Consider the following 144179-nt stretch of genomic DNA (forward strand, 5'->3'; position numbering starts at 1 on the left):
TCCGTTTTTCTTAATGTTGAAACGAGATAATTTAACCTGTCGTATGGAATACTCAGGCCCGACTGTTGCCACATTGCATGTGGGAGAAGAATGTGTGTATGAGACTTATTATGAAAAAGCTCACAACAACATTGAAATGACGACTTCAAACAAGTGTCGAAATGAATCGTCCTTCTCAAACGGAGGAAAACTCTATAAGATTGAGAAGTGTCAGATTTCGGCAATTGGAGATGAAAAAGAGTTTGTACAAGTAAAAATACTTGACAGTCTTTATCATGTATATTGTCCAGGAGGAGAGTACTTGGTGGGCAAGAGGAGAGTAAAATGTCCAGACAAAGTATTCACATTGCCATTATCTTTGACATTCACTCTGAACGAGGTTGAATTCAAGGGAAATATATTACGTGTCGTCTATAAAGAGCGAGAAGATCCTCTTTTTTCTGAACTCGTAAACTGGCACTTGAATCCGCGAGTCAATTGGAGTCATTTAAGTGAAGACTTAAATGAAATCTGGAACACAAATGACGAACGGATTCAAAAAGAAGCCAGGAATCTGCAGGTGTTCTCATTCAGCGATGACAATTGGACAGCATCAGAAATAACAGTGTTAATTTTAGGGATATTATTTTCACTAGTAGTTTTTCTGTGTGCAATAGTATTTCTTGTCAAGAAATGCAATATGTGTCCTAAACGGATTCAACGCCAAACTGAGGAGCAGCCTCTCAAGGAGATCAATGGACCAAGCAATCATATTATTATTCATACGTAAATAATTGTTAAAGGGAGTGTTGAAAATAACCCTGATTGTGTATGTTATAATATGAATTATGTCGCTAAATGTGCATCATTGCACATACTTGACCACCTAATATTATGGGTGGATAAATGCATGCATGAAAAGTTGAATGACTTAGATGATGATCTTATATGTATGACAATGAGCTACGTTTAATAAATCAGTAGCTGAAAATACTCCAACAGTCGAGCATCTCTCTCCTTATATTTTGAACAAGAAGTTGGTGAAACGAGTGGCAAACCGCTCATGAGAGGTGTGGGACAAAGCGTTCTTTCCACAAGTAGGGAAGGTGTATTTGGACCAATGAAGGATCAACAAACTTCGGTCTGGTCATCGTCAGTATTGCACAAAAGTTTCAACATTTGATTCCTGCAATCATTTTTTGCAGGTCAAAATAACTTGACACTTTCAATCAATGACCAGTCCATAGCAATATTAATACGTATGTATAATATGAGGATTTTGATTTTTCACAGTCAAATTGTTATTTTGTTATTACGCGTGGCTTAAATGAATTACGAAAATTAGAAAATTTCTGTTAAGTAATTAAATTCGATTCAAACGTTCAAATTGGCCAAGTTTCGGTTGGAGACCTGTTCACATTCATGAATTTAACATTGGTGAATATAAGAATGAATATTCCTTCACAACCTTAAATTCATGAATGTGAACATCTCTGCTGGTAACAACTTAGTTACCGGGTTTCTTGGAGTGTACCACTAATCTTGGGAATATTAAAGTGAAGCAAATTTCGTGCAGTTCAAGCAGCTCGTTTGCCCTCAGTGAATCTGGCGAAGTAAGGTTTTTAATAATCATAAAATAAATTTAAAGCCATGCCTTATACAACACTCTTAAAAATAATATCTTATTTTGAGAATTAAATTCTCTCGGTGATACGACAAACGTGTAACAGATATTTATGGAACTCGACAAGGGGGTAATATAAGTTTATATTGTGATCAGATTTATAAGGGTTACTGGATTTCGTTGTTGTTATCGTGTTTGCATGTCCTACTTATAACATTTCACTTGGCATGTTTACTTTACATATGTCATTACAAAGAAATCATGCAACGAAAAGGGTAGAAACTGGTGAAACATTTGTATACATAAGTCATGCACACTGAACGTCAGCAAAAATAGATTTCTGAAAATATTACCCTTGATTTTAATACGTGAGTGAGATGACGTAAGTATGTACATAAGGACCCATAAATACAATTGACCTCGTCCATAATGAACGTTCCCCCTACGCGATAAATAAAATAACCATGCTGTGGCAAAGTTTTTGGCGTAAAGTGTACATATTTGTTTATTTACCATCCTCTCGCTGTGTGCAAAAACTTTGCTCGACTGGTGGCTGCGGGACTGTGCAGAAGGCATGTTACCGATTGAAGGGGATATGTATGGGTCAAGCCATCCTTTCATTTATAACATGGGGAATAAAGGTTAGATTTAGTAATGGGATAGGGGTCAACATTTTTTGACTATCGATCACATACTTTATGTACGGCCCCTATGCTAAATCTGCAAATTTGCAGTAATCTAACCTACTTTCATATGATGATTCGCAACACTCATTTCTCTTGCATCCTCGCTTTTGTCGTGATGTAACTTAACTCTGTTGAAAAATGTAAAGTTTTTATAAAGTTGTGACAAAGTGGGGGGATGAGGTTGGGGTGGGTAACTGGAGAATGGAGAAATCAGGCTAATACATTCTTATTTTTCTGGTAAGAAGTTCGAATTTAATTTTTGCAGTTTATTCAAACCTGTATTTATTTTTTGCTAGTTAGTGTAGCGTATAATTAAGCAATATTTTGGTCGTGTTTTGGAATAATTTAGGTGGATCTGAAATGGATAAAATGATCCACTTTCTAATTATTGAGCCTGTATTCGGATGTGTTAAATATACTTGGCTGCCTAAAAGGTAACTACAACTTTTATATTATTAAAATATATAAAAAATTAGTTGTAATTGTTGAAATGCATAATATTTACAATTTATGCGTTTTTCTTCCAGGATTAAGATAAACTTACTTGCGACGTTTGTAAAGCCCGGATTCAGAAATTAATTACAAATATGTTTAAATTGGAGGTACACAATTTTTATGAAAATTTGAATTTTATGAAATCTATGAAAATATCTAAACTACAAAAATTAATTAGTAAAAAATTGGTTGTGTAGTGTTCAAAAAATTTTATGAGATGATACGCTCGGCGATGAATCCGTTATAAATTTTGGATTATTAATTGGAAATTGGATTATAAAATTTTGATTCAAGTCGGTGTGACTATTAAATTTATACGCTAATTAATTTCGGTAAGCATAAATAAACTTTAAAAAATATTCAATCGTTATAAATATATAATTTTGAAAATGATTAGTAATTAATGTAGTATCTTTTCTACACACCTAAATAGATTCCAATTGTACCTGAAAAGTAATTTCATTTCGGAATACAAATGGGGGATCGTGCCAAAGAAATCAATGGGACAATATTCAACCGGAACTTGTTCGTATTAATTCTATAATGCTTTATCGTGTGATATTTAGTTTTAATTAGGTTACTTAGCATAAATTAGCATTGTAGGATTGCTTTGACAACAGGGTTTTGAATAATAGTTTCTACTTTAAGCGGAATAAGGGGACGTCCATAAATTATGTAACCCAAGGGGAGAGAGAGATGGTGGGTTTTAGGCTTCAATGATCTCGTGTGACATGTTAAGTAAGTCTAGAAAATCGCCATTGTTTCGGCACATAATTTATGAACACCTTCCACTGGGCAACAAATCGATGAAGCTTTATTTAAAACTCACAAGCATAATTTGGTTGTCATTTTTGAAAATATCCTGTAATCAGTACAACGACACCTTCACAATGTTGACGGGTAATAGCTTAATATTTTCATCTTAGGCAGCACTCTGTGAGATATAAACCAAAACGTGCGAGTTTTTTTTAGTGATCTTCAGACATTAAATTTTTGAGTAAAACTCGACAAAATTTAGGTTAATATGACTGGAAATAATACTTCGAAGAACGAATGAAAAGAGGTATAGATGCATGTTTTGCAATGGATTGAGATTATTATTCGATGGGATTATAGGAAAGCGATTTATAATTTACAATTTATAAATATTAAGGCGTTGGTTACAAGTTTGATTATAACAATTTGAAAATACTCGGGAACGAGAATATTTGATGCAACTTGTAAACGACACTTATTTAGTAATGGATGGTGTCCATTAATAATAAATGGCTATGTGCCTACTTCCGGTATTTAGGTCGATTTGCGTTACATGTATTAGCCTGTCATTAAAAACGGTCGTGGGGTTAGTTGAGATCTAAAACGGATACGTCATGCGTTTAAGTTGAACGGAATCCGTTAATAATAAGTTACTTTGAAAAGATGTATTCTTCAGAGTAACTCCTCGTTCCACACAATTTAGGCTAGATCTAAATAGATTACGAAAAGAGGTCGTTTGTATTAGAAACTATCCAGGAGTATATGCTATAACACCGTTAAGGATAAGTTTGATTTTGTCTAGGCATAGCATTGCAATATTGGCGAAAAATCTGTCGCAATCGGCAAGATTCTTTGAACCCCACTCTATGCATGCACAAATTCGCCACTTTCTCGTAGGTTTATCTAATTATCTATTAGACCATTACTATGCAACTAGAGCCGCCAGGCCTTAAACAAAATTTTCTTTTCCTCTGAACCACATTTATGCATAATCACATATGAAATGTTGCGTGTACGCATGTTTTGACTTGACAACACGACATTAACTTTATTGCTTTCTCCCTCCTACGTTCCCCCGTTATTATTAAAATGCACTACACATATTTACTAAGAATGGAGGTTTCTCAACGTATGCTCACAGATTTGGACGAAAATAGCGGCAGTCGGTAACAAATATAATTAGTATGGTATTTGCAAATGGAACTATCTGCCAATGCTCAAGTTTAGTGGAGCTATTTATATAAAAGAGGAGAGAACGCACCCCCAAGGCCGGCAAATTATTCATTTTCCAAATTTGCTGCGCATTTTTCCAGCCGTGGATGCAAATATCTCCCCCAAACCTGCGCATTCGTAGATAGTTCCATTTGCAAATTTCATACTATTCATATTTGTGATCGACTGACTCTAGTTTCTTCCAAATCTGTGAGCATACGTTGGGAGACCCCTATACTAACAATGCGATGGTGTGAGGTGTAAACTTCCGATTTGGTTGAAATTACGAAATTGTGTGGTCCATGTCAATACAACCAACATTTCTTCAGGCGGTTTGTGCGATGGTCACAATTTGTCAAAATATTTGAGGTCGAAGTTGAAAACCGAACCAATTTTTAGTTCGGGTAGAGAATGGAAGTTGAGTTTGCTTATTCCGCCTGGTAAAAATCGTTCGTTTTTCAACTTTGACCTCAAATATTTTGACAAATTGTGACCAACGCACAAACTATCTGAGGAAACATGGGTTGTATTGACTTAGACCAAATAATTTCAAAATTGCAACCAAAACCGGAGGGTTACACTTCACACCATCGCATTGTAAGTATTCATAAAATCTCTCTCGCCTCATGTTTAGCTTAACACTAATCTACTATCCAGTCGTATACTTTCACTACCTGTGGTAACTTTATCCTCGTGGCGAAATCCATTTTTTCATTATACAAGGGCTAACATTCCTCCTAATCGATGGGCCGCCACCGTTTCGTAGATTTGGCCATCTCACGGTCCCTCAAGGCCTATCCTCGCTTTCTCTGCCCTCCATCCCCACGCCGCGGTTGGCGCCGGCTCATAACCTAAATCTTACACATAATTGGGTCATACTTTCCCATACCAGACTTGACAGATTGCAACCTTGTACTTGCTTTCAAACTCACCAGCAACTTCTAGACATATACATAAGTAGACGATTTCGTGTGCGGTAATCTGCACTAGATGGAGACAACACTTGGCCCATATTTTTAGGCAAGGAAAGTCTTCCAGCATAGCCTCAGGGACGCATCTCGCTTCTTCCTTTAGGACTTAATTGTCACCCAGGCTTAGGTTGAAATATTTAAAAAGTTACAAACTTCTTGAACCCCAAATGCTGTATTTACATATGGAATTAGCCAAAATATTCCAATTATCCAAGGTTTTGAACGTTGCAACCAAGTTTAACACAATGTGAATTCCAAGTAAGCACAGCAGTATGTACTTTAATGTTGAATGGTCGTATATATGAGTATTCTCATAACTGAAGAAAGAATAGATTATTGTTTTCTACTAAATTCATCATCATAGGTATGTATCATGTTATCAAAGGGTTTAAGACGGGCTGTTAAATGATCGCAAATTAATGTTCGAAAATTACCCAAGGGTACTTATATTGTGACTGGATTAAACCAGTGAGTTATCGGCGTTCTGACTCTTTTCGGTGATTTTCATCATTTAGTATCACGAAAAACGTGCATTGCATTGGGCCTGACCAGAGTATTGAATTTAAAAGGGATGATGCAGCACCCGTTTTAGGATAAGGTAGTTACTTTGAAGAGGTGTATTCTTCAGATCTACATTCCATCACAGTAGTTGCACAAAACTATAGAACACAATAGTCTCTAGAATACACCAAGGGTTTTAGTTCTACAATGGCTCTTGATAGAAAGATACTGACGAAACGTATTCTTCAGAATATTTTAAAAGATTAAATTTCTTGAAGTATACATTTTGACGATAAATTTTAGGGCTATGAAGAGTCCGGTTGCTTCTTTGAGGTGAAGATTTTGTTTCAAGCTTTCACATCAAATTCAAGTTACAAAGGGATCGACAGGTTATCAATGTTATCATCTCTCGTTACTTTTCTGAAAGAACTGTGTAACCTTTGTTACCACCAATCCTTCAATTAACTTATCGAGCACGTGATCTTCTATGATAGCTGAACCATTTGGTCCTAAATCACATTTGTGTTTGTTTACAGCGACATCGTTCGCAACTCGTCCTACAAAATATGTGCTGTTTGACTTCTTACCAGACTTCTTTGTACATATTGTTATAACTTGATAATTGTTAAGTCAAGTTATACAAATTCAAAATGTTCGAAGAACTATGTATGTACCAGTTCCAAGGCCAAGACCCATGGGACCACAAATATTCTTTTGACATTGTTTTGCAGAATTTAGTTTGGTTCGGGGTAAAAGGTTTTGATTTTGAGGGACTTACAGGAGCTCCATGAAGTTCGGAATGGTCAACACTTCCTATTATTTTAATCGCCTCGTCATCGTTGGTCCAATTAGCTGGGGATTTGTCCCAGTTTAAAAATTTACCATAAATTTTTTAAGTTTTTACTACTCGAAGAGGAATGTTGTTGGTCATCCTTTTAAATGCAAAAGATAGCGTTCGAGGTGATTCCTTTGCGGGAAAAATGAAGAGCTTCTAATTGCATTTATTTGCATGTGAGGCACATCAACCTTAATTAATGAACCAGGTTTTTCACTTCGACATAAAATAACCGGCGAGTCCTGAGTTGCACAAAAAATATGAGAACGGAAATTTCCATACATTTTCGGGTCCACTATTAATTGTATAATAGTACCTGACCGACAATTTGTTTAATTTTCAAAGGGAGTACACTGAAAAGGAGGTTAGACATAATGATGGATCCTAAGCTGTGTCCAATGAAGTGAACTCCGTCCGCCCTAACGTTTCTCTCAAGGGCTAGGGCGTGCTTCATGCTTAAGCAAGGCATTATGAATTTGGATGTGTTTTTGGAGAAATTTCTAATTTCGATCAACACAATTCCTGAAATAATTATGAAACTATGGGACCTACTTATGTCGTTTAGTATCTCCACTAATTTTATCTACCACGAGTAGAATAATGTGCTTAACTTTGAATGAATTGGTTAGCGAATGTTAAACGAATAGGATTATTTACTTAAAATTGCTAACATTTTCTTGTTTTTATCACGAGATGGAGGGCAAAGTAGGAACTACCTACCTACCTAAATAGGTGCATTAGTTTTAGGTACATACTTTCTTCCATCTTAGAACGTATTAAAATTGGAGAGTTCAGAACTCAACAAAGTTAAGAATACAGATTTTCTACAAATATTTAGGTCAATATTAAATGTATGTATAATAGCACCTGTCAAACGATTTATTTTAATTTCCGAAGGAAGTCACGTGCGGGTCGTGTCATGCGTTGAAATTTTACTTCAAGCGTAAGGCTTTGTAATCGATCTGTGTCCGATTAAATGTATTCCTTCTGACCGGTGTAACTTGAACAAAAATTCATTTTCGTGAAAAATATGGAAATTTCCATACATTTTAGGTCCAGTATTAATTGTTTAGTACTACCTATCCAACAATTTCTTCTAATTTTCAAAAGGAGTACACCGAAGAAAGGTTTAGCCAGTGATAGATCCTAGGCTATGACCTATTAAGTGGATTCCCTCCGCTCCAGGATTAGGATTCCAAACGATTTGTTGTGTTAAGATTGCAAGTTATGTTGAACAGATCCAAAAATGTGTGATCACTTGTAAAAGTGTTGAATTAAGTTTTGCAAATACTAAAAAGTTCTAATCCACAGACACTCATACATATTTCGGGTATTAGTTATTAATTATGTTACATATTTTCATTTATCCGATGATAACCATGAAAGTAATAATATCTGATTTATGTAAGAGATATTTTCTGTGTATATAATTATTTTAAACAAAATAGATCTGATTTTGACTCGGAATGATCTGGTATATTCATTGTGAGTCTCTATCCCCACGTTTTTAACTGTTTAATTCGTGATATCTACCTATCTAGTTGCGACGATAAACCACCCTTTCTTCCTTAAGAAAAGTGTGCAAAGGCGGATAGTTCCCGTACAATTATTTTATTGTATGAAATTTTAATCTGGCTTTGGCATCCAACAAAAGTACCGGATGAATATTATAAGCTTTATGAGGTATCTGACAACGAATAGGGATCGGTTATCTTAGGATGTGTAATACAAATAAATTCCGAGTTCAGACCTACACAAAAATATATTAATAACGAATTTCTACACATGTAGGGATGAGCAAGTCAATATTAATTGTGTAACAGTACCTGCCAAATGATTTTTAAAAAGAAGGGCCGTGAACAGTAGGTCAAGCATGTGACATTACGATCGAGCCCATACTGTGGCCAATTAAATGTGTTCCTTCTGGCCAGACCGGTATACGTAACTTGAATAAAGTTCGGAATGAATTGCGCACCGCTTCGCAGACAATTTGGGTGAATAGAACTGAAGGCTAATGAAGTCTTGCAGAGAATGCTAAATGATCAACCAGAAGGCCCAGCCTCCCAGTCGACTGTTACAATTGCTGCGCGTTTGTCGGCCGATTTAGTGCCTTCGATTTCACAAAGTGCTGAATAATAATAATATCTAGTATTGAATAAATATACTTCAATTCAATTACATAAACTTAAAAAGTATCAACAGAAGTGATAATAACTTTGGCCGATTTGTTAGGAAGGTCGTTCAGATATGTAGTTTCTATTAAATCCATGCATTGTGATGGTCGCTTATAAATGAAGAGATGTTTAATTCGTATGTACTTAGGCATGTGTTTACGATAAGCAACAAATTCGACCGATTAAAGCTTTTCTATCTAAGGTGTTTATGGTGTTTGTCCTAGATAGTAATTGTCCGTGTAAAAAATGTATATTTACAGGAGATGATTTCAAAAAAGTCCAAAATGCAATACTGGAATATTATGTCTTATTTGAACGATGGTATTGTTCGTAACAAGTTTGCATGGTCGTTAGTTAGGGTTTTAGTTACCATTTCTTCAAATTTGGTCTAAAATGAAATATATATAGTATAATTTGACAAAATTGATAATCAATTCAAACATCACACAATGGTCGATTCAGGTTTCCCTTCTGTATAGGATCCAAAGGCGCAGCCACTGATTTTTTCCAAGGTGGGCATTTTTTTAGAGATATCATACCGCTACATAGAACTTTTAACTTAAAAAACAGACCTTTTCATAGCTACGCAGCGTATGTAGCTATGAAATTGTGTGTAATTGTGCATTTTTTTGCAGAATATAAAAATTTGGAATAATTTTATTTTTTTAACTAGCGTATAAGCCCGTCTCATGCCGGGCGCGAGTTGATTTTATTTTCAAAATTCCACAAACGAAATCTTTTGTAGATATTTAATAACTGAAACTATTTGATGCCAACGGAGGTGAAAGAAATTTGTCCGTTGCGCAAGCAGCATATCGGCAATCGTCGCTATGAATAGACATATCGTCGATATGATAGTGGGCCGCGGCCGTGTACTACTCATTAACTATGAGGTGAGATCAAGGGGCCTGTCTTTAGTTTAGATTGGAGAGAATTAGTTGTGCCTGAACTGGAGCGACGGTGGTGCACATACCCATCTGTGTATTAAATTGCTCGAGACAACAACCCGTGGCCCTGGTGTGCAATACACCAGTGTATTATTTAGTTGGGTTGAGGACCACGACGGGCGCTCATAAGGTGGCTACTATCGCTCGTCCAGTACGTCTTCTAGATATAGTAGTATAATTCTGTGGGTGAGATTGGACTGGGGCGAGCCGAGCCGGGCCGCGGCCGTGTACTACTCATTAACTATGAGATGAGATTGGGCTGGGCTGAGGAGGGCCGGGCCGTGTACTCTCACTAACCCCCAGATAACCCACCACCCCTAGATAACCGACTTGCCTAAATAACCACCACCCCCAGAAAACCTCCACCCCCAGAAAACCACCACCCCTAAATAACCACTACCCCCGGATAAATAACCACAGAGAGTACCACACGTTCTGTAATTTAATTTAAAATTAATTTTGGACATATTTTGCAATAAAACCTCACTAATGTTAGTAAGCTTTCCCGCCATAATGAAAATTGAAGCTTTAACGATCCTAGCTAGTCAATTTCTATTTATCGGGAATTATCAGGCCTATTTTGCAGCCATTCCATGTCAAAAACTTGGATTTTGGACATTCGCCCGGGCGGCCCATCTGGTCACCTGAAATCTTGTACCACCAATGCTCAGACGTTATGGGGTTTAGTCCCGTGGCTGGTCGTGGCTGAGGGCGACTCGCCCACCAAGACCACCAATTCTCATCCGTAATGGGGTTTACTCCCGTGGCTCGTCGCGGCTGAGGGCGACCCGCCTGGCCACCTGAAGTCTTGTACCACCAATGATAGTGGAATTTGACACCTTGGCCCTGACACCATCAGATTACCTACCACCCACAGACAACCACCCACCCCCAGATAACCACCTTTCCTAGATAACCACCCACCCCCAGATAACCACCTACCCCCAGATAACCACCACCCGCAGATAACCACGCACCCTCAGATAACCACCCACTCCAGACAACCACCCACCCCCGGATAACCACCATCCCTAGATAACCACCCACCCTCAGATAACCACTACCCCCACATAAATAAGCCACAAAGAGTACCGCAGGTTCTGGCATTTAATTTTTTGAATTTAATTTATTTTGAATTTTCGCGCCATTTGAAATTTAACTTTCCCTGCTTTCACTTCCGTCACGGAAAATAACTTTCACTTCCGTTGCCAACAGACATTTCCAGCTTATAATGTAGATTTTAAGTATTAACGGGATCGGGGGAAATCGATGATACAAATTTTCTTGATTAGTCAATTGATATATTTAATTTAGGTGCTCATGTATTGATTGATTTTGAATGGGTTGACAATTTTTACACTTTCAACTTGCATATTCAATTACTGATGTGCAAAGCTTGGATAAATAACATAATTTTCGAAAAGTGTAAATTATAGGGTAGGAAATTGTTGAAAAAATTCTAAAAAAAACTTTTAAATTTCTTCTACATGTCAAAACCCGTACTTTTTTTACAGTAATTTGAAACCACTTAAGAGAAAACACGTAAAAAATAGGCAACTATTTAAGCCTTAAATGGCAAATGTAGAAACTCTAAAGCGTGGAATATTCAAAATCATATGTTGGATTGTCAGTTTTTGAGCCCTGTATACATACATACGTGGCACAAGTATTTATTTAAATATATATATCATGCACTCTTAAAAGCCCGTGTTTAATTGTAACCGAACGGTGTGTACGTTACTTCACCGCTCGGTGATAATCTTTCTTGTTACTATTAACGGTGAACAAATTAACAGTTACAATTTGTCATGCGGACAAGACTTATATACATATCATCATGCGGTGAACAATATTATCGCCATTAGTGAAGTCACATGCGCACCGCGCGGCGACGGTTAACACGGGATTTTTAAGAGTACAGAAGCTGATTTGCTTAAAAATTAATCGCCAATAAATAATATTGTTGGAATCAATAAATTGGATTTTCAGAATCGTACCCTGACACAATAACTTGATCAAATGAATAATTATACCTTATAAATGCGTAGTAATATAATAACCGCGAAGCAAATCAGTTAGTTATCATTCTCGCTTATTTTTCAGAGTTATCTATATTATAAGCTGAAAATGTTTGTCCGCAACGGAAGTGAAAGTAATTTTCCGTGACGGAAGTAAAAATGGAGAAAGTTTCACTTCCCTCGCCAACAGGCATTTCTAGCTAATTATATAGTAAAAAATGATTCGCTGGAGTTATGAACAATCCGACTTAATTTTCGCGAAAGTCAAATGAGCTCTCGCCCAGCGGGAGACGGGCCTATACGCTAGTTCATAATATTGCCAAAAACGTCCCTTCTGTTTGCTTTATCCACAAAAAATCGCATACACTGCGACTCATAAAACAAGGACACCTATCATTTTCTCTAATATCTCGAAGAACCTTCAAAATATTTATAGGTTTCTTTCACCATTAATTACTACGGGGCCAAGTAGTCTTGTCGCAAATTTTCGTTAAAATTTATGCTGGGGCGGAGAAGTTATCTAACAATATGTCAAAATCAGGTGGCTCGTAAAACAAGGACAGGTTTGCAATCTTTTTCTTTTGAACCTGTTATTTTGTACTTTGCCAATTCTTTTTCGCAACAATACTTAGGATTAGTACAACTACCCGCTTTATTGATAACAGAAGAAAATCGACTTTTCATTTGTTCCACGTGCTTATTGACAACAATGAATGGCATTTAATCTCATGCATCAATGATTCCTTGTTCTCGTTCAAAAACTGTTGAATACTGTCGACTATTAGCATAAACTTGATGCAATAAATATCCCCGAATATTTTCAATCGGATTAAGATCCAACCATCCCAATGGCTAAAGCAGAATGTCGATGTTATTGTCCTGGAACCATTTCATTGACCACCAGGGTGCATATTATAGGGTATTATCTTGTTGAGACAGCCGCTTTTTCTTCCGAATCTTGGTTTCCGAGGAAGTAAATGCTCTCCTGAATTGTTTTGAGAACCGTGTTAGGTCAATGGAGTCGGACCAAACACGATTTCGGACCTCATCCCACGATCGATGAACACCCAGATCATGACACCATCTTCCCCGCTTTGTTTGTGGGTAAAGTTAAGTTTTCTTTCCCAAAATCATGAAAACAATACTTGTGCCTATCAGGGTCATCCAATGTAAATCGTTTTCGGCTCTAAATACGGAGTTCCCCGACATAGAGGTCCACATGGTTCGATATTTTACCCATTGCAATCGAGCATTTTTGTGTTTCTGGGAGAATACACGACTCATCTTCATTTTCCTGTTTCGGACGGTGGATAAAGCAGACCTGACTTCATTTATCGTTGATTTTGAATAAAGTAGCTCGTGAACCGCTTCAATCTGGTTTGCACTCATGCTGGAGTTGCTTGAGCGAAGGAAAATGATGAATTTTTGTCTCCTTACCATATGAGGCTAGCCTTCTCGCTTGTTTATTTCACCGGAAGTGGTCCCATTGGGCTTGAACGTTGTTATCGAATATCGTCAGTCAATTTGGTGCTTATCAATTTTTGAAATGTTTCACCGATCTGAAAGTAGAGCTTTTACCCTGCCCCTTTGCCAGATGGCCAGGAATTTATACCTCACTATGGCGTATCTGCAGAAAAAAAACTAATTTACCTCAGCTACTGACCAAAATATCATAACAGTCCTGATGATACAATTTCTTACTTAGATTCAAATTATTCTTGCCCAGTTTAATAAAAAACAATCGATCTTTTGGGACCTGTCCTTGTTTTATGAGCCACTTGAATTTCGTGTTTTTGTGGATTCCCAAGTTGTCTGATTATGAAGAAAGGTGAAAATTTGCGACAAGGCTACTAGGCCCCGTAGTATTTAATGGCGAAAGAAACATAAATATTTTGAAAGCCCTTTGAGAAATTGGGGAAAATGATAGGTGTCCTTGTTTTATGAGTCGCAGTGTACATTGCTTTATATCATCTGCTTTATATCATCTTTATGTTATCCACGAATTCCGGATAACAATTTAAAATGTATAAATGATTTAGCCGAGCTTGACCGAAAGTGTTAATTTACATATATAAGAAAGAATTTTTCTATTTCGTTTAATGTAATTCTGCAAGGGAGGTCTTGTGAGTTAAAATTACTCCGTAGGGATAATATTCCCACATGGGTGCACACATATATAAAAGCAGCTACCTGCTACACTCTCAAAAAACCGGTAACTAAGTTATTACCAGGCGGAGTATATATGTGACTCTACCGCATTGTAATTTATTTATTATTGAGTGGTAGAAAATTAGTTACCAACTGGTAATATTTTCTAAATTTCGAGGCCGGGGTTGTTACCGGTTTGGTAACAAAATGTATACCATTCAATAATAAATTAATTACCACGAGGTAGAGTCACATAGATACTCCGCCTGGTAATAACTTAGTTACCGGTTTTCTTAGAGTGCATGTTTTTCAATGCATTATTCTGTTCTTTGACGTTTCATATATACATATCTTCCGAATTGTGGTTCAGTTATATATTTCTGATTGAATTAACTATTGGAATTGAAAACCGACATAATTTATTCTTTGGTCATTTCATCACAATTAGTTTAAATCCATCCAGCGTGGTCCTTGTCTTTTTCTTAACGAAGCCATCTTTGATTAATTCAAGACATATAAATCTTTAAATTCTATACTTACTTTATACTTATTACTTACATATTTTACCAAATATTTCAGTAATACATATCACGTACAGAAGAAGAGTATATAGATGGCATATTTCCATTAATACATATATCCCACCTGTATGTATGTACATATTTCTAGCCAAGCGGACCCTTAGATTTAAGGGGTAGAATTACAAAAGGCGATTAGACATGGTTTTCACGACTTTGCGCTTGAATATCTCAAATTGGTGCAAATTCGAATTTTGAGTTGATTTTGATAGACAAGCAAGATAATACTCTCAAAAAGATATCTCTAAATTTTTAAGGCGATAGCTTCACAAATGTCCCCTCCAGAGCCCCCAGAGTTGGAATGTGGCAAAAACATACTTTCCAAACTTAATTATTCATGTGGCATGATAACCAAAGAGGTCAGAGGTGAAAAATTATTATTATTATAACCCTAGATAATGATTGTATCTAATAATGAAAGAATCCGTAATGAATAAAATAATGTGGGCCCTCCAGCATCGCTGATACTTTTCCATGAAAAGTGATAAATCGGACCGTGCACCGGGAAATTGACCTCCTGACCTTAAAAACGGACCGACCGGGTGAAATGAAGATTGAGGTCAAAGCTCTAAGTGTCCTAAGTAGTATTAAATTAAACAGGAAGATTTTGAGTAAACAGTTTTGTAGAAGGACCCGAGCTAATCAGCTGACGTGGAATCCTAAAAAACTCTTGAACTTATATAGAAAACTAATAGTCAAATTTTTTTGAAAACAAATTTTAATAAGTTTTTTGTGTCCCCTGCTGCAGAACTATTTTACCTACAAGGTACAAGTGACAAAATAATAAAATTACTGCGTTTTGATTAGTTAAAAAAAATTTAAAGTTCCGCTTCAATTTCGAGGAGAACTTTTGTAAAAATTTTATAGGGTTTGATGGAAACTCATTTCCTGGGGTGTAACCACTTATCAAAATTTTATCAAAAGTACTTACAGTGCAATATACTATATGTACCTTGGATATAAACAACGTTTGGTATTTTTAGTGTTAAAGTCCTAAAATGTGGGGGCCTTAAAAGTCGAGGAGTTGCGTTCGTGAGAGCATTCCATAGGACAACTATGAAGTTAAACTAGAAAAGGGACTTAAAAGATAAGCATGAGACAAAAGTGGTTTTATATAGTGAAAAACATGCTAAGTCTATTGATAATAGTCGCAAAGACGATTTCTGCACTAGGGCCTCAGAAAAAATCTTTTGTTCGACGCCATTTTATAAGAACACTGGTTTGGAAAACTAAAAAAGGACACCTCTGCAAATTTGACCTTGCCTCATGCCCCAGAGTGCACAACACCGGAAGCCAAATATGTTTACCTATAGTTCGAGACATGGGCTTTCACATAAAAAACGTTAGAAATCTCTCCAACGAAAACTCATCGCGTAATTTAATTGTGAATTTGTGCAAACCATGTCTAATCACCTTTTGTATTTTTCACAAATCTGGTAATAGGATTTTGCATACAGATAATTCTATCCTGCCCTGAGGACTTATACATCTTAAGACCATCTTAAGGATCTCCCAATGTCCGCAAAATAGATATCCAAAAGATGTCTTTTAGACCTGTTCTATCTTATATAACATGCGACACGTCTTAAAGAAATCTTTTGGATATCGATTCTGCGGACATTGGGAGATCCTTAAGATGTCTTTAAGATGTGTAAGTTGTCATTGGGTGGTCATTTTGTTCATGACGCAAAACACTATATTTATTACTGTACGATAGATTATAAATTTATCTAATCTTCAACGAAATAAGTTTAGCACTAAAGCCTAAAAACTAGTCGTATTTTAAGCAGCAACTGTTCCACTTGTATTTTGAACAAGTATGCTTTGTCATGTTCACGGCACGCTAAGTCTGCAAACAATTACTAAGCATTGACATCAATATCAATGTATTATTTGTACTAATGATACGTAGGCATTGATTGGACCCCCAAGGTCATCCATTTTTTCTAAATCTGTCCCAGGACCGCAGTATCTATATATAAACCACAAATTTTAACTTTTAGACTGGTTTATGCTCTAATAATGTAGTAATAATTTTATGCACCATTTACCGATATCCAGCTAAGTTAAATCTGAGTTGCGATTATGCTTATTTGCAGTTGAGTTGCTTGCGTGAATTGCTGCTCTTCGAACTTGTGCATCTAATTTTTGCTGTGTGCAATATTGCATTCGTCTTGTGTACCTCTGCGCGTAGAAGTTGCTTAACAGGGTCAACGTTAGTACATGGGTGTCGTTAAAAATTGATAGATATGAACAACCCTCAGGTAGGGGTCCATTTAACTCCAAAATAAAGTGGGATGCATTCTCAGCAGTACAATTGATTGAATATTCGTTTTAAATGCTTCTAAAAGACTTTGGAGCTTATAATATTTCCTTCCTCGATGGCCTTCAGGAGCAAATAAGCCCTTTTCTCGGATAAAACTTTCATTCGAGTTGGGAAAAGTAAAAAATTGGTTTTTACTGGGAGGTGATTGTAGAGTTGTCGATAAGCATAAATGGATAAATGTTGCTGATGCTGGTCGAAATTGTCGACCCATAGTGGGCCTGACGATACCCATGATTCTTGGGCCCATGCATCATGTTGAGTCATGTTTATTATGATCCCCAATTTCCTTAGTAAAGTAAAATCTATGCTGTTTTTTTGTAATAAAAGCAATTGGTTGAATTGCTCACTTCTATTGTGGAGCAGCCGGATAGATGAGTTAACACTCTTTTTGAATAGATGAAATTTGATGGGATATTTTTCTGGTGACAATAGTGCGATCGTATTACTTTTTCGTAGAATGCCGACAATTTTTTTGTAAGCAAATTATAATTTTTTTTCCAAGCAAGATAATAAAAAAATTAATTAATTAGACTTTTTTCCCAAGCAAATGGGAAACTTAAGTCCGGGGTCTGACCTTCCTCGTCCAAAAAAGAGTTCCACTCTGGGGGAGTGTTGAACGGGTCATTGATACCAAAAGCTGCATATCCCTCGTACATATAATGCCGAATTGACCGAAGCATCTAATTAATTAATTTTTATTATAAGACCAGTTGGTTTTACAATTACATACAGTTAATTAATTACAATTAATTTACACAGGCAGGAGTAGTTACAAGGATGTGGTAAGTTTACGTTCAATATTAAACTTGTCGAGTATTATTTCGGTAGGGAAAAATCGGGGCTTTAGATAAATAATACACAATAGGGAGCTTAAATATCATATTCGAATTTTAATCGACGCTATGTCGTTTGAAATTATGAGTTACCTTAAAACGTCACTCATAAAATGCTAACCAAAATTCCATAATTCGATCGTGGAAAATTAATATGGAAAATGAAATTATTTTGCAAAATTCAATATCTTGGAAAATTGTGAAATCGAGGCAGATGTCAAATTCTAGTCAAAATAATTTTTAAAATTATTTCCCGTCATACAAAATTTGAGACAAAAATCAAAATTTGCAAAAAATTCGCATATATTGGTTCAGATCTCGAAAACCACCAATGCACCCCCCATTATTATTACGGATTCTTCATGTACAAAAAATTACGCAAATTTTAAGCTATCAAACTTGACAATCATCCGAGCACGAAAAAAACACGATTTGATTGTATATATCTATCTTAACTATCTTAATTACGAATATGTACAACTGTCTATGAATTTGTCAACTTGTTTGAGAAATATCTTTAGCCTCCCATGTGTCTTGAATATTTACCCGTACTTGGTAATTATGTATGGAAGGAATATGTCATCATTTTTGTATCGTCCTGTAAGTAACAAGTAATAAATTATTCATTGATTTTAAGTAATTTTAATGATATAATACATAATATTTGCTTACTCTCTTTGATATGAATATAGGTTATAATATGTAAATAATGAATCACCAAGACACAAGATATTAGGCAAATTATTTCCTAAGCTTGCATAGTTTAATGCAAATTGATGTAATTGATTAATTTATGCATACATATGTACAAATGAAAACGAATGATACGAAGAAATAAATAAAACTATAAAGTATAAAGAAATTTGACACGATGAACTGACTAATATATGAACATATGTACATAAACATGCAAAATGAAGATATGTATCATGCAGGCAGGGCCCGTGAGAGGGACGGGCAGTTGCCCGGGGCGCTGAGGCGCCAAGGGGCGCCGAGTGGGCGCCACGTTATATGATATGTTAAGCAATTTATTGGCATTATCGTTGTAAATTGAAATAAGTTTTATCTTTTGAATATTCTGCAACAACGAGTGGCATCATTCAGTTGTCCATAAGTAGGGTATTTATGTGCGTCACCCCACCATTAGGTTTTATGGATTTTTATTTCGTGGGATTTTCCTCAGATTTTGAGGAAATTTAACTATTTAAATTTCTTTAAACCATATATAGCTTCAATATTAATCAATGATGATATTGAAGTGTTCAGATTCAGCATGAAATTTTGAGAATTTTCATTTTCATTTGGATTTTAATTTCGCATATCATTGGCATATACATGAATCCTAAGGTCTTGTATCAATCTAATTTATTCAAGAACCCCCCAAATCCTCTTAAAAATACAAAAGCAGGTAGTAGTTTTCCTGAATATCCCCATTTTTATTTCGAATGCCGACTTTGAGTTTAACATGTGAAATATTTGTGACACAGAAATGAACCACTTTCTACGAGAATATGTAGGAGTGCCAAAATTAAAATTTTGTTTCCCATTCACAATGCGACTCTTTAACATGTAAAATTCAGGCAATCTTTAATTGTTTTGCAGGCAAAACCTCGGGTTTTCAAAAACCTTGAACTTTTCGAATTTTACAACGACTTAAGGTACCAGAAGAAGAACTTCCCTAGAAACGGGTTGGGCTTGACCCCCGATTTCGACGGTTTGTGGAATTTAGAAAATTTTACTCTCTAAGCAAAGTTGGAGTAAAATAATTATTTTTTAAAAAGCAACATTAACTAAATGAGGTCAATGGTAGTGTGAAAATTTTATTACAACCGAACATCGATTTAGCATCGTTCAAAAATTAGCCACTCATGAACCGATTATTCTAAAATTTTGATTTTGTGCTTAACTTGTGCCCAGGTAAATTATGGTGAGATTGGTGTTGTGAATGAAAAAATGTTAAAATGCAAGAATCGGGCTCGTATTAGAGCATTCTGAAAAACAAAATAATGGATATGCTTATCTTTTGCGAAAAAAATTAAATTTGTCAAATGTGCAAAGAATTTTAAACGTGAAAACCCTAGATTTTAAGCAGCATGATTTGCTTCTAAAGAAATCAAGCGGCCTAAACCATTGATAATCTAGCGAGAAAACCTAGAATATGTAGATTTTCTAGTCAATCAAAATTTCGAATAATTGATTTCTGGACTGGAGAAAAATACGATTACGGCATTTTTTGCCTCTTCAATAAAAATAGTATTTCGACACAGAAATAAGAAAAGTAAAATTGGGGCGGTAAAATATGTTTTTCCCGGGTAAATTTTTGGGCTCGTACGGGCACTGCATGCAGGTAATGATTTTAACTGTCCCTACTAATTCAAGAAAAAATGACTCTATATACTATAATTATGTACGTACAAAGCTATAATTGAAAGTACTGGCTTATTTATTAGACATCTTTGCATGCCTTTATTTACAGTGTTTAATTGTTAACATTTTACGTCACTGCTCAGTACCCAGTCCCTGTCGAATTTTTATTGGACACATAAATTACGCACTTTTAAAAATAATGTCACTCTTCTGAAAAATTGAGTAACTCTGAATTCTGTATTAAATAAACTATATATGTAAATATACTAAACCTATGTAGGTAAAGTTGACTTGATAAGGGGTGAAGTTTACGCTGGAATTTCTGTAGTTTGTAGTTAATTTAAATTTCAGAGTGAATTTATTTTTTAAAAAATGGTAACATAATTTTTACCCTACAGTCAGGTGCAAATCTTTAGAGCCACCTTTATTTTCGTCATAAATTTTGACCGCGTCGTCATAAAATTACCAAATTGGGCTAAAATGTGTGGAACACTATCGTACACAAGTGACAGGAGCCGAAAAGTCGAAATACAACGCAAACTATTTTTTTCTTGCTAAATGTAAAAAATTGGGGGTGCAAAACTTTAGAGCCACCTAGTTTATTTTTCGAATTTATCCTCTGTTTATTCGTCTGAAAATGAGTTTGCATTTTTAACTAGTATACCACCAGTTTCTAAGCCGATCGGCGTTAATTTTGGGATAACTACATTTTTCCCCGCATTTATGTTCACATTGGAAGGTAATTATGACCATTTCTATATGAAGCTCCGACAGTCTTCTTCTATTTTATCACCATTTTGGTGAGGTCCAACTGTTTTCTCGTAAAACAAAGCCGTGGAGGACTATGTAACGATTTGAGTGTCGCCGGCGTACTACAAGGCAGGTGGAGCTTTCTCGTGGTACAGTGGACCGGGAAGGTGGTCATGAATTATGCCAAGATCAGAATGTGAAGAATCAAGCCAGAATGGGTGAAGGAAACTCGTTTCGCAAGAATGTGGGCCAATATTCGTCATCTAAGAGTAACGAAAAAAGGTTGTGATGTCAAGAACACCCATCTACGGGGCAGTCTCAGATCGTCCGCTGACCTCAGTTCTAGCCAAATACACTGTGGGATATTGCTAAGAAAATATAAACAAACATTAAGCTTACTCGACGCTGATAACCACTTCAAACAATAATTTTTTTAGTGTATAGCGAGAGAAAGGAAAAAAAGTGTGCCGACTTCATGCTGAGTAGAATGTGTTGATTAACTTCGAAGAACTGAAGTGTAACACAGTCCTAGATATCAAAACTATGTGTTCTAATTGTTTATAAACTGAACAAATGTATTTAATACCAAATTTTCCGGGTGGCCCTAAAGTTTTGCACCTCCTATTTTTTACATTTGGGAAGAAAAAAATAGTTTGCGGTGTATTTGGACCTCGTGGCTCCTGTGACCTATGTAGGATAGTGTTCCACACATTATATACCAATTTGGTAATTTTATAATGACGCGATCAAAATTTCTGACGAAAATAAGGGTGGCCCTAAAAATTTGCACCTGACTGTACAAAATATTTCCTGGCTAAATGAAATATGAGACAAAATATATATTATAACTCCCTGACATTTTACATGTTAGGATTATGTAGCCTGGATTGCATACAGATAAAAAGGGGTCGGGTCGAATTCCGAGTAAAATTCCGTGTGGATTTTTAGCCTCGAAGGGTTAATTATTTATACTCCCGTAACTCTTATAAATTTAGCCCACATTTCTCAGAGACGAAGGCCCTTTTCTTTGCCGTGGTCAACCACGCCGTCCTCTTTAATAATGTCAGGCATCGAATTTTTTTTCTCATTACGATTTCAACCTTTCTCCAGTAAAGTGCTTAGAAGTTTAGTATGAATTCCATTACAGAAATATTTCAACGCGTACAAAATAATTTTTCCGAGTAGTGTAAAGTTAAGTTTAAAGTTACATAAAATTAAGAAAAACAGTCGTACCTTTTGACAAGATTGAGATAAAAATGAGGGGACAACTTTGTACGGTAAGTAATTAGTCAATTTGTAGTACATACTTAATTTGCTTCTAATTATTTTAAGTAATTTTTTAATTGCTAAATTATACTATTTGTATTACTTGAAGTAAAAATTTAATGAGCGTTTAAATTTATCAATTCGATCGTTAAGTAGCGTGTAACTAACTATTAATTAAATTAAATTTAGTTTTATATCAATATATACGAAAGAAAGCTCGTCTCAAAAGTTAGGCAGCTTAAGAATAAATTTCAATTTTGATCTTTAGTTAAGAATAAATGTCATGATTTTGGTTTTTAAGACAATGATATGTTTTTAATTGCAGAAAATCCAACCTGACTCTGTCCACTTAAATGGTTGGACCTTCAGGGTACAAAATTTGCCATAATTTAACAATGCAATTATTTTCTGGTAAGAAAAGAAGTCCAACTGTTACAGCTTGTTTAGAAAATTTGAGCTATGCAAAGAACGCGTTGCGATTTTCTGATATCTTTTTACTAATAAATAATAAAATATATAAGTAGGGAAACGTCCATATATTACGTCATCATTTTAGTTTGTGAGTGGTTTAGATCTTCCTACCCTTCCCATGTTAAAATTCCTTATCCCTTAATGTTTACGTTGGGTGGGTGAGGGTTAAAGTCGGGAACTATTTATGATGGAATTTATGAATGGCCCCTAAATATGAGGAAATGATAACTCTCCAACCATTCAGGTTTTTCTAAACTCAATAAGCTTGCTGGAATTTTATTGCCAAAATTTAATTTGAGAAAATAAAAAAAGTAGGACAAGTGTACTTTAAGAAGATTTCCTTGATGGTAAAATTTTGAGGTAGCAGGCTAAAGATAGGTGTTTATATGTATGTAACTTTCACACGTTTTTCGGGTCACAAAGAACTTCAATTATGAATGCCTTTTTCAAATATGGATCTATGCTTTTGAAAATAATTCAACCTTTTTAAAGAGAAAATGGACTCTTAATTTTGCATGAAGTAACACAATTTAAATCAATGGTAGACTCTCATCCAAATTCCAAATGTATAATGTTAAGATAATTCTTGATTTAGCAGTGTACTTAATATAAAATTAAGAGGGCATTCACTGTTCACAAGGGTAGCATTATCTTTTGTAGTATTGTAAAATTGACAATTTCCCGTTTTGTATTTCAGATTAAATGAGACTCTCCCATTCATCACTGCCCCACGCCTGGAAATCTGGAAACTACAAAATATGTGAACCATCACATCCAGGATCGCCTTAATTTGTTAACAACCCTTCGCGAAGTTACCTTTTCTAAACTCTCCTCCAGTTCCTGGTCCTGCAACAAGTAATGTCTCATCTTCTAGTTCGCCTTAAATAGGTTAATTCACCTTAGCAAGAGAAATTTGCACGGATCTCTTTACATACTTTTTTTTAAAAAATTAGGGATAACTGCACAAATTATTTTAGCGAATTTTGTCAACAAAAATATTAAGTGGTCTTATTTATTTTTTTAGAGTTTGGTAAATTTATCTGGTTGAGAAATCCAGGTTTTATGGATTTATAAATAAGTCATCTGTCATGTGACTACAAACTGGAAAAGGTGGGCAGAATATTAACTAATTTGAACTGGGTTTCTCCAAGAAGTAAATATGTATGTAATGTAAATGATTTCGCACATTCGCAAATTTACATTGATGACTTCCTCAGAAAAGCGAAAACGAAACACACTTCGCAATTGAGAAAGTTAGGAAAGGGCTCGAATTTTTCAATGGGAAAAATTCATCAGAATGCTGAAATTTGTACATCAGCATTCCCCTCATCCGTTTCAATACGAGCATGTAGAAACTGATAGGTGATGGATGCATCTCACAATGGAGCAACACATCTCCGCGACAAATCTTCACGCACAATTTTCGGAAAAATATGTGGAAATGCTATTCCAGCAAATATACACATGTACGTAATACTAATTGAATAACATTGCAGCTCGCCATTTTACGCGCGCAGGTATACCTGCCTCTAACGCAGGGACTATCTGTAGTTTCCGATAGTACATAAGTGAATGTTAATTTTTAAATGCAAAATTTTTCCGGATATTCAGCCTTCATTGAAAAGTTATTTTGTCCTTGGTTATTTTGCCATAGAGTTCCGTTTTCCGAAAGAGAGAAAAAGCGTAGGTGTGTCGCACAGTTTCGTGAAGTTCAATACCGATACTATTCCTGCAGATAATGTTAGAATCTAACAGATAGATAGCTCCTAATGTAATGTGGCTGATCTACAGTGTTTGAAATGCTATTCGAGATATAAAATCCTCTGCTTGCCTGCAATGGTTCTGAATGATACCTGGACCTTTATTCTCATCTATCGAGTGGACATATGTATGTAGTAGCTGTAGAACTGGGTTTATATATTTTGACGTTCAGCATGAGTAGGTATACTATTCCATTCGTTTGTCATTAATAGACACAGGTTTGTCGTCACCCAAAGAACGTACTGACGATTATCGCTAGGACCCGTTTCTTCATTCTTCATATTTACTCTTGAACTTTTAACATTTTTAAAAATAATACAGCTCAGCCATGAGAATATTCATCTTTATTAAGGGGTGAAAGCCCTTTATAAGATCGTTATGTCCGTCTGTCCGTCCGTCCGTCCGTCCGTCCGTCCGTCCGTCCGTCTGTCTGTCCGTCCGTCTGTCTGTCCGTAGCTCCGATAACTTTTGAACGAAAAGACATAGACACTTGAAATTTTAAACGTAAACTCCTAACGTCAATGGACAGGACGAGTTCGAAGATGGACACTGTGACATCGTCACCTGTGACGATGACGTCGTCACAGTGACGAAAAGTGACGAAAAAGTGTCACTTGTCAGTTTTGGCATGTGACACGTCATTTTTAACTAATTTTCAACGAGGAATTCGAAAATTCAGGTCATTTTGTGTTTGGACGTCACCTGTGACGATGACATCGTCACGGTGACGAAAAGTGACGAAAAAGTGTCACTTGTCAGTTTTGGCATGTGACACATCATTTTTAACTATTTTTCAATGTCAAATTCAATGGTGACCTCCATTTTGACCTCAGAGGTCATGTAAAGGTCATAGGACATATCTATTTCAATTTCAACTGAAATTTAACCCCGAATTCAATGGTGACCTCCATTTTGACCTCAGAGGTCATATAAAGGTCACATAAGGGTTATCAACTGTTAAATTTGACACAAATAAGACACAAAAGTCGAAAACACGTCAGAAGTGTCAATCTTAACAAATTTTCGAACAATTTGATATTCACATTGACGTATGACACTCCTTTCACCCCTTGGTTACATGCGTTGTAACGGTTTATTTATAGAACACCTTAGCATGTGGAGTTAACTATACCCGAAAAATTGTTTGTTAACTAACAGGTATACGTATCAACCTCGTCATTCGATTCATATGACGAGTTGACATATTTTTTTTATTACAGACTAAAATTCGTCTTTAAAAACTGAAATTGCTCCTTCACAGGTTGATTGCCATTTCGCTTTCCCCAAGGCACGGTTTTACTAAGGCACAAATTGGTAGTGGTAGTTTGCTAATTGTGTTAAATAAATGACAGAAATCTGCTGGTAAAAGGATAATGTTAAAGTCATCAATTGAAATTACGAGATTTTTGTGGAAGCGTATTCTGAGAAAGGTTTGGAGCTCCATAAACTCAGTCCCATTATCGGATTTTAGTCGCTTTAGTCGTTGCCTGTTTGATTCTTGAAAAACCGAGGAAAGTCAGACTTTCTCTTCAGGAAAGACACATGCAGAATTGTGTTAGGTCGCCCTTCCTCATCATGAAGTACTCTGCCCCTTCAAGACCCTATGTAGGCTTCCTCCCAGAAAATTCGACATGGGTCAACTCACTCTCCTTTGGTCTGGCTGAGTTGGGAAGGGAAGTTCCGTAGCTTTCCTCAATGGACATTTAAGGAATTGGTTTCCCTCGTCGTTCAAATCTATTATGGAAAGTCCACTCATAGCTGCGGCGAGGATCGATTTCTTGATATAGTGAGGGTTGATGTGGCCAAGCCGCTGATGCCCGTGGCTGGGTAATGTACGCCACCTCCTCTCTTGAAGCACTAACCTAATCAGAAATGCTGAAAATGGTACTTCGGCATTCCCTCTGTCCCTTAAAATGCTAGCCTGTAGAAATCGATAGGTTATCGAACTATTGATTTGAGGATTTTAGCTTCAATTGAAATTCTTTATAACCTCGATAAAATGATGGTTTCGCAAATCGATCGCAATTGATGGGTTCAATAAATGTTAAGTAATGTTGTTCCTCATAAACTCGTGCCTCTTTCATATACATACAGAAGCAAATTTTCCAGGCATGACAAGTAATACGCTTTGGCTTGTTTATAATTTTTCAACCCAGATAACTTTTTAGGATGGTCAAATTCCTTACTAACCGACTACTTAATAACTTAAATTAATTGGGCCAAACATGGCGTACTCATTAATGATAATGAAACAAAGAATGCAGCTATTTAAACGGTTTAGTTAAATTTGTTGTAGATTTTATGTTGGCGACAAATTGTCATGCCACAGGTTAAACAATGGTACTGTTTGCGATATGGGAGGGGGGCATTAAGATTTTTCCATACCATAGGCCAGTTGCTGAAGGGCTAATTACGTGCGAATCTACAATTACAGAAATTTCCAGTCTGTTCAAGGAGGGCAAGTACTTATAACTTCACAATGATTTCCTAGCACTTCATGAAATTTTGCACACTCGCTTATAGTAAATGGTACCACTATAAAACACTAAAAATAAACAATTCATCATTGCCTAACTCATACGTTACTTAGGAATAAGCCCCAAAAGAGTAATCAGGAGAATTAATTAGGTTAGGTTAGGTAATCCCCACCCTCGTCGAATAATGGCAATGGAAATAGCTTGAAATGGAAGGGAAGAAAACAAATCTCATGATATAGTGATATACATAGTTGAACGATTTCTTGATATAGTGAGGGTTGAGGTACATATGTAGGCTGGCCGCTGCCTTGGTCTGAAGCCCATAACATAGACGCCCCTTTTGAGTTTGGCTTGGAGGCCTAGCGTCGTCTTATGCTTGTAGAATTTTGCATCCAGTTAACTTGGCAGGATATTAATATTTGTGGTGGAAAACAACGTAACAGGGGGGTTTCGTATTAAGCGAATACGTTATTAGTAGGTAATGTACCGCTTCGCTCGAACTCAAATATAAGAAAAGGTCCATAAAACCATATACCTAGGTAGACAGGAGTGTTTACTCCAATAAGTTGAATCAATCTTTAAATTCAAATGTACGAAAGTTTTAACGTAAATAAGTATTTAATCTAAATATGCAGGTAACCGAAAAAAAATATTTGGCAAAAATGTATGATTTGTCGAATAAATATAGGTTTTTGATACCCTTGGGATAAATTTTATGTACATACATAAATAACGTCATGAATTAATCTGTGTCCCGTTAACTCCAATTATTCATTTCGACGGATTGTCTAAACTTTGAGGGAACGAAGTTAGGCATTGCAATCAATACGAGCAGCAGGGTTGTAGTGGTTATCTTCTAGGCCACGTTTCGTAAGCAAATATCTTCCGAAGGGAAAATATTGAAAATTTTTAAGGTAAGGTAAACTTAACATTGAAAACTATCTGAGATTTCCGAGATTCTTGCTATAAATTAATTACAATTTAATGCATACTATATTTGCAATTTAAAATATGTAATTAACTTGTAAAGTAATTAATCTATAATTAATAAAAACACTTTTTATCAGATCGACATGTTTGTATATTCTACTGTAACCGTATAATTAATAACTGTCGTAATCTATAACACTTTCATACGGTTGTATCCATTGTATCGATAAGCCGAATGCAGGAAATATAATTCACAATTCTTCAAAAATTTGCTCGACGACTTCTGAAAAATCAACAGTTACAGCTAAGGAGTTGGATATTCTCACTGGTTCACCGCTTACCTTTATTTCATGCTTTAGTTCAAACTATATCGTGGCCAGAAATTATCTGACCAGGTGAAGTATAGTCTCAAACAATTGTTCTTTTCACATGAAAAACATTTTATTCACAAAAACTCTTATAGTATGATATAAACTAACGTCCTGTAGGTCCTCCAGACGATTTTGCATGTCTTGAAATTTTTTCCTCAAATTTTCTGACAGATTTTCCAAAACAGTTTTCAGAATTATTTTCCAAGCGTTTTAAAAATGTTAGATCTTGGAAGCAGTATCACGTGGAACTATTTCGTAGACCGCCTTAAACTTAAGCTAGGGCCATAAATTTTTAATTTTGTTCATGTCCGGGGTGCTCCGAGCCACACCCCCTTTGCTAAGGTGGTAAATAACCAACACTCGAAAAAGCAAGTAATAGTGTTTGAAGGGTGGGCTGGCACTCCATCCGGTTGATATCGAATTTCTTTCGAATTTGGAAAAAGTTGCTTAGTCTACAGAGTATCGAAGTACAAGGGCAAGATATGACCACGGAAAAACAGTACGTCCAAATATTGACAGCCAATAGTGATGTCCAGGTCCGTCGCGCCTCGAAACCAGAGCTAAATTTATTTATTTATTTATTTATTTATTTATTTATTTATTTATTTATTTATTTATTTATTTATTTATTTATTTATTTATTAATCAAGCTTGCTTCTTTACAAAAGCTCGTTATGCCTGACATATTGTCAGCATCTCATCTCAACCAGAGACCAAGATCTGGGAAAAGTGTCCAGTTTCGACCAGCCAGCAACAAAGTTCCAGCCAACCATTAAAATTTATTATGCTTGACTCTTGACCCATGCAGAAGCGTGAGAGAGTGCAAAGGCAGCATTATGTGAGATTGTAAGATACACGTATGTACATAGATCCTTAAGTAGTGGGGGAGAGAGAAAACGATATGAAAAGGTTGACATTGTAAAGTAGATTATTGGGTTTTGGGACAGCAAAGTGGAAGGAGGGAATAAACGGATAAGTAGTCAGACCACCAAATACTGCGTCTCAAGCTGCCTCTTTATTGGGACACAAATGTCCACCACTTTTTCACACATGAGTTTCATCCTCTCTCGAGAGAAATAAATATCACCAAGTCCACAACCACTGAAAATCATTTTATGCGTAGTTTATTCTTTTGCAAATAGTTACGTAATCGCACGCCCAATAAATAAATTAGCCACATTTACAAACATAATTCAGTCGTTTCTCATAATATTAATAATTTCACATTACATGAATTTGTCGTAAATTTGTCAAATAACTGAATAAATTAGGTGATATGTATAAATATAATTAGAGACTTAGTACAGTATAGTTTAGTGTCATATATAGGTTATGCAATTATGTACAACGAGTATAATTAAAATGTATTCGTACCTTTAGTTAAAATGTGGTTTCTTAGTTTTACTCTGAAAGTCTTCTTATCCGTACAATTTCTTATATTTATCGGGAGATCATTCCATGCACTAACAGGGTGAAAATGTATACTTCTCTCTCCGATTCTGTTTCTTGGACAGAAGTTACCTCTCAAATTAAGAGCGGATCTGGTTGGATATCTATAAAAAGTCATGCATTTTTTAATAAAACCTTCAAAAAATGGAATTTCGTTATTCTGTATTGAATATAAAAAACATAGAGATTTATAATAATAGTTTTGCTTAGGTAACATCCATTTCAGTTCGTTCTGCATTATGCTACAAATTGGTTCATAGCTTTTGCGACCTAAAATGACTCTTGCGACATGTCGCACACCTTTTTCAATTATTTTCAAATTTTTTGCACAAGAGGACCCCCATATTGCAATCATATAGTTTAAAAGTGAAATTAAGCATGCATTAAAAACCAATATGAGGTTCCTCTGCATCATTAGAGGTTTAAGAGGATATATTGACCGTGCTACATAATGGAATTTTCGGGATAAAGAATTTATATGGTTATACCAAGACATATTTGAGTCCAAAATGAGCCCAAGACTTTTTATCTGGTCTTGGCTTACTATTTTGACCCCACCAATGTCAATGCTAATCTGACCTACTTTACTCAGATTTGAGGCACTACCAAATACAATTAATTGACTCTTTCCCAAACTTAGTTTCATGCCGTTACGTTCCATCCAGTCAACCACAGCAGTCAAATCAGTCGTCAATTTGTCAATAATCTCATTTATCTTACTAGGGTGACCACTAATGCAAAGCTGACTGTCATCCGCAAATAACACCATGAGACAATGTTGCACCACTAATGGAAGATCATTAATGTAGACACAAAATACAAAACTGCCTAAAACACTACCCTGGGGGCATCCACGCACCGTGTAACGCACTCCGGAGATTTTCCCGTCTGGACCTTTGACAACTTGGGCCCTATAACTAAGATAAGATCTAAACCATTTAGGATTAACACCATACCAACTGAGTTTTTCAAAAAGTATTTCCCTCACGATGACGTCAAATGCACGCGACAGGTCTAATGCTGCTAATATACAAATATTACCTTTGTTTAGCTGTTCATATATGGATTCAGTAACAGCCACCATTGCTGTTTCGCATGAGTGCCTGTTCCTGAAGCCAAACTGCCCTCTATATAACATATTGTTGTCATCGAAGTGCTTAACAATCTGTGAATGGGCGACTTTTTCAATAACTAGAGACAAGAAGGGTTGCACAGCTACAGGACGATAGTGCGCTGGTTCCATTGGTGAATCAATTTTTGGCAATGGTGTAATAGACCCAGTTTTCAGACAATTCGGAAATTCCTCTTGCATTAATGACCCATTCACAAGTTTGGTAAGAGCATTGCTTATGCTTGGACACCTGATCGTATAATTAAGCATAATTGGTGCAAGACCTGTGCTGTCATGAGCCGTCCTAGTTCTAGTTCTCAGTTTGTTGTATACACGTATTAAGTCATAAGTGGTTATTTTTGTAAATTTAAATTGTGCGTCATAATCAAGTCCAGATGGTTTAGTGGGGTGCACACAATCAAACTCCTCATTCGATACACCTGCATAAAAGTCATTGAGTATATCAATATCCAGCGGATTATTAGTTTGATTCCTCATGAATAGTTGTTTTTTGGTTTTCCATACCCCATTCTTGCTAATGTCAGCATCAATTTTACGCCTACAGTCAAGCTTAAACATTTTATTTATGTGTGCATTCAATATCTTTAGTCGAGTCCTGGTCAGATGTGTGGGAAACTTTTTATGCTGTTCGTACAACTTATTTCTGTTTAACGTAAGTAATTTGGTATCATCCGACATGTAACGAGGTGTCGATGATTCCCTAATAGATTTGGTCAAAATAGGTGCGTATTCGTCAAAAAGCTGTATGTGTTTGTGTATAAAAGTCTTACATGCATCATCAATTGTTAATAAGTGTAACCCCTCCAAGTCCATTTCGACTACTCTCTCCGCCAGCCTCCTAGTATCCAATTTACGATACGACCTAAACTGAATAACTCTTTTTTTCTTTGGTACCCGAGTTACTAGCCTGTCTATTATTGTGGATTCATGATCAGATATAAATGGTTGATTCACACAGGTGCCATTAATATTCTTATCGTCATTCGATATGATAAGGTCGAGTCTCGCCTTTCCTCTCGTGGGGTTTTGTATCAGTTCCAGCAGTCCCAGTCTGTTCAATACATTATTAAATTTTTTGATGTGAGATTTGTGTGTGTCCTCAAGGTGTATATTATAGTCACCACATATGTAAAAATATAAACCTGTCTTAAGGTGTGCATGAAAAATACTTTCAAATTTGTCTATGTCAGTATTTGTCAATATAAACTTGGGGCGATAAAGACATGAAGCCATAAAAGATGAAACCATAAAAGATGAAACCATAAAAGACCTATATAGCACGGCCAATCCACCTCCCACTCCTGTTCTGTCCAATCTTATAATTGCATAACCTGGAATAGAGATAATTTGTACATTCTGATCAAGTTTCGTTTCAGTCATGCAGAATATATCAATGTTATTAGCATGCAAATAATCCGATAAATTAAAAATTTTATATCTTAATGAGTTAACGTTTAAATGTCCAATCCGTAATGGTCCTGTCGTCTTATCCTTAGGTATTGTAGGTTGAATAGTGCCCTGTAGTCAATCCTCCTCCATAATCGAGTTATCGCCAGCTTTATGCTGTTTCACCGCTCGTGTCTGTGATTCCGAAGACGTCGCATTATCGTTCCTCTTCCTCTTTGAATCCTGTCTGGTTGTCATTTTTGACGTCCTCTCTCTTGAGTAGTTGTCCTTCCACTCCTCCTGTTGTTTTCGCGTGAGATCACGACGCACGGCAATTGTTTTTAGATCTTGGTGGTCCTTTAATTTCCAGCAATTACGCAGCGCCTCCGACTTCTCCTGAGCGTTGCGTAGGGTGACCCGTAGTGGACGCGGGTGTGGGCTTTTCCGATTTGGATCCCCGATTCGGATATTTGGTAACGCTTCCGTCCACGCGGGCAGAATAATTCCCATCACCTTTGTCGCTGCGGCGATTCCCTCCTTTGTTTCCGGTACACCCATCATGACGATGTTGAGAACTTTATGTATTCGGCGGGTCTGTTCTTGCATTTCTTCCCGAACTTGAGCTATTTCAGAGTGCACATCTGGCGCTACTTCATCGATTTTCTTTTCAATCCTGTCCTGCCGTTTCTCCAAAATTGTTACCCTATCCACTATAGAACCCACTTTGTTTAACAGTTCTTTCGAGAGGTCTTCAAATTTATTTGATATGATATTGCTTAGGTTGGTGAAATTTGTCGCCAATTCAGCCGAACTATTTGTCATTGCGGAGGTGTCATGTGATTCGTCTTTCCTTGGGCTGTGCTGAGTAGGCATCCTGAATCAAAGTAAAGTGTGGTGACAGTATCTTTGAGGTATGACAGGATACAGTGGTTTGTCAACTTCGGCAGGACATATACTCAATGAATAGAACTTATCTGTATGTTTATAACATAGCGAGGTATGGTCCCAACTGGAAAGAGAACAAAGGTATTCCTCCGCCTTCCCTTCCAGAATTTCCGAAAAGTTTAGACCCGAATTTGCACACCCGTCCCGATTCTACCAAAGATTTCTTACTCACTAATAGACTGAAAAAGACTTCGTGCACAGTTTGATATATTTCACTGCTTCCTACTCAATGTTTCAACAATAGAAATTATATTTTAAACAAGAGCTAAAATAATGTGTATACGTGCTTCTTTCGTCCCCAATCCTTCTCTAAATACAAACCATTAAAGGTAGTCTCTTTTTTCTAATCTTCATCTCGCGAGATGAAGATCTCGCTTTTTACCGCGAGATTTTACAGCAAATAAAATAAGAGTACATATATCTTTTTCCATCATGGAGAAATCAGCTGTTCCCTTTTCCCGGTTTTTGAAACTTTCAGCCCTGCCCCCTCCGGGAAGGGGCGAGCTACATATATAGAACAAAGCTATTTGTATTTTTGCATTCACAAATATCAGCTCAAACTCAACGTCTTAATAAACCCTGATTTTTTGGTGACTTTCGACATCCCAGTTTTGGTAATTACATAGTCAGAAACACTCAAGTGTCAACGGCTGATTTCACGAAAAGTACTCATTAGAATTAAAAACGGATACGCACATTGGAAAGCCAATGCGATTTCGATTCCGAATCACTTTTCCGTTTCAAATTATTCGAAAAAATGACCCCAATAGAAAACTTTGAAATGAGGATGTCGGCGATTTTTTCCTCACTTCGAGAATGAGCAAAAATTCTTCAATTGAAAAATATTTAAAATACCTCAAACTCAAGTCTGACGTAGCCATGTGTATACTTAAAATGTGAGTAGAACCTTGGGCTACAACAAAACGTAAACCACACCCACCTAGAAAATCTTAAATAGCCCCAAAAGCTTTCAAAGCCAGAACCTGGCAAATGCACGATATATTTGTTAAAAGTGACCCCAGAGACCAGAGGGTCAAAATAAAAAATCATTATGCAGAGCATAAATAACCTTATCGTCAGGGTTTCGAAATGCGGTAACCATCATACGCTTACTACTTCTCAAAATTGAGAAAGATTAAAAACCCCAAAATTTTTCTTGTGAGGTACGCGAAATTTGTTATCTCCTGAAGACAGTTTTCCACTTGAGATCTTTCTTACTTTGAACGTATATTACAACCCGTAATCAAATTGTCTATGCGCTCCATATATGTAAGTTTCCTATCAAAAAATAAAATCCTTAAAAATGTCATCCTTGGATTTGCATGGAGAAAGTTAGTCCAAAAAGGGGAAAAATTCCCCTTTTCTACAGAAATCAGCAACCAAAGCCAACCATGATGCGAAAGTTGGCCTCTTGCATGGTGTATAATCCAGGATACATATACTACTCAAAAATAATGGTTGGACCTTAAAATCGGTAGTTGTTCCAAAATATGATGCAAAAGTTGTCAAAAAGCGGTTTTTTCCTCATTTTTGTGACTTTCACACACCGCATGGATATGGCCACAACAAACAGACCACATCCCTTTCAGTAACGACTAAGGGCTTAAATTAAAGATAATCGCATGGTCTAAATCCCCCGAGATAAGAAAGGTTTATAAAAAATGATTACTCGTATTCCCGAGCATTTTTTTCATGAAAACTAGTGCGTACTTTTGGCAGGGCCTGTTTGTCTCTTTTTTAATTGGCAATTTTCACATAAGATATTAATTTTGATGATTGAGCATTGTTTCTGGATTAGAATTTCATTGGCTTTCCAATGAAGGTAACCAGAAACTGATAAATGGAAAATTACAATATTTACAGCGTATTGCATCATTGACACTTGAGTGTTTCCGACTATGTATTGTCAAATACTAATTTCAGCGATTGTGCTTACGAAAATTCATCAGTTTTTTTCGATGGTCCCCCGGGGACCAGGGACCAGGGACCATTTTTTTCGATGGTCCCTCGGGGACCAGGGACCAGGGACCATTTTCTTAGATGGTCCCTCGGGGACCAGGGACCATGGGGTGGGGGACCAGGGACCAATTTATTGCGAGCTATGGTCTTATCATGTTACACAAACCAGTCCGTCGTCAATCGTATATTCGTTCATGTCCCCACGGCTTCTGCGATCACTGCTAAGAAATTGTGTAATAAATTTAACTAGGTCAAGGATTCAACTTTGGGCATAGTGTGAAACCCGGTGCAAAAGGTTGCTTATCTCAGCAATTTGACCCTTTTCTTATGTACACAATGCGTACAGGTTAATCGTTCCATGGAAAATGTCACAGAATGATGTAATGCCAGAGAGCACTTTGTATTCTACTTTTGTCACAAATATTTTGCACGGCCTGTTATAAGGGGCCCGATTAGTACATACATATAAGCATTTTCATGTAGGATATATGTACATACCATTACGGCAGGAGAATTCTTCCTTGTTGCAGAGATGGATACTTTGTCCATGAATACAGCAATGACGAGGATGAGTACATGGTGTTAATAAAGTTTCTGACCAGGCGAGATAGAGTTTCAAATAATTATGATTTTGACAGGCAAAATATTTTGTTAACGAAAACTGTTATAATATGTTATGCACTCATCCTTTGTACTCCGTCCAAACAATTTTGCATGTCCTGAAGGTTTTCCTTGTAAATTTCTGACCGATTTTCCAAAACAGTTTTGGGAATTTTTTTCAAAGTTGTTTTAAAAATTTTATTCTGGGAAGCACAATCGCTTGGAACCGCTTCGTTCCACGTCTTGCTTTTGAGGTGGGGCCCTAAATTTTCAAGTTGGTTTAATTCCGGGTTATTCCCGAGCCACACCCACTTCCTCCAGATCATAAACGCATTCTAGTTAAAAACTCAATCTGTAGCACATGAAGTTTGGGCTGGTGCTCCATCCGGTTGACATGGATTTTTTTAGAATTTGGAAAAAATTGTTTACTCTCCATAGTATGGAAGTACAATGGGAAGATATGTTCACCGTAAAACGGTCAGTCCAAATTTTGGCCACCAAAATTGACGTCCAATTCCGTCGCGCCACCAGACCTGAGCCAAATACAAACCATAAATGGCAGTGACTTTTTTCTAATCCTGTTGTCGGTAACCCCGTTTCTATTCGCAATTCGGTACCTCATATAGTGAGGATTCGCCACAGGATGACCATACATTTCGGTCGTGTGCGTACACAAAATTTGTTGACCCTTTATACGAGCAGTCAAATAGCGGTTTTCGCCGAGAAACTGGCCAAAATCAACTCGATCTGGAATATTGTTATTCGAAAAAGAGTTTGTTTCGGAGTTCTGGAAGATATTTGATTCCAATCACTGGTTTTTACATGATTCTGGATAATGGAACGACAGATTTTGTACCTAAGTCGTTAGAATTGATATGTGAGATTTAGGAGCGCTCCACACTTTATTTTCAAACTACCAGGTTTTCTGTAGATTATTTCTAAGATTGTTTTGTAAGTTATTCTCCCGAGTGTGGTGGGTCGCCTGACGTGAATAGCATCGCTAATTTAATTCCAGTTCCTCCACAACTGGAAGGTATTTCTGGGAACTCAATATTTTCGAGCGATTGGTAACACCTCGTCGTGTATATCCAAAGGTGAATGAATTTTTATAATTTTTTCCACACTTGAGCATAGACATCTGAGGGACATTGTCAGAAAAAATTAGTACCGAGAAAGCAACACCAAGAAAGTTTCAGCAACTTTTGTGCGCGGGTATGCGGATTTTTTGGGGTGGTCAGGAACTTTATTAACACTATGTAACCATACATGGACTTTAATGTTGCCAAGATACTTCTCTAAAGATAAGTATTTACACATTTCCTTCTACCTATCCTATGTAACTTGCTTTATTTTTTCACTTCGTCCGTCCAAAGATAAGCTTTGGGTTTATCAATATTGTATCATTCATTTCCTGACTTTGATCAAAACCTTCCTTTGCCTGGTAAAGGTAATCTTGACCGGCAAAATGATCTGTATACCCAAATGAATGTCCAATCATTAACCTGTAATTAAAGAAGTCAATCAATAATAATAACGGGAAATGTACTTATTATTCGTGAATCAGTTGACATGAATGTGTAAACCATGTTCTAGTTCCCAATTTATTTGCACCGACAAGGTACTGACGCATTCTTTTTTAAGTAGATATTATATCTTGAGGTTCCCAAATTTTGATTTGGAAATTTGAGAGTGATACTATCTGACGCCATAACGGGGAGACTTTGTAGTATGGTGGTTAAAACACTGAGATCTGAGAGTTCTGGTGAGATAAAAAAATATTTAAAGGGAATTGCGATGATTTTCGCACATTATGAATTTTTTGAGGGAACTATTGAGACCTCGGAATTGTTATATAGGCCCGAGTCTCGATAATTGTTAAGCTTCACGAACAAATCCAACTGGCCTTATTATATCTGGCCTTATTATGAATTATCATTCCTATTTGGACGTAATACTGCGTATGTAAATCCCATGTGCACCATTACCTAAGCCTTTTCACGTTGCCGAATTCTCTGTCAAGACGACTTTCTCATTTGGGGTCAAATAAATTGTATTTTCTTCAATTATGGCAATTATGAATTGCGACTAAATTATTTCGAGGTGTACTAATTTGGACAATTTTTTGAATTGGTTTCGTTTGCAATATCCAATGATACAGAATGTAAACTTTAACGAGGCGTTTAATTGGATAAATGCGTGGTATATTTATGAACCTACATATTTCCCTCTTCCAGAGACACATTTTCTTCTGAGCCTATTTTAAGGAAGTAAAACTATGTTGCGTGTACTGCCCGACATCGCAATGCACAATTGTTATATGCAGAATCGTAATCATGCATACAATTATTAAAAAAATTTGAACGAATGTAAAAGATCGAATGATTAGAGATACGTCAATTTAAAAATCCTTTTAAATATCCTTCTGATTTGTATAGAAAGAAGTGCTTCCAACCAGAAGAAGCTGTTTGGAAGTCATTTTCAACTATGGTACATATTACGCTGAAGAAATGTTTATAATTTCTCAATATTTGCAGTCGTTTATCGATAAATACATATATATAATTCTAACAAGATCATACTAATCGCATGTATGTATGTCTAAAACATGAACAGCCCTTGCCCACTCATTAAATTACTGGCTGGCACGCAGTACACTGTTACTCCGTTAATGAGTAAGGCATTAGCACCCAAATGAAGCTTAAGATTACAAATGTTTGGTTTATGGATGTAGTATCAAAATTCCTGCAATACTTGAGAATCTCATGTTTCCAAAAACCCGCCCATGAAATTATTGCTAATCTAGCCTTTCTCTCTTATTTTATTGCATTTTACCACAGCTATGAGATCAGTTTGATTCGATACTCATTCACCGCATGTTCAATCCAACTCTCTGCACTGTAGTCAAGATAGTTGGTTGATTTAATTCATTCGAAGCTAATATATTCGTGTCGCTCATTCCTTTGTAACTTCAACACTAAAACTACTTTCTCTGAAATATTTTCATGTAATTTAAGAATTTTTCCAACTATCAGCATGAAATACTGGTTACATACATACTTCTTAAAGGCACAATTTTGTTTTTCGTTTGAGACGACGTCTTGGTATTCCAGTCAAAAACCATTTCCCAGTCCGATGAAATTCTTAAATTGCATAACTTTTGCATGTGTTCCGTTCTGCGTAAGAACTTGTCAATGTCAATTAATAGTTCCTGCACTTCTCTCGGATTATGCATGCTTTTGGTAGGATAACGTAGTATTACATAATAAATATGTATCGTATATGTGAGCTATAAATTTGCTATTCCGTGTAATAAGGTAAGATTAAGTTCGAATTTAGAATTCGTCAAACATTATCTTTATGGATTCTCTTTCCTTATAGCTTTCTGAATCGCACAATCTAATTTATAATGAATTTGATTATAATGTAATAATAATGATTACGTCGGTTTCTTTATGTACTTTACATTCCCATGAAACGTAGTACAAATACACTCTAAGAAATTTTATCACCAGCGCAGTGGTCATATGTGACTCTACCGGCAGGTGGCAGAAGACCACCGGAGGGTGGATGCCCATCACCAGCTTAGTGATGATCAATCACCGTTCGGTGGTTGCAGCTGTCACCATTCCGGTAGAGTCACATATGACCACCGCGCGGTGATAGTTATCACCAGGTTTCTTAGAGTGTACCAATACTCTAGGAAAAACGTAGTACATTGGTTCTTCACTCAACCACAAATTACTTGATCGGTTATGGTAATATCCGATTTAAGATTAAACATATGCTTTTACACACATTACCCCTCTCCAACTTCGGGTTCATACAAGTTAGATGAATATTTTTACCTGGTGTAGTTGAATCCACAAAGTTAGAAAATGTGTTAATGTTAGACATTTCTCAATTTTCCGCCTGTTTAATTCTGGAATTGGAACGCCATTAACATTATTTAGAACTTATTCCCATCATATCAAATTTAACGGGTGAATCTAATGTAATTTAATCCCGGCTATAAGTTTAATACGTATTAATTCTACCTAATTTATTAGACGATGTGTTGACTATTTTCAGTTTGTAAGTATTCAGTTTTAAACAGTTGTATCGAACATTTTCCTCGATTCATTTCAAAAAGTGCTAGGTGGAACACAGCATGCAATTCTCCAGAATAAGGGGAAGTACTTATCAACCGGTACGCTATTAATTTCGTTGCTGATTGAACCTGATAACATCTTACCAGGAAATAAAACCGCATGCTTGGGAGCAAATAGCTCACTGTAACAACAGTGTATCACTAATTTAGCATAAATTTCCTTATTTGGTTTGTTAGGTTTAAAACGGAACTGTACCGAGAGCGGTAATGCAAAAATTCTGCAATTTAAAATTTGTCAGTTGTTATTGTACAGCCTCGCTAAGATTTCCAGTTTTTTGGGACCTTGTTTTTTACATGGGTTTGTTGAAAGAGTAAAATTTTGAAAAATGAATTGTTTTCGCGTGACGTGAAACGTTGTTCGAAAAATATGAAACTCGTAAAGTATTTTTATCCCATTGTTGAATCTACCAAATGCGAACTGGTTGCTCCCATATTTAGACTAGGGCATCCAGAATCGGAAAATTTTCAGAAACCGGTTTTCGATTTTTCCGATTTTGGCAAACTTTCGTAAAACCGGTTTTCGATTTTTCCGATTTTGGCAAACTTTCGTAAAACCGGTTTCCGATTTTACCGGTTTTTAAAATTTTCGTAAAACCGGATTTCAGTTTTCCCAAAAACCGGTTTTCAAAATCGGTTTTCTACGAAATTTTTAAAATTTGTTAAATATAATATTGTAAAATTTAAAGCTGAACAAAGCATTTTGGGCATTAAATTGACAGATATTTCAGAACAATTAATTTTTGCATGAAAGACAAGATATGACAAATATTTAGTGGTTTTGAAACAAATTTTGTCCAAAATCGAAAACCGGTTTTCGAGTGTGATAAAACCGGTTTTTGACAAAACCGTTTTTTTAGAAAATTGTGAAACCGGTTTTCGGGTAGCTCGAAAACCGGTTTTTAACCGGTTTTACAAAATCGGAAAAACCGATTCTGGATGCCCTAATTTAGACTGACTAATTTCCCCTGATTCGTTACGAACTTAAAAAACCTATCAGTACAGCTTTGCTTAGCCCGAACCAGGAATGATTAGTAAACCCATGTTTGTCAGTAGTTTTCTATGAAATTATGTGCTACTATTTTGCACTAATTCTTCCATCAATCCTTCGTATTACTAGGCTCCAAATTCTAAAAATATTTACTATCCCTTCCCTTGACTACTTCCTAGTGGAGGTCGTCTCTATAGCCCCCCTGGTTAATTTTTGTTCATATTTAACTTCATGTTATTTCGTGAAAAAGCAGTATGGAACTCCTGTCCAAATTTCAGCTTTCTATATTAATTTCTGAAAATCGGTGGGGGTCACCCCATAGGGTCCCTCTAGATGAAAATTTTACTTCACTTCATATTCTTTCATTACGGGCCATTAGCAGCCTCTATACCAAATTTCAGCTCGATTGGATGATTTTGAAAAATCGGTATGGGTCACCCCTCGGGTACCTCGGGTGGACAAATTTTCCTATTTCACTTCATATTCTTTCATTAGGAGCCATTAGCAACCTCTGTACCAAATTTGAGCTTTCTATGACGATTTTGAAATTTTGGTGCATAATACCCCACCCACTCCGAAGACCCCCACCGGTCAACCACTGGACCGACGTCGCCCATCTTCGAACTCGTTTCCTAACTTTGTCCAATATGCATATGGTAAAAATTTCAAGTCAATCGGTCAACTCGTTCGAGAGTTATCGAAAGACAGACAGACAGACGGACATGACAATTACATAAGCCCTGGTTCGGGCTAAAAAGTAAAAATTGCAACAACTAGTAAACTCATCCACGGATATTTACCCAGCCTGGAAGCGAATTCTAAGTTTTCCTGTGGATTTCTGTTCATATACGTAAATTCGAACTAAACCATAGATTGTGTTGGATTCATTTATAAGGACAGTATGGGAAACATATTTTGTTTAAAATAATTTAAAAAACAATTAAAAAATTTAGCATGTAAGTTTGAAGTAATTTTTAGGATTATTTTCATAACTATTATTTAAATTTGCGTATTGTTAATTAATGCAATGTTTCTAAGATTATCAGCCGTAAAAGTTAAACATATTGAAAATTATTGACCTAAAATAAGATTTTGTTCGGATTTAGTTCACGTGGTTTAATAAATCTTATTAATCCTTTACAACTAAGTACATATTCCAATGTGATCTAAATTTATTTCTCATCGTAGTTGTGTGCCTTGTAATATCTTAATCTACCAGTTTTACCGTTAGTGCGAACATGTTTGTGCATCTTTCATATTAAGTAGCTATAAAAATATATAATGTAAACACAAGTATGTATGTATATGACACCAAAGTAGCAATCATACACTGTAAAGCATCCGGCAGCGTCACGTCACATACGCACTCCTTACTGGTATTGATACGGTAATAATTCCCTACCGGATTGTTTATAGTTTGGTAAAGATTTCATTACCATCATATTACTACATTGCTACGGTCGATATTACCCATGCCGGTAGAGTCATACATGTATGAACTCCGGCCAGTAATGATTCAATACCAGTTGCCAAAAAGTGTATGTACTACTAATAATCAGCGAGCAGCGACAGGTGCATACATATTCTGATTCCAGCGATGAGAGCCAATTATCAAAGGTATATAAGTGCATAATTTTTATCTACAATACTTATGCTTATGTATGTATGTAACTGTGAGCGACAAACTTTGTACTCGAGTACAAAGTTTGTATATTCGGGTATACTCGGGAGAAACGGACACGGAGCAAAAAATTCAAAATTGGTCTGTGGCGTATGTAGGTACGTAATAAAGTTTTAAACTTCCCCATACCTGAGAAAACAGTTATACCTAGTTGTACATAGAACCTTTTTTGTTGTACCGACCAGCTTAAACATGAATCATCGCATTCAGCGTCATATTAAACAAACTACATTCATCAAACATCAAAATATGTAAATATCTAGATCCTCATTTGCATGGGTCAGCAAATGAACATGAAATCATTACTTGGTCAATCCATAATCTTAAAAAATTCAGACGACTCACAATTCAAGGAGAAATATCAGTTTTAACTCAATCATACATATTTATGTAAGCAGAGCCGATATTTCTTACCTCTTTTACGCAACTGTAGAAGACTAAAATTACGGTTAATGAAGGCTGTAGGCTTTTCGTGTTTGAATTATTTATTTTAAAAGAATCACCTAAAATAAAACTTAGAATACATATTATCCGTTTTAATGCAGAGCTTTGTGGTCAGTCGTTTAGTCCGTATTCAAGATTGCATTTTCCTTCTTTTTCTTTGCTGTTGGGGGACGCACACATATCACGTGATCAAATAATCGCCGGTTATTATGACCTACCATGACAAGCCTAAATCCAACATGATACATGAAATCCAGATAGAATAAATGTGGATAAGACGAAATGTGGCTGAACATAAATATCGAACTGCTAAAACGTGTATGTCAGAAATCAGGACATCTGCCTGAAACAATTACCTTTTCCACATTTTCTTTGTCCACGTTTTCTTTTTATCCATGTTTCGTTCATTCGTCCATATACTTTCATGATTATTTCAGCGGTGGTAAATGTTCCTTCCTATCCACATTCTGTTGCTAATATGCCGCTCAAAACTACTCACTCACCTATGTAAATATTTGGTGACGTAATATACGGACGTTCCCTTGTACAGACTAAAAATAAACGACAATATTAAGTACAATATATATATTTTTTATTCCTTGACTAGACATTACATACGTAAGGAGTGTACTCACGTCAAACTTCACATATCTCGCAAATTGAGCATAGCAACATAACCTGCGAATTTTTCCGAGATATGCGAGATTTCGCAAAAATTTTGCTGGAAAACCATGGGATTTTCTTTGCAAATTTACCCAGCAATTGAGCTTGTTCTTATTTCGCAAGATTATTTCGCAAACTCATGCTCACCATCGCCAGCAGCAGAAATGAAAGAAATCCATCGAAACATTACCAAAATAGGTGTTCTTCAGTAGATTTTCGAGATTTGCGAAGTCATATTTTGCGAATCCCATCACGACAGAAATATTTTGATCTTCGGAAGTTTGCTAAATAAGTGGCCATGCGAAATAAGACGTTGTCGTGAGTACGCCCAATATTTAACTTTGTCTTAATCCGCATTAAACTTACTATTCACGAGGTTGAATTGTTGAGTGGAGAACATAAACGGAAATTTTGCATTTAGTCTAAGCGTATATAATTTATGCGAATTTCTCAGTTTTTAAGCACATTCTAACATTTGTCATGGCTATTCAGACAACAACTTTTTGAAAATTTTTCCCGAGATAAAAATTCTGACTGCAGATATACTTATTTGCATAAATATTTTATCCCTTGAAAAACGAGTTTAGACCACAAAATGGTTGTAACTAAAGGAATGTGGAAAGCGTTAGACGTTTGGCAGGTGAAGCAGGCGAATATTTGGAAATGTCCGATCGATTGGGATTCAAAAGGGAAGAAACTAATTTATTATTACTTCTCTAAAAGGTTGTATGTTTGGTCAGGTGTAATTTGTTGCATCGCAGGAAACATATTTATTTCCCTGGTTCTATTTATGTGCCATATATTTGGCTATATTAGCTTGTCCTTTATTCCAACCATCGCACTAATCATAGCAAACGTTTGGTTAGCATTTACACTTGCGGCAGAATTAGTTTTACTAAATACGGGACAGGAACCAATTTCAGCATATAATGCGATAATCAGGCTGGATCAAGATTTAAGTGCAGGTAGGTGCATTCGATTGCTTAAGGTTGTCTTTTATGCGGGTTTTAAATTTGAATTTGAACATCTCAAGTTTCCGTTCTTGTGGATATGTCCATATTCCATACTCAAAACAAAAATTTGTCAAATCAACACCGCTGGTTTTACTTAACCGCCATGGTTACAATTGCGATTCGGAGTGGTAATGAAATTTTTCCGTCCAGTCATAACATTATACTACCGGTATCAAAATCATAATAAATAACTTGGATACAACATTTTAACCAAGGCGGTTAAGTCATATATTGACACCGGCGGTGTTGATTTGACAAATTTTAGTTTTGAGTGGATATTATCTATATAGATCCCATATCAGTAAACTCTCATTTTGCTCCACCCAGAATATGAGGATGTGGTCATGACGTCGATATTAATGACACAAAATGGGGAAACCTGAGACAAAATTTCAAATTCAAACCTTATTTAGATGCAAGATTACACTCTCAATACTTTTTTAACATATAATTGTTACCGGCAGAGGTACTACAGAGGCAGTGTGGTTACACTATAGTAACAAGTTTTCTTCTGAGGGTAAAAAAATTGCCTCCGGTATCGGTAATATTTTTGTTACTTGAGCGTTGACAATGCCGTCTGAGAACTACTGAACAAGATTTAGCCTGTGTATATACATATGTATGTTACCCTTGGTGAGAATTTATTACCCAAGCGGTAGAATTGCATAGTACCTTAAAAAATTATTGGGTGTACGCTTATTCCTTGTATTGTATGTATGTAATATGTGGGGGGATCAGACTACTCATTAATAGAGACAGCCAGGCCAGCGGCGGTGGCACATTAAAGGCTAATTGCCGACTTGCCTAAGGACACTTGCGTTTAATATTGCGAATTCTGCCATTCGCGATCGTTTAAAAATCTTCCAGCTTTAGCAATAAACCTGTCTAATCTGGCAAACGGCATTTCAAGTAATTCCTCGGAGGTCAGATAAAGCCCTTCGAGTACTACCAGTCTGGTCGTCGCAAAACAATCACACTCTGTAAAAAAGTGATACCGTTTCCTTCCCCTGTCCACATAGGCAGCCAGGGGACGACACCAGGTTCAAATTATACAAGTGTGAGTTCAAAGTATTATGCCCGGTTATTACCTGAACCAGTTGGCGCAGTGAATTACGTTTAATTTTACAATGTTCCCCAAGTTTGCCTGATATGGCTCCTAAAGAAAAAGTTTTGTCTGCTTACACAGATGAGTATCCTGCTACCAAGATTTGTGTGCTTGTTCAGGCCACTCTCTACAGGCCTTTTTGCGGTCCGATTTCCCAGGCCCGCAAACGGTTACACTCAAAATAACCTGGTGTCAATCCAGTGCGGTGTTGTCACATATAGACACCACGCGGTGTTAATGCGGGCAATTAACACCGCGCGGTGTCTATATGTGACTTCACCGCGCTGGATTGACACCAGATTATTTTGAGTGTACTTTACTAGAGAGCTTATTATAAAGGTCCATGTGCGACATAGGCCCTTTGAATCCCCTCCCATACCATCCCAACCATTAGTTGAGAGAATTGAGCCTTGAGCATTGAAAATTGAGACATTCTATTCGTTGTATTCCTTTTTAGGTGTCCTTCTCACCGCTGGGAACAAAGAGCAATCGGCACCAAAGCCGAGAGACCTGCCAGGGCTTAGTCTCACGTTAGTCGTCAATTATGAAACCCTATTTCCATTTTTCGTAATCCCATTCCTCCTTTACTTTCAGGTTGACCCGATGACCCAGTTTTATCAAAATATCATCCTAAAATTTGTCACGCATCATAGTTTTTTCATGGACATAACTTCAAGATTGATTAGTTTCATATTTTTTTCTGTATCAGTGTTTGAATCATCTAGATTTATTTCCGGGATAATTGTCATCCTTACAATTGCCGCTCATTTAGTAGTTGATTGCATTTTACACCTGGATACAATTTTTACACATTGGAGTTGTAACGGATTTAATGAAATCCTCGGCCGATATGCCATTTTGCAAATAATTTTGCAAGCTTCGTATGAAATTACGAGTTCTGCAGTAATACTTTGCATGTCAGTCGCATTTTTGAGTTTAATCAGTTGTAATTTTGTGTGTCTGAAAATGTATGATAAGTTTCCGATTTCAATTTATTTAGTAGCGTTCACCTTATCTGTGGTTGTTTCTGTACTACTTAAGGTAATGATGAACATAATTGTGGACATTTACGAGAACGGTAAAGTTTTAAGGGCTAAGTTGCTCGTGGAATTGTGCGAGCTGAGAAATATTAAGTATTTCAAGAGAAAGTTGGCCAGTGTGAGGGTGGTCTCGTTGTACGGCGGATTGCTGGGATTTAACGTGTATAAAGTGCATACATATGTGAGGACGAGGTATTACTGGGAAATTGTGGATTATACGATCAATTTGTGCTTGTCGGTTGAATTGTAGGGTGGACTTTTACGATTGAAAGAGAAGGGGTTAATATATAGATGTGCAAGAATTTTTTAGCGTAACAATAGTAGTTGTTTATCAAGTAGTTATAATTGACAACTGTCCTTAGGCGCAATGTTTAAATTATGTACATAGATAATTACGGATAGAAATATGTATATAGTTCTAAATAGGTGCAGACATACCTAAAATGTTTATATCCATGTCTAAAGGCATTTTGGACCGGAAAAGATGATATAATTGAAACCATCTCAAATAAAAAATTGGATAACCTGCATTAATTAACAATGAGGGATCCTGGATGTAACTAATGTCTCATCGTTTATGTATACATGTCCTACTTACATTTTTACACACGTATTTTACGACATATCATGTCGGATTTACATACACAGGATGCAACTAAGCTGCAATAACCCATTTATATCGAAAGGTTCGTGCGTAAGTAACAAAAAAATACGATCTGAGAAATTGTCCGTTGTAGCGAGACATTTAAACCACCATGTTATATGTACATATGTAATTTGTTTATGGTACTATATCTTTGATTCAATTATAATACTAAATAGGGCACATTATTTGCATAATCATAATTCATCTTTGTAAATGAATTATGTGGAAAATAAATAAAATTATCTATATTATTATAACCAAATTGTGTGCAGAAATATTTCGCGATGTAATTTAATGTTTTGAACGAAAATCCAATGCAAGGATTAATATATGCTAACGCCCAGGGTGCATAAACTTTTTTGTTGTCCGTGGTTTCACCTAAGGGGGTGATGCAAGGATGAATTTTTTTCAAAAAAATTAAAAGTTCGGGAATTGCATGCGATTTTGCTTTGAATTTAATAATTTGAATTTGGGTGGTTTCCATGGCAAAATCGCATGCAATTCCCGAACTTTTAATTTTTTTGATAAAAATTCATCCTTGGATCACCCCCTTAGGAGAAACCACGGACAACAAAAAAGTTTATACACCCTGGCTAACGAAATTAAGCAAAAAAAGAAAATCAAGCAGAAAATACTTTAATTCCATGAATACGCAAATTCATACTGAACAGATAACATTTTGCACAATTAAATTAATTTACAAAAAAATACATTATTTTGCAAAGATTATACCAACTGCAAAAGATAAACGCGTGTTAAAACACCTATGCAAAAGTGTTGTACATATGTTAGTTATCGCATATTTGCTGCCAAAGATTTTCCTACACAATTTACCATGACCATAAACTTAAGAAACATTTCATCTCGTCAAAAATTTGCAGGTCTTCATATGCCAACTTTAATTTTCAGCTGACTCTCGATTTGCAAAATCTGTGTGTAAACATTTCTGTGAATGTGAAATTCAATGTGCATTTGTATATTGCTTTTATCTCTCATAGCCAGCTGTTTATTTCTAAATTTGACATTTTGTGTTAAAAATCTTTAACGAAGTATTTATTTCGCTGGCAAACAAACGTCAACTCATTTTCGACATTTGTGCTAATGAAAGGCACCAACTATTGCGTGTTTTGAAGACTGTTTATTTATTTCTCTGCAGGAACTTGTATGCTAAAAAACAATTTAGAAAATGCCCATGTATGTAAACACAAGTGAAGCATTATCTTCCATCTGACATATTTTTCTTAATACTTATTTTTCTTAGCTGAGGGAAAATAGAAACCAACAATGCGATGGTGTGAAGTGTAACCCTCAGATATGTTTGAAATTTTGTGGTCCAAGAAATTACAACAAACGTAACCGAATACAGCGTATAAAACAATTTAGTACGTTGACGTATTTTTAATTTCGATATAATCCCTTGTAATTAGAGCTTCTAAACTCTGCACGTAATTGTCTAAACTCCTAGCCGAATCGTTCCGCGTCGTCGACTTGTAAGGTCACCGACAGGTCAAAGGTCAGAATTTTTTTAGCAATTCAAAATGAAAGCGTTGAATTTCAATTGTTTCAAATACTAAGCAAAATATGACGTGACAAGTATATGTACAAAGCTTTTGTTTTAGATAAATTCTTCTACAACAACATGTCGCCAGTCATTCTTACTACAGAGGGTGTCCGCAGTTTATATGAACAGTATGAATTACCTTATAACTTCTGAACACGATGGCTGTGAATTACTTTAGCGATCTAAATGTGTTCTCCATTCTTCTTAGCAGCAAGTCTGAGTCTTGGTTTCCAACTTCCAAACACATTTCGACACGTTTCAGAGGAGACAAGATCCCATTTTAAACTCGGCAATATATAAAAATGTTGTGTTGTGACGACTGCAAACTTTGTCGAGCTCCCCAAAGGAACTTTTGTGGAATTTCGAAATCCAAAAACTTATGTAGAATATTGTCCATGAAGTACATCGACTTTATTTTCACATTATACCAGACAGGTATCAATGCTAGCACTCCACGGACGGTCATTGCACAAACCACGAGGAATCACTCAGACAACTTTCCCTTCTTCTCAGACCCATAGCTTAAAACCTGCTTCCGGTCCTTTATGCACTAAATTATTTTTATCCAGTTGCAGTTTTGGATGTAGTAGAGTGTCCCCTCCAACGTGACGACAAATTCGGAATTTTTACTCCCAACGTGACCTTCAAACAGCCTCAGACTGTTAGTTTTTTGTTTACAATAGTGGATAATTTTAGTGTTCTGAATTTCCACTTCCTAAGGACTGCTTTTTCAAAGTTGTGATTTATAACACGATTAACGTGTTCAGGAGGCATCTGGGATTGTGTTGTGACCTTTTTTTGGTCGGAGGATTCTCATTGAGAGGGACGCGGTCATTTTGCTTGAGGGTGGGAGAATTCGTGGTTTTGAGGGGTTTGCATTTTTAGATATACATTGGTCGGATTTAACTAATTACCATCGTTTTCTTGCAAAATTGATGAAGGGATATATGGGGGACAAGATAGAGGGTGTTCCGGAAGTAATGCAACTTTCGTAAAATGCATATATGCAAGGGTATCAATTTGCCCCAAATTCGAAATTGGGTGAATATTGTAGTCCACACATTTATCTAGTAGAATCCGAAAACCAGAAGTCGATATCTCTATCCGTTCCAAAATGAGGTCAAATACCACCAAGCAACTCGCAACCATCGTCTGCCACCGCCTCGAAAAAGTGGTTACGCGCTCCAAGAAATTGAGCTGTGTTCACTTTAAAAAATAAGAAATTCCAAAAGTGACGATTTGTTGTGTTATACTAAGGTATGAGCTGCAAAAAACGACTAATCACAAAAAATATCTGGTCGGTACATTCGTGTGGCAGCCCCGAAAGTAATAAACTTCGTGTAGATCGAAATTTGTTATGTCGGAGCGAAATTCGCTGAAGTACTTGAAGTTCTCACCGAACACCATACATTATTTGAAAGCTTAGAAGTTGGACATCAAATCCTAGAAGGTTCTAGAAGCTTATAAATATAGTCAAGAGTAAAATAAAAGTAGCAAGCAGGAGGGCAGAAAAAATCCTTGACCTGAAGTAATTAAAATTAACCAAAATTGATCGTCCTGTACAAGACGATTTACTGCTCAGATTATCAAAATGCTTTTATGTGCACATAGTACAACTCTCCCACCTTCAAGAAAACCATTTATGCAAAACTGGAAATTAAATATAAGCCAAAGTATCACGCTCCGCCATAAAACGGATCAAATGCAATTAACATGGGAGAGGTAACATGGGAAACGTTCCCAAATTTGCCAAATACAAGACCTATTGAAAAATTTTAGTTCCTATCCTAGAAAAAATATTGTAATCGAAAAACTTCAGTCAAAAATTTGAACTTATTTCAACACATGTGGTCAAAAATCTCAAAAAAGGTGACCAAAAACAGTGGCGAAGCACTAATTGTGAGCGCCCAACAAAAACTTCTCCAAATTTGGCGGAATGGGTGTACGGACCATTGGAAGCAAAACTTAATTAGCTTTAACCTTTGTCCCTTTCTGACCAAAATTTCGCTTTAAAAAATTCATTCGTTGAGTTTATATGTGCATTTGACCAAAGTTGCATTACTTCCGGAACACCCTCTAAGATGGGTTTCAGATTTTTGAATAATCGTTTTGGCACTTTCCGCGGCCAAGTTAGCTTCGGAAACAGGTTTTACTATTCCCCCACTTTGGGGTCACTTTTTGGGGCCACCTTTGAAGATAGAAATTTGAAACTTTGCACAGGTGTTGTCATGACCTTCGAGTCCGTGCTTGCCAAATTTGGCGCCAATTGGATCATCCGTTCGCATGTTACCCGTGTAAATCTAGTGTTCATATAATCTACGGACATCCTGTAATTCTAAGAGGTACATATGGCTATATAAACACGAATAAATCATTTCACGAGTTCTCCAATTAAAATATTACAAGAAAATTATCTTCCATTCCAAACTTTTGAAATTTTGTAGATATGAAAAGATACATTAAGAATTTCTTAATTCACTCAAGGCTACTGTCAGACAAATAACATTTTGGAATCATATTTGAGTTTATAAACATACACAGTTTACATAAACTCGGATTTGGGCATGTCAATGCTTGACATGCTTATTATCTGGTTTATTAAGTAGCTTCAGCTACTTTATGTGAAGACTTTGTCTGTCTGTCTGTCTGTCTGTCTGTCCGTCTGTCTGTCAGCAGGATATCAGGAGAACGGATCGAGATAATCGAAATCGGTTTTCGCCATCATACATAGGACCCCAGGGGGAGGATCCTATCAACTTTTGGGGGCAACCGGACCACACCCCCTTTGGCGACAGGGGGTGTGGTCGGGGCAAAATGAGATTTTTAGTGCAATTTAATCTATAGGTGAAATAGAGTAAAATTATGTGTTCCGGAGTTGTGCCACACCCCCCCGGCGCCAGGGGGTGTGGTTGGGGCAAAATGAGATTTTTAGTGCAATTTAATCTATGGGTAAAATTAGGTGAAATTGAGTGAAATTAAATGAAATTAAGTGAAATTAAGTGAAATTAAGTGCTTCCCCGATTGTGCCACACCCCCTCGGCCCCAGGGGGTGTGGTTGGGGCAAAATGAGATTTTTAGTGCAATTTATTCTATGGGTAAAATTAAGTGAAATTGAGTGAAATTAAATGAAATTAAGTGAAATTAAGTGAAATTGAGTGTTTCCCCGATTTTGCCGCACCCCTTCGGCGCCAGCGGGTGTGGTTGGGGCAAAATGAGATTTTTAGTGCAATTTAATCTATAGGTGAAATAGAGTAAAATTATGTGTTCCGGAGTTGTGCCACACCCCCTAGGCGCCAGGGGTGTGGTTGGGGCAAAATGAGATTTTTATAAAAAATTAATCTATAGATGAAATAGAGTGAAATTAAGTGTTCCCGAGTTGTTCCACACCCCCTCGTCGCCAGGGGGTGTGGTCGGGGCAAAATGAGATTTTTACAAAAAATTAATCTATAGGTGAAATAGAGTGAAATTAAGTGTTCCCGAGTTGTGGTGGGACCGTTTGGGGTGAAGTATGTCCGAAGCTACTTCCGTATGCGCGTTTGCGACGGTTTATTCTAAATTAATATGCAAAAACATATCGAGCCTTCTTCAATAGTTTTGGCTAACGGGTATTGTCAAACACGCGAGGACAATTCAAGTATCTTCCTGAAACCATCCAGCAAGATATAAATCCATCAACACGAATAGCTTATGTGCATGCAATCCATCAACAGTTTCGGTTAACTAAGAATGGGTTGAGTTCAATAGCTTTCATAGTTACAGAACTTCCAAGCATTCTATCATTCCTGATACGACTCCAGGGCAACTTAAACGCGTAAGGTTAACATAATTTTCATTTTCGAGCAATATGTTTTATAACTCTGTTTCCTAGTTCTACTCCATGTTTGCAAATTTTTATCATATTCTCTATATCTTTCTCACGAGAATTAATTTATGCATCGAAATCACCACCTATATTGAACACACTTAACGTCTTCATCCCTCCAACTACACAACACATCCATATTGTTACTGATTACACGACAAAGCAAGAAACACTGGAAGCTTTACCAATTGATGCTCCAATACCCAGAACCATTCACCGATTTCTGAAAAGAACTTACTCAAACCATACTTCCATTTCCGACTGGCGACCTACAAATATTGTTAAAACAAAATTGCGTTACATTCACGATATCTGCGGAGTTATTTCTACAGACATCCAGATCATTGGTAAGCTTGATGCCGCATTTAAATCAGTATTCTCCCTCAGCGTAGACACAAATGGACAAACAATCCCGTACAAAAATAGACTTAGAATTGTTCACTTTGCAGAAAGTATTGAGCAAGCAGAAATAGCCGTGAACTTATTAAAATCTCCGAATAGCTCGGTTTACACTAAATTCCCATTTAGAAGTGGGAACTCCCTTCTCATATACAATTATGCGCATCTGTTCATCCTCATATCATCTCAATCTACAATACTCGATGCGTTTTATGTTTGCGCCCATTGCGGATTAACTTTGCTTTTTATTAACTTCGATATAACCTTACAAGAAGATGTTATGAAGCAGGTGAATCAACTGGAGAGGTACAATATTGCAGTCCTTCCTACCATGAGTCGGAGACTGAATGTTACCGGATTTTGTGGTAACAACAATTTAAGAACAAGATTGGGAGATATGACTGCGCAGGATGTATTCTGCTACAAGAATGTTACATTTAAGGCAACCAACTTCAAGACGAACATATTCCTACCATTCATGTTCAGCGAACACGTCGCGTAAGTTAATATATTTAAATTTATGAATCTGTAGTGTTTTGTTTGGTTTGTTTGTTTCCTCGAATGGTAGGCCTTCCTTCTTTAGTACAACTTAATGACTTGCCTCCCGTAAGTTACTATGTAGGCAGATATGTAGTTGACTCTATTGCAGCTCCCAAGCAGAGCAAAGCTCCCTCTAACTTGATCCCGGTCCATTTCTTACTCAAGATATAATACTATACTACTGATGGCTAAGGTAAAACAATCCTGCCATCCTAACTGCTCATTAATAGCAATAAGGACACAAGTAGGATAGGCCATAGCCATGCTAGCAAGTGTTACTATGGGGAGCAATTATCTTTAAATGTTATACCGCTACGGGTTGGCTTTCGGGCCAGTCCACCCTCTAAATAACATACATCATGTATGATACATGACAGGGTAAAACAATTGGACAAAGATTAGAAGCCATTCGTAATGTTGTACTGTAAGACGAAAATATCGTGACCGAGCGATGCGAGTATTTACATACATATTATGTATGTATCTGTTGATGATACATTTAACCTAATGTATTTTTCACTGCTTTGGACATAGGGAGAATAAGTACGTCGTATTTGTCGACAAATTCGGCATCACTGGTGAAATATCCAGCAAATTCATGACCTGTTGGGCATATCAGCCGTACACTCTGAGGATGTATTACAAACCATTCTCTACGACAGTTTGGATCTACCTGTCAACATTTGTGGTCGGTTTAACCACATTTTGCCTTATATTTTTGAACATAAAGTTAAAGCAGGGCATGTGTAAAAATGTCTCTCTGGGTTACGGCATTCTAACATTTTTCGCCGCGTTACTCGAGAAGAGTGCTAGGATATCCAGAAACGTGGATAACAGGTTAGCATTCCGATTCATTTTTGGCGTCTGGGTTTTGCAATCTATTATCGTGACCCAACTATACACCAGCAAATTGATATCCTCTTTGATAATCCCCTTACCAAAGAAATCGATTAGTCGGTTTGACGAATTACTCCCTAAAAAAGAAAATCGTACAGAAATAATATTATTATCAGATGCCTTGATCAATCTACAAGGGCTTTTTACTGGAGCAAAGCGTAAGGAAATTGGAGCTTTTGAAATTAGCTCAAACCATATAATGGGATTTGATACCTATACACCACAATGGGTGTCGGGATACCCAAATATGAATTGGGATTTAAAAGTACTCGGCTTCGAGTTTTTCTCCATAATGGAAAAGCGAATTCGTGATTGGTTGGACAATCTAGCTGGAAACGACCTGACCAAGTCCGAAATAACAAATCCGCAAGGAAGGTTGTTCAACATGGGTTGGGAAGAAGTGAAGCTCTGGGCGGAAAGTTTGAAATCGATTGGCGATATCGAACTAGATGTCGAAGTTTCGCGGTGGTTCAATCTACTTAGTAGAGCAAACATTTGGATTCCAAGAATCGACAACACAATTTTTAATATAACAATCAGTGATTCTCTATCCCCTCCTAATCGAATAATTCCACTACGTACATCATTTATGGAGGTTGACCTTGCTAAATGTGGCCGAACTGTGCATGTCGAGCAATCGAACAAGTTTAAGATTGAATTGGCCTACTTAAGAAGAAAGTACTACTGGTTGGAATTTTTCGAGAGTGATGAAGCAATATTTAGTCGAAGCGCCGGGTGGAGCTTTCTCAATACGGGAGAATCCAATTATTCAAAATGGCTGGACTGGTTTGTTTGTCTGGTCGGTCAGGAATTAAAACGATAAGATAAGATACACGTTATCATTGAGTGCTCTCTGATGTAGGATCCAGTAGGAAATTGAACATTCTTACTTGTCACGGTTTATCGGTTGAGTCTTTCGACTTAACCAGACGGATTTTATTGTAATTCCATCTGCATTGTCGTTTCGCTAATTGTTTCATGAAGCGGTTAATTATGAGCGATTCCTCGGTTGAATGGAGAATAATTCCTGTCGAGGAGTTGAGAAAATGGAACCTCTTCAGCACTATGGACGACTACTTTTTGCAAAATATTCGACTTGCTCATGCCCACGGAATGTTCGGATTTCTAGTGACTGCGGACGATATTGTATACGTTGTGGGAACTAATAGGAAAGGAGCTCTGGGAATCGGAGGCATACTGGAGGCACCATCACCCGTAAAAATTGACCCGTTGTGTGGACAATCGGTGAAAGGTAAGAAAAAACGTTTTAAAAGGAAGCCGTACATATATTTCAAGTCCAAAGTCCAATGAAAAAAATTGAGAAAACGCGTCACTCGTCAAATGCATAATTTAAAAAATTTGTTAAATACCACTTTTGTGCGTTAAGCTGATTTTACGAATAAATAATATTTGAAGTTTTTTTCACATACCTGGAAGGTCAACAAACAATTCAAAGTCAAAGGCATTCCTAATTTTTTTAAAGATTAAAAACTATCAAAATTAATGAAAGTTTGACAGTAAAATTGAGGTGGACTCGGATTGAATATGTTTGTCATGAAAGTAACGCAAACTTGAAAACATTTTGTGTTTCCTTTCTCGTCAGAATTCGTAATTGCTGGCATTACAAGTCCGGAATTTGCGAGTTGTTTTGCTTTAACCGAGGACGGACGAGTGTTTTCTTGGGGTTCTAATTCGAACGGTCAACTTGGAACCCATGGAGCTAAAAAATTGACTACACCTGAATTAATTAAATTCGATTCTAACGTTAAAATCGGTCAAATTTCGGTTGGAGATTTGCACACTCTCGCTCTAACAGAGGACACGGGAGAGGTTTATTCATGTGGTTGGAATGCGTATGGTCAACTAGGCCTGGGTACGGATACGGATCAATATGAACCTCGCAAAATTACCGCAAATTTTGGGAATATTAGAGTGAAGCAAATTTCGTGCAGTTCTAGCAGTTCGTTTGCCCTGAGTGAATCTGGAGAGGTAAGGGTTTTAGTATATGTAATAGTAACAATTGGTGTATTCACGTCAACCGTCGGATATTTTGCAAATTGAGCATATGTAGAAATATGCTAAAACAAACTGCATTAAGTTGCAAAGTTTTATGAAATTTGCAAGGTTTCGAGAAACTTTTGCTGGGAAGGTATGGAATTTGTTACGCAAGGTTGCCTAACGAGTTTGGAGCCCTTGCGTAATAAAAAAACATTTGCAAAGGGGCACGTTTTTATTTCACGCAGGTAATTATTTCGCAATTTTATCATCACCAGTCGAAGCAATTAAGCAAATTTGTCGAAATATTAAAATGGGTGTTTTTTAGGGTAGATGGGCAAATTAGTATTTTGCAAATCTCCTCACGAGACAAGGGTGTTTAGAGCTTCGCATGTTTGCAAAATCAATTGTGTTGCTAAATGAGACGTTTTCTTGAATACGTGCAGAAAGTTTCGGCGCACATATTACACTATTTGTGAATTAAGGTATACTCGTGGGGTCATAATGGTTGTGAGGAATTAGGCCTTGGAAACGCTACATCCGCAACCGTACCAACAAAACTAATTATTGACCAGCCGATGAAAAAGGTGACATCAATTAATGTCATTTTTTTAAAATTTTTGTATGCATATTTCTAGTCAAGTCTTAAAATATTTTTAAATTTAGATTGCAAATGGGTCATACCACACGCTTGCATTGACCTTAAGTGGAGAAATTTATGCCTGTGGTGATAATGCAAGTGGACAATTGGGCACAGGAGATACGACGAGGTTATCCGTGCTAACCAAGTTATCAACCGATGTGGGAATTTTTGAAGATATTTCCAGCATCACGGGGATCCAACAAAGTTTGGGAAAAGTTGCGGATAAAATTTTTGCATGGGGTGAGATAAATGAAGGCACAAAATTTGTTAAGCCGACAGAATTAGCGTCAAATTTATCAAATTTTCCACATTGTGTGTCTTTCCTTCAAGGAGCGACACAATTCATGTATAAATCATTGCGTGGGTCAGATTACAAATAAATTTTATAAATTTTGAACATATACAATGCGCACTTATTTGTATTATAAATCTTTGTCATGTAAACGTGCTCTTAATACATGCATGTAATTATATGTAGTAGCTTATCCTACTTTAATGAATCATTATATGTAAATACTTACATAATTAAATTAAATTCCTTAAGTAAACAAGGTTCAAATGACAGAAAATTAAGACATTTATGTACGCAAACTTCTTGTAGATACGTGCATACGAAACACAGATAAACAAGTATTTATACTGATGCATATTAGAGCGTGTTTAATTTTATGGAAGTGACAAATCAGTACACAACACTGTGTGGTAAGTATGTATATGTATGTATGCTCTTAAAAATGTTCATTTAATTTCACTTATCTCCAAATCTTACATATGTACATATCTCTTTATTAATACGTAAATTTCATGAGCGAAAGATGAATAAGTGTCCATTACGTTAGGTCGAGGTTATTTTTCCATATGACGCAAGAAATGTATGCATACTTATCAATATTGGAAACACAGAGATATGTAAATATATACATACGTACGTATCCATTTATGTTCACTTTAGTCCCTCGAAATAAAAAGAGAAGAAAGAGTTTGCGAAATTTTTTTTGCACTAGTAAACTTTTATCTGTGCCAAATCACAGCCACCAATTTGAAACATTTTAACGGTAATATAGGTAGGTTTTTTAGCTCATTTTGCTGCGGACAGTATGTATCATTGAATTACAGCTAGCTCCTGCATAAGGATGAACTTAAATCTGCTAAAATTAGCCATTTTCTTCGTTCTGTGTTGGGCACATTTTGTGTCTGGAGGTACAAAACAGTTATCAATAATTATATAACAGCTATTTTATCAACCAAAATATGTAAAGCGATATTTTAATATTCCTCTATTTATATAGCTGGGTTTGGTCGATGTCCACGAGGTCAATATTTCTCCTTGCAGCAAAATAGATGCGTTGCGTCCCCTGTGACACGTCCTGGATGAAGGAACCCTAATCACGCTAACAATGAATGAAGGTCTACCAGCGTGCAATCTCCAATTTTTGATAAAACCCGTGTTAATCGATCAAAAATTTAATTATCATGAAATTTGGCAAAGATATTATCTGATAGAGCACAAAGAATTATTGGAATTTGCCAGAGATAGTTGCATCCAAAGGTGCCATTAATTTGACAAATTTTATACTTTCTAAAATATACTGTCAATTTATAAAAGATTAGAAATAAATAATTCAATTCGTCCTCAAATTTGTACCGGTTAATTTTTCGAATTTAATAAAATGTATGTATTATTTGGAAAAGTTGTGTGTAATTAGTAAGTAAATCGACATTTTTTACGTGAGATATACCTAGGTACATATTTGTGCAAGATGAACAATTCTTAAACATGATCTCATTAATTTATTTGCGAAAAGACGTAACCTAAAATTGGAAAATAGCGTGTGAATATACTTTCCACATGTAAATACTTATATATTTGTTTTGGGAATCAATAGTAGTGGAAATTTTCACATTGCGGGCATCAATTCACAACTTAAGTTAGAATTCAGTGTGTACTTATTCCTCAAAAGGCCTACATTACTTTTAAGTATGTACAAAATATTTTTTCGTAGCAAAATATGCGACAAAGTTCACACTTAAATATATTATTACATATTCTGATATTTTCCTTATGGGTGTAGACAGATAAAACAGGGACGGAATAAATTCAGAGCGAAATTCCTTCTGGAATTTTTAACTTGGCCTGTCAAATATTCAACCCTCGCGTCTCGTCATAACTGGGTTAAATTTATCCCACACATTTCTCAGAAATTAACCAGGTAAGAAAGGGCCCTTTCTTTTTCGTGGTGCTTCTCAAAGGGTCACGACCACGCCGTCCTCCTTAAATAATGTAACGCATCGCTACCTCTGTCTCATTACGATTCCAACCTTTTTCCAGTAAAGTGCTGAGAATATAGCTTAAAGTTTGACATCAGTTCACTTACAGAAATATTAATTGCATCAAATATAAATTAATTTTCTGAGTGGCGTAAAGTTAAGTGGAAACGTTAAATAAGGAAAAAATACTTTCTGTTTTCTTACAAAATTGGAGCAGAAATGTCGCAATTTAAATACGGTAAGTGTATGATTAGTTAATTTAGTTGATAGTCATTTGCATAGGAGGATTAATAAAAAATACGTTTTCAATTATTAAATTTTAGTAGATTTATTTAGTACTCGAATTAAAATTTTAGTGAGCGATTAAATTTAAAAGTAAGTCTTTAGGATTTTACCTTACTGTCCATTAAATTCAATGGCGTATTAGATGAATAAAAAGTTTGATTAAAAAGTTCCTTCAAGTAAATAATAAATTTGTTTTTGAAATTTGACATGTTGTAATAATTGGGGAATTTTAAAAAATTGTATATTTTTCATTGCAGAAAATCCGTCTTATTCTAATTACACTATTGGGTCACTCATATCCACCTAAATTCCTGGGTACAAAATTTGCTAGAACTTTTCAACAATCTTATTCTCTCGAGGTAAGGAAAATAGCGAAATTGTTATTGCTGGTTTTAGGTGCTGAGCTTTGCATAGCACGAGTTGAATTTTGCTTAAATATTTTTAGCAATACAGAATTTTAATTGGCCCCGAAATATGACGAAATGTTAACTCTCTGAGTGTTTTTTTAAAATAAAATCAATAAGCTTGCTTGAATTTAATTTACAAATTTGAGAAAATTAAAAAAAACGCGCATGCACTTTAAGAGGATTTGTTTTTAAATAAATTCAGAGTTACTTGAGATAGGATAAAGCGTACTCCTGATTTAGTACTGAACCTAATATAAAATTAAGAGTGCAAATATTTACTTTTCGAAAAAGTAACGTTAGCTTTAAGTATAGAGTAGGTTGTGTATTTACATATGTACATGTTTTTCATGTAATCATAATTATTTTTTGTTCTACAGCTTCAACAGATCCATGACTGGCCCATTCCCCCAACCGGAAATTTACACACTGAAAAAGGCAGGAAATGACTTCAACAGCGCATCACTTTAGTTATGGACTACCCTCCGTGAAGACCTCCAATTCATAATTCGCATCGTCCTCCTGTAACAAGTAATGTATCATCTTCTAATTCGAGTTAAATAGGTTTATCCACCTCAAAAATAGAAATTTGCAGGGATCTCTTTATCCCAAAAATTAGGGATGACGACTTACATAAATTACAGAATGAGCTTTTAATTATGACAATTTTTCTAAGGTATTTGCAATTTTCCTGCGAAATCTTGATACCTAATTAAATTAGATATAAGTTTACATATGTATATCTCGTCCAACTTCTGCAGCCAAAGTAGCAACCCAAACGCACCTGAAAGTATTAACATTAATTATGTGATCAGATTTTGCTAAATTTTTAAATCGATTCGTTAAATGGGCTAGAATTAGCAAAATCTCATGATCGTGCGATTTTTACCTACACAAATACACAGAAACTTCGCCAAAACAAACATTCAAAACGTTATAATTTTCTCCGAAAAGAACATTAAGTCGAAAGTAATATGAAATGCATGAACTTAGGAGGAGAGCTTCACCACCTGCCCTTCACAGATCTTGATGTCCTTCGCATATGTGATAGGGTCTCATGAGTGTACTAAAACCCTGAAGTGGTTCGACTCCATGGCCACATTTGCGCCCGCCACACCCACTCAAAGGGATGAAAACCACAAAAGTTACCAACTTCAAAAATCCACCAAAAATCCAATTTTAGTCGGATTTTGATAAAATTTACATTTTTGTTATCCCAGATACTTGTTTGATCATATCCAGTAGCAACCTCAACTTTTTTGAAATTTTTGAAATTTTCGGGCATTTTTGGGCTTATGAATTATTCGAAAAAATTCAAAATTTCAAAAAAGTTGAGATTGCTACTGGATATGATCAAGCAAGTATCTGGGATTACAAAAATGTAAATTTTACCAAAATCCGAGCAAAATTGGATTTTTGGCGAGGGTTTGAACAAGTGAAAACAGGGCTTTTTTCGTGTTTTCGGCGCCTTTGAGTGGGTGTGGCGGGCGTAACTGTGGCCATGGAGTCAAACCACTTCAGGGGTTTAGTACACTCATGGGACCCTACCACATATCCAAAGGGCATCGAGATGTGAGAGGGGCAGGTGGTGAAGCTCCCCTCCTTAGTTTATCCCTGAACGGGATTTATGTATTATCGCGAAATTTTTTCGCCAAAAGTGCTTTCACCTAAATGGCCGACGTCCGTTTGTAAATTTTGCATTATGTTAACTACCCTAAATCCAAAGTAAGCTTTACTTTTTATAGTTTTTATCTAATTAACATAAATCTGATTCAGTATAACTAATTTAATTTAGAATTGAGAGTGCATTCATATTTGAAATATATTGCATTATTCTTAGGAGTGTTTCATTTTAAGAAATGAATAATAAAGTTAATTTAATTACCAAGCTCCGTACTTTGCATGGGAGGCAACTCGTTAAAACTGTAACATGCTCATGGTACATCTATTTAGAGCACGTGGGGTTAATTTTGCAATTGCAAAAGTATTTTACTCTAATATATTCGCGTGGAAATCTGTAATCTGTTCACGTGAGTTTACATATATATCTGCCTATTTACTCCAAAACCATAAAGCTTTTATTTGGGTACACGTTCCCTGTGGGCACGGGGCAGGTTGACCATTTAAATTAGAGAACATGGTCTTTGTAGTCTTGAAATGAGTAGTCTTGTTGCCCTGGCCGTGCAAGTTTGACAGCTTGTCAATAGATGTCGGAATTCTCCAGACACCTGACTCTTTAAGTTCACCTTTATTTGCTTACTGAGAATGCCAGAAACGTAACAAAATTATGTCAAATTCCATGATATCTGCAATTTTCTTAGGACATCTTTTCAATTAAGTTACATAAAAACAGTGTGTGCAAAAAGGCAGCCTTTTTGCTTTTTCTGCATGCCTTTTTGCCGTTTTGCCTTTTTCAATGCCCTTTTGCCTTTTTGATGCCTTTTTGCCTCTTTGATGCCTTTTTGCTCGATTTTTGACGATTGAACCCGATTTATTGTCGTTTATAACATATTAAAGAAATTGCAGAATCTGCAATATGCTTTTAAAATTGTATTGGAGGGTTCTGACTTTCATCAATACTTCAAATTAGTTGAATACTTTTCCCCAAATATCTTCAGCGTTGTTTCTACATCGCCATCAGCTTAATTAATCAAATTTTGACACTAGAGCTCATATTTGCGAAAAGTATTAAAAACGCAATGAATAACTTTCACTTTAATTTTATCACGGGACTCTCATCTCATCTCGCCCCAAAATAGCAAAAGGGCAAAACGGCAAAAAGGCACAGATTTTTGTGGGACAAAAAGGCAAGGAGGCAGGCAAAAAGGCACTGCCTGCCTTTTTGCTCTGCACACACTGCATAAAAATATGTCGTCCAACTTTTGTAAGCAAAATTCTCAGTATTAATATTTGTTTCACCAAAGAGTTTGGTCGCCCCATTTTTATTATTTTCTGTAAACATTGATAAAAGGTTCACGGGTAGGTTAGATTCGTTAAGTAATTGGACACGTGTACTTTAACACGTGCTTCTTAACACGTGTACTTTAACACGTGCTTCTTAACACGTGTACTTTAACACGTGCTTCTTAACACGTGTACTTTTTTGCATGCTTTGACGAAACCGTTTAGTATAACGTTTTGCTCACGAATTCGCCCTACTTACTTATTTGCTTGGACATATGTAATAATCCTGATCGACTTAGCGTACTTTTTATCAACCTGGATCATGAAGATGATTTTTGGGCGATTTACTTTTTTGGTAGTTTTTTTCTCTAATCAATCTGATCGCTTATGGGTAAAGACCAACGTCTATTGATTATCTTGTTAAACGCTACTACAATAGGCTAAAAAATTTCAAATTAGTGCTGCATGGCGCTATCGTGTACGATAAGAACATGTTATTAGATACACAAGTTATTGGTGATGGAAAACGGTTTGTGTTTAAGCTCCGATATGCTTGAGGATTAAACATTCCTTATTTCTGTGCATTCATCGAATGTATCTACCAAAATAACAACACGTGGGGTTGTTCTTGACGTTGAGTCAGTGACAGCTATGTTACTAATCGTAGGAAAATTGGTTTCGTGTGTTGATTGAATAAGTATGGGTGTTCGTGCCCTAGCTGAATAGCCAGAATTCATAGGATATGTATGTATGTACTCATGGATGGCCTCTTCCGAAGAAGAATTAAATTAAATTATGGTTCTCGATTGGCAATTGGAACATATTGTTAGAATCCGTTACTACGTACATTACCAACTCACACCATGACATTACATCTTTTTTGCGATGATGACGTTAAATCTTGGAAAGTAATCCTTCCTTCCAAATAATCGCATTAGTAAAATTTTCTTATTAAAGTGTCGATTTCGTGCAAAATTATATATGCCATGTGGTCGATACTGCTCCACACATGGTGGCAACTAATTTGGGGCCTGTACATATTTTTCCTTTATATTGCACCATAGGTGCAAAAATATGTAAAAAATTATGATTTATTTGGTCGGCTTATACAGCACCTTGTGTGCAATGTTATATATACATAACGCATTATGTCAGGGTGACCTATTTCTAATGTTACTACGGTTTATTAGATTCATTATTTCCTTTTTTGCCTGCTGTTAAACTCCTTTCGCCGTTTAATGTTAGCTAGACGCATACATATTTATCTAACTTACAGTAAATTCAATTGCCTCTATGTACATATTTTTGTTCCACCAAATAGGTTTTTCGCCCAAGTTTGATTATTTTCTGCAAACATTGATAAAAATGATCAAGGGTACGTTAGATTCATTAATTTGAAACGTGTACTTTCTTGCATACTTTCACAAAAGTGTCCAGTATAACATTTTGCTCAGGAATTTTCTCTGCTTATCTGCTTGGATAAGGTAGAGAATCCTGATCAACTTAACGTACATACTTTTTATCAACAAGAGTTCTGTATCGTGAAGATGATTTTTAAGCGATTTAATTTTTTGGTAGGCTTTTTTCCAATCAATCTGATCGCTTATGTGCAAAGACCAGCAAGAATTTTAATTATTTTATTTGACGCCTCTATCATGGGGTAAAAAGTTTCAAATTATATCTGCATGGCGGTATTGTGCACGATAAGAGCATGTCATTACACAAGTTATTATTGATATTTTTCCATAGAGGAATGTAGCATACTGGTTGCATCTAATTAGATAGTGATAGATTTACCAGTTTTTGTCCCAGTAGGTGTCACTCATAGTCCGAACCAGTTCCTACAATTGTAATTGAAATGGTAATACGCGATTTGTAATAAATATGGTGTCATTGTTTTTCACGTTTTCCATCCAATAATGTTTAATGCATGGCAGCGCACTGCAACAAAGTGAATTTTGTTTTATGTAAATAATACTCATCCATCCTAAAACTCTGCACTATTTATTTAGATATCGTACGCAATTTACCTTGAGACACTGAAACTAACTAAATTATTATACATGGTAAATACATGACTGGAATTGAGTTTCAGCACTTAACCTTTTAAGCATTTTGACCATGTATGTCATGGCAAACAATTTTACACGAAGTGCCGGACGAAAACACAACAATTAAAAAGAACCGTCCTTACTTACATATATCAACTTTTTACGAAATTTATTGAGTAATTATTGTCGACTTTTAATCACATCGCAACGTTAAAATATTCGGATTAAATCCAAAGACTGACTTTCTCTCGAGTTGTAATTGTGATTTTTAGCCCGAACCAGGGCTTATGTAATTGTCATGTCAGTCGAACTGTCTAACGAGTTAACCAATTTTGACCAAATTTGGTGAAGACATGTATCTGGCATGTATTCAATGCAACGACCGAGTTAGAAGATGGGTTGGATCAGAAAAGTTTTGAACCGGTGGGGGTCATATAAGTGGGTAGGGTATTATGCACCAAAATTGTGTTTGAAAGCTGAAATTCGACATGGAGCGTTCTAGTTGCTCCTAATGGAAGAATATGAAGTGAAATTGGAAAAATTTTTCAATCGGAGGTACCCGAGGGGGTGACCCATACCGATTTTTCAAATTCATCCAATCGAACTGAAAATTAGTATAGAGGCTGCCAATGGTCCCTAATGGAAGAATATAAAGTGGAATTTGTGAAATTTTCATATGCCGGGATCCGTTGAGGTGACCCATACCGATTTTCATAGTTTGTCGCAAAAAGCTGAAATTCGGCACGACGATACTGGCTTCGCATGAAGTCAAAGATGAACAATAAGTAACCAGAGGGGCACTAAGGGGTCTAAAAGCTTCAGGCACCCCGAGTTTTTTGAGGTATTGTGGTTTTGTGGGTTTTGGGGTAGCAAATTTGAGCAATACCCACGGGTTGTCGGGGTTTTCAAATTTAAAAAGTACGCAATATTGTTGGAAAAGTATATCGTTTTCACAACGTAATGCATGAGGTACTGACTCAATTTTTCCCTAAAAACCCCGACTACCCCGAATAACCCGACTACCCGCAAACCCCAGGTAAAACCCGTGGGTATGGGTTTTCAATAACAGAACCCCAGGATTTTCCTTACATTGGAGAGCTTATATATTCAGCTGAAATTTAGTGCGACGTCGAAAAATAACCTAGGATTAGAATTTAGGAGGGTTGAATTTCGAAATTTTTATAGGGACAGCCTCCACTTTGTGGTAAGTAATCACGAGAAGGAACAGTAAATATTTTTAGAATTTGGTGCCAAGTAATACTAACAACTGACTGTTACATTCTGACAAACAAGGGTTTGCTAATCAATCCTGGTTAGGGCTAAGCAAAGCTTTACTGATAGGTTTTATAAATGAGTTATACTCTAGTACGATTATTTTGCAGTTTTTTAAGTAATTTCTAAAAATCTGTGTGGGTTACCCCATAGGGTCGCTCCAGATAAGAATTTTATCAATTTCATGTCATATTCTTCTATTAAGACCCATAAGCAACCTATCTGCCAAATTTCAGCTTGTTATGACGATTTTGAAAAATCGGTATGGGTCAGTCCATAGGGTCTCTCAAGATGAAAATGCTTCCAACTTTTAGTCATTTTCATTTATTAGGAGCCATTAGCAACCTCTGTACCAAATTTCAGCCTTCTACGACAATTTTGAAATTTTGGTGCATAATGCCCCACCCACCTAGATGACCGATTTCGCCCACCTTCGAAGTCGTTTCCTAACTTTGCCCTATATGCATATGGTAAAAATTTTAAGTCAATCGGTTCAGCCGTTTTGGCTCTATCGTGCCGGACAGACGGACGGACCGACATGACGGTTCCATAAGCCCTGACTCGGGCTAAAAAGGTTTGAAAATTATTATTTTCGACTTCCATGTATGTCATGGTCAAAGTATTTTCTTGCAAAAATAATCGCCATGACTTTGATGGTATTGGTCCTGCAATGCAAATTTTTGTGACCATGACTAACATGGCTTTGGTCTTGCGATGTATAAAAAATATGACATGAACACCATGGTTTAGGAAACTTGGTGTAAAATTTTTCTCCATGACATTCATGGTCAAAGTTCATTCCCCATTTTCGACTATAAAATGTAAATGCTTAAAAGGTTAAACTCCTTTTTATGTACTTCTGGTGATTTTACCGTTACATACATAAAATGAGCATGGTATTCTAATGTTCTTTACCGGTGGCGCTGAAATCACTTGGAGTGAAAAGGAATTTATCCACAAATACGGTACCACAAGTACTATAGGGCCGTTTTATAGAGTTAATATGATAAGGTGGGGCAACATGCTGGTGAAAAAATCCATTTTTCATCCCCATAAAGAACGTGAAATTCCGAAGGTATATTGGCATCACGGGTTAAATATTCCTTTCGACGAAAATAAGTTTACTATTGAAAAACTTAAAAAATAAATATAGGCATTACGGTGAAACCCTATAATTTTTTTTTACATGAAATTATCTCCATACTCCATACATCCATATTACTCAACTGTATTAGATACTTAAATTCACTCGGACGACAAGATATTTCTGAGTCTCACTGTAAGGTTAACGACTGGTCTCATCAATGAAAATGATACTTTATTTTTAAGTATTAGAATATCTAGGTCCATAACACCAAGTTTGGTACATTTTATGTAAATAATTACAGTACGGAATCATCGTCTGGTTAAGTGTAGGTCGATTATCTATGGATTTCGATTTCCTAAACTTCCAGGGAACTTCCATAAATGATCAGCTTTCAGATCGTATAATTTTATATATTTCCTAAAATTAATATTCGAAATCGGGAAAAAATTAATTTGATCACGTGCGAAATTATGAAAAATATGAATTATGTATGTAAAAGCTGGATATTTTATAAATTTGTAATGGAATATTAGGCCCTAACTTGGGAATTGTAGCACAGTAAGTGAGATACGGTTATCATGGACCAGATAAGTATGAAACACTAAAATTAAACACTTTTTATGGCCTATTCATATAGCGAAAATTCGAGGAGCTGATATGTATGATTTCAATTACTCTTGCATAATTTGGTATTTGTTTGTCTTTAATCTTGAAATGAGTAGTGTAGTTGGCTACAAATGTAGGCAAATAAGAAAAAAATCCATAAAAATTAAATAGACATGAAGTTGTTTGCGAAAATTTTTAACCAAAATTAAATTTAAATTTTACCTAATAAATCCTTGAGATACATTTTATGTAATTTACGCCAGGTCTGAATATTTGTGCTTGGAAATCGTCCATCCTGCTTGTTAAAACTTAAATGTATGGAACCACCTTTGGGTAGTTCAGGACAGTCCTTACAATTAGCGACATTTGAATAGTGAGGAGATTGTATCACGGGCCACATCCCGTAAGCAAATATTTATGTACTTTCCGAAGCAAAAGTATAGAACCGTTAATTCACCATTTAGAACACAATTAGAAAATTGATCTTTTAAAAAATCGCGATAAACAGAGACAGATAAAGTAACGAATAAAAATAAAGTTCTTACCTTTTTCCTTCATATCTAGAAGGAAGTCTTAGGAGGGGAGCTTGCGAGGTTGATAATAACAGATCTTGATGCCCTTTGGATATGTGGTAGAGTCCCATGAGTGTACTAAAACCCTGAAGTGGTTTGACTCCATGGCCACATTTGCGCCCGCCACACCCACTCAAAAATGCTCAAAAACCGCTTTCACTCCGGTTTTCACTCACTCAAATCCACGCCAAAAATCCAATTTTACTCGGATTTTGAAATTTCTTTCACCAATATACTCCCCGATAGTTGCTTTCTTCAATCCAATATCAAACTCAATTTTTTAGAAATTTTTACTATTTTTAAAATTTAAAATTCTGAATGAGCATTGTTGTAGTCATCAACAAAACAAATTATGTTTGCGAAATAATCATCAATAAAATTGAGTTTGATATTGGATTGAAGAAAGCAACTATCTGGGAGTATAATGGTGAAAGAAATTTCAAAATCCGAGTAAAATTGGATTTTTGACGTGGATTTGAGTGAGTGAAAACTCGAGTGAAAGCGTTTTTTGGGCATTTTTGAGTGGGTGTGGCGGGCGCAAATGTGGCCATGGAGTCAAACCACTTCAGGGTTTTAGTACACTCATGGGTCCCTACCACATATCCAAAGGGCACCAATATCTGTTATTATCAACCTCGCAAGCTCCCCTCCTTAGTTAATATAGAAATGGTGGATACTACTGGTAATAGTGCTGCCTACTTTTTTATCGAAAAATCAAACACTCACGGAGAAATTAATCCCTTTGTCGGTCTAGTTGCTTAGAAAAGGAACTAGTTATATTGCGTTGCCTGGTTGATTTTTCACTAAATTCACTAACACGTTTTTATCTCCAATACTTTTGGTATAAAAAAATTTTATTTCAATATATCGATTTGTGCAGCTTTTATCGTTGTCAACCAGTTCACGGTGTTGTAAAAGTCGTTGTAAAAACTAATTTTTCTCAACTTTATGTTCCTGGGACCTGGCATATTCTCAGTAACTTGGAATTTTGGTTGACACTTGCTCAAAATTACACGCATGTTAAAAAATTAACGCGAAACTACGAGCGTAAAAACGTGTAAAATTGTTTGATAAATACGGGTCAAGTGCAGCTTGAACAAGAAATGAAGTGGAAGTGAGTTGCAGATAATGCATACTTACTGGCTTCATTTCACCTTAGCGTGAAAGTCATAAATCATAAGTTGGAAGAAGAACAAAAACGTCAAGATGTTTGTGATACGCTTAGATAAACTTAATTTTTATACTTGTAATCGATCGTTGTAACGATAGAGCAAGAACTACCCGTTTTAAATGATCCCTTAACAATGTATTTGATTCCTAGTCTTGAAACCACGAGGGTTAGTAATTGCTTCGTTGGTTCACATTTCCTTCCAAAAATTGCGGATAAAATCTGTTATCGCGGCCAAATTGATCTCGACCAATATGTAAGCTTATGTTGAACACGTTCATCTTGGCGTTTAGAATTTGCAACGAAAATAGGTTGAGGCATTAGATACATGAAACCCAAAAATAAAATGAAGAAGAATGAATAATAAGAACAATGAGCAGGGTAACGCTCATCCAGATTACCAAATCTGCTGGGAAAATGTCGGTCATTCTTTATTAAGGTCACAAGGCTTGTAGGTCGGCTAGGATCTTACAAAACACAAGCGTTAGCAACAACGACAAAGAGACAATCACCTCTTTCTTCCCACATGTACGGGAACAAGTTATATCAAGAAATAATTACGAAAATATTTTAAACATCGGCGACGAATTATCTTACACGCGAACCCCGCTTTCTTCAACAGGTACAGAGTACGTGTCACACGTAAGTTAGGAATTGAGATGCATAGGCAATAGGCCCATCATAAATTTCACCATCGTTTTTGTCATCATAGTTTTGATCGGAATAACATTTCCGTGAGATACCGCCATCACCACGTTTTCTGGCTTTTATATAATCGGCTATGGAAAAATAAAAAAGTTTATGCATAAACTTTAATTTTGCCTTATATTTTACATAACTTTTACGAAACAAATTTTGCAATGTTTTTGTGTATTTTACATAAATTATGTTTTTGTCGCCAGCGCCCAAACACCCAGGATCTCCAGCGCCCAAACGCACATGGGTCTTCAGCGCCAATGGTTTTAGCGCCCAATCTCTCCAGCGCCCACGGTCTTGGCGCCCAAGGTGTCCAGCACCCACGATTAGTAAAATTATTATGAGATTGCCCTGCGTAGCATGAAAACTATTGAACTCCGTCTTTATGTTTATCAACCAGTTCTTTCGCATAAATTGATGAAAATCTTATACAATTCACTGTATTAGCGATTATTTAAATTTGATCTCGAATCAATTCAACTCTCCACTTATCCCCTCTTGACTCGGTGGGGCATAGTGAGATTTATCTTATATATTGGGACATTGTTCCTTTTTTAAGCGAGCAGGTTATCTTCAAACTAGGTACGCGGAAAGCGAGGAACGTTTAGCTATTGATTGGGAAATGGTTAAGTGTGATGGAATTTCTACCCGCCAAAAATACGTGCCCACTTAATTAACATTGCGAGCGGGCTGAAATTCAAATCAAATCCATCACGCTTCACTATTTCCCAATCAATAGATAACATAGGTAGACTAACTAGCTAGCTCCTAGCCTTACTAGCAAACTAGCTCCTTACCTTTAGGAACCTACCCACCTAGCCTAGATTACCTAGCATGACTGGCTAGCTAGTCTAACCCATAGCTCGCAATGGCCCATGGATATAGATCTGGTCTAACCTAGGTTACCTAGCTCAATATATGTTCCACGCTTTTCCGCGTACCTAGTTTGAACCTAACCTGCTCGCTTCGCTCGCTTAAATACGAACAATATCCCACTACGGGGCATAATTATAATAACCATTAACACACATTACTCCTCAAAAATTTACCGCCTATGGGGGGGGGGGGAATGATACAGTCTTAGAATCGCCTGAAATGTTCAAAAATGCAATAAAATATTTTACGACGTAACATCTCTATGCTACATACGCGACCTACGCCTACTTCAACTACCCGAGTCAGTATGTAGCAGAAAGTTGAAATGAACAAAAGGAAACTATAGTATGTAGGTGTATTTTATACTTTATCAATGCACTGGCGGCGGAAGATGGGGGGACATGCGGGGACATTAGCATTGTGAGATAGGAAAAGGAGGGACTTATTAACATGCAAGATACGATTTTGCTAAATTTCTGGGGTGACAATGTCCCCCTGCTTCCGCCCCCACTGTATCAATGTGTTTGTGTTAATAAATTTAAATATTCGGTAGTTGTTGAGTTTGGGTAAGGTGATTTAACGGCATTTAGAATTCCACCCCCACCCAAATCCACCCAACAATTTTTATGGGGCAACGTGAGATAATTGGGGCAACGTGAGACTTTATTTCATATTGGGGTATCGTTCGTTTTTTAGCGAGCGAAGCGAGCAGGTTAGGTTAGATCTGCTAGGTACGGGAAAAGTGTGAAATGCTTAGTTAGCCAACCTTACTAGCTAGGCTAGTTACAACCTAACTAGGCTAGTTAAAACCTAGCTAGCTAGGGTAGATACAACCTAGGTAAATAGCTAACCTAGCTAGGGCATGCAATACCGGTATTCGAATACCGGTATTCACCGGTATTACCGAATACCGAATACCGGTATTGACGAGCTCAATACCGGTATTCAAGTTAAAAATTTGACATATTGATACCGTCTTTCAGTCAAGCAAATTCAACTGGTTCAAACAAAAAAATCAAATTTTTGGCAGATAAAAATTATGGAAAATTTATCACTCACACCCAACATATATTTAACCTTATTTGTGAATATTCTAGAAAATTTATTTTTAAAGTTTTCGAAAATTTTCAAAAAATACTTGAGAAATTGACACCTCGATAACGTATAATATTAAATAAGATGTTTATTCAAGCAGATTGTCGTATATAAAAATTTCTAAAAAGCCCACAATCCGGGTAAACCGTTTTACGTGTACGAGACTCATAAAAGGCCGCATATCTGCTGAAATCAGACGAAAAAATACCAAATTTTAAGTAGCCGAAGATACAGACTCCAGAAATGCTTCACGGATACCTTAATCTGGTAAATCGACTCAGTCAACTAACAACCATTTTACGACACATGCAGAAATTTTTAAATTCACGGAAAATATCTTTTGCATATTTGAGTAATGTTACATACACACGAAATGTATTTTCAAATAATGCTAGAATTTTAGAGTTTTTGGAAATTTTCGCTTATGTACTTGTTTAGGTATGTAGAAAACTTGATGAATTTGTAAAAGTTGCGACATTAGGACCCAATAGAACATATTGGGCATATCAGCAGATAATTCATAGTAAAAAATTTGAACCAGTAGCTGATTTTATTTGATTTGATTTGAACCCACTTGAAATTGTGTCTTTGCCAAACACTGAAACTTTGAATCTCATAGTTTAATTTGTTAAGGGGTATACGGCCAACCTTCTTTCTTAGTGATTTGAAGATTAGTTTTATTTATTTATTAGTAATAAATAAATGCTGATGTGTAATAAATTATTACACATCAGCATTTAATGCCTTGCAGAGTTTTTACTATGTATTGCCTCGTATGTTCATTTTCCATAGCTTAATACATATTTAACATATGGTTTCGGTAATACCGGTATTACCGAAGGTCCTAATACCGAAAATACCGAATACCGGTTTTGGAAAACAATCCCGGTATTGCATGCCCTAAACCTAGCTAGCTAGGCCAGTTACAATCTAGCTAGCTAGAATAGCTACAACCTAGGTGACTAGCTAACCGAGCTAGCTAGGCTAGTTACAATCTAGCTAGCCAGGCCAGCTACAACCTAGCTAGTTAGGATAGGATAGATACAACCTAGGTAGCTTCTGCTAGCTAGCTAGGTAAGCTAGCTAAGCATTCCACACTTTTCCCGTACCTAGTAGATCTAACCTAGCCTGCTCGCTTCGCTCGCTAAAAAACGAACGATACCCCAATATGAAATAAAATCTCACGTTGCCCTATAATCATTGTGGGGGTGGATTGGGGGTGGTGGTAGAATTATAAATGCCGTGATTTAAGCACTTCATTGTATAATATTTAAATTTTCATCAATTTATGCGAAAGAACAGGTTGATATACATAAAGACGGAGTTCAATAGTTTTCGTGCTACGCAGGGCAATCTCATAATAATTTTACTAATCGTGGGTGTTGGACACCTTGGGCGCCAAGACCGTGGGCGCTGGAGAGATTGGGCGCTAAAACCATTTGCGCTGAAGACCCATGTGCGTTTGGGCGCTGGAGACCCTGGGTGTTTGGGCGCTGGATACCTTGGGCGCTGCGGACCAACGTTGGGCGTTTGGGCGCTGGAGACCCTGGGCGTGGGCGTTGGCGACAAAAACATACATAAATTTATACATAAAATTTTACTTAACATGTTATTTTACATAAAACTTTGTACCATTTACGCGAAACTCTGTAGTCCGTTCACGTGTGTTCGGCGGCATTGATAATTCAACGCACACGGTATTGTGCACGATGGGAACATGTTCCTGTACACGTTATTGTTCGATAGAGGTATGTACATATGTAGCACAGGTTGAATCTCTAATTAGGTGGTGATAGTTTGACCAATTTTCGGCCAAATAGGTGTCACCCATAGTCCAAACCAGTTACTACAATCCATAAAGATGATAATACGCGATTTATAATATGGTGTCCTTATTTCAGACAGATTATACTACCCCGGGGTATTGATTTGTAATATGAAGTTCTTCCTTGATGTTGATATACTGCCTTTGCTTACGAAAGCTTTACGAAATTTTCTGAACATTATGTACAGCCAATTTAACAATATTCTCAGTTTTATTGCATCAAAAATTCGTTGCACACGAATTACAGGACATTCTCAACTAAATTTTAAGTCGATCACCTAGATCATTTTATCCCTCCTCTGATCATGAAACTCTTTCTCTAAGGATTTTAGCTTTAACTGAATTCTTTATGACCTTGATAAAATGATGGATTCGTAAATGGTAACTGAAGTATAGTAAGAAACAAAATCCATAAAAAATTATTATAAATGTATAATCAAATTAAACCACCAGTTAAACTCAAAAGTACAAATTTTGCGAAAATGTTTATTTAATTTTCTAAATATCTGTATTTAACCTAAACATGGTTATATAGGTGTATCTAAATATATAACTTTGCTTATTGGCATTGGTAATTTGCCAATTTTGTAAATTGCATGATAAATTTAGAATAATCACACGAATTTTGGGGATTTTTATATGTGCATGATAAAATTTATTGCTACTTTACAAATTTAGTGAATCCCTATCGCATCGAACAGGTTGGCTTTTTCTGATCCTTCGAAAATGAATAGGTTAAATTTCATTCGGCTAACTGAGATAGCTCCATAGACATATCGAGTTTGGTTTCTGTAATGTAAGTTTCCCATCATGCTTGAAGCGCATACAAATTATTTCAGGAATGAATGATTAGACTGGGGAGAATTTTGTGGGCAACACCAAATTACACGAAACTTTTAGAAATCCTGTAACAGGATCTGCACTTTTTATTGATGAAACTTCAATTCTAATCAAACTCCGTATTTTGCGAATAATGGTATAATTCGTATATAGATTGTTAATTTTGGGAAAAAATTGAAGATATATTGGCAATACGTGATAATTTTCCAATGGCAAAATTATTTTGATGAGAGATATATTTTATAACGCATTCATGTGAAACTCTGTAATCCGTTCAGGTTAATTTGTCCCTATGCACAGATCAAAAATGTCATGTACCCACAATCACGACAAGTATAATAAGCTCTACAAAATATTTGGCGCGTTTCCGAGCACGTTGTGCAGGATCATGAATCGAGGCCTAATTCCGATTCGATCAAAACGTAGAATGAAGAACTCGTCGAAAATAACATTTTCTTCATTAAAATATAGCAAAAAACAATCTTCAGGACGATGCACAAGATTAATTAAATTTTTTATAGGAGGCATATTTCCTGGTCTGATAGGTGGCGTAGTGTGTAACCGTACGTCGAAACTCGTCACTTTCGTTGACGCTTTTGGGACACTGGAAAGGTGTGATTTTGTTGAGTCAAAATTTTGTCTCCACATCCAGCTCACTTGACGCGACGTTCATGTATGTGTGTGGTGGAAAATGGCGTAATTAGAGTTTCAATTTGATCGAAAACGTTATCGCTTGGACTGAAATGAGAAAAAATTCCGCCAAAATTTAATTTATATTGATGCACATTTTGTCGTAAATATTTAACTTCTATTCATACCACGTGCTAATTTTCTAGTTGCAAAATTATTTTTAATCGAGAAATACTTTCTACCACATTCACGTGAAACTCGGTAATCCGTTCACGTGAATTTATATCCATAGTTCAAAAACGTCATCCGAAACAATAACGACAAATTTGATACATTTCACAAAATATTTGACGCATTTCCGAGCACGAGATATGTCAATAAATCGGAGCTAATGCAGATCCCTGATCAAAACGTTGAACGACGAACTCATCCCCAATCACATTTTGTTCATTAGAAAATAGCAAAATATCTTCAGAGAGATGCAAGACCATAATTAAAATTTGGATAGGAGGCAGATTTGCTCGGTTGAATATGTGTGAAGCGTCGTTTCAATCTCGATCAGTTTGGATTTTCTCACTGGTTCACTGATTTTCTTACGTTTTTAGTTCAAACTCGGCTAAACTCTGAGGCATGTAGAGCGGGAAGTTAAGATTAAGTAGGAATGCATCTAATCACTTCAATAAATTAAAAAAAACTACAAAAACTCGTTTGAAGGCGAGGATATATTTAAAGTTAATGGTTTACTGACGATATATCTTGCCAAAAATATGGAAATTTAAACTGTGTTCAGTTTAACCTCAGTTATATATGTGGCCATGTAATTTGTCAAATTAACAAAATTTGGCCGGGTCTCTAATAAATAGTAGCCGGGTCTGCGACATTCAGTTTTGGAGTTTAGCCCCGGCTACAAATAGAGTATTTACGGTAAATAAATTACTAAATTGAATCTATTTTTTATGCAGTGTATTTATAATTTATGCCAATGCACATGTTACAAATTTTTGTATAAGAGGTATTTATATCGAAAATAACATTCTCAGTTATATGTTTATATAGATGTAGATGTCTAATTATTAATTGGATTTAGTTGTTGCAATAGCAAATTCTGCTAACAATGCGATGGTGTGAAGTGTAACCCTCCGATTTGGCTGAAATTTTAAAATTAGGTGGTCCAAGCCAATACAACTAACGTTTCTTCAGGCAGTTTGTGCGATGGTGAGAGTTACTCAAAATATTTGAGGTCAAAGTTCAAAAAACGGCCGACTTTTTTCAGGCGGAGTGAGAAAACTCCACTTCCATTCTCTTCCCCTCGCTTTGATTTTATTCAGGCGTCTCGCTCATGCATACGCCTTCATGCTCAAGCACAAGCTTTGATGCAAAATAATAAAAAATAAACATTAGTAATTATAGCTTAAAGAGCAATTAATACGCATTATACATACTTAATTTAATTTATAATTAAATAAGTGAGATTTTTACTTATTTCTAGTACAAATTTACATAAAAGTTAATTTATAAATTCGCCAACGGCAAATAAACATGGAAAAACTTAACTTGCTTTCCATTTCGAAAGCGTTGGTTATTCTAATATCCAATTATATATTAATATTTTAAATGCTCCTGTGATTCGATATTGTTGGTACTCAAGCGGATCATGGGGTGATGACGAAAAGCCCGAGTTTAAAAATGTAAGCGAAGTTTGTTTTAGAGAAAAAAAATATTAGTTGCGACCTGAATTGTGGCAATCCCACATTCATCAAATTCAGCTGGTGCAGTTTATCGTATTGTTTCGTGGACTTTTATGAAAATAATCATACGGTCACATGTACAATGAATAATTAATATTTTTCTACAAAAAAAATTAAATTTAAAATTGTTGAAATGAATTATTTTTCGGAGTGAAAATCAAAGCGAGGGGAAGAGAATGGAAGTGGAGTTTTCTCACTCCGCCTGAAAAAAGTCGGCCGTTTTTTGAACTTTGACCTCAAATATTTTGAGTAACTCTCACCATCGCACAAACTGCCTGAAGAAACGTTAGTTGTATTGGCTTGGACCACCTAATTTTAAAATTTCAGCCAAATCGGAGGGTTACACTTCACACCATCGCATTGTAAGTAATATTAAAACAATGTTAATTGTTATTAGTTAGATTAATGTGTAGTTAATTAACCAAATTTTCTAAAATTAGGTTACTTAAGTATTTACTTACGTCTGTATGTATATATTTAATGGTATTTAGTCAGAGATCAGGTCTGGTCTTATTTGATGGGGTTTGATCTTATTTCTTATAATGTAATTGATTGAGGAGACGCGAACAAATAAATCCTTATTATTATTATTAAAATCTCTGATTTTGTACAATTTCTCATCGTAACCTATCACACACTCCTGTTTATTTTCAGATTGTTTAAAAAATCTAATTTATTAACCTGTTGTAACTAATTTAATGTGTTCTAACTGTATTTCACCGGGATAGTTTTGTGTCCACGAATATTTTAATCAATACCAATTGCATTATTAATGATCTTAGGTATGTATGTGTACTCTTAAAAATTAATTGATCCAAGATTGGTGTGAACATATGTCAATCTACAGATTTTCAATTTGTAAACTAACAATTTTTTATGTATGACCAGAGTAAATCAAGTCAAAGTGGGTTATCGTCACATAATTACATAATACAGATATATGAAGTAATTATAATATGCATAAAATAATTGAATTCTGTGTAGGTATAATTTTTCTTCCGTTTAGAAAAAACATTGATGTATGTATGTATGTATATTATGTTGAGTTTTTTTATTAATAAACGATTGACAAATGTCTATTTCCTTAGGAAATTTATTTTGAACGGCATAATTTTAATACCAAGCGGTATCAACTTTAATAACACAGAGAAATCGATGCTTCCGTAACTATGCCTGATTTATAACAGTATCAGTATAAGAATTAGATTTTTTGGTACATGTAAATGAATTAAATTGAAGATATACGTTATAAAAAAAGGTATAATTTTTGCAGGTGTATTTTTATTACAACGAGTAAAGTACTTGCAAGTGTACAATTTAGTTGGTCAATCCACAGTATTAAAAAATTCAGACTACACAGGACTCGAAATATACGTTACAAACTATATTTCGATATTTAACTATCGAAATTTCGAAATATCGATATTTGAATCAGGGTTACAAGTGATATATATCACCGACAAGGGACACTCACGACCTGTCGTTTGAGTCCAAGGTATCCACTATGTTTTTTAGAATTAACTAGGACCCCAGATGAAGGATTCATTCATATTTCCGTGTAAAACTCATATTTGGCGCCATGGCGTGGCGCCAAATTCGCCAAATTTGAATGTTTTTATTTTTAAAACCGCCAGAACTTTTGAAATCCTGGACGGATTTTCAAAAATTTTGGCAAAAATTATGTCAAGGAGTTAAACTTTCGTATCCAATGAATTTTTTTTCCAAAATTATCGCTTTTAACTTTTCGCAAAATTTGAAAATTTTCTTGCAAATCGGGGTTCGTCGAAAAAATGCAAAAACTATTTCAAAAATGGGAAATTTTTTATTTTTATTTTTTTCTCAAAAATCTTGACTTTTGTGATCATTTTAAGCATAAAATTCTGAAAATCCGACATAAACTGCAAAAGTTATGGGGGTTTGAAGCTGGTCGAAAATGCAAATTTTGAAGTTTGGCGCCACGCCATGGCGCCAAATATGAGTTTTACATGGAAATATGAATGAATCCTTCATCTGGGGTCCTAGTAGATTTCAAAAAACATAGTGGGTACCCTGGACTCAAACGACAGGTCGTGAGTGTCCCTAGTGAGTGAGATTTAGTGAGATTTAATGATTTATATCATTTATCTCAGTTGGGGCTGAGTGAGAAATATGAGAAATAATGAGATAAACTTGTAGTTCATAACCCCGTCCGCTAGGTAGCGCTAGTGCATAGCTCATACATAAATCTCACTATATCTCATATTTCTCATGTCCCACTATTTCTCACTATATCTCAGTGAGATGAGATTTATGAAGGTGAGATGAGATTTCTGCAACCCTGATTTGAATATCGAAATTAGTAATATCTATATCGAAATCGAGATTACTTACCCTATGGTCTACACTTTTAAAAACCCGGTGTTAATCGTCACCGAACGGTGCGCATATGTGACTTTACCAAATGTTGTTCCTCGTACGTATGGTGATAAATATTGCCCGCATGGTGACATATTGTCACTGACTGGTGTTAGTTTTACCACCATCGGTTGAGAAACTTTATCACCGCGCGGTGAAGTAATATATGCACACCGTTCGGTGACGATTAGCACCGTGTTTTTAAGAGTGTACCATTTGTGATACACTGGTTAATACACTGGTAATAAAATTTTATAATAGATTTTAATATTTTTCAATTTTGACTTGGACGGAATAATTTTAAAATTTCAACCAAATCGGAGTTTTACACCTCACATAATAACATTGTTAATCAGTCCATAATCTTAAAAAATCCAGAATATACATATACACACCCATCGAAGATAAATATCCCTAGTAGAGGAATCTTATATAAGTAGGGACTGTAAGTACTCTTTCTCTAAACCTATGTATGAAGAAGTAGCTAAAAAATCAAATTATCTAGAATCTGTTAAAAATAATGTTAATTTTACTTATATAACTTGAATTATTCTAAATCCGAAGTCAAATTTAATCTTAATCTAGTAATCATTACTTTGAATTTGACGATCTCCATGAGCTATCGCCGGTAAAAAAACATCTTATTTTATTTTCCGGTGTTTGAGCTCAAAAACCTGTTCACCGGGATTGAACTATTCGATTTTATCAGTTTTTAAAATTTTCATGACCCCTCCCATGTAATGGCATGGGCGAAAGCACTACTGTTTTCGACAAAATCTGTCAACCTCCTCCCTCCATTGTGAAGTCACCAGAAGGCCCACTGCGGGCAAACTTCGCATGAACAATCCATAGGGCATGCTTTATGGTCTTTCGGAAGCGCTAGGCCCTGTTTGTACCCCTTGACCTCAAAATGACATGAGGTCACCTTGCAAAGTTGACTCATTCGTCACCATTCGGGAAATAGCTCCCATTTCTTCAATCCTGGATAGATTTTCTTCATATTTGGTACAGACTGATCTGAATGGATTGTATTTTCACAATCGTCAAAAATTTTCAACTTTTTCCAAGGTCAACAAAGTTTGCGCACTAAATGAAAAGGTCAATAGGCTAAGTCTCACATAACCCCATAAGTGGGGTATCGTTGGAAAGGTCTTGGCGGGAGGATTCAAAATATATATACTTTGTGGGGTCTGGGACCAACCCCTGATGATTTGGAGGCCGATGAATATTATTGAGTTTTCATCAATCTAACTGCAATGTTAGCTCTCGATCTGCTCCTGTGTTAACGCTTGTATACCTGGATAACCTGAAATAAATAATGCTCCTCGGTCTCTATAAAATCAGGGGGTGGTCCCAGACCGTATAAAGTATATATATTCTGAATCCCCCCGCCATGACCTTTCCAACGATACCCCACTTATGGGGCTATGTGAGACTTGGCCTATTGACCTTTTCCGTTAGTGCGCAAAATTTGTTGACCTTGGAAAAAGTTGAAAATTTTTGACGATTGTGAAAATACAATCCATTCAGATCAGTTTGTACCAAATATGAAGAAAATCTATCCAGGATTGAAGAAATGGGAGTTATTTCCCGAATGGTTACGAATGAGTCAACTTTGCAAGTTGACCTCATGTCATTTTGAGGTCAAGGGGTACAAATAGGGCCTAGCGCTTCCGAAAGACCCTAAAGCATGCCCTATGGATTGTTCATGCGAAGTTAGCCCGCAGTGGGCCTTCTGGTGACTTCACAATGGAGGGAGGAAGTTGGCAGATTTTGTCGAAAACAGTAGTGCTTTCGCCCATGCCATTACATGGGAGGGGTCATGGAAATTTTAAAAACTGATAAAATCGAATAGTTCAATCCCGGTGAACAGGTTTTTGAGCTCAAACACCGGAAAATAAAATAAGATGTTTTTTACCGGCGATAGCTCATGGATATCGTCATTTAGTATACTTTGCTTTATGAATTTTCTTTTCAAAAGGGAAACTTTAATTTTGGTAATATAAAGAAGATAAGATAAGCTGACGGGTCATATATGAATTAAATTAATTTTTGAATTTTATTTATCTTAAGAGAACCAAAGAAATGCCTACGTCGACAAAAGTTGCATACTATCATTGAAAAACAATTATTCCAGAAAATATTTTGTATAATGCTCGCAATTCGATTACAGATATGTCCGACAAAAAAAAAGAAAAAATAAAGTTTTAATTTCAATTTATTTTTTCCGTTCAAATAAAATTAAACAGTATTAAATTTTACATAAGTCTATACGCTTTTACGGAATGGGGTTGTAGAATGAATTAAAATTTGGCATTTCACCTAAGCTCACATTGTAAATTTATATTAAATTAATCAGAAGTATTTACATAAGTGCACTCTAAAAAATCTCGGTTCTAGGTAGTCACTATTTCGGTGATAATTAATATGCTTCCGTTGGGTGACTCTAGACTATCAAAGCGAATATATTCCCACGAGGTTATACGCATATTGTAACCATCCGGTAAAGTCATATTTATCACTGGCCGGCGATTACTTATCCATGGGTAAAATTTCTTAGTGTGCTTAGTCCATATTTTAAAAACTGTGGATAAAATTAGTTTAAAGATAAATCCATCGTATTTGAATTCAAGATTAAATGTTGGTAAAGTTTGAATAATAGAAAACTTTGCAAATTTGGTCGCCAATTTTTTCTTTAAAAAAGTTAAACTGTATTATATTTTATGTAACCTTATGCATATTTATAAAGTAGGGTTGTACTGAATTCAAATTCGGCTTCTCTTTCATACAGTGAATTTAATTTTGAGTTATTATCATTTCAACCAAATTTTTTACCCCCTGCTAACGTATTTCGTGGCAAGTAAAACATTTATTCGTTGCTTTTGGAGAAGAAAAGGTATTATGTATTGAGGTTTCGTCCTTACACTGAAAAATAATTTTGTCACCCCGCGGTGATACTATATGTTTTGGTAATGATTGAGGAGATGATTTGTCACCATTTTCGAAATAAGTCAACAACTCGGGTGCCAAACGAATGTGACGTCGTTATTAAAAAATTAACATTTTTTATCTAAATATAGGATTTTGTTTACATGAATTTTTTAAATGACGACGTCAAGTCTAATTCGTGCACGAATTTGTGCCTTATTTCCCATTGGTGACAAATCATTACCAAAACATAGTACCTTCGCGGGGTGACGATTTGTCTCAAAATTATTTAGAGTGTACAAAACAAAAAAAATGAGTTTAGCTGTGAAACATTTTTAGTTGGAAAACTGAAAACAAAATTTTATATTTTAAAACTCTGAGGTACACTTTAAGAAACCCGGTAACTAAGTTATTACCAGGCGAAGTATCTATGTGACTCTACCGCATGGTAATTTATTTATTATTGAGTAGTGGAAAACTAGTTACCAACTGGTAATATTTTCAAATTTCGCGACCGGGGTTATTTCCGGTTTAGTAACAAAATGTCTACCACTCAATAATAAATTGATTACCATGCGGTAGAGTCGCATAGATACTCCGCCTGGTAATAGTTACCGGGTTTCTTAGAGTGTCGAAATCAGAAGTAGTCCTAATTTTTATTTTTTCATAATTTCAGTATAAAAATTAATAAATCAATCCGCATTATTATTATTAAAATACGTGATTTAAAATTTCCCCTTGTAACCTGTCACACACTCTAGTTTACTTTCGCATTGTTTAATAAATCTAACTAGTCTGTTGTAACTAATGTACATAATGTGTTCGAACTTCTATTTACGCTGACAGTTTTGTGCCCACGAATATTTTAATCAATACCAAAAATGAGTATTTCCGTAGCAAATTTGTTTTGAACAGCATAATTTTAATACCAAGCGGTAGCATCTTTAATAATACCGAGAAATCGATACCCAGTGGGCAAATCTAGAGCGACTCGCTCGGCGAAATTGAGTAATTGCGAAACATCGAATCGCTACGATATCGCAGATATACCTGACCTGCGATGTCGCAGAGATTTTTAAGGCGATTTCACAACGATTTTTCATAATTACTCGATTTCGCATAGAAATCGCTACAATGCCCCAGGAAATCGGCAGTCAAGTAAATAAATTGATAATCGCTATGAATTCGCTGAGCGATTCGTCGTAGATTTTCCTACAGGGTACTTCCCTAATTATACCTGATTTCTAACAGTTTGGTGTTAATATTTTGTACTGAATTTAGTGCAAAATCCACACTTTATAAATCTAATATTTATAACAAATCATGTAAAGGGTTGGGTTTTATTTTCTCCCCACTTTTCCAATCCATTTTTCCAAAGTGGTTTTTGGTATGCGATTGCACTCTTGTTGAACGTTCGTTGCTACCTCTGTTGTTGTGCCTGGTTTTAGATCTTTGTGCATATCCAAGTAGGAGTCATAGGCTATCCAAAACACCCACATCCAGATTTTTATCGGACCACACGTCCCTGCTCTAAACCGTTTTACCTTGGCCTTCACTTAGCGTCATCCGTGTGAGCTGAAGCACCATCCTGGAAGAAAACTACCTACCAAATATTGTAAACAGTTCCTAGTTTATTATGCTATCAAAGTATTTAGGTAGAAATTTCCACATATATACCGTATATTCCGTATATATATATTTCCGCATACGGTTTTATAACTGATTAAATTATTTTGCTGTTGGTATAAATCGCTCAATGATTGTATTACAGGTAATTCCTGCCTGTACACAAGATACAAGGATGAATATAAACCTGATAAAATTTGCGATTTTGTTCATTCTTTGCTGGGCTCATTTTGTGTCTGGAAGTAAGTAGATACGTAACAAATGGAACGGCGGCGGAAGCAGGGGGACAGGGCAGCATTGTCCCCCAGAAAAAGAAAAAGGGTAGCTTTATCATGTTAATAAGTCGTCCGCCTTTCCCACAATGCTAATGTCCCCCTATGTACCTCAAACGTCCGCCACCACTGAACAGATATCATGTTAAATGGATAATGTAATGTGACATTTCCCAATTACTTTAAATATTTAGCTGGGTTTGGTGGAGGTCCCCGAGGTCAATATTTCTCCTTGCAACAAAATACGTGCGTTGCGTCCCCTGTGACACGTCCTGGATGAGCGAACCCCAAATTATCCCAATAATAAAGCTCTCCCTGCGTGTAATCTACAAATTTGACGAAACCCATGCTAATCGAACAAAAATTGAATTATCATGCAATTTGCAAAAAGACATTATCTCACAATGCTCAGAGAATTGGGATTTGGGATAGATATTTACAGTCAAAGTGGAGAACGCGCTATTAATTTTACCAATTTTATACATTCTAAATGATCAGTTAATAAGAAAGCTTTGATAATGTATAAAAGATATGAAATAAATTATTCAATTCTTCCTAAAATTTCTACCCTTGAAATTTTCAAATTTAACAGAATTTATTTATGCATGATTTAGAATAGTTTTGCGTAATTATTAATTCGACATTTCTTAAGATAAGTCTACATATTTGTGCAACAAGTACAACTCTTTGACATGATTTTATTAATTTATTTGCTAAAAGACGTGACCTAAAATTGTAAAATCGTTCATTCCTTTTCACCCTTTTAGCGTGTGAATACATATCTATTTGTTTTGTGAATCAATATTTAATGGAAACTTTTCACCCACATTGCATTCTCCAATTCACAATAAGACTCAACTTAATTTAGACTTCAGATTGTACTTATCCTTGAAAAGGGCTACATTACTTTTAAGTATGTGTAAATACATACAAAATATTTTTCGTGGCAAAATATTGTATGAGACCAAGTGCACATTTAAATACATTCCGTTTCCTTATAACGATTAACCTGTACACTCCGACCGGTAAAACAAGGACACCTAACAATTTGTCTAATTTCTCAAAGGCCCTTCAAGATATTTTGCTGATTTTTTCACCATGAAGTACTACAGTACGTAGTAGTTTTGTCGCAAATTTTCGTTAAAATTAGTGCAGGGGCGGAGAAATTATCAAATAATATGTTAAAATCAGGTGGCCAGTAAAACAAGAACACCTTTGGAATTATTGCTTTTTGAATCATTTATTTTGGAATTTGTCAATTCTCTTTCAGATCAATACTCAGAATAGCTATCCCCTTTATTGATGGCAGACGAATTTTAATTTTTCATCGACCCCATGTGCTGATTAATGACACTGGTTGGCATTGAATCACATGCATCAATGCATCTTTGTTTTACTTGGAAAACTGCTGAACATGGTCGCATATTAGCATAGACTTGACGCTATAAGTATCCCTGAATATTTTTAATCTGATTTAGACCCGAACTCTTCAATGGCTCAGGCAGAGAGTCGATACCGTTCTTTTAGAATCATTTCTTTGATTACTGAAATGCATAATACGGTGAATTTTCTGACTGAAACAGCCATTTTTTCTTGCGAAGTTGTGTTTCGGATGAAATAAATTACTCTTCACATGTTTTTATGACCGTGTAAGCTAAAATTTGTACGAACAAATACGATTTCGGTCCTTATTCCGCGACCGACGAAAACCTAAATCATGACACAATTTCCACCGTTCTATTTATGGCAAAAATTAAGGTTTTCCTTGCGAAGGTCATGAAAATAATAGTTGTAGCTATCAGGTCCACCGCAGGTAACTCGTTTCTCGTCGTTAAATACGGTGTAATCCCCCTTAGAAGTCCACGTCATTCGTTGTTTCGCCCGTTGGAATCCGCCATCTTTTTGCTTGTGGGGATGTACCTGGTTTCATCTTAATTTTCCTCTTGCCGAGGTTGGAGCAAGCAGACATGACTTGAATAGTTTCAGATGTTGAACTAGGAAGCTAAAACTCCGCTCAAAGCTGGCTAATTGTTACACAGGGGTTGTTAGAGCGACGGCGAGTGGTGAATTTTTATATTTGTCTGGTGTAAGGGTTGTCGTAAAATTTATGTCGTAAATTGACCAAAATATCCCAAATGTACTGAAATTTTAATTGCCTACCACAATTCGTCATATTTTAATTACTTTCGCCGAAAACAATAAATTTAATTTGGGGTGTCCTTGTTTTACTGGCCACCTGATTTTGACATATTCTTAAATAATTTCAACGCCTCTGCACCAATTTTAACGAAATTTTGCGACAAGACTACTAGGGACCGTAGTACTTAATGGCGAAAGAAACAGCTATATATTCCGACGGGGCTTTGAGAAATTTGAAAAAATGTTAGGTGTCCTTGTTTTACCGGTCGCAGTGTATTGTAGACAGACAAAAAGGGACGAATTAAATTCCGAGTAAAATTCAGTGTGGAATTTTTAGCCTCGCCTGTGAACAATTCTGCACTCGCGTCCCGTCTTAACTCTCTTAAATTTACCCTATATTTCACAGAAAAGTAGGAGTATTTAAGCAAGACCCTTTTTTATCGTGGTCCCACTGAAAGGGTTACAATCACACAGTCCACCTTAAATAATGTAACGCATCGTAATTTCTAGCTCATTACGATTCCAACCTCTCTCGAGTAAAGTGCTAAGCAGAGTTTTAGATCAATTCCACTACGGAAATATTAATTTCGTCACGTAATAAACAATTTTCCGGTGTGATGTAAAGTTAAGTGAAAACGTTAAATAAGGAAAAAATGATAATTTCTGTCTTCTTACAAAATTGGAGCAGAAATGCAGAGAAGCAACTTCGCAACGTTAAATGGTAAGTAAATAATTGGTGAATTTAATTAGTGTGAATTTGAGTAGGATTAATAAAAAATCTGTTTTTAATTGCTAGATTTTATTATTTAGATGTATGTAGTACATACTCGAATTACAAATTTAGTGAGCGTTTAAATTTAGCAATTCAATTTATGTAAATTACTGTTCATTAAATTCAATAAGATAAATGCATGTTGATAAAAACGCTTAAATAATAATCTCCAAATCGAATAAAAATTAAACTTGGTTTTCAGATTAGAATTGTAATAAATTTTGCCATGATTTTGGGTGTTAAAAGATCTGAATATTTTTCGTTTCAGCAAATCCGCCTTCTTCCAATTAAACAATTGCGTTATTTTTATTCACCCAAGTTCCTGGACTGTCGGGGTACAAAATTTCCTACAATTTTGTAACGATCTTTCTCTCTCGAGGTAAGGAAAATAGCCAAATTTTTATTGCTGATTTATAGGAATTTAATTTCAAAAAGCGTGTGATGTAATTTGCGTATATATTTTTTCTACAAATAAATAATTGTAAATTACCCGTACATAAATAAGTATTCACAGAGATACCATTCAAAGAGGTTTTTTTAAAATAAAATCAATAAGCTTGCTTGAATTTAATTTGCAAATTTGTGCAAATTAAAAAATTATATGTACATACATATGTGCTTTAAAAAGAGGAGATTCCTTGGTAGTAAAATTCTGCGGTGTTTAGAATTTGCAAGATATTTATAACTTTCCCGTTTTCTACCAATATAAATATATGTATAATATATGTATATAGTTTTATAAAATACACTCTTAAAAACAATGCTACCCTTTTGAAAAGCAAATGCTCTCTTAATTCTGTATAAAGCAAACTGTACTATACTAAATCCAGAGTAACGTTGCCTTGATAAAGGGTAAAGTTTACGCGGGGTTTAGTAATAAAACTAGGAGTGTATTTACTTTTCAGAAGGGTAACGTTATCTTTAGGGATGGAGTAATTTGTGAATTTCCTTTTTCCACGTACCTAAATGCTAATTGTCTTTTCTTTGTGCTACAGATTCAACCAAACTCCCGCATCCATGACTGGCCGACTCTCCCAACTGGAAATTTGCACACTGAAAAATGTGGGAAACGCCCCCAAAAGAGGCACCTCACCTCCGTTATGGACCACCATCCGTGAAATAATTCTCAGCAACATGGTCCACTTCCTCCTACAACAAGTAATGTATCATGTTCTAATTCGAGTTAAATAGGTTTATCCACCTTAAAAATAGAAATATGTACATCTCTAAAATTAGCGAGTACTTTAATTTATATGGGCTTTTAGTTATGACATTTTTTCTTTGCCCGAATCCAGACTTTGACTAATATATTAGATTTTGAGAAACTTTGTTAATGGAATATCCATACCATTAATCTTCTGTCACACTTCCTCTTACTTTTCTAGTAACCTGATAGCGGGGTTTCATATTTTGAGTTGTTTCCTAATTATTTCATACTAGCGTATAAGCCCGTCTCCCACCGGGCTACGGGCTTATTTGATTTTTGTGAAAATTAAGTAGGATTATTCATAATTCCGCCGAATTATTTTTTTATTGTATATATATATTATGTATTACCTGGAAATGTATGTTGCCAAAACTTTCTCCACTTTCACCACCGTAACGGAAAATTACTTTCACGTCCGTTGCAGACAAACATTTCCAGCTTATAATATAGATGGTCCACCTTATTAGATTGATTATTTCCTTTTTTGCCTTCTGTTAAACTCCTTCCACCGGTTAATGTTAGCTTAGGGTATATTTATCTAACTTACAGTATGTTTTGTATGTGAGCAAGAATTATGCGATTCGACAAGGACAAACAACGACAATTTTTAAGGTATACTTTCAGTATATGGATAAGTCGAAAAACTTTGTTGAGACATAATTTGTTGGGTGTCAGGTCACCCCAGTGGGTGTAATGGCCACATCAGCCTTCGATGAGGGTCATACGGGGAAATTGACAGAAAATGAACCGGTGGGTACTTTTTCAAAATTAGAGTTGTTTTGGATTCATGAATGCCATGCCTCGATAGCTTTTTCGAGTTGTCTAGAAGTTTTAGTTTTTCAATTTTTTCTAATCACTGAAATTTTGATAATTTGGTCTCACCAAAAAATTGTGCTAACTTATTCTTCGGTAACTGGCTATCAGGGAGTGGTCATACACCCCACAAATTATATATATTCTGAATCGTCTCTCCAAGGCCTTTCCGACGATACCCCATTTATGGGGTGTTGTGAGACCATGACCTTTAGAACTTTAGGCCCGCTAAAAATGCCACGCAGGTCGATTTCGAGCTTAATGGTAATTTAACTTGTTCCAAAAGGAAAGGCCTTGGAGAGAGGATTCAGAATATATATACTTTACAGTACAATGAATACATGAATACAATATAATCATTTTGCGTATGTTTATATTTGTTTCACCAAATCGCCCTATTTTGATTATTTTCTGTCAACATTGATAAAAAGGTTCACGGATATGTTAGATTCATTAATTTGAAACGTTTATTTTCTGGCATTATTTGACGAAAGTGTCCAGTATAATAGTTTGCTCACGAATTTTCTCTGCTTATCTGTTTGGATAAGGTACATACAGAATCCTGATCAACTTAACGTCTGTATCATGAAGACGATTTTTGAGCAAATTAATTTTTTGGTACGTTGTTTTTTCAATCAAGCTGATTCCTTACGGGGAAAGACCAACATATAAATATTGATTATCTTGCTACACTCTTCTACCACAGGTTAAAAAAATTCAACTTATTGCTGCATGGCGGTATTGTGCGCGATAGGAGCATCTTATTACACAAGTAATTGTCGATGTTTTTCGATAGAGGTATGTAGAACTTGGGCATACTGGTTGCGTCTAATTGGGTACTGTTAACTTTACCAGTTTTAGGTGTCGCTCATATTCCGAACCAGTTTCTACCTGATATATGGTAATACGCGATTTATGATATGGTGTCAATATTTCATACATTTTCCATTAAATAATAAGGATATTCATTACGAGTTGGCATCGCAACATAACTTTTTTCGAAAATGCGAATTTTGTGAAGAAACGAAGTGAAGGCACTTCGCAAAATCGGGGAAATTTGGTTCAAATGTGTCGAATTTTGTAGTTAGAAAAATTCGTAAATTTCCATTCGTTACCGAACTTTTTCGTCTGATATTACGCTACTGAATTATGTACATAAACTTCACATATTTAATTTACGTAGATAGATAACACATTTTTGTAATAATGTGGTTTTCGAACTTGCAGCAAACTTGGAAGGATTTTATGTTTTGAATTATTTGTTCTTTTTACTGGGACGACAAGATATTTGTGATTCTCCCTGTCATTCGAGCGAAACAAGGTTAACGATTAGTCTCGTCTATAAAAATGATACTTGGTTTTTAACTATTTGAGTTTTAGAATATCTAGGTCCATAGGGCCAAGTTTGGGACATTTTATGTAAGTAATTACAGTACGGAATCATTGTCCGGTTAAGCGTGGGGCAATTATGAATTTAGACCGATTTCCTAAACTTCGGCGGAACTTCCAGAAATGATCACCCTTCAGGTTGTATATTAAATTAAATTAAATGATGACTCATTAAATTCAGAGGTACGAATTTTGCTAAAATTTTCAACCTAAATATGTAGCTAACCACGCAAATTTATTTGACAAAAATGTACAACTTGATCAATTAGTTTAGCCTTATTAAATCTCCGAGATATTTTATGTAAATTACGCCAGGTTTGAATCATTGTGCTGATAAGTTGTTCATCTATCCGAATTGTCAAAACTTAAATGTATGAACAAAGTTTGGGTAGCTCAGGATAGTCCTTGCAATTAGCGACATTTGAAACGGGGGGAGATACATATGTAGGGCTACATCGGTAAGAAAATATTTATGGACTTTCCGAAGAAAAAGAAAGTATAGAACCATGAATTCACCTTTTGAAACACAATTAGAAAATGTATCATTTAAATAATTACGATTGAAAGAGAAAAACTAACAAATGAAAATAAAGAAGTTGCCTTTTTCCTTCACATCTAGAAGGAAGTCGTAGTTAGTGTACAAATGGTGAATACTACTGGTAATAGTGTTCCCTACTTTTTTATCGAAACAAAAAAAATACAAACTAAAGAACAGAAAGTTTCAACGTTTCCAGGCGTCTGAACTGAACCCAGGTAGTGGTACAGTCGTAAGAGCCGAAAAGGATCCTCTTGCACAATCAGTGCTTATGTCATAACTTCGTAGAGCTGTCAGAGTTTTGGTTGTTAAGAAGGTGTGATCATAGTCAGCGTCCCATTCCACGCCAAGTCTACGCCATAGTTGGTAACCTTCGTATGATAAGTTGAACTCAGGATGTGTAGTATGTACCAAAGATGGCAGTCTTCAATTTTTCTAGGAAAACGAGAACCCATTCGGATCAAAGCTACCGATATTGCTCCGAAAAGCTGTGATTAATTTAATAATGTTCATAATAAATTTCACGAAAACATTGCATGACAAATTTCACGAAAAAAGTACATAACATATCTCACGAGACAAGAGCATACTAAAGTTTGAAGGAAATAATGTAAATTTCAAGAATCTATAAATTCAAACCCTCACGAAGAAATCCCTCAGTTGGTCCACTTGCTTAGAAAGGGAACAACGTAGCCATATTACATTGCCTGGTTTGGTTATAACTAAATTTACAAACACGTATTTATCTCCAATACCTTTGGTATCAAAAAATTTCAATTTCGATATATCGATTTTTGCCGTTTTTATCGCTGCCCACCAGTTCAGGCCTCAGGTCGTTGTAGAAACTTATTTTTCGCAACTTTATGTTTTTGGGGCCAGCCACATTCTGATTCTCTTTTAATTTTGGTTGACACTTGCTTAAAATTACAGGCATGTTAAAAAATTAATGCGAAACTTCGAACGTAAAAACGTGTAAAACTGTTTAATAAATACGGGTCAAACAAACGTAAGTGCAAGATGAACAAGAAATGAAGTGGAAGTGAGTTGCAGATAATGGACATATGCATACACACTTATCGGCTTCATTTTACCTTAGTGTGAGTCATAAATCATAATTTGAACGATGGGAAGTACATAGAACAAAAATGTCAAGTTGTTTGCAAATGAACTCAATTTTCATACTTGTAATCAATCATTGTAACGATTGGGCAAGAGTAATACATAATTAAAATCTCAGTCATCGCGGCCGAATTGATCACTGCCAGAAAGCCTAAGCGAATGCCAGTAAGGTTCAAAGTGGAATATACTGAGAATTTGCAACAAAAATAGGTTGACGCATTAGACGCGTAAAAGCGGAAGCATAGCAAAAATAAGCAGAGTGAGCAGAGTAACGCTCATCCAGCTTACCAAGAAAATTTTGTCCGGTTATTCCTTCTTAAGATTACCAGATTTGTTAGGTCGGCCATGATCGTAAAGCATTAGCGCCAACAGTAAATGCACGTTTCTTCCCACATGTACGGGAGCAAGGTGTGGAAATCATTGCGAAAATATTTCAAATATTGGGGGCCAATTACATATGTATGTATATCGTATACGTGAACCCCATTTACTTCAACGGGTACAGAGTACGTGTCACACGTAAGTTAGGAATTGAGATGCACTGGCAATAGGTCCATTATAAATTTCACCATGTGGTTTTTCTCATCATGGTTTTGATCGAAATAACATTCCGGTGAGATACCGTCATCAGCACGTTTTCTGGCTTTTTATAAAGTCGGTAAAACGATTAAATATTTTTCTAAACTTTATTTATCGACACCTTTCTCATCTCAATGGTTCACTAATAATCATACCCCACCTAATGCGGGTAGCCACTTTAATGCAGATCACATACACAAATTTTCTTCAGAATACTATACGTTCTATGTACATACATATAAACTCTTATGTGTGAATACATGTGTGTGCCTATGTATGTATGTACTTCTGTATGTTCAATATAGAGATTATGCAGTTTTTAGAAAAAATCATACAAGAAAAGGAAAAGTAAAAAGAGTACATAACAGTACAGTATAACAGTATAATAATAGATTACACGCGAAAAGTATTATAAAATTTTATGTTAGTCGCAGAATAATAAATTACACTCGAAAATTATACAAAAATTAGCAATCTTAGGTCGGTCGCGACACACGGCAATTTTATGAGAATTACGCTCAGAAGTAGCAAAAATTCTTATGTAAGTCGTGATCGCAAAAACTGAATAATAATAAATTAGGCAAATTCAAATTTAGCGTGTTTGTTAGGTTGAGAAGCAAAATAGGCGATCTCATTCTAACCTCAGATAATGCGGCTCGTTGGGGTAACGTTTAAGGGGAGAAGAGACGGGCTTGAGGTCAATACTCTCAAGAGAACGTTTTTCAGGTTTATTATTTAAGCGGTCCAAACACTTCTCGTTGTACAATGTTTATACGCGTATTCGTTTTTTCTTCTTGTAAATTAGCACACGCTTTTATTAGCGAACCATCTTAAAGGACAGATGTGCTAAATTTCATAGATGTAAGCATTACAAGTGGAGAAACAAAAAAGATATATGCAATTGGCCATATTCAAATTCATTACCAAATATTAAAGAGGTGAATACCATTACGAATTAAATTTGAATTTCCCTGAACTTATTATTACCACTTCTGCGACAAATCGTAACCGACGTGGTAGAGACACATAGTCATTCCGCATTGTAAGGATTCAATTCGACCTTATTTTGAGTGCAGGTAAAACCCCTGGGTATAGGTTTTCATTGGCAAGACCCCGAGGTTTACCCTAAAAAAAGTGTTTCTTTTGTATCTGTTACATATTTACTAGCTCGGAAAATATATTATTCAACTATCAGGGCAGCGATGGACTTTATAATGAACTGGTGGAAACGCGATTGTACAAATTTATTTGACAAATATGTATATCTTGTTGAATACAAATACTAACTTTATTTTATCCTTTGAAGCAGTTTTACTGATTAAAATTGATCCTAATCCGGTTAAGTATACTTTGACGAACTCGATAGACTGAGTATTAAAAACTGAAACATTAGAACACCAATTTTTGATGCATTTAGCAGGTCAATTGTTTTTTAAAGTCGTTGAAACAATTAACTTTTGCTAACGCGGCTGTGATAGGATCTGTGAACTTTATAAGTTGTTGGTGATGTTCTCGCCCTTGGGGGCCGTCCATAAATTACGTAACGCAAGAGGGGGGAGGGGGGTCATGGGAAGTGCGTTACGAATTGTTATGAAGGGGGTGGGGGGTATAAAAATTTGTTACGTAACACATTTTATAAACTGGACTAAAATTCGCCAAATATGATACGCCGAGCATATTGAATTCATGTCATCCAAAAGGTTTCAGTGTACGCATGTAGTAAATATACATTTTTCATTAGTTTTCCAGGTGTAAATTGAGAAAAGGTTGCATTACAGTGGGGAATTTTAGGGCGGAACCGGTCAAGGAAGGGGGGGGGGGGGGTAACGAGTCCATCGTTCGTTCTGTTACCAAGAAATATACGAAAAAATCTAGTTTATTTTTACATAGATATGTACAACCAGATCAATTCATTTGCAAAAGTTTGCGGTCAAACTTTGACCTTACATATCTCAAAATGGAGTAACCGAAATGATCTGGTTGTATAAGTAAAAATAAACTGGATTTTTGGCTCTATTTTGTGGTAACAGAATGAGCGATACCCCCTTTCCTTTCATCGGTGCCCCCCAAAATTCCGCACAATGCATTGCGAGTGCTAATTAAATCATCTGCGGTGAAATCAAATTTATGTTACGTTACGAAGGGGGAGGGGGGGTAGTCGAGAAGCGTTACGATGCCGTTACGAGGGGGGAGGGGGGGTCTAAAAAATGACGATTTTTGCGTTACGTAATTTATGGACGGCCCCTTGGCGGAATTTTTAAAAAAAATCAGCCAAAATCAGGATTTTTTAAAAATTCTGTAACTGTTCGAATTTTAACCTTATTCAAAAAATTAAACAGAATTTTTGTTCATAATTACTTCCCTGAAAATATAAAAATTAATTTTTAAAAAAGCTTTGCGTTTTCAAAAAATTATCGTTTTTAGCATTTTAAAAAATTCAGAAATAGCATTAAAACTTCAAATTTTAAAGATTTTTGAAAACAAATTTTTATAATTTCATGGAAGTAAATCTTAGCAGAAATTGGGTCTAACTTCTGAAATCGGATTAAAATTCGAAAAGTTAGAATTTTGCTGTATACTGTATTCGTTAAACCCGGCGGGTTGGGCACGTAATAATGAAATATTCGAAAATCTAAAAGTTATTGGACAAAGTCTTGATTTGCCTTGACAAAGATTTGTCCAAAGTTGGGTAAAATATAACCAACGGATGGTTAAATTTTGCACAATGTCGGACAAATTTTAGCTTTTGACTTTAATTACAAACGTGCACGTCGGTAATTAAAGAGTGTGAGTTTCTGCAAAATATTTACATACGCCGATGGTGGTGGTACATATCCCTTGTAGTGGATATTTACTGACCAAAAAATGAAGATAAACACGTGCACATTTTATGTAGTAATGTGTAGTAATTTTAGTGATCTTTAGTTAAATTGTTCCCACGCGTAATAGACTTGGATGCTGTTTGCATAAACGGTTAGCTGTCTCTCTAAACTGTAGTTATGTACTCCTCTAATGTCAACATTGAATGGGTATTGAATTCCATGATACTTTGAATATTCGGGATTTCTTTGCTATATTAAACGTTTTAGGCCGGCCAATTAATAATTTGTAGTTCAATATATACACTAATTATATATTGATAATTAGTATATTGATAATTAGTATATTGATAATATACTAATTCTAACTTTGCGTAAAGACATTGGATATTGTTGTCAGCCAAAAATTTGTGTCGTGGTTTGTATTCACGAAGTGACATGGAATGATCCATTAAACTTTTAAATAAATTAAATATGTAGATCCATTAAAAAAATTTCAGCTTGCAGATAAACCGTGAAGAAAAACTTGGCTCTTTTCCACTGATACGCCATAAGTCAAGTCTGATAAGTCAAGGCGTATTTAACGGTATTTATAATTTTCCAATACCAATAACTAAGATATCGAAATTTCTTAAAGATTTTTCAATAATTGAAATTAATTGGGCTTAACATGGCCTACTCATATTAATGAAACGATTAATGCAGCAATTAAAACGTTAAGTAAATTTGTCCCCTACACTCTGGTAAAGAGCGTAATCTTAACACTTTAACTTTCTAATTTCAAAAATAATTTCAAAAATAATTTATAATGCATAATTATAATGCATTCATGTGAAAGTCGGTAATCTTTTCACCTGAATTGATACATATATTTGCTCCAAAGATACTACGCCATTATCATGGCAGGAGTGATGCATTCAAATCTGGAAATATTGGAAAAGCACGTGTGCCAATATATTTTTTGCAAAAATCCACCGTTATTGACGAAATTAAGTAGAAGTGAGTGTAATAGGAATATAAGGATAGGTTTTACTTTGTTTCGTGCATATCGCCTAGAAAATTGTAATTGCAGAAAAAACAATCCATGCTCTTACTAAGCAATTTCTCTTTTTTTCATCGATGCAAGAAAATTTTGAAAACGATTACCGGTAAACTGCTCGCGCTCATATGCACACGCTCATCTGCTCACGATCATCGGCACACCCTCGATTGCACACCTACACATTTTGCACACGGATGATTCTGCACACCCTCATCGGCACACCCTCAACTGCACACGTAAACATTCTGCTCACCAATCATTCTGCACATCGAATTATTCTTTCACAAATATTGTACCAAACTATGTACCAAAAGTTTCAACATTTGTCCGTGTCCGACGGCAAGAAACGAAGCCATTCGTACTCGAAGAAGAGATAACCCTTTGTATGTATGTACTTCAATCCAGAGTGTGCAACGGCAAAAAGGCATGCCGTGCCTAAAATGCCTTTTTGCCTATCAGGCACGTGAATTTTGGCCATGCCCGATTGCCCGAAATGCCTTTTTGGGTTTTCGGTTAAGTCGGGGCAATGCGATAATACGATCCCATGATTTGTCCGCTGTAATCTTTCACAGTTCACAGAATTTGTCGATATGTGAATAATTAAGATTAGATTATCATCTATATAGATGTACATTTACATATGAAGATTAACAATTTAAATATGCAGTGCTAGCCTGAAATTACGACACCTAAAGTTTTTATGATTATTTTGCGTACTTGTAGCCCAAAAAACCTAAAATTTCCAGAAAATGAAGATTTTATCTAATTTTATCTAAATAATTTTAAGATTTTATCCAGAAAATGAAGAGTAAATCCTATAGTTCACTTGGTTCTGGAAGTTACGTCTCTCCAGAATCAAAAGCAAAATTTCAATTTTGAGGTTGCACACGAAATTACGACACTTAATGCAGGTCACGCTTCAAAAATTGTTTTGAAAATTTCCAGAAAACTTAACCATGTGCGGATTTTTTATTATGAAACTACAACCATATTACGTATTATAATGCGTTTGTGGGTTTTCAGTTTCAAGTATTTATAGAACGATTAAATAGAAATCCACTTTAGAAATCCACTCGAAATGACATCTAACTATTACTATTGATTTAGGGTTAATTTAATTCGCCTTTATTTCGGACACCAGAATTAATGCGAGTATGTATTTTGTAACTCTGGAACTATAATTCAAACATGGGGGCAGGCGGGTAATTGGTTCATTAACATTAACTGGGCGAAAAGCGATGGTGCAAATTTATTTGACAAAAATGTATTCTTTGTTGAATAACCTTAACTTGTTTGTTTATACCTTTGGAAGCAGCCTTATTCAAATGAATCCTAGTCCAGTTAGGTGAATTATACACTTTCCATGATGGGCTCATCATTATGCGAACTTTTAGCAATGATAATTATGCAAAGTGGAATCTTACCTATGATGCGACTATTTCAGGAAGTAAGATTCTTATTTCATAACATGGTTATTTGACAGTGGATTCTTTAACAAACGTAAGAAATGCAAGAATTTGTAGTCTGGTAAATAGTTTATATATTCCTCAAGATGTAAGCGAGTAGAAAGTAGTCATGATAAATATATAGGTGATGAATGTATTGTTTGCGTAATTTTTATTATATTTTACTTTGCTTCAGGGCTTCGAAGATGGTTTCTAAAAGGTTTGCGAATAACGCTAATGTGTATTTCTTTCCCGCGGGTAACAATATTGGGTAGAGTTTACCTAATCTGTATGTAAACGATTAGACATTTCGCTAAATTATGTTGATGTATGTATTTATTAGTACGTCCAATTTCTGTAGTGAATAGGTACATAATCACCCATGTCATATGGATTATTCCGGCCTTCTTCGCTTTATTGAAGTTTTTGTGGTAGGCCAATTAAAATCTTACCCAGTTCTCTCATGCCTGCACCTAATTTGTGTAATGAAGCTGTATAAATATTGTCGTGAGCAAGCTTTCCGACAGGAAAAGAGTCAAAATTTTGAGAAACTTTTCAACTATTTGTAAATTGTACTTGGTCCTGCAAATTACATATTTCTAGAGAACCGAATTTGACAATAAGGAGTGAATTTATGTCAACTATAATTTTAAACTAATTAAATAAATTATTAAATTGTTCTTATTTTTTATGTAGTGTATTTAAATATTTATTATTTTTGCCAATGCACATGTTTTTGTATAAGAAGTATTTATATGGAAAATAAAATCAAAATAAATTGTAAGTCGTACACAGCTGTTTGATTAATCATTTTATTTAGTTGTTGCAATAGAACGTAATATTAGAACCATTTTAATTATTATTGAATAATAGATTAATTTGTACATATTTACATAATTACCCAAATTCTCTAAAATTAGGTTGTTCAGGTATTTGCTTACGTACGTATGTATATATTTAATGGTACTTGGTCCCAGATCCAGCATCGGTTCAGATCCTATTTGATAAAGTTTGATCTTATTCTTTAAAATGTAATCGATTGAGGTTACGTGAACAAATACATAAATCGTCACTATTCTCATTAAAATCTCTGATTTAAAATTTCCCATTGTAACCTGTCACACACTCCTGTTCATTAAATCTTATTAATATTTTGTTAATAAATAACGAATTTAGTATATGCTAACTTCATTTCGCCGTGATATTTTTGTGGCATCGAAGATTTTAATTTATACCAATTGCATAATTCTGTTGTGTTAATATGTCTGCGTTTAAAATTAATTGATCCAAAAACTGGTATGAATATTTGTAGATTTCCAAATTTTAAGCTTACGAGTTTTTATGTATGTATGTACGATCAGAGTAAATCAAGTCAAAGTGGCTTGTCTTCACATACATAATAAATTAAGTAATTACAATATGCATGAAATAAATGAAATCTGTGTTTGCATAATTATAACTTTTCTTCTGTTATGAAAAAAAATATTTATGTATGTATGGGGTGTTCCATAAGTATCCGGAATTTTTTCAATCGCATATATCTATGGGATATCAGGTTGCCCCAAATTCGAAATGACCGAGGTCGTGTAGCACAGACATCTATCTACCAAAATCCGAAAACCAGAAGTCGATATCTCTTACCGTTCCAAAACGGGGTCAAAAACCCTGGAGCAACTTGCAAAAGCTGTCCGCCACTACCTCGAAAAAGTGGTTACGCGCGTCAAGAAATTGAGTTGTAGCAACTTTAAAGACCAAATAATTCAAAAACCGAAAATTTGTTATGCACTACTGAGGTATGAGCTACAAAAAACTGCTAATCACAAAAAAATATCTGGTCGCCCCATTCGTATGGCAGCACCCAAACTGATAAGATTCGTAAAAACAGAAATCTGCACTTTCGGAGCGTAATTCGATTCAGTACTTAAAGTTATCACCTAACATAATACATCATTTTAAAGCTTAGAACTTGGACATTAAATCCAATAAGGTTTTATAAACTTACAAATACAGTGGAGAATAAAATAAAAGTATCAAACCAGATGACGGAAAAACGACTCGACCTGAAGTCATCAAAATTGGACGTCCCGTACAATACGATTTACAACCAAGATCATCAAAATGATTTTATTTCCACATAATACAACTCTACCAGCTTCAAGAAAACTAGATAAGCAAAACTTTAAAATAAATCTAAGCAAAATTATCACGCTCCGCCTGAAAACGGATCAAATGCAATTAACATGGGAGAGGTGAACAACGTTCCCAAATTTGTCTCAAACAAGACCTATTGAAGAATTTCTGTCTTTATCCAGTGAAGAATATCATAGTCGAAAAACTTCAGCCAAAATTTTGAACTTATTTCACAAAGTGTGGTCAATAATGGCAAAAAAGGTAGCTCAAAACAGTGGCGAAGCACTTTCTGGACCGTCTCACAAAAGCTTCTACAGTTTTGGCGGAAGGGGGTGCATGAACCATTTGAAGCAAAAAATAATTAGTTTCAGCCCTTGTCTACTTCTGACCAAAACTGTGTCTAAATAACTTTGTTACTTTATTTTATATGAGCGAATTCAAAAGTTCCGGATACTTATGGGACACCCCATATTTATATTATGTTGAATTTTTTATTTGATAAACCATCCGTACGAAAAATTGACTATTTCCGTAACAAATTTGTTTTGAACGGCATAATTTTAATACAAAGCGGTAGCAAGTTTTATAACACGGAGAAATCGATACACCCGTAATTATGTACATATATATGTATGCCTGATTTCTAACAGTATGTTGTAAATATGTAGTTTAATGAATTTAATGCAAAGTCCGTAATTTATTAATCCAATATTTATAATATCTGTAATTCATGTACTGTCTATTTTGAAACTTGTTTACATACACTTTTCTCATCTCATCTATTTGTTCGTAAGTTACTTGTGTAATATTTATGTTAGTAATGCATAGATAATATTAAAATTAACCAATTCACATGCACATTATATGTACTTACTATGCTAGTTAAGTATTAAAATGTAAATATTTAATTGACAAATATGTAAGTACATACATATGGAAGTAAATTCCTATTACTTGTGCAATTTAAAACCTTGAAATAAATTTCTTTCAATTTATACGGCAAAGTCAAATATGTCCCATTACGTTATTTACGTTGATTACGTTACGTTGATTACGTTTATTACGTTATTTCCTGAATCATACACATGCCCAAAATCCAATTTCGCTACTAACTAACATTACAAATTTGTTTAAAATCTAATTCGAATTTTATCCAATTTCTCCAAATCGTTTAAAAAAACATCAATTAAATCGTTAACGACCCAACTCCCCAGAACATTCTTGCATACAAATAGTCTATCACTTTTATATAATCAATTAAGCAATTTACCCTAACATTTTCCTCCCAATTTGTGTTATATATCACAACCATGCGTTGAATTGCAAGTGCAGATTCAGCCAGGATTTCCTGTCCCGAAAGCTTGTCAATGATGCATTCCACCCTATACACATCGTAGGAATTGTTCTCCAGTGCTGGATGGGATGGACCTTTCCACCTACACCCCACCGAAGGACCCGCCTTGCGACATCGGATATTTTGGGGAAACTGTCCCAACTCGGAGGTACGGCTAATTTCTAAGAAGTTACTCAAGGGAAAAATCTTATCGTGGTCTGCTTGGCCATAGAAAACCGATGAGTGATGCCCATCGTACCTATGATAGACAGCATAATAGGATTGCACCGCCTCGATCCTATAATTTGAAAGAATAAATAAAATATTAATTACATATATTCCGTACAATATATTATGCAATCGAATATACTAATTAACCCTTTCACGTGTATGATTAACGACAAGAAAATGGATTGAATCGGGTACGCTATAAGTATGTTGTGGTCATGGCACGGGAGGAGAAATTCAGTTTTTAATAAAACTCGAAAAACTGAAAAATCAAAAATTTAACCTTGAGTTGTATAGGTAAATATCAAAATTTTTGTGAAGAAAATCTTCAAATTTAGCATTGTGTTGGCATAGGAGATATCCCTCAAAATTGCAACAAATTTTAGGTGGCGGAGAGAAAATGGTGAAAATCAATGACCTCCTAGAAACGACAAGTGTCTTCCTTCCGCGCCATGACCACGATTTTTCAGGACGACTTTTGTCGTACTCCCGAATTAAACCATTTCTTATAAAACGACAATTGTCGTCTTTACAGTTTAAAGGGTTAACCCTTTAAACGAAATCGTGCCGTGTAATAACAGACAAGAAGAGGGATTTCGATTTAAAGTTAAAAATCGATATATGTACGTATCAGGGTAAGGAAAACCCTGGGATTTTGCTATGGAAAACCCATTCCCAGGGGTTTTATGTCGGCATTGCTTGCGGGTAGTTCAGGTAGTCGTTGTTTTGGGGATAAACTGAGTCAGTGACTCATGCATTCAGTTCTGAAAACTATCTACTTTATAAGTAATTAAGCAATAAAGCTGCGTATTAGTTATTTCTTAATAACTAATTAAATTATGGAATTGTTAATACAGCCCTGGTATCGTACTTTATAAAATTTGAGAACCCCAACTACCCGTGGGTATTGTTCAAAGTTGCTAACATGACCCGGGGTAGCATAACCTCTAGCATGTATAAAAACAAGTACAAAAAAATTAATAACTGCAGCAAATAAATAATAAAATAAAAAAATAACAAACAAAAATTACATTTTGTTGATTGCGAGTTTTTTGTACACTTCTAGGACCCAGAGCCCCTTATTTGCCAGGATGGATCTCCAATCCTGCTCAATGTTTGGGAATTTCTTGCCAACATATTCCACGTAGACGGCCATAACGGGAAAGAAACCGAGCACGAGGGGTCCCACGTGTAGCGGATATTTCCTAAAGATCGAACTAGCTTCGGAAAAGCGCGCCAAAATTTCTTCAATTTGTCTAAATCCAGCGATCGCAAAGGACGCGTCTTCTTCCTTAAGGTGGACCATTGTGGATTGAAAAGCTTGAATTTTTGCATTCATATCGGACATTGCCTGGATTAAGATGCGTTTATCAATTTCACCCGTAATAACGGCCCAAAATACTTGATTTCGTTCCTGAGTGACACCTTCAATGAATTCGAGAATGCCAGAAATTCAAAAACAATACCGATTTCAGGCAAAACTCCACCCAAGTGTATGGCACCAATGACCAGTTCGAAGTCATGAATTCTTTTGAAAGATTTCCGGTAATCAGCCATTTCCCAGGTGTCTTCGCCCGGATTGTAAAACATTTTTGTGAGTTAAAGTCCTCCATCGTCATGGAAGGGACGCTAATGAGACCGCCGTGGAGGACAATTTGCGCTGATAAATTGCTTGGCATGCAGAAGAGGAGGGTGACGATAAGAGCAATCCTTTTGTCAAAGTTCGGCATTGCTAAAAAATTAGAAAATAAAAATATACACCGAAAAATTTTACTGGCTTGTGAAAATTGGGTATAGCCCAAGTTACGTTTTTATCTTAAAATATGTACAATTAAGATTATAATTATAATCTTAATTATATTTTAATACATTAAAATTTATAATTATTATTAATTATATAATATAATTATTAACGTTATATTTATAATTATATGTATGTTTTTATTTTGATAATTATAATTATTTTATGATACTTACCGATCATGAATCACAAAATCAGTGGTAGAATGCGTAAAAATAAAAATTAAGAAACTTCAAAACTCAATAAATCTCAAGACAATTTAATAATATTGACGGACTATGTAAGAAAGAGTGACAACATAAGACGCTTTCTTAGACTTGGTGGTATTTATATACAGGAAAAAAACAGACACGGCACGCATTGTGCATGTTTGAGAGTTCAATTTCCTTCCATGAATGGTAATTATAATCACTTATAAATAAATCAATTCAGTGATACATATGTAAATTGCACTATTCTGCAATTTATAATCTACACTTATTTAATCCGTGTAATGGTTTGCTCAACTTTAACTTAACGAAATGTATAATTGACGCATTTGTTACATGGGGCCAACAAACTTGAATGACATATCGTTTAGAAATACATTCATGCTCGTCATTATAATTATATGTATGTAACTTATTTATTATGAGTTGGAGATTATTAAGCTATGGCTGGATTCTTTAAAAAACAAGAAGAAGCAAAAGACGCGTCCCAAAATCGTAATCAATAGACAAGTTCTTCATTCATTATTTGTGAATAATGACCCCAATATATTTTCATAATATCATAATTTTTTTAGGTTTTCTGCACTTGTTTTGTGCTCAATTTATGCCGTATGACTTCCTCAATAATCAGCAATAAAATTCTTACCATCATATTTACTTAACATACTTTATCATCAAGGGTTTTTGTCTTTTCACTCAAAGAAATTTTGTCCCCGTCCAAAATCAAGTCCATCCTTGCTTTAGGAGAATAATAAATAGCTTGACGACATGTCGTCAAAAAGGGTGGAATTTTATGAAATTTTGAATATAAACTACAAATTCATTTTGTAGGCACGTATGTATATAGAACTAGCATCATCAAAAATCAGATAAATTTAATATCCTTTTCAACCTAACATCTTGTACTTTACATTATTTTATAAGTTGTAATATCTTGTTGTGTACATAGAACACCCGTTGCCTATTTATTTATATAAATTATATAGAGCCACTTTTAAATCGTGCAATCTCTGTATGTACAAGAACCTTCGTAGGTTTGTCATCCCACTAAAAAACTAATCGAACAATAATATAAATAGATTCCAAATTCTTAAAAAACTGATAAAAACTGACAATTTTTCTTTTCTGCAACCCGAAACTTGACTCGTGCCTGGATATTATAATGCCCATTTTTCAACACGATTTCAAGTCCATCATCCATGTTAAGTCGGCATGACACACTATCTTCAAACGGATACAATGTTTCAATTGAGTTAGGCCAATAAGAAATTGATTATGGTATTGTGGTGGAAAATCAAAATTTAGTGAATTGTTAAAAGTAAATATAAAATAAATAATAAAATATAAATTTATTTCTAGATAATTTTTGTTATCATATCAATATTTGAAATTGGAGATGTGAGCAAGGTTTAAAATAAGAGGATATGCTCCTTAACACTTCTCTGCTAACCGGTTCACATGTTGGCCATGATGTTTCTCACATTCAGGCAGGGGTATCTCATCCATGAGGTCTAATTAAATTAATTCTAAATAAGACCAACAGAATACTTTAATTGCTTCATAAGATATTAAGTACTCACAATCGTCTTGCTTCTTGAGATCTTTCGGATAAGATGCAAAACAGCAACATCGGCAACAGAAACAACAGCTCCAGATAACGGCGATTAAAACGATGAGAATGATTGCGAGTTCAATACCAATTACCCAAAACACCCTGCCCTCACGAGAAATAAATAAATCGTCATAAATTGGTTGGAATAAGAGCAATTTAAAAATCTGCTTAAACAACAAAATCTACTTACCAACCCGGGACTTCATCGTCATAGTAGAAAGTTCCATTGTATTTGTGGCAGATTTCCTCAGAGCAGAAAGCGCAATACGAGGGGCACTCGAAGTCCGACGTTTCCGTTGTAGATGTAAACGAACCCTCCAGTGTGGCACATTGAAGGTAAGAGAACACCGAGAAAAATACCAACAATTTTATCCAACCAATCATTTTCTGTTATGATCAGGATTAAATGAGAATGAGAATGAGTAAAGGTTAGGTTATAACAGAAGTTGGGGTTGATGAGATATTTAGTTAATGTGTAGAATAGAGACCAGTAATCTTCCAGGCGTCATCAGAATGGTAATCAGTTTCATCATAAAATTCCTGCTTAGGTTGATGATGGATAGGGCGAGTGAGTGGATAAGTCATAAATGGGTGCCCATTGGTATGACGTAAATATGTAAAATCGTATTCAGTTATATATGCTGTAGGTAATCGAGTTGTATTAGTTTCGCAATATGTGAACAACATAGCACGACGTGAAGCACATTCTCTTCTTTTTAACCTTGCTGTCATAAGCATTATCACAACAATCGGGCTGACAGGGATAAATATCTAAACCCAATTAATTGAGTCATCACGCTCAACTGAATACATATTATAAATCGCATCACTGTGAGTGATTTTCTTTGGTATGGTTTGTCTGAGAATTCTGAAAATTTTATCCTAATAGATATTTACAAGCAATTTACACAAAAACATTGTTAGAATTTGTGCCCGATCATTTGATCCCGATGTTGGAGCGCGGTAAGTTTAAACAAATAAGAATGGGCGACTCTATGTATGATATGCATTACTTACTGCACGATAATTAATAATATGTAGTTAGAGACGATCCTTGGTTTGACAGTTCTACATAACTTAGAAAAAATAATTTTACTGACATTGTTGATACATTTGTAAAGCTTGTTACATATTTAAATAATAAAAATCTCGATGTGTATAGTATGCGTCCATATTTTACTGGAAGATATTTTTTTATAATATCAATATCTATAATTGTTGGAGGGGACACGGTTGAAATTACGAAAATAAGGAGTATCAGCACTTCTCAATAAGCGGATTTACATGCTGGCCATTATTCGGTTCAAATTTAGGCGGAGTTGATCCGTGGATGAGGGCTAATTACAGTAATTCTTAATTATTCATAAACCAAGTATTTATGAAATGAATACTATAACTGTTTGGCTGTAAAATGTAAAGGACTTACAAACATCGTGCAACTTAGATACTCTCTGCCTTGGATAAGACGCAAAACAGCAACAGCGGCAACAGAAACACGCACAAAGGATAATACCGACGAAAACTGATATCCCGAACGCGGTTGATGTACCTATTATCCAACCCACCCTGAAACCAGAATACTTTTTAACATCTATCGTTAAACACACTTAGAAATAATCTTGATTTTTTTGCAAGGTAACGGCATATTTTACTCTAGATATTTTTTTCACACAGATTTTCAAATTACTTCAAATTAATTCAAATTATCTCAGAGTATGAAGTTCCCCTGCCCGAAAATTTTAAAATATGTCAACAAATTTACACACTTAGAAATAATTGTGTTTTTTTGCAAAGTAATGTCACATTTTACTCAAGATGAAGTAAATTATTTCTACATCCTGCGTAATACTTAGACACTTAATAAAAAGAAAATTTACGCTGGATTTAGTATAGTTTACTTCATCTGAAGTAAAACGTACCGTTACTTTTCAAAAAGTCAAAATTATTTCTAAGTGTGTAAATTTGTTGACATCTTGCCAATGTTGCGGGTAGGAGAACTTCGTAATTTGAAATAATTTGGGGTAATTTGAAAATCTGGGTGAAAAAATATTAATAATCTACTTACCATTTAGGGAGATTATCTCTATAGTGGTATGAGTAGTAGTATTTGTGACAAATTTGGTCAGCGCAATAATCGCAATGCGAGGGGCATTCGAATTGCGAAAGCTTGGATGTGAATGTAACCTGCTCATGGGGCAGGATGGAACACTGTATGAGAACAATGATTGGTAAAACTAAGGAAAACTTGATTCCACCGAACATTTTTTGTTTACTGTGTAACGAATAAGTTATGGAGAAGAGAGAGTTAAACTGAGAAATGAGAAAAATATTTCAAGTTGTATGTATGTATACGAAATCCAGTTATCTGCATTTGACGTCACTAGATTCACTTATCGTTATGGGTGTCATGATAAAAATAATAAATTTGGAGAGGTGTGCATCAAGTTGATTGTGTGAGGTACATATGCATTGCCATCCGGTACATATATATGTAAAGGGTTCGGATTTAGTTTCTCCTCACTTCAATGGGTAGGGCGAGTTCGAAGATGGACACTTATGGTCACAGCCTTCAAGGTCAAAAGGTCACGAAACAGAATTTGAGGGTCAAAAGGTCACGAAACAGCATTTAAAGGTCAAAGTGCATATATCCATTTTATAAGAAATTTAATCCCGATCTCAATGGTGACCTTCATTTTGACCTGATATTTAGGTCATCAAATTTCATGAAAGGTCACCTAGAGGTCACAGAAAGGACATGTCGAGCTATGAGGCATCGAACCATAGACCTCCGGGTACTGAAGCCGGTTCTAACCCTTAAGCCAAAAAACCAGGGCTTCTATACTCTCATGCATCCTATTTTTCCAACATTGCCGACGTCAGTGCTTCCTAATCAGTAAATTTATTCGGATGCCCAACTGTTTTTAACAAATATTATTTTGGCTATGTAGGTCGCGCAAAATGATAAAAAAACGTATACATAATTATTTTATTATTTACATAGAGTAAAATAAAATTGCTGTAGACATATATATCTAGTCGAAATTTAAACGGACAAAGTAGATGTAAATAACTTGACATTTTACTTCTTTACGTCCATAATATAATTTGCTGATCTGCCTCAAAATCCTACAAAAACCCCGGAAAACCCCACACAAGCCTGCAAAAAACCCATTAAGCATTTCGGTTTATCCGGAGATTTGATACCCCAAAAACCCCAATCCCGGGTGGCGAACCCTGGTCGTACATATCAACGCATTACCTTGCGTACATGGGTGACTATACCCCCATCATAATAAATTTGTTACCGATCCATAATAAATTTTTTACTAGGTTGAAAATTATCGTAACTATAGGATAAAATTTTTTACACACTTACAATGGAGGCGCAAACCATGTTCAGCGCAGATAATTTTTTGACCATGTTAGTTTGGAAGAACAAGTCTTTAGAAACAACATTTGGTTTGGTACTTGCGCAGATGCGCAAAATTCGGCACGTTATAGGCGCCGCAAGTTCGCAAAAATGCATGATTTTTCATGCACGGTCGAGCGCGAGCCCAGCTTTTTTCCGTCTCTGTCGCTCACTCTCTCACTTCTACGCGAGGGCATTGACCCCGCAACCCTTCATCCGCATTTTTCATCAACAATTCCGAATTGTTATATTTTCAACTATAAATTTTCCTCAATTTTGTAATGTTATAACAAAAATTTTCTCTTAATAGAAAGAATCAACACTTTTCGAATCTTTTTGTTGTCAAATAATTTTTATACCTTGTTCAGAAAACGTTTGGCAGAAGATACATACCCGATGCAGACCAGAGAAAGAACAAATTGAAGAAATTCTTGTCCAAAAATCTTATAAAATTACTAAATTACGGGTGAATTAATTCCAAAATTTATAGTTAAAAATACAACAATTCGGAATTATTAGTGAAAAATGGGGATGACGAAGGATTACGACGTCAATATCCTCGCCTCGGAACGAGAGAGACGGAAAAAAGCTGGGCTCGCGCTCGACCGTGCATGAAAAATCATGCGTTTTTGCGAACTTGCGGCGCCTATAACGTGCTGAATTTTGCGCATCTGCGCAAGTGCCAAACCAAATGTTATTTCTAAAGACTTGCTCTTCCAAACTAACATGGTCAAAAAATTATATGCGCTGAACATGGTTTGCGCCTCCATTGTTAGTGGCAGATTTATTATCATGGAGATATAGCCACTAATCACGTTTTTAAGTGCAAATAATTACCTTACTAAATATTTTTGAGCTCTAACATTTTTGCCAACGTTTACTTTGGTAAATATTATTTTAGTTATTTATTACGGCGATGAGTTCGGCTTAATTGACGATGGATTATTGGACATGACTTTTGGCATGATTTTCGTCCACATTCAACCACTTGGACCGACCTTGCAGCATTTACAGGAAAGAGAAAGCATTCGCTATTGGGGGGCTCACTTTCTTTCGAAAACATTCTACAATTCTGGCCTTGGTATATTATTTTTTTAAGAAATTTTATTTATTTATTGGTTTATGAACAGTAGTAAAGATAATTTTCACATTTCAGGTGTCGCACTTTTTGGCATTGTAGAACTTATTCTATGCTACGCGGCCATATTTGGAACTGCATATGCTGCAATTCAACTTATGATTTATGCACAAACGACCCGATATTGGCTCGATGTTCTAGAGTAAGCGTATTTTAAATTAAGGACGTCATAAATTAAACTACGATTGTAACAAATGCAATGGACATCAATTATTTTTGTTTGTTTTTTAATTGGTGTTCATTCATTTATTTAGAAAAGATTCACAAAAAACGTTCGCCCGATCATGGCTGAATCTCAAGAATTTAAAACTGTATCGAACTCTCGCAGTTTTGAACGGTATACACAATGAGGCTTGCTCTCCCGTTTTATGGCCAAGTAAGACAAGATTTCACAATTTATCAAATTAATAAGTATTAAATAAATGGTAAAATCGGTACACAACGTACACTGTAAATTTGGTAATAATTTTTGTGATTTATTACCGAATTCGTAACGCATATGACTCTGCAGATACGGTAATAACGCGCATTACATTTGGTAAAGATTTGGTAATAAATCTTAACCATGTTGGTAATAATTTGTTACCAATTTGTAGTAAAAGTCTACCAACTGTTGTAAAATGTTTACCAAAATTCGTAACGTATATGACTCTGCAAAATTATTTACAGTGTAAGAGTTATTTATTTACAAGGTAATTGTGGAAAGTTTTATCCCAGATTTTAAGCAGATAGGGACAGGGAGATTGAGATACTACTGAAATTTTCCCGGAAATTATCCATATTTTTTGCATGTATTTTTCCTCATGACAGTTGGTTAACAATAACTTTTCATCATAATTATGTATATATTGGTAATTGAGCAACTAAGAATGCGATGGTGTGAAGTGTAACCCTCCGATTTGGTTGAAATTTTGAAATTATGTGGTCCATGTCAATACAACCAGCGTTTCTTCAGGCAGTTTATGCGATGGTCAGAATTTGTCAAAATATTTGAGGTCAAAGTTGAAAAATATGCGATTTTTAGCACAGGAAGGGAATGGAAGTGGATTTCACTTCCTTCGCATGCGAAAAATCGCCGTTCTTCAACTTTGCCTTTAAAAATTTTGGCAAATTCTGACCATGGTACAAACTGTCTGTAGAAACGTGGGTTGTATTGACATGGACCACATAATTTCAAAATTTCAACCAAATCGGAGGTTTGCACTTCACACCATCGTATTGTAAGTACATAAAATCCAATATTTCTACAGTTACACAACACGTTCTCTGCACGCTGCATGTTATTTGCAACGTCCTCATCATAAAATGCTTTCGCCTTCTGCCACTCCCGATCCGCTCCATCTTGGCCCTGAGCACGTTCGCGTTCGCCTTTTTTGAGCAAAGTTGTCTCAAGGCGGCGGCAGATGTTTATAAAATTTCGAAACGATTTCGAGACCGTATGGGACGGGATGCAGCGAAAAGAAATCGCATCGTGGGGAAATCGCTGAGATGTTTGCGAATTCAAGTTAGTGACGCGTATCACTTTAAGATATCTACTTTCGTCACCTTCACGCAATCTGTGGTAGAAAATACGATTAATGTTATGCTCACTTTCTTTTAATTTAATGGTAAATGGTTTTGAATTATGAACAATTAACGATTTGCCAAATTGTAGTGTGAGCTGTCTAGCAGGGTTAGTCAGTGGGAACAAAAAAAAACAAACAATAAAACAAAACAATTATAAAATATTTATATATCGCTGTAACCATAAATTTGAATCTATATTTTTAGAAATGGTGTTTAACGAATTCAACAGCGTAACATGTTCGGAATTCGATCGATAATCGCGAATTTGCAAAAGTGAGTATTCACTTTTAGTTTATTCTGTATGTAAATTTCTTACGATAATTTTTGTATTTTTAGCAGATTCTGTAATTTTTACATATTCTAAGAAATTATGTTCGTAATTATGTATTGGCGCTACCAAAATTGCGCCGATTAGAAATACCGTGCATCTATTTATGGATTTATGTAGTAAGGGCTCGGTATTAAAATTAGGGGTCGCATCCCCGGACCACTTTTTTTATTCCCCGGGGATCGGGGAATCCTCGTTCCCCGGGAAATTCCCCGGGGTTCCCCGCTTTGCCGTATTATTAAATTAGTTGAAATTTGACCATATTTATATTAAAAAAGTAGGTAAATTTGTATTAGTTTTATTTAAATTCAAGTTTATTTATTTTCTTGAAAAAAGAACAAACAAAACTACTACTCGGCAGATCGCTTAAAGTATGATTTCAGGTAGCACAAATCATCCAATGTCGAGTCAGATAGCCTGGACCTAAACTTGTTGCACACATACCCCGACACTGAAAAAGCTCTCTCGGATTCAACACTGGTGGGCTTAACAGTTAGCAAATAATCATAAATTAATGACAAGTTGTAACCTCTAGTCCCACCATCCTCGAAAAGTTTCATTTCCTGCCTCAAAGTCGTAAGAAGGGTCTGAGATTTCTTTGACTTTTCGGTTGTCGGCGGGGTCATAGCTTTCTTCATGATCTCGTTTAGCTCGTCCTTAAAGGTGGCCGCCGCGCTTGGTTGCACCGTGAAGTCTTCATTTGCAGGAGTATCATTCGATTCTTCATCGCCCACCACGGTTCCAATTCTTGTCCGGGTTAGCATTTTCTTCAGGAAATTCTGCACTTCAGTTCGAGTTATAGTGTCAGCGAGTTCTTCATCTTCATTTGCATAGACTCGGTTATGCAAATATCGCAGAACCTTTGTTAGTTCAGTTCTCCTTTCCATAACACGGAATTTAATGGATGACGCCAGTTCGAGTGAAACCGAGGATTTTTGAGCCCGTAGTTTGGAAATTACAAGGTTGAGCGCAGCATCTGTAGTTATTAGATTCGATTCTCGGTTGCAAATGACTTCCACCGCGGCCCGTATTGGCTTCAGTGCTTCCATAACTTGAAATATGTAGTTAAATTCCTGTTCTTCGAAATTGGTGGCTACTCGTAAATCGATAAAAGCTTTCTTAATACAGGTTCGAATTAAATGAAATCTTTCGATCATTGCGGCCAGGCTGTTCCAACGGGTTCGGCAATCAAGGATTAAGTTAAGTTCCTTTTGGAATTCTGACTTCACATAATTTTGAAGGATTTCATTCTTCTTTGGGGATCTGCGAAACATCTTTACAGTAGAACGGATCTTGTCAATTATTGGCTTAAGAATTGGATTTAGTGAAGGAGCATCAGATTCTTCAGTCAAATCAAAATCTGTCTCGGCATTCTCATCATCAGGGGATGCGTACTCTACAAACTCGGACCCCTCGTCGTCACTGAAACTGGAATTTTCATCTATGGCCTGAAATATTAGAAATTGGTTTAAAATTCCTTATCGTATATTCACTAGGGAAGCCGTTGGAGTTCATACCTCTAAATTGTCAGTATCTCCAACGTTTTCTCCTTTGGCATAAAGGACATCAAGCACGGCGAGCTGAATTCCATGAGCAAGACAAAGTTGTTGAAATGTAGGTGCAGCGTCCCTTCCAATCTTTTTCATTACAGATGACCCATCAGTAATAATTGCTACTATATCCTTATGGAGGTTCAATCCGACGCTTGTTATTTTCTCGTCAACAAGTTGCAGGCAATTTTCAGCAGTGGCGGAACCCAGAATCGGCACTAGCCCCAAATTCCAGAATTGTTGTTGTTTTCCAAGAAGTATGACGCTAAGGTACCGTCGATTCCGCATGGATGTCCATTCGTCAAACGTAATACTAAACTTCGTCCCTTGCTCGTTCAACTGCATGATTTCCTTTCTGTCGTTGTCCCTTAGACTTTGGGCAAATTTCCGGACTTTTGATTTGATTGCATTAGGGGAAGAAAGTACTTCAGAAAATCCACGACTTTTCAATCCCGCTCGAATATCATACGAATTTGCCATTACTTGAAAACTTAATCCATCCAGCGCAGCCATCCTAGCGTAGGCAATCTGAAGGGTATCGTGTTTAACTGACAGGTAGTCCGTAATTCGTTTAGATTTTTTAGATGCGTGTTCCCGTTGGCGGCCTGCAAATTTAAATTTCACTTATTAGTAAAAATTTTCATGTAATTAGCTTCCTTGTGTTCAGTATGTAGTACATGTGTTGACATTTATTATCAATATTTATCATACCCGAATCAAGGTCAACGCTGGTTAAATTGATGATATCGAGGTCTACGTTATGTATACGCTTCAGATGATCCCGACATCCCTTAGTTGACCCACCTGAGGTCTTCAGAATTGGTTTTTTACATTCCGGATCCTTGCACTTTGCTGTAGCTCCAGTGGACTCTTTCAAAAAGTAGTGCCAAATTGAATTGACTTGACTGGACTTCCCCGGGACTTCAATGTAATTTGTCTCCGTGATTGAACTCATTTTAATCAGATAAGTCAAACTTGTACAATTAATTAACTAACAGCCAAATAAATACACCGGTAGCTGTTTCATGCGAGAGAGATGGGAAAATAAAGGTTTGAGTTACGCGGATTGATTTTTCTCACGTTTGACCATAGCTAAATTTTCCCCGGAGAGATGACTACTCTGCTTCGGGGAAGCGGCGACGGGGTTCCCCGATCCCCGGGGAATCCCGGACGGGGTTTTCCCGGGGATGCGACCCCTAATTAAAATCTCGTTAGTAAATTTGTATGCGACGGTAAGACTTAAATACCAAGCAGGAGCAATTTATTTGAATACCGTGAAATCGTTACCAGATTTCTGACGGTGTGGTGTTGTGTTAATCAGTAGTTTAATCATTAGTAAACAATTAAAATATTTTTAATACTGGATTTAATCCAGTGGATTAATACAATGTTTTGTAATTAATAAGTCAATATTGAAACGGAGACTTTACCGATCTATATAAATTTACAATATCTAACGTGTCACTTGCATGCATCAATTCACAATACTGCTCAACTTAGGATTAAGCCTGCGTGATATTTTATCTCCTCGCTCTATTGAGCGAGAAGAGCTCTCGCTCTGCATTTCCTCTCTATACTACGCATGAGTCCAGAAGTCTGACCGTATTTTTCACTTTGAGAGTTTCAAAGTGGACGCAAAAATTTGAAATTTTCACAATATAATTATTAATAGTTTTGCAACAAATTACCATTCATCGATAAGCAATTGTGATTGTAGATTTATTTATATTAATCAATAATCTCAATATTACCGAAATTTGCACAAATATTGATTAATATAAATAAAACTACAATCACAATTGCTTATCGATGAATGGTAATTTGTTGCAAAACTAATGACAGCTATATTCTGAAAATTTCAAACTTGAAACCCGCAAAGTGAAAAATGATGTCAAAATTGTACTACTTTTTGAGATTAGTCTCAACTCGTCATAGAGTATGTGTGGTGGGAAGCTGCCACCACACACTGGAAACCACTAAAAACATAAACAACTCCAGATGAGTTTTGCAGTTTTTTGCAAATAATTCAAAATTCCCACCGAAACTCGTGAACTTTTTACCCCGCCGAGTTCATCAGTTTCGCCACTAAAGGGTGTTAATAAAGTCCGATCCCATGCATTTTTTGGAGCGTGGTTGTTACAAATTCAGCTATAACTTTTGAACCAGTGAAGTTATTTATTTCAAATTTTTACCATGGGAGGAACAACTAAACGTGTAAGTCATGAGCATCTTAGAGTTGAGATACAAACATTGCATCAGCAGGGGCTTAAACCTACAGAAATTGTGCAAAAATTGGGCTGCAGCCGCAGAACTGTTTGGAAATGGAAGAATAAAAATTTTGTCCACGACAAAAAGCGACCAGGGCGACCCAGAAAGGTGTCACCTACCACAAAAAGAATGATTAAAAACAGACTTTGCAAGAAAACCGGTAGTTCATTACGTAATTGAGCAAGGGAGTTAAATGACTCAAAACGCTATAAAGAGAAGAAGAAGCAAATTAACTGTGTGACCGTGCAAAAATTTGTGAAAACTACGAAGTGGGGTCACACAGCTTACAAACTAACCAAAAAAACCTCTCATGTCACAAAAATATATCGATGACCGTCTGAAATTTGAAGAACTCCTTCAGAAAAGTGCCCATTTGAGTGAAAAAAGACTTGGTGAAGAATTGCGCAGTCACATCCTTTGGACTGACGAATCTATTATTGAACTATATCCAAAATTGAACCAACAAAATGTTCGTTACAGGACAGAAAACAAATCGGATGTACCATCAAGAGCGATCCCAAAATTCGGGCTTAAAGTTATGGTAGCGGGTGGATTTTGTGCACGTTGCGTGACCCCTCTACATATCATACCAAAAGGCCAATCAGTCAATGCAAAGCATTATATGGAAAAAATATTACCTATCTATTTCGATAGCATGGGGAACAAGGAAATATTTCCGAATGAAAGAAAAATAGTTTTCATGCAGGATGGTGCTATAGCCCATACAGCAAAAGCGAGTTTGAGTCTCATCAAGACGCAAGTTTCAACGGTCTGGAGCAAGGGGGTGTGGGCCGCTAACGGCCCAGATTTGAATCCCCTGAAGAACCAGTGGTCCATACTTAAGGAAAATGTATACAAAGAGCCACAACCCCGGACGAGGGAAGAGCTAGTAAAAACAAGTTCAAGATGTATGGAATTCGATTTCCAGAGGCACATTGGAAAAATTAGCACAGAGCCTTAAACAACGAGTTGAGGGCATGGTTAAAGTAAATGGTAACAAGACCAAATACTAAGGTAAATATGTCGAACATTTTTTGTAAGTATCACGGGTAGTTTTTTTTTATACTAGCCTTCACTTTTTTACAAGAAAAATGGGATCGGACTTTATTAACACCCTGTATGTGATGGATAAGGATTTGTTTAACATGAAATATAGCCAATTCTTAATTAAGAATTCCGTGTGCATGCATGAAATACCAATCATTATATGGAAGCGAACGCAACACTCTATGGTGAAACAATCCTCATGCTATACGAGTTGCCGGTACTAGTACCGACGAGAAAAATATACTAGTGAGTTCATATCTATACAAGCGAAGCTACATCAGTCATCCATGGTGTGCATGTACTTATTTTTAAAAAGGGTTACATTACTTCTAAAGGCGTACAAGATATTTGTCAGAGCAAAATATGTGACAAAGTTTACATTTACATAAATACATATGTATGTATGCACATTATTCATCACACCCTGATACATATTTCCCACGTTATGTAGTCAGGTAAAAAAGGGACGGATGAAATTCCGTGGAAAACTCCGTGTGGAATTTTTAGCCTCGTATATATGTAAAATCTCACATTTTCGTCCCGTCTTAACTGGGTTAAATTTATCCCACATTTCTCAGAAAAAATGACCCTTTTTTAAGTGGTCCTTCGTGAAGGCCAAGACCACGCCGACCTCCTTAAATAATGTAATGTATCGCGATTTCTTACTCAATACGATTTCTACCTCTTTCGCGTAAAGTGCTTAGAGTGTAGCATTATGAAGCTTTACATCAATTCCATTACAGAAATATTGTGCCAAGCATAAAAGTGAAGTGGAAACGTAAAATATGGAAAACAATTGTTCATGTTTTTCTACAAACTTGAAGCAGAAATCCAGAGAGAATTTCGCAACGTTATATGGTAAGCAAATAATTAGTTAATTTACATAATTGGTGTCAATTTGCGTAGGATTAATAATAAATCAAGTTTTAATTGCTAAATCTTATTAGGTATGTAGTTGTAGCACTCGAATTAAAAATTTAGTAAGCGTTTAAATTTAAAAATTCAATCTTTAAGAATGTAATTCAATTAGTAAATTCATAATTTCGTATTAAATACATATAAAAAATCTCAAATAAAGATTTCTGTCTAATAAAAAATTAATTTGTTTCTGAAATTTGACATGGAATTAATGTTATCAGAATTTGGGATTTTTAAAAAGTAGTATATTTTTGATTGCAGAAAATCCACATTAGTGTGTGCACCTAAATTCCTGGACCGCATGGAACAAAATTTGCTACAACTTTGCGACGATCTTTTTCTCTCTCGAGGTAAGGAAAACAGCCAAATTTTTATTGTTAGCTTATTGGCATTGAACTTCGAGTAGCATCTATACATGGTCATAAATAATTGTAATTTATAGTTAAATTTATTGCTATTTAATACATATGACGATATGTTAACTCTCTGACTACAATTATTCAGAGTTTTTTTTTATGAAATCAATTCGCCTGTTTTCATTTAATCTACAAACTTGGGAAAATACACATTACCTTAGACTTTAAGTTCTTATGGTACAATTTTGTGGTAGCCATTGCAGGGTAGTTGATACAATATATACTTTAAAAAATAATCCTACCCCTATGAAAAGCAAAGGCACTCTTAATTCTGTATAAAGTAACCTATATATACCAAATCCAGAGTAACGTTGACTCGATAAGAGGTAAAGTTTACCCTGGATTTAGTAGTGAACCTACTAAATATAAAATTAAAAGTGCATTTACTTTTCAAAAGGGTAACGTTATCTTGAAGGGTGGAGTACTTAGGAGGGGAGCTTGCGAGGTTGATAATAACAGATCTTGGTGCCCTTTGGATATGTGGTAGGGACCCATGAGTGTACTAAAACCCTGAAGTAGTTTGACTCCATGGCCACATTTGCGCCCGCCACACCCACTCAAAAATGTCCAAAAAACGCTTTCACCCCAGTTTTCACTCACTCAAATCCACGCCAAAAATCCAATTTTACTCGGATTTTGAAATTTCTTTCACCATTATACTCCCAGATAGTTGCTTTCTTCAATCCAATATCAAACTCAAACTCAATATCAAACAAGCAACTATCTGGGAGTATAATGGTGAAAGAAATTTCAAAATCCGAGTAAAATTGGATTTTTGGCGTGGATTTGAGTGAGTGAAAACTGGGGTGAAAGCGTTTTTTGGACATTTTTGAGTGGGTGTGGCGGGCGCAAATGTGGCCATGGAGTCAAACTACTTCAGGGTTTTAGTACACTCATGGGTCCCTACCACATATCCAAAGGGCACCAAGATCTGTTATTATCAACCTCGCAAGCTCCCCTCCTTAGTTTTGTGTATTTACATGTTTTTTATGCAATGCTAATTATCTTTTGATACTTCAGATTCAATGGAACTCCCACATCCAAGGCTGGCCCACGCTTCCTACTGGAAATTTGCACACTGGAAAATGCATGAAACGACTTTCAGCAGCGTCTCACCTCAGTTATGGACCACTCTCCAGGAAGTCACCATTCGATAATTCGGATCAACATCGTCCACTTCCTCCTGCAACAAGTAATGTAGCGTCTTCTAATTCGGTTTAAATAAGTTTATCCGCTTCAAAAATAGAGATATATGTACTGATCTTACCTTAAACATAACCGATAACTACACAAATTATTTCAGCATTTGAGCTTCTAAGTTTGCCAATTTTTCAATGACATCTACAATTTTATTACAAAATTATTTATATTAAGTTGCATAAATTTAACTCGTCCAACTTTTGTAAGCAGAATTTTTACGTATGTATTCGTCTTATCTGTTTTGATGATACTCAGAGTTTGGGGAATATTAACTAATTCGAAGTTAGTTTCCCGTGCAATCGAAAAATTTAGCACATTCGAGCCGCTTTCATAAGTTCGTTGGCCAATCAAATCCTGTCCCCAGTGACGCGGGTGTCAAAAAAGCAGATACACATCACGTGGCTATTATTTAGATAATCATTTTTCGTCAATTTTTATGAACATTTTCGTTTATATTTGTTACTCTATTGCTAAATTGAAGTCGACCTTCCTCCTGTTTTCATATTTGGCCAGTGTAATGTCACTATTCTATTGTCCGGTTCGGAATAATCCTGAAATACTAGAAAAGCGCATGGGTCCATTTGTTTGACAAACATGTACAATTTGTTGAATAAGGTTAAGTCTGCTACATATATATAAATAATTACAATACCGTATTATCGTTGGGTTAAGCGTAGGCAAATTATGCGATTCCATTATTCACTCCTTCGATCTCCTAACCGGGTCTCTATCGAACATAATCATGAAGAATTCATCACGTTTTTTCTTCTTTGCAAACAAGTAATACATAGTATACTGGCGTACGTACCAAAATAGTGAATATTTTGATTTGTGCAAATTGAATTTGCCAAATTCACTCGCCTGTAAGGAGTTTCGTACCCGTAATTCGGAACCTCGTCATGCACATCGAAATGGTTGGGATGATGGCTATCACTTCATGGAAGTTGCGTGTGACGGGAAGATATCCAGATGGAATGGGTGAGTGGAGGTCCAAGCCGTCGTCCCCGATAGAGTCCATTCCGCCGGCATGTGGTAGTAGGGGATCGGTTCCGCAAGTGTAATGCGATGGTCTGCAAAAGATATCCCAAGGACATCAGTCAGAAGTTGATAGGCATGGCGATTGTATCGTTATAGCTTGGGTCAAAGTAAGCAACAAGATTTTTTTTTAGTCTCCACGAAATGTAATGTGGAATGACTACGATCAGAAAATGGATCTTTTAATAATCACGGTAAAAAGAGGTGGAAAACCCAATAGGAATAAAAATAAAATCTTTTTCCTTCATATCTAGTAGGAATTGATAGTTAGTATAGTAATAGCGAAAACTGCTGGTAATAGACAGCAAACATACAGCATATCTCAACATCTTGTTGGTGATGAAGCCCTAAATTTGTTCGTGGTAATATCCTAGTACTCGAAAGAGTTGTCGCAAGAAACAGTAGTTATGTCATAACTTCGTGGGGCTGACCGCGTCTTGGTTGTGACGAAATTGTGATCGTAGTCGGCACCCCATTTGAGTCCACGCCATAGTTGTAATCCTCGTATGCCGTACATACATTTATATACAATTAATTCTCTACCAAAAGTAATCCACGGTAATTGGATAGGAAAATGGGAACCTTCGCCGATGCCTGTTTCCATATTTAAATCATATTGAAACCCATGTGACGAATCGAATAACGTGCATAGTGCTTAATCTATGCATTTTAGAATGAAACATCTAAAAGTCTCGTTTTATAATGTACAACATAAATATTTTAATCATTTATTACTTGTTGATTGTCAACACAATAATACAACGTTTACCTTTCATTACTTAATTGGCGATGTGTAAGTATGTACATGTGTATATTTTTCGGTATGAATATCAACTGTTGAAAATAACATGAATGCCAAAAATCATCAATATTTTTGCAATGCATACCAAAGTGTATGCAATTATGTAACTTAAAGGCTCTACTATACATACACTCATGCGAACAATTATCCGGTGGTGAGATCGCTACATACATATGAAAATGTATTTTTCTCAAAAACTACAAGTGATTTTCTGTTGATTCTTTTTCCAATTTGTGCCTAAATTAAGTGGGAAGGTTATCCCGTAAAACGAGTTTCGAAAAAAGTTCTACGTGGGCAAAACAAGATATTTCTTAGACTATTTAAAATCAAGGTGGGATTAATTATTTGGTATTTTTGTTCATCCACTGAAAAATTATTATTTTGACTTGATAGTTACTTGTTTGAATGCATATATTGGTCTTCAGTTTCCTCATAATTCTGACTTTAGATCAGAATTATGGGTCATTGAATATTTTAAGAAATTTTAAGAAATGACTACTTTTCGCTTGACCAATGCCCGTAAGACATCAATCATAGCCAATTTTGCGTAAATGTCTGTCCATTTTCCGAGTAAATATTTAATTAATCAAAGTCAGTGATTTAATTTACAAAGAATTAAGTTTAGTTTGTGGATCGTTCATTTTAGAAAAATAATCAAATCCTTAAGATGTATTGGCACCAAGTGATACTTTCCCAATTATTTTGATGCGATATATACTTTGTAACGTATTCGCGTGAAACTCTGTAATTCGTTCGCGTGAATTTGTATCTACATATAGTTCAAAAATGTCATGCCTCCTACAATCACGGCAAATATACATAATAAATTCTGCATAATATTTGACGCATTTACGAACATGAATCATGAATCGTGCCTAATGCAGATTCCTCGTCAAACAGTACAACAATAAATTCGCCCCTGGCCACATTTTTTTGTTAGAAGATAGCAAAAAAATTGTCAGACAAGAATACTAAAAATTTTGGAATAGGCAGATTTATCCCAAACATTTCAGCAGTACCAGAGCAGGTCTGGTATTATTTGCAACAAGCGTTCCGAAAGTGTTATTCTTATCTATCGTGAGAACAGGTTGCTCCACACAAATTTGTGCTTCCTTCATAAACTAACGCCCGTTTTCCAAGCAGTACAAGGATTTTAACGGCCGTATTCTTAATGCAAAATTTTTGACAGTGAGTGGGAGTGGCCACTCAAATTTTGTATTCTTTAACATGGTGAGTGGGAGTGGCCACACACACTCAGGTTGGAAATTTTGCATTTAGAATACGGCCGTAAGCATACGTTAGCGCAATACAAGTAGTACAAGGAATAAAATACATAGCGCAATGACGATTTTCTAGCGCAGTATTATGGTAAATCAATTGAGAGCTCCATGCCGCCATATATTTATAACGATCAAGATTTATGTTGGTTGAAATATTGGTCCTCTATTTTTGATTAGCTACATATTATGTATATTAAGTTATCGACATTTTCATATATAAACATAATAAATACAAGAATTTTAAGAAATGACTATTTTTCGCTTGACCAATGCTGAAAGATATCAATCGTAGCCCAGCTTGTGTAAATGTCGCTAATTTGCGAGAACTAGCGAACCACTTAATTAATCAAGCTCAATAATTTGATACGAAGAATGGTATAGGTCGTAGATTGTTTAGTTTGAAAAAAAACAAATGATTAAGATATAAATATTGGCACCAATTGATGCTTTTCCAATTATTTGGATGCGAGATATACATTGTAACGCATTCACGTGAAACTTTGTAATTCGTTCACGTGAATTTATATCTATAGTTCAAAAAATGTGAGGCCTCCTACAATCACGGCAAATATACATAATAAATTCTACATAATATTTGACGCATTTACGAACACGTCATTAATCGTGCCTAATGCAGATTCCTCGTCAAACAGTACAACAATAAACTCGCCCCTGACCACATTTTCTTTGTTAGAAGATAGCAAAAAAATCGTCACACAAGAATACTTAAAATTTTGGAATAGGCAGATTTGCTCGTCTGAATGGGAAAGGAGGTATGGTGGATACCATACCGTGGGTTCTCTTCATCCTCGTTGACGCTTTAGGGACGTTAGAGAGGTGTGTCTTTTTTGAGTCAAAATTTTGTCTCCATATCCAGCTCACTTTCCATGATGTTTATTGGGTGAAAAACTAACAGGAGTTTCGGATTGATCGATAAGGTTATTCTTGGTGTTACACAAATGGTGTAACGCTTCACTGGGAGTCAAATATGAGAAAAAAATCACAAAAATCTAAATAGACATTCAAGCGTTAGTGTATGTATAATCAATTAAATTAAAATACATTTTTAGGTTTGTACTGTATCAAGCTTAAAAAGTACAAATAATCATTTGTAGAAGAAACTTTGTTAGCGACGACAGGAAAGAAAATTGCTTGCTAAAGTATTAGATTTCTTCCAATTATCGTATCACTCGCTATTATGCGAAAAGATGCCGATGACATACATTTCAATGCTTAGATTAGGTTAGTTTTATGTTTATGCATCTTCGTTTGCAAATTTTGTTACGAAGTAACTAGGGATACTTAAACATTCTATTTCCAGCTTTCGTATAGCAAATAATTTTGAACCAAAAACGAAAATGAAACTTTAGTACGTCTTTAATTACATAGGGTGACTTTCCCGACGATCTATGTAAGTATGTATACCTATGTTTATAAGTAGATTAACGAGTACGGAAGTTCATGCAAATATTTAATTAGATTAGTATTGATAGTTAATAATTAAGTGTTTTTAAATTTCTATGACAAACTGGTCCTGGTACAACCTATCTTAATTTCTCTATAATTAGTTAGTCAAGGTTAGTACCTTACGAATAATTATTAAATCCGTCGATCCTTCATTCACGTGAAACTTTGTAATATGTTCACATGAATTTATACTCGTGCATACTCAGGGTTGATGTGGCCAATTATAATTTTGAAACATTGGGCAAGTCTGTGTCTGCTTAGGGTATTGACGAAAATAAGCAGCGGCGAAAGTAATAAATAGGAATATAAAAATAAGTTTTATTTTTTTCACACAGGTTTAAAAGAAAATCGGAGTTACTGTAGAAATAGTGCGTACTATTATGAAAACTTTGTCACTAATTAATCGTAGATCTACGATATTCTTCACCTCAATTTGTCTTCCACACTTTGACTGTCTCTACACATGTACCTGTAAAAATTAATTAATTAGGAACGTTTATCAACCTAATGGTACACACAAGCTGGGATTGGACAATTATTCCATTGGGGTGAAAAATTACTGAAATGTAGAGAACTGTCATTTTTGTCGTGGTCTGTATTCACGAAGAGACATCTAATGATCCATTAAACTTTGAAATGAAATAGATCTATTAAAAAAAGATTTTCGCTTGCTGATAATGCGTGAAGAAAATTTGTTTACTTTACAAAAATATTACACGCATATTCGTAACAATATTCTCAGTTTTTATTGAAAGATAGGTTGCATAAGAATTGAATTACATGACATTCTCAATTAAATTCAAGTCGATCCCCTGGATAATTTTATGTCCAGGTCGTGAAACTCTTGTTCTATGAATTTTAGCTTTAACTAAGCCTCGCTAAAACGATGGATTCGTAAATCGCTCATAATTAATGGGTCCTATAAACATTCAAAGTTTTAAAGATCTAGTACTGTAGAGGGCAAGACATGTTGTCTCTCATAAACTCGTGCCACCTCGATAAATAAAAGGAAATCTTGTTCCTCAGAAAACCCAGACTACCCCGATTACGAAAACCCAAGTAAAACCCCTGGGTATGGGTTTTCATTAGAAAAACCTTAGAGTTTACCTTACCCTGGTAAAGTCTTTCCAGTTGTTTTATATTTGCTAGTTCTGAAAATATTATTCAACGATCAGGGCGGGTATGGTCCCTTATTTCTAATGAACTGGCCGAAAAGCTAATATGCAAATTTATTTGACAAAAATGTACACGTTGTTGAATAATATTAAGTTTTTTATCAAACGTAAATAAATCCTAGTCCGTTTATACAAGTATTCCAAGGTCAGTTATGATTTTGTATTGAAATATTTAAAGCCCCGAATGTCAATTTTCAATGATCTTATTGCGATTAGCTAGTCAATTGATTTTTTAAAGTGTTTGAAAACTTATTTTTGCTAACGCGACTGCGCTAGAATCAGTGAACTTATGTTGTTTATATTTCAATTGGAACTCGCTAAAAGAATAGCTTTGCGTCAAATACTTTATAATTATAGGGCATATTTAAATACCAATGATTAGGAATTAAATAGTCTAAAACAATTTGCTCAGTAGCTGCTGACTGGATTTCTGACTATGAAAAAGTCTGAAAGGATTGTAGAAGCTGTATAATCTACAGTCATCATAATAAATACCAAGACCAATATTGTCGCAAAAACCTTAGTTAATTGCGTCCCAACACTGATAACAAGTCAGAACGCTTTTTGTCACATAATCTAGTTGGCACTAAATTTACAATTGCATTTTTTGCATTAACTTATCTCTGTACTAAGAGCCAAAACAAAAAAAAAATCAATGATTAAACGTGAATGGGCAATCGATAGAATTTCAGGTTTGGCTAGAATTTCGAACCATGACAGAACTCTTATGCAACTACCGGACATTCGAATTGGAATAGATTGTTTTATGAGATTCTTGTTAGTCCTCCAGCTTCTATCCTTGTGTCTCACTTGGAGTTTCTTCACAATGCTTTATAAAAAAATGTTACATGCACATTCATAACAGTATTCTCTGTTTTTCTTGCAACAAGGAGCCGTTGCACTCAAATTACAGGGCATTCTTAACTAAATTCAGGTCGATTTTCTAGATCATTTTATCCCCCAGATTATGGTAAATATGTTTAACTAATACATTTTGGAGTGCATAAAATTAATGTGGTTGTATCCCTTGTATCGATAAACCATATAAAAAAATAGGAAAAAGTTACACAATGTTGCAGGTATTCATATATTTTATAAATGATTATGCAACTTTTGGAAAACATATCGTAAAAAATAAGGAGTTATATTTGTATGTCTAGAGCGAAAGTTATTCGACTTTTGTTCCAGTGTTTGCAAAAACAAATGATACTCGACCCTATAGAAGAATGAAAATTTTGCTACTCGTATATTTATTATTTGTATGCATTTTTTATATTAAAAATGCCATCAATCATTTTTCATTATTTAAATATTGTTGGCACTTAATTAACATAATTTAAATACCTTGAAGTCATTTATGTATTAGTTTAGCGTATGCCGACAAACTTTCTCGGTTCATACATATGTATATTTAGGAAAATTATTTTTATTCCATCCACTTTTTGCCATTTCCCATAAAAATACTTTTTATAAGCAAAAAAAGCACTTTTTATATGTTAAACCCCGGGAAAGTATTTCCATATGCTGAGAAAGTATTTCTACCTATATCTTATTTTCTAGCTCTGAAACTACTATTCAAACATGAGGGCGGGTATGGTTAATTAATATTATTGTGCAAAATTATTTGACAAAAATGTACACGTTGTTGAATAACCGTAACTTTTTTTATCTTTGGAAGCAGTTTTACCTATATGAATACTAGTCCGGTAAAATATATTCAGGTCAATTATGCACTTAACCATTGCATGGTTTTATTAAAATCGTGCCAAAAAGTGACATCAAATTACAAAATGACGTCTAGTGATCCCTTAAACTTTTAAATTAAGTAGATTCAGTAAAATGTTTAATTAAGGGCAACCATTAAAAAGATTTAGCTTGCTAAGAATACGAAAATTAAAAACTTAAAGCTGCTGTAGGACCAGACGTCAATGCTTCAGATATTTGTTGACAAAACCAAATATTATGTATGATAACATCAGCGCACAACGTGTCAAGATAAATGAGTTCATCACTCACTATCCTTTCCATTTGATTTCAAACATTTATCATCCTAAAATTTAATGCATTCTAAATATGTATCCCCATTTTATAAGCCCATCGGTCAATCTCAACCTGCCCCAGGTCCCAACCTGCTATTTAGATAATTCTTCCTTGATTTTTTGTACATTTTGGTTTCTATTTGTTAACCCATTGTTAAATTGAAGTCCGCCTTCCCGTTTTCATATTTTTCCCAATATGACATCAATATTCTATTATCAGGCTCGCTATAATCCTGAAATACTAGAAAAGCGCATGTTGTGTCTACTTATTTGACAAATAGGTACACTTTGTTGAATAAGGATAAGTTTGCTATATATAAATAATTACAATACCGATTAAGCGTAGACAAATTGGGCTATTCAATATACTGCATCAAGCAATTACGAGAGCGCCTAGCGGGGTCCTTGAAGCGGATGCCCTGTGGAAAACACGCACGAAGAATTCATCACCCGTATTGTTTGACTATAATTTAGTAAAGAAATACTATACACGATTACTCGTCCGACCATCCCACAAATTGTGAAATGCATGTGTTATAATGGTAGAATAATTCATGGTTTGTCAATTTTGAAATTGAGCCAAATTGAGCTAGTTCTCTAAACGACAAGATTTTTTGACAAGAATATTTGTGGAAGGAGCCATTTGATTATATTGGATCAATCGTTTCAATGCCATCGATCTCTTTCTATGGTTGATCTGTGTTATTCACAATATGCATCAACGCTGATAACGTAGATACTAAAAACTATCGTATTTCTTTGAATGACATCTAAAAAAACCCGACCCAACCCAACCCGACAGTTTGCAGTTCGACCAAACCCAACCCAACCCAAGTTTAGCATTTGTTTGCCCAACCCGCCCACATTGTCCAAAAAGGCCAGATTAGAGGACAAAATTCCCCGACCACTATTCTAATAGTATTTTTGCATATTCCGAGCCCTAGGTGCCCAGAGAAGTGTTCATAAAAAATTTGACGAGCCACACCCACTTTGGGGGAGGTTCTTTCCTAGTGGGTCAATCGCCCTAGCGAAATGTGTATATGAAGCGATTGTACACTATCTGTAAAAATTTCAACCAAATCGATCCATAGACAAAAAAGTTATTAAGGGTCAAACTTTGGCGAAAGGCAAAAAAGGCCAACTTTAGGGGCGTGGTTCGCCGAATGGGGCAAACTTTTTAATCTGGAAACAGCTGTAGATGGAAATCCCCATTGAGATCTACCTATTCCAAGGAAAACGGAGGGTGGAAGTCTGCCCCTTCCCAAGATATAAGCCCGGGAACATTGAAAAAAATCTTGTCGAAATTGTCCAAAACCGGGGAAATTCATCATGACGTAGAGCAGTGAAAATCGATATCTAGCTTCAGCTGGGCCTGAAAAGTTCGTCGCAAGTGAAATTGACCCATGTCGTAATGGAACGATGTCGTCATGTCGAAATTTCGACATGGTCGTGGAGACTTGAAATTCAAAACTAAGACTCAGTACCGCTTTAAAATACGTGAACAAACACTTTTGACCGCGTCGACAACATATTTGAAACTTTCGACATTATATAAGCTAAATCTGTCGAACAAAAAATGACCCAACCCAACCCGACTCAACCCGACCCAACCCTACTGCGTCTAAATTCGCCCCAATATTTTACAAAAGAGGGCAACAGCAAATGAGAATTTGAAATGTTTATTTACCTTCAAATATTGCAGATTTTAGATTATTAGCCATGCTAATTTAGCGTGTTTCAGATCCTTCCTATTTAGCGTATATACGTTTAGCAATTTATGTAGGCTCCGCCGAACATATTTGATCACCCCGCCGCGGCGCGCCGCTGCCGCCGACCAATATACATTTTCACGCCGCCGCGTAAACCGTCGGCGTTGACCTCTGATTGGGAAGTCTTTGTGGTATTGTTTGATATTTTCCTTATCATTTTTGTATTTTAGGACAAAACTATTTTTCATTTTTCATGACATAGGTAAGGCCTGACTCTAGTGATAAAATTTCAAACCAGCATTGAAGTTCGGATAATTGAATCTTATCTCTATTTTATAATGGAGCAAAATATAATATTTCTTGACCATATGAAATTTCCGGAAGAAATTGCGTTTTATTTATTATTATGCATTTGTATGCATTTTCGTGCATTTTTATGCATTATTGTTCGTTTTTATGCATTTTTATGCATCGTGCATGCATAAAAATAATTTCGTGTGCACAAAAAGAAACACTGATTATGTAAATATTTATCTACTAAATGAAAAAATTTCAAGATGTATAAAATAACTGAAATCTGTGTTTATATAAGTATAAGTTTTCTTTCGTTAGGAAAAAGCATTTGTGTATTTATGTATATTATGGTGAGGTTTTAATTAATAAACGATCAGTAAATGACTATTTCTGTAGCAAATTTGTATTTATTTAACGGCATCATTTTAATACCAAGCTGTAGAAACTGAGAAATCGATACCTCCGTAATTATACCTGATTTCTAATATGTAGTTTGGTGCAACGCTGGAAAATCTTACAAAATTTTCCAAGTGTACTACTAACACTTCTCAAGTGTACTAGCGTGAAAAATCTTTTTTTAAAGTCGTTTTTTTAAAGTTTATTAACATTGTAATTTTAAATTTTACGGCATATAAAAGAAATAAACAAAGCACCTGGAAAAGGTGGCCCCTTTAATATATGTACGCTTACGATTACGCCCATAACATTTTCAGTATACAACGAGTTTTTGTGACAAGGAAGAGCACCAGATCCTATAGACAATTATCCCTGAGGGTGTTGCCGACAAGCTTTTCGATTTAAAAAAACGTCCCATCCAGATACCCCAATTCAGTAGCATTCAATAAATACGTCACACATTATACTCCATCTTGGTTAAAAGTTACTTACAATGCGATGACGCCAGCGGTCTCGCTCCGATTTTGACGAAGCCGCGATAATTATTTAGCCAGAAATAAATAATTAAACGGGTGTTCAAGGATCTTTCGTAATGCTCAGTTTAAGCGAAGTTATTATGGATCCCATGAGCGAAAATTTCCTTTTTACCGAGAAATATTTCTCGCGAGTGAGAAAAGTTCTCGCTTACGGATTCCATCGTGACTTCGTTTTAATTTAAAATGGGTAGGCATGACGTGATTTTCTTCAATTTTAAATTGTAGACACACCGAAATAACCCGACCTGTATTTTGGCTTTTCCTAAACATGTATCCTGTTTTCGGTAGCCTCGGAATTTTTCAATACATTCTTTCCTGAACTAATAATTTCAAAAAACTTGTAACTTTTAAATCTATTCCAAAAATGACGGAACATGTTTGCTCAATATTTCTTCCATAAAATTATTAAAAGGCGTTTTTAATTAAAACCTTTATACATAGCTTGAAATTTGCATGCTATTTCAGAATTTTGAAAAATGCAAAAAAACAAGAAATTTTGAAAAATCACTACTTTTGAAGGTAGATTTTTCATAAAGGGCTTAATCTAATTCTGTGCAAAGGTGATCCCCCTTTTTAAAATCAGGTTAAAATTTGAAAATTTACAGCATTTAGAAAAACAGTTATTTTGGCTGAAAATTTATTGAAAAATTTTCTGACCAAACCGGTTTGTGCCCATGCATTTTTAGTTCACACAAAGTTTTGCTGGAATCCGCTAGCGATCTTTGATTTTCCCCCTTACAAGAAAATTGTGACAATTGTGTAAATTGAAATTCTCGCTCACAGATTCCGTCATAACTTCGTTTAAACTGAGGAGGAGTGGCCCTCTACATGTCATCTTCAGATCTTGATGCCCTTTGGATATGTTGGAGTACCCTATGAGTCTACTAAAACCCCAGAGTGGTTTCATGCCATGGCCCCATTTGCGCCCGCCACACCCACTCAAAGGGATGAAAACCACAAAAATTACCAACTTCAAAAATCCAAAAATTCAATTTTGTTCGGGTTTTGACAAAATTTACACTTTTGTGATCCCAGATAAAGAACGTCCGGGAATGAATGGGAATGCGCGCTCTAGCGAGTATATTGACAAATCAATAAACCCGCGAACTATAATAATTTAAATTTCTGAAAGCCCACTTCATTAGGGTCAATTTGGTATATCACTCTTAAATTTCAAAAATGGATAAGGGTAGAAGAAGCTTGTTTGAAAGGGAGCTGTTAGCAAAACGAGTGATGGAGTTCTACAACACGACAGCCAACCGAGACTCCAAGGTGACCTGGAACTTTTTTAAGCAGGAAGGAATTCCAAGTTCAAATGTGTATTCCTACATAAAAAAGTTCAAGGATTCCGAAAATGTGCAATTCAAGAAGCCAGCTGGTCGTCCGGCGAAGCTAGCGACCACTCGAGTGAAAAATAGAATTGAAAAAATTTTCAAAACCAAGCCATCAACGTCAGTAGCTGTAGCTGCCAGGAAAGTCAAAATTTCCAAAAGCTACCTGGGGGAAATTAAGGTCCATAAATTAGGAATCAAAGCAAGGACCAAAAAACCTGCACCAAATTACAAGCCCGTACAAGAAAGTCGGATCAAGGATTGCTGTCAAAAATTGTTGAAGAAAATGCGTGGAAAAGTAGTGATCCTGGATGACGAAACGTATGTTCCGGTTGACCCTTCAAATCTTCCAGGGCGTCATTTTTTCATAGCTCGGATCCCTCTGAAGTGGCTTATGAAGAAAAAGTACGAAAAAAAGACAAATTTCCAAAGAAATATTGCATTTGGCAATGCATCTCCAGTCACGGACATGTATCAGACCCGGTAGTTCTCGAAGGGAATATCAATCAAGATATTTATCTGAAAAATTGCGTCAAGGCTGGATTGGAAGCATTTATTAATAGGTTTCACAAAAATGATAAAGTTTTGTTTTGGCCTGACCTCGCCACTTGTCACTATGCAAAGAAAGTGACCGAGTACCTCAGAAAGAAAAATATTGATTTCGTACCAAAAGATATCAACCCACCTAATGTACCCCAACTCCGCCCAATCGAAAAATTCTGGGCACGTTCTAAGTCAGTATACTCCCGGCTTCAAGATGTGCCTGACACCTTTCGAAAATTCAAAGGACGATGGAAGAAAATCACCTCGGAAGTGGCAAAAACTTCGGGAAAAAATTTAATGAAAAATCTTCGCAAGAAAATCGAACTAGTCGCCAACGGGGGTGTGGCGGCCTTAGCTATTAATTAAATTATGTAGGTACGTATTTGGTATTATACATATGCAAAAAGTTTAAAATTCCGATAACTCATTGTGATTTTATGACCACATTTTCAGACCATTCCCATTCATTCCCGGACGTTCTTTACTTGTGTGATCATATGCAATAGCAATCTCACCTTTTTTGAAATTTTCGAAATTTTTGGACATTCCACTGCTCATGAATTATTGGAAAATTTTCAAATTTCAAAAAAGTTGAGATTGCTACTGGATATGATCACACAAGTATCTGGGATCACAAAAATGTAAATTTTGTCAAAACCCGAACAAAATTGGATTTTTGGTGACAGTTGAAGTACATGAAAACAGGGCTTTTTTCGTGTTTTTTACACCTTTGAGTGGGTGTGGCGGGCGCAAATGGGGCCATGGCATGAAACCAATCTGGGGTTTTAGTAGACTCATAGGGTACTCCAACATATCCAAAGGGCATTAAGATCTGAAGATGACATGTACCTAGTCGGGTACGAAGTTCTTTGATAAACAATTTTTACTGCAGGAAAATAACGGATAAGAATTTTTAAATCAAAATTTTCCATCTGGATGCATAATATACCTGTGTATAATATAAAAATTCTAAGTTTCCAAATTTCCTCTCCTGGAGTACACACGCTTGAGAAATCTGATGGACGGCCGGTCGCTTGGAGCACGCGCGGTTTTTACCGGAAAATGGTAACAAGCGTTGAGAAACAAAATTTGAGAACTTCTGCACCAATGGAAGTTTTAGAGCAGGCCATGGTCTCAATTTTAAGATGCAAGTCATAATCCAGATGATTAAGGTCTGCTATTGACGATGGAATTTTTGTGACCAAATTAAATCGATGAAATGAGATCTTAGTCGATTTTGGACAATTTTTGCACCATATGGCTGAGCCGTGACCTTTTAAGAAATTCAGTTTCTATTTTTCAATAGGCCGGACTTCAAAGGTTTCACACTAAGTTTGGCAACTTTGGTAATGTAATTCTTGGCTTGCGCTATAACCTTTTCTAGAGAAAAACATGGTTTCGCTTTCTCCAGCAGATTAATTCAAATCCAAACCATCACAGACTTAGGGGGATGAGATCTTCGACGTTTTCTTAATCCCAGGGGTATGTATGATTTTTGCTTAGTACAAATTCTTTAATTTTCATTGTTAAATTTACGCAAGGCTTAGGATAAGTTTCCACAGGAAAGTGTGCGTAATCCGAGCGATCAGTTTATTACCATCAGATTTTGTAAGTGCGTGTACTCCAGGAGAGGAAATTTGGATACTTAGTATTTTTATATTATACACAGGTATATTGTGCATCCATATGGAAAATTTTGATTAAAAATTCTTATCCGTTATCTTCCTGCAGTAAAAAATGTTTATCCAAGAACTTCGTACCCGACTAGGTAGAGGGTCTCTCCTCCTGAGCATTATGAAAAATCCTGCAACACATGTTTAATTATTTATCTAAAGCTACATAATTATCGTGGTTTCGTCAAAATCGGAGCGATACAGCTAGCGTCATCGCATTGTTAGATGCGCAAAACTTTAACGCATGAATTCTGGGTTGCAAGGCCAAAATCGAAAAAGGACTAATTCATAAAGTTAGACGGTGAGTTATTATTTTGCTAAAATATTTCGCACTACTGATTTTTTAATGAAATTTCCTTCAGGTACGGCGCTGATTTTGTAATTACACAATTCAAACCAAACAGTTAAAATTTTTAACCGGTTTAACTTTCTAAAATATACTGTCTCAAATTTGTCGGTATATGTATATAGGTAAGATTGCAATTTTTAGAAGTATCGGAAAAATACAATTGCTACTGTTTAGTTATCAACAAAATATCCACACCTATTCAAAAATTTAGTTTTCATTCAAAAGTCAGTCATCCCGATTTCTGCCTGAAGATTCTCAGTCACACTCAGTCATTTTTTTCAAATTCATTGCATTTCACTTCATCGGGCTTAGTTTTTTACCCCGCCCCATGTATCAAACAAAATACAGCGCATAGCATATATATGTATATTTTGTATACATATGTACATGTAGGGTGAAAAATGAAAATCCTTTCCTTCACAGTCATTCATCTGAAATGACGGAATCATGCAGTTATTTTCTATCAAATGACAGGAATTTCAAGGTTACTCACTATCATTCACCATTATGGTGTCAAATTAAATTCGCCACGGTCACGATTTTAGGATTTATTTAATGATGCAAGACATAAATATTATAACCAGGAATGTAGAATTGCATCAATGTCTTGGTAGACAATAGGTAGTTATTTTTATTACTTCCTTCTGCTTCGGTACTCCTGTTGGTTAGCTTAAATTAAAGTACCCTGCTTCCTCCCTGGGATTTATAAATAGAGATGGACCACTTGGAGATTGTGGATAGTTATCCTTGCATACATGTACAAATTAATTCTTATCAGCAATATTATGGCCTAAGTTGATAATTGAGGATGTTTTGATATTTGAACCAGGCAAAAACTAATAATTGCATTTGTAAACGTAATTATTTTTTGATAAAAGGTTGAGAGAATACTGGAAAGTAAAAAGCAAATTACCATATACGGTAAAGAATTAAAAACAATAACATGTTCAATAAAAATTGGAGTTACCGAAAGGGAATCATACTAATATTACGATAATATGACCCAGATTTTAACACTTGAATAATGACAGAGGTGAATTCTTAGGTTTCGTGTTCCAGCGAAGAAATCCAACTGGGATTGTGGAATACCCCCGCCCCGTAGTTCGATCTAGGATAAGCAGGGCATACTCATCCTGTACAGCATTTGGTTCTTGCATATGCAGGAGATCGTAAAGCGGAAGGCGAGGCTTGATTACGATAATTCCTTTATCCGAATTAAAGACTTCAAAAATTAGAGATGGATCAGGAACGAAATGATTGGTGCCATTAGCTATTATGTGCTGGAAGGTCCAGGTGGAGATAATCACAATGTCCGGTCGCAGGTTCCTGGTCCCTACGAAGAAGTTGAGCATGTAGCGCACTGTCGTCACCACCCACGTTCCACCAAAATGATCATCTTCATGTTTGGGGATCGCCAAATGCAGGGCGAGTTGATTGCGTGGGAAAGTGCGCTAATATCGTGTAGACATGGCGCGACAGATTTCCAATCCGATCGCTCTCCGCCGGGACGACCCAGCCAGGACAACAGCATTGGCTCGGAAGAACTGGCGAAATAAAAAAAAACACATACAAAATAATACATATTGCAGAAATAATAATAGAAATAAAATCCACTCACGGGAGATTTGCACATCCAACTAATAATGTAGCGACGGTTTGTTCGAAGTTAATCATCACCACGCCAGTCGACTGCAAAGCAGTATGGATGCTTGGCAGGCTGGCGTTGAGGGGGGAAACCTTTTCGTGAAAAAGACCCCAACGCTATGTCGTGGTCGATATAGACGTGCGTATTACTCAGGGTTTGCAAAAACTCGGAGCACTGCGAAAACAAGTGCTCGTCGAAATCATGATTTTCACCGTTTTCAGGAGATGGTTAGTAATTGGGCAAGTCCAAGTCATCTTGGACTTGGACTCACACAAACTTGTAGAAACTTTTTTAAACGTGTCTGAGAAGATGCTGATGAAATGATACTGAACAAATAACGAAAACGAGAAAAAACACGCATCGGGATAGGTCTTCTTGCCTGATATTTGTAAATAAAGATGGATTATTTAAAGGGGTTGTTGACTTATAATTGATATTTTGTTCTTCGCGGGAAAATATTGTACTAAATGCAGAATTAGTTGTATAAAGAAGCTTAACAAAAAATAATATTTACATGTGTAAGCGTAATTATCTGTTCCTACTCCAATGCAGTAGGAAAAAGTGTCGCAACGGCTTGTCAACAATAAAGTTACGTATCCAACGCGAGTGCGCGTCCACTCATATCTCTGTAGTGTAAATACGCAAACATGTACGGCGAAAGCATGCCAACGCTAAAAGTCAAGGAAGTTTATAAGGTAGCGTGGACGCCCTGGAGTTTCCGGCGCGATTGTCGTTTCCGCAGAAACTTCGCAAACTTGATAAGGTCCTCCACAGAGACGTGGTGTTCATCTGGGACGCAAAATAATTTAGCTGCTTGAACATAAACAGCCAAAAGTCGTTAGCGACTGCCCTCCCAATCGAATATATTTCAAGAGGAAGCATTTGGTAGGCCAGGAAAAACATGATCGGACAGAGCACCAACGTGGCTACTGAAAAAATCTTCTTGTAATCATGTAGGAAAGCAATCGTTTACCAATCGTACAAAAAGTGCGCAAGCTGCACGAGTAAATTGCAATGAATTATGAAACACCCCTTCACTCGTAGCTCTATCCACGATTACCAATGAAAACTCATCTTTGTCTGCATTTATTTTCCCCACCAATAGAAGATACTGTTTGGGGAAGCGAAGCAGAATACATATGTATCTTATGTTAGAGTTACGAAGTTGGCAGATTACAGAAGTGTCCGGAATGAAATGGTGGGAGCCTCCAGAAATTCTAACGTGGAACGCCCAGGTTGGGATGATGGTGATATGGGGAGAAGAGGCCGGGTACTTCTTGTCTTGAAATGTTCAAAGTTGTTGCCACGACCAAGGGATGTCGACAGCTTGTCGATGGAAGTAGGCATCACTGCGGCGCTATCAGCAAACCTGGTGTAATATCTATATTATAAGCTGGAAATGTCTTTCTGCAACGGAAGTGAAAGTAATTTTCCGTGACGGAAGTGAAAGTGGAGAAAGTTAAGTTTCAAATGGCGCGAAAATTCAAATTGAATTCTTAATTACAAATAAACTAATTCTTTCAAAAAAACTTAGGTGAGGCTTGCTTAAAAGGGGGAAACAAGAGGTTATCATCGTGTAGTAAAATAATATGCTACATCAATGTTTATCTCATGATTTATAATTTTAGGTAAATACAACAACAAATTATATGCGTTTCGGACCATTTGCCTCGCCGCGGGCCTGATTAATTGTTCCATTCAGATACATATATGTATATATAGTATGTGCGCCATATTGATGGTTGTACCTAAATATACATAAGTTGCAATCTTCGTTACTATTCGATTCTGCTTATACTGATGGCCTACATGAATATATTTCAAAGAGAGGTCGAAGTTCTTAAAATTTAATGTTCTGAAATAGAATATTTCATATTACAAACTAACTCAAGCTTCGTACATTACATCACCAATAGATAATGGATAACGAAATTATCTAACTAAATCCTGTATCGTTTCATATGAATTATTACTTCACATGTGTATCAAATGCACTGAGCGTTCATAAATTTTCAAGTTATTTTAATTATTTGAATCATAAAATAGCCCACGGCGAGGCAAATGGTTCGAAACGCATATAATTTGTTGTTGTATTTACCTAAAATTATAAATCATGAGATGAACATTGATGTAGCATATTATTTTACTACACGATGATGACCTCTTGTTTCCCCCTTTTAAGCAAGCCTCACCTAAGTTTTTTTGAAAGAATTAGTTTATTTTTTTGTTTTTAAGTCTCTTTAAGTTGTCATCAATAATAGATACCAAATTAAATACTCATTAGCCTGGATGCGTTGCATAATATGCAATTAATTCTCCAGTGGGTGTGGATGCGTGGAAAACCAAATTAAATTCCCCTGTCACCCGTAGACTAATAGGCAAGAAACGCATCAACATCATACATATATCTGTTTTGTATATACACACACTTAGAAATCTTCAGTGGTTCCTATTGCTTGCAATACGATGACGCCAGCGGTCTAGCTCCGATTTTGACGAAAACACGATAATTATGTATCCTTAGATAAATGATTAAACACGTGTTTCAGGATTTTTCGTAATGATCAGTTTAAACAAAGTTATGATGGAAAACGTGAAAGAGAATTTGCATTTTCACCGTGAAATTTTTCTCACATGGGAGAAAACGAAACATGATTACGTCAGAGCATTAGTTATGAATACCATTTTTGTAGTCATTTCTGAATACCGCTTGGTAGTATTTTAATACTGGATTTCTAAAAGTGCATACATGTACACACATCTTTACATGTTTAGATATTTGCATATGTAAGTGCAGAGCTTACATGTTTCTATTGTGCTGGTTGCCAATAGAAACGAGTATTTGTTATAAGCAATGAAGAAACATTACAAGTAACGTAACTGGCTGCAGATGCTACCAAGAAAACTTTTTCATTTCTGGTCCGATTTCGCTCGGGTTTGCTTTAAATTACGCGTTATAGATTTCCGCACATTAAAACATAGACGAGTCACAACCTTTGCATGGCAAAAGTGAATTTGCCAGTCGTTTGAAAGTTTAAAATCGATTTAAAATGGGTTAAAATAAGATTGTCATGTTTCTAGACCTGACGGTCATCATCTACCCAGCAAGGTCTGCACGATTGCCTTTTACACCATTTTGATACGATTAACCGTTCTGCCACAATCTTGAGTGGAATTTTGGGAGGGGGGTCTGTTTGCATACTTAGGCTTCGCCGTAACCATGCACTTTTTCATGTTGTCATGGTTACTATGCCTCACCTAAGAAAAATACCCCCATATGGCCACCGTATGACAACCACCCCCAGATCACCACTGCCACTGTCTGACAAGCACGCCCAGATAAATACTTCATGATAACCACCGCCTGAAATCACCCCCAGACAACTACCTCCTGACAACCCCCCCCCCAGATAAACACCATCAGATAACCGCTCCAAGATAACCACCATCAGGCAACAGCACAGGGTCGATGAATTGTGATACATCGAGACTGGGACGATTGTGCTGGGCTGTGCAGCACAGTCGACGACGGTTCTTTAGGGTCCCTAAAGTAGTGATAGTTATCCTGCGTGGCTATCTAATAATACTTAAATCGACGGTTATCTATTGGTAGCCCGATCAACAAAAGCTATCACTTTTACGCAAAAGTCATACAGTTAAATTGCAGCAACTGATGGCCGGCAAAAATCCGTGAAAAGATACTAGATATTTAACGTAAAATAAACTGTCAATATTGCATAGAATTGACAGTCATATTCATGCAATTTAGCCTCAAGAATATTGCGTAGAAATATCCGTCAAATTAATGCAATTTAGAGCGTAGAATATTGCTCAAAAGAAACGAATAATTTGATGCAAAACTTGCAGTTAAACTCCATGCAATTACTGCAGTCAAATAACACGAATTATTAATTTTTATCAAAATCATTTATTTCATAACAAAAATTATATTGTTACATTATACAAGGGAATGCAAATGTTTTCATCTATTTTATCCGACGGGAGTAACCAACATTTCTTATCAATATCATTAATACCTATTATAGTTACGCTATTTGATAATTTGCTAACTTTAATTATTCCTAAAATTTTACTTTCACACGGACAAGTGAACAAGTCCGAGTGTTTGAATTTTCTACAATTTATATGTTTTTTATCTTTACTTATACTACTTATAACAACTACTTTCCCATCCTTTAATATAAAACAATGATCCTTTCCGTTCGATTTTATAATACAGTGTCTATTTAAATTCACAGGGGACTGGTACTTATGATTTTCTCTCTCAGCAGTGCGATTCACAGTTTGCTCAAAAGGTTTATAGTGAGCTCGTAGCGAGCGCTTTATTACTTGCATATTATTTTCGAAATCGAAAGCACTAAAAGAATCTAACGGGCCATGCTTTAAAGCGTCATCACTAATATGTATAAGAGAATGCATATTATATGATAAGAACTCTTCTTCATATAAATTGGGAACATTTTTAACAAACTTCAATAAAAGCTGTCGTGCATAATCGTTCCAATTATTTGCTTCCGCCTTGGTAGTTATAAGAATCGTGACTGCTACGCAAAGATTTAAAAAATGTGTATACTTTTTCGGCGACAATAATCCTTTTAAAGCGACGGGTCCTGTATAAAGAAGAAAAGTTCTAAACTCTGTCGATTTCCACATATCTAACTCTTTTACTGACCTCTGCTTACGACAAAATTCTTTATGGCAACTATGCGAAAATAATACTAATTTACTTGATAAAGTTGAAATATCACGCGAAGGTAATTTAAATGGCAATGGACCTTTTACCCAACTTCTTAATAGTTTTCTAACCACACCTAAGCAAATGAGGTGCATGTAGTCAAGAGGAACCGAAGAAATCATCAAAATTTTAAGCTCCGTAAACGGGGAAATGCCTACATGGTGGTGTTTATCTTTTTGAACATAAAAATCTTGATCTGTCCTAAGTGGACTATCGAATGTTCTGAAAATTACACGTCCCTTCCAGAAACCTGGATCTATACATTTCTCGCATCCATTGTATGCATTATGACTTTTACATTGCTTTAAAAAACTCCTGGCTGGCGCATCAGCTATTATTTTTGAAACCTTACAAAATATTTTCAAATTATTGTAACTAATCCCAACTCGCAAACTTTTTAACTCTGCTATCAAATCCATCAAGTATTCGTCAATACTTTCTGGTTTTGTCTTGCCATAAAATAAACCCACGACAAATACGCCGTACGTACTTTCTTCACATTTTGCTTGAATTGGCCAAAACTGGTTACTGTTACTCTTAGAAATGGGCAATCCATCAAAACTAAATATAAGGTTTAATTTAATTTCGCTACCAGAAGCAAGAATACAATTGGAATCTATTTGCCGTTTTATATTTTGAATAACATCAAAGTGTGCATATTGACCCTGACCGATAGTTTTCATAGAGTATTTAATTGAGTTTTTAAGCAATGTCCTACTATCCAATGGAAGAAATCTAAATTCTTGATAAAAGTTAAATATGCGTAGAAGATCGTTTAAAGCTACTCCCGTTATGTTATGTCGAAGGGACCAGTCCCTCAAGTCCCGTGTTAAATCTAAAATATTCCTATCATTTTCTACTACACCATTGTCGCTTAGTGAATCGGAAACTAATGGCTCGTCACTATTATGGATAACATTACTGCTTCTATCATTATTGCTAATATTACTACCTGAATCGCTATCCTCAACGACAGAATCACATATATCTAAATTTACAAGATTATTACTAATAGCAGGTATGTTTTTTGCACGAGTGAGATTCTCTCTAACCCGTTTTGCAATTATTCGCCTAATGTTTCTCGGTGATTTTCCATCTCGATCCATGATTATGATGCAATTCCCGAGGGAGCGTCGTCGTTGCACCTACTTTTTGAAGAACGAAACCAATTCATTGCTGCAGTTTGAATTATATCATCGGTGGGAATACGGCCGCTGGGATTTTTGGGATCGGGAACGGACTCAACCGTAAAGACGTTTCGCACGGTTTCTGAAATTTGCAATCCAATTAAACATTAAATAGAGACCAACAATTAGAAAATTGTCTTCATTTTAGAATATATTTTAGCACCTTTTACGACTTCCAATAGTTTTAGGTTTTTCATCGATGTCTTGTTTCCTTTACCCGTAAAATTAATTCGCCTGCCAAATTCATTCGTAAATAATTTTTTCAAGATTTTTCTAGTGCTCGCCTCGATCTGTGTCGCAGTTGAAAATGCCAAATATTCAACCTAGTATCAAATATAAGAAAAAACATTAAGGTTTAATTATGCATGTAAAATATCTCGATTAAATCGTACCAGTAATTCGCGATTTGAATCCACCTCGAGCCAAGATTCAAACTCCGCCAGTGCTACCTCGTTGTCGAGGGGTAATTTTGGAATGGCACTGAAATTGGGAGCCTTCCTACCATCCGGCCTTTGTTTCACATTAATCAGTAAAGCCTTAATGTCTTTAATGTCTTCAGCCTGCTTTTCCAACAAAGTTAGCACACTTTGCGTTGTCCCTGCAACGTGATTACAAAGCGTTAACATAATACATCAATTTTAATAAAATTATTTTGCTTGTACTAACTTGAAATCAACAGCCGTAAATCATTTAACTCCTGCGAATTTACAACAACAAAAGAGGTGTCTCCAGTTTCAACTTGATTTCCTACTTGTAGATTGCTTTGCTCTTCAGTTTCGGGAATTATTTCAGGAATGCTCAATGGTTGGTCTAAAAAGCATCACCATAATGATTAGTATAAAATATTTGTGGCAGTATTATAAGCCTACCCAGCTCCAAATTATCCAGAAGTGAGCCAGACGGAGGACTGTTTTTGTTCGCGTCGCTATCCTCCTCATCGGATGAAGACGTTACATCCCCTCGTGTGCTGCTGGGCTGAATATCGGGAATTATCTTCTTGCTCCTTAATCTGCTTTCTGGTTCTGTTTCACTTTCCAAGTTGGAAGTGTCCTCGGCTACTTGAAGTTTTTTTGTCGCAACTTCATAATCATCTAAAATAATGATATTTGTTAGTAAATGTAAAATAATTGGAATGACTTCTCATAATTTGAATTAAATAGCTATTTACCGTAATTCCCAATAATCCTGGCGTAGCTAACTCTTCCCCACTTGACATCAGGAATAGCAGTGCCCTTTTTCATCAAATTTCTAATACTTGGCCCAGAGTTTGGTGGCCGGAGACAAACTTTCTCTGCGGGGATAACCCAGTGACTTGGAACAAGCTCCACAGGCACTGAATTGTATTTATCAGGGGGGAATTCAATTATGTAATATTTTTTTGGCGACATTGAGACAACAGATAAATTAACAGGGAATTAAATTAACAGGGAATTTACGAGACTGCGAGGGTGGGAGAGAAAAGGAAATACCACGCTTCTCTTAGATTCAAACTCTCGCGCGTTGCCTGTCTCTTCGCACCCACCATTCATTGCGTATAAATTGCATGATTTTAACGCCTCATGTAATGTGGGTATTAACGAGATATTGGTGCGGTATTTTTACGCAATATCTCAGCACGTTTGGGTGCAATAATTTTTCAACCATAGGTTACAGTTTTTTAATGCAAATTTAGCGTGTCTCACGGTGCACACCAAACTTAGCACAAAATTTATGCAATAATCACGCCTTTTTTTGTTTGTTAAAAATTTTCACCATGGATGCGTTACTTTGACGCAAAAGTAATAATTTTTGTTGATCGGGAGGTCACTGTACTTTACAGTAAAGTTAAAGTG

At 35.8% G+C, this 144179-nt stretch overlaps 5 protein-coding genes and 5 long non-coding RNA genes across 11 annotated transcripts; 6 read left to right on the forward strand and 4 right to left on the reverse strand.

The window, feature by feature from the left end:
* The first annotated feature begins 2394 nt into the window (after positions 1-2394).
* Positions 2395-18950, forward strand: LOC110859002. 2 transcript variants are annotated; one of them, XR_004836895.1, is made up of 6 exons: positions 2395-2526; positions 2639-2723; positions 2817-2891; positions 2963-3116; positions 3218-3309; positions 18010-18950. It is a non-coding gene; the product is annotated as an uncharacterized LOC110859002 (long non-coding RNA). The 2 variants fall into 2 exon arrangements; XR_002548803.2 differs by having other exon boundaries at positions 2982-3116.
* Positions 18951-22774: 3824 nt separating this feature from the next.
* LOC118438618 lies at positions 22775-47851 on the forward strand. Its single transcript, XR_004836950.1, has 4 exons — positions 22775-22877; positions 23635-23792; positions 46446-46518; positions 46583-47851. It is a non-coding gene; the product is annotated as an uncharacterized LOC118438618 (long non-coding RNA).
* A 7841-nt stretch (positions 47852-55692) lies between these two features.
* On the forward strand, positions 55693-57972 carry LOC110858901 (ultraviolet-B receptor UVR8). The gene is made up of 3 exons (XM_035859087.1): positions 55693-56185; positions 56537-57515; positions 57595-57972. The coding sequence occupies exons 1-2, from the start codon at positions 55912-55914 to the stop codon at positions 56992-56994; spliced, it is 732 nt and encodes a 243-aa protein (XP_035714980.1). The 5' UTR covers positions 55693-55911; the 3' UTR covers positions 56995-57515; positions 57595-57972.
* A 522-nt stretch (positions 57973-58494) lies between these two features.
* On the forward strand, positions 58495-59254 carry LOC110858997. Its single transcript, XR_002548800.2, has 2 exons — positions 58495-58771; positions 58861-59254. It is a non-coding gene; the product is annotated as an uncharacterized LOC110858997 (long non-coding RNA).
* Positions 59255-59895: 641 nt separating this feature from the next.
* LOC118438588 lies at positions 59896-61580 on the forward strand. The gene is made up of 3 exons (XR_004836933.1): positions 59896-60077; positions 60382-60483; positions 60909-61580. It is a non-coding gene; the product is annotated as an uncharacterized LOC118438588 (long non-coding RNA).
* A 40204-nt stretch (positions 61581-101784) lies between these two features.
* On the reverse strand, positions 101785-104758 carry LOC118438548. The gene is made up of 4 exons (XM_035859001.1): positions 104646-104758; positions 104135-104400; positions 103700-104019; positions 101785-102738 (listed from the first exon to the last, which is right to left on the reverse strand). Exons 1-4 carry the CDS (start codon positions 104650-104652, stop codon positions 102294-102296), a joined length of 1038 nt encoding a protein of 345 aa, XP_035714894.1. The 5' UTR covers positions 104653-104758; the 3' UTR covers positions 101785-102293.
* Positions 104759-105661: 903 nt separating this feature from the next.
* Positions 105662-107098, reverse strand: LOC118438602. Its single transcript, XM_035859098.1, has 3 exons — positions 106481-107098; positions 106259-106392; positions 105662-106189 (listed from the first exon to the last, which is right to left on the reverse strand). Exons 1-3 carry the CDS (start codon positions 106672-106674, stop codon positions 106110-106112), a joined length of 408 nt encoding a protein of 135 aa, XP_035714991.1. The 5' UTR covers positions 106675-107098; the 3' UTR covers positions 105662-106109.
* A 246-nt stretch (positions 107099-107344) lies between these two features.
* LOC110859022 lies at positions 107345-108593 on the reverse strand. Its single transcript, XM_035859085.1, has 3 exons — positions 108356-108593; positions 107717-107856; positions 107345-107627 (listed from the first exon to the last, which is right to left on the reverse strand). The coding sequence occupies exons 1-3, from the start codon at positions 108550-108552 to the stop codon at positions 107548-107550; spliced, it is 417 nt and encodes a 138-aa protein (XP_035714978.1). The 5' UTR covers positions 108553-108593; the 3' UTR covers positions 107345-107547.
* Positions 108594-118287: 9694 nt separating this feature from the next.
* Positions 118288-120778, forward strand: LOC118438596. The gene is made up of 3 exons (XR_004836938.1): positions 118288-118454; positions 118776-118864; positions 119951-120778. It is a non-coding gene; the product is annotated as an uncharacterized LOC118438596 (long non-coding RNA).
* Positions 120779-142234: 21456 nt separating this feature from the next.
* LOC118438623 lies at positions 142235-144141 on the reverse strand. The gene is made up of 6 exons (XM_035859157.1): positions 143516-144141; positions 143217-143438; positions 143014-143157; positions 142740-142945; positions 142511-142670; positions 142235-142429 (listed from the first exon to the last, which is right to left on the reverse strand). The coding sequence occupies exons 1-6, from the start codon at positions 143733-143735 to the stop codon at positions 142269-142271; spliced, it is 1113 nt and encodes a 370-aa protein (XP_035715050.1). The 5' UTR covers positions 143736-144141; the 3' UTR covers positions 142235-142268.
* Positions 144142-144179: the final 38 nt, after the last annotated feature.

The sequence above is a fragment of the Folsomia candida genome, unplaced genomic scaffold (genome assembly GCF_002217175.1).
Source record: "Folsomia candida strain VU population unplaced genomic scaffold, ASM221717v1 Fcan01_Sc023, whole genome shotgun sequence".
Lineage (NCBI taxonomy): Eukaryota > Metazoa > Arthropoda > Collembola > Entomobryomorpha > Isotomidae > Folsomia > Folsomia candida.

Bases quoted from the DNA above. Each gene is read 5' to 3' on its own strand.
- LOC110858901 (XM_035859087.1), top strand. From the start codon at position 55,912: ATGAAGCGGTTAATTATGAGCGATTCCTCGGTTGAATGGAGAATAATT. The intron at 56,186-56,536 runs GTAAGAAAAAAC...CTTTCTCGTCAG, and splicing joins GTGTGGACAATCGGTGAAAG to AATTCGTAATTGCTGGCATT.
- LOC118438548 (XM_035859001.1), bottom strand. The intron at 104,020-104,134 runs GTATTGTTTTTG...ATCTTAATCCAG, and splicing joins TGGAGTTTTGCCTGAAATCG to GCAATGTCCGATATGAATGC. The intron at 102,739-103,699 runs GTAATTTTTGTT...TTCAAATTATAG, and splicing joins AAACTCGCAATCAACAAAAT to GATCGAGGCGGTGCAATCCT.
- LOC118438602 (XM_035859098.1), bottom strand. From the start codon at position 106,674: ATGATTGGTTGGATAAAATTGTTGGTATTTTTCTCGGTGTTCTCTTAC. The intron at 106,393-106,480 runs GTAAGTAGATTT...TCGTGAGGGCAG, and splicing joins GACGATGAAGTCCCGGGTTG to GGTGTTTTGGGTAATTGGTA. The intron at 106,190-106,258 runs GTGAGTACTTAA...TAATTTAATTAG, and splicing joins TCTCAAGAAGCAAGACGATT to ACCTCATGGATGAGATACCC.
- LOC110859022 (XM_035859085.1), bottom strand. From the start codon at position 108,552: ATGTTCGGTGGAATCAAGTTTTCCTTAGTTTTACCAATCATTGTTCTC. The intron at 107,857-108,355 runs GTAAGTAGATTA...TTCTGGTTTCAG, and splicing joins AGAGATAATCTCCCTAAATG to GGTGGGTTGGATAATAGGTA. The intron at 107,628-107,716 runs GTAAGTCCTTTA...TACTGTAATTAG, and splicing joins ATCTAAGTTGCACGATGTTT to CCCTCATCCACGGATCAACT.
- LOC118438623 (XM_035859157.1), bottom strand. From the start codon at position 143,735: ATGTCGCCAAAAAAATATTACATAATTGAATTCCCCCCTGATAAATAC. The intron at 143,158-143,216 runs GTAGGCTTATAA...GATGCTTTTTAG, and splicing joins TCTGGATAATTTGGAGCTGG to ACCAACCATTGAGCATTCCT. The intron at 142,671-142,739 runs GTACGATTTAAT...ATTTGATACTAG, and splicing joins ATTCAAATCGCGAATTACTG to GTTGAATATTTGGCATTTTC.